We start from the raw sequence: 144,179 nt of genomic DNA on the forward strand, positions 1-144,179 counted from the left end.
CTACGTGGAGTTACGGCAATTCTTTCTGAAGAGTATGGAAATGAATCATTAGGGGGAAAAAAATCCTGTAGTTTTCAGATTATCCACTAGGTGGCAACGTGTGCAAAACTGACTGCTATATGTGGAGCAAAATTCGGTGCAAACAAAAGCGTTTCTATGAAAATTCCCACCATATTTTGTTCCAAATGTCTCTTTTTGAGCACTAGTTAATAGCTAATGGTCGGAATACGTCTTGTGTTCCATTTTATAAAGCATTCCTTGCTAGGGGCTCATCTCTGCAAGGAAAGAAGAGAGCAGCTGCATCCCCCAGAGGCCTGTCTACAAGATCCTCCAGCTTATTTTAAGAAATTTTGCTCTTTTCCTCCCCGTATTTCTCTATGCCCCCAGGTGTGTGGATTACAGAAATCTGCCTAAGGGTCTGAACATCTGGCTTTGCATAGGGCTCCACAACGCCTGGGGTCAATTTTATTCAAATTTAAATACAGTTAGGTATCATCACGCTGTGCTTTGCTCACTTGGGGAGATATTGTCCAAAACACTAGCATCTTAGAACAACAACAATGCTGATGAGTAGTCAAACACATTTGCCAATATATACATACATGCAACCATGCATACATTTTTTCTCCAGAGACCCTTTAAGTGAGACCTCACACATTGAAGAAATAAAACTACTTCATTTATTCAGATCTATTCCTTGGCAGATAATGAAGGTATTATTCCCAAATGAAATTGGACCTTTATTCATCTTTAGATCTCCCAAAGAGATTACCAAAAAATTCCCCTCTTAGAAAAATGTTTATACAGGATGTAGAAATACTTATAGAGTTGTTTAAATGTAGAGTTTGAGATTTTTTCTGTGCTTATTTACTATATGAAGTCAGGATCGTTGTTTCCAGATGAGAGTTCTTTAAATCTAAAAGTGAGATATTAGAGATAAATATTTCTCTATGTGAAGATGCTCTCTCCAACAACGCTGTGTGTTCTCTTTCTAAGGACATAATTAGTAGAACATTAACACTGTAAAACGTATAGCTGATAATTTTCTCCTTACATTTCCACTTTGGTCATAGTACGTAGCTCATCAGATATTTGAAATGCACAGCTCACAGAACAGTTTATCAATTTGTCCATGAGGTTTTATAATAGTTGCTAATAAGTAAAGGAAAGATTATTTTATACATAATTTGGAAACGTGGGTACGTTTCCTGGTAGATGTGGTGGTTTTAGAGTTAGCAGAGTTCTAGGATAACTATTGTTTGATGGAAAGTGAAAACATTTATGTGAAGCTCAGCGCTCTCAATACACAATCGGGCACCAATTTCTATCTACTCTGTTTAGCTTGGGGGCCCAACACATAGTTGAGTTGTGATAACTTCACTTATTGATGATTGTTATTTCATGCAGAAATCATTTGTATAAAATTTATTTGTAGCTCTTAATATAGTCAAGCCAAGGGTGTGGTGTGGTATTACTAGTGAACAATCTATTCTTAAGATGATTTTAATTGTAAAAGAATTTGCCCAGGGGCGGGCCCTGGTGGCATAGCGGTTAAGTGCGTGGGCTCTGCTGCTGGCGGCCCTGGGTCTGATCCGGGCACGCACCCGTGTCAGGCCATGCTGTGGCGCGTCCCATATAAAGTGGAGGAAGATGGGCGTGGATGTTAGCCCAGGGCCAGTCTTCCTCAGCAAAAAAAGAGGAGGATTGACTTGGATGTTAGCTCAGGGCTGATCTTCCTCACAAAAAAAAAAAAAAAAAAGAATTAGCCTGTATGAACAAAGGAAGGAACAGTCGAAAGGTGTTCAAGTATATAAAGTGCTCCTAAACTGAATATGGCAACTAGTCATTATCCAGTCCCACGGATGGAAAAACAAGAAAAAGCCTCAAAGTTAAGCATAGGGAGACTTGGGGACTTTATGCTAGAAAAGGTGAAAGAATTTTAAAGAAATTAAGGTTATAAGTAATGGAATGGATTGTGATGGAATCACACGGAATCTCCTTCCCTTGAGGTCTTTACCAGTAGAACTTTATATCAATAATCTGGGTTGAGTTTTTTGGGTTTTTTTGGTCTCTTCCCCACCTCCATGTTAATTCTGCTTAGGATTTTTAAGACCTGGGAATATACTTTTAGTGGTTTTAAAATAATTCCATTACAAAATTCTTTAATGAATTTGTTATGATGAAATTCTATTCCAGATTACAATCCTTTTAGGCTTTTCTCATAGACATATTGTTTTTTACCAGAATTTTACTTCTTATCTCACAAACAATATTATAGCAAGCAGAGTAAAACTTTAAATTAAAATTTTTAAAAACCACAAAATTCAGGGCCAGCCTGGTGACATAGTGGTTAAGTTCTCGCACTCCACTTCAGTGGCCCAAGGTTCGCAGGTTCGGATCCCAGGCGTGGACATATGCACTGCATATCAATGCTGTGGCAGGTGTCCCACACGTAAAGTGGAGGAAGATGGGGATGGATGTTAGCCCAAGGCCTATCTTCCTCAGCAAAAAGAGGAGGATTGGCAACAGATGTTAGCTCAGGGCTAATCTTCCTCACCAAAAAACCAAAAAAAACAAACCACAAAATCCTCAATAAATCAAAGTTTTCATTCAACCATATTTTCTACTCATGTTTTTCAATATACAAACATATTTTCTTCATAATCGTAATTATTGTATACATTCCAATTAGGTTTTTTTAATTTAATATCTTATCCTAAACAGTTCCCTCTATTCTTAACAAATTTTTATATTTTCCTGGGTTAATGGCTAAACTCCCTTAGATTTCTTCTCTAAACGTACTCCTCAATGTTTCTCATCTCAGTAAATGGCACCACCATCTATCTAGTTTTTAAATCCAAAAATCTAGGAGCATTCAATTTTTTCTCTCTCGGCTGCCGCCATCCTTTTCCAAGACCCCCGACCTTTCATCTGAACAACTCAGAAGCCTGATAACTGCTCTCCTGACTTTCATTCTTACTCCAGCATATTATCCCTTCTTCACACAGCAGTCAGAATGATGGTTTTAAAAACAGAAATCATATCACATCACTCCTCTTTTTAAAATCCTTCTATAATGTTCCATTGCACTTGTATAAAATCCAAATTCCTTACTGCCTACCAGGCTCTACGAGATATGACCTCCACCTTCTTTTCTAAACCCAGTTTTTCTATGGGTTCCCTCATCCATTTATTCATTCATTCGTGCATTGCTCAAATATTTACTGACTTTTTCTTATGCTTCAGTGACTCTTTTAGGTGCTTGGAATAGAGAAGTGAAGGAAACAGTGTCTTCCTTCATGAAGTTTACATTCTATTGTATGTGGACCAGTCTTGTTTTTGCCTCATGTCCTTTGCATTTGCTGCTTCGCCTGCTTTGGAACACTCCTATCCAGATCTTCTCAGGGATGGGTGTACTTAGACAGATACAGATATACATACACATGTGCATCACCATAGCCGGTACATCCAGGACTCACTAGCTTGTGACCTCTAAATAAAGTCACGTTTACCTCCTCAGAGTGTACCTGTGAAGAGTAAATGAATGAAGGGATACAAAGTCCTTAGCAGAGTAAGTGTAATAGAAGAGCAAGATACGTGTCATCTATAATTTTGATTTTATTATCATATTGTCAATTAAATATCTCCACAATCTTTCCAGAGATTTCTGAGACTCAGTTCCTTATGGTGTTGCTCAAACTACAAAATGATGCCTCTGCAGGAATCCTAAGTTACAAAACACATTTCCAAGATGCTGAAAGATTATTTCCTTCCGGAGCCAGAGCTCTGCGGTGCAGCACAGTATGAATATCCTCAGCTTAACGGTATGGTTTTTGTCATGGATGCCAACTGGAAAATAATTTAGAGATGTTTTTGATTGGAAACAAATTTTGACCCTTTGGTGCATTACATTCAAAATGTTTCCACTGCAAAGTGTTTAAACTTTTATTATTGCATTTATCACGTCGTATTATAGTCACGGGTAGAGTGACCATACTTCCTAGTTCACGCCTGTTGTCTTGAAGTACCATCTGGTTTAGCATTTCAGCACTCTCAAAAGTGTCCTGGTTTAGACAATAAAATCTATAGTCCCCCAAGTTATGAGGCAGGTGCTTGGCTGGGGAGGCTGAGGAGCACTGGGGTGGTCCCAAGCCAAGTCTGGGCCTGTTTGAGAACTTGGTGAGGCCGTGACCAGAGATGTCTGGCTGATATGCATGCAGAAAAGGGCCTTGAGGGGAAACTTAGGTGCTGGAGGTTGAAGGCAGAATCAGCGGAGGAGAGTCGGGAAGGCCTCAAAGACTGTGGCTAGCCCTGTAAGGAGAGGGCTCCTCTTCCCATTTCTGCTAAGAACACACCATGTTCTAAGACAGTGACGACTGTAGAGAATGGTACCATTTTGGCTCTTTTAGAGCTTGCAGTTGTAAATGTATTAGGGACAGCATCCTGGTGAAGGAATTGAGGGCAGTGAGACATAAGCCAGGAGACGCTTTGCAACCCTAAATCTCAGTGCAATATGAAACAATTAAACCTGAGTTTCTAAGGACTCTGAGAAATATTCAGGTGTGGGAGGGTGAATTTGCGTGGGTCTTAATCATCAGGGCAAGATTTAATTTGGTTTAGTATAATTGTAGTTTTGAGTACTCCAATTATAAGGTCAATTACAGCTTATCGTTAAACAAAGACTGTTTGATAAGTGGAACACTTTACGTCCTGGCAAAGACATGGTCTGGCAAGAGGAAACTTCTCTGCATGGACAGTACCTTGGTTATTTAGATTTAAAATTATATTGTGCAATATTCTTTAAATTGAAACAGGATGGTATCTTTTTATATCCCAGGCATGTTATTAAAGTACTTGGAGAGTTTTGAATATTTGGTTTGAGAACACTTGTCAATATCAATTTGTTCGTTCAATAAATATTTATTTAGACCGTACTGTTTTCTACGTGCTGTGCTAAGTGATTGTGATGATGTCAATATATGTATCTATTCCCGTGGTTTCTTCTATCATTTTTATGCTGAGGACTCTCTCCAAATGTTATCTTAGCTTTTCTCTCTGATCTCTGCACTATATTACATTTCCAAACTAACTGCTGATACCTTCACATAATTGTCCCCACTTAAATCTAGCTGACCTAAAGGAACTCATTCTCTTCCCCTCATCACCATCTTATTTCCAACCCAAGTAAACTTGTCTTTCACTTGTGTTCTCTCTCGTTATAATGGCAACACCTTCTTCAGACTATTTGGAGTAATTTTTAACTCCTTCATCTTTATGTCCAACAGCCAGTAGTTCGCCAACATGATTTACTTCCAGAATGTCCCTCAAATCTTTCCTCTATCATTTCCACTCCCAATAACAATGCTCAAGTTCAGAGCTCCATCATATTTCACTTGCATAATTATAGTAGACTCTTCACAGATTTCCTTATATTACATTCTGTTGCATTTCTACTTCATATTTTAGATTAGCTTTAGAAAGATCTTCCTAAATTACACATCAGAAATGACACCTTTCTTCATGAAAATCTCCAACTGCCTACAAAAATAAAGTACCAACTTTCTATTTTAGCATACTCTTTCTAAAATCTATATTTTCCAGTCCTTTCTTCCACTAAATCATTACTCACACCTTACCCTCCAATTCCAGCAGATTATTCACTATTCCATGACCCTCATACCCTCTTATGTCTCCGTGCTTTCATCATGCTATTGCCCCACCTAGTAACACTTATTGAAATAACACTCATCCTTTCACACTCAGCTGGTTAGTATTAATTGCTCACTCTTCTCTCTCTATATTACTAGTTTTTTTTTTTTTCTAAAGATCTTTTAACACATTTTCTTCTGCTTTTTATTATGGTTAGTGATATACAAAATGTATTTGGGAGTCTGCCTCTCTTGATCCTTATAAACGTTCATGTGAACCTCCGAAAGTCATATAACTTCTCCAGACCTCTGCAAAATTGTGGTGATAAATATAAAGTGCTATATAACTGTACGTGATTAATGTTGCCTTCCTCCCACTGAAGTCCTCAACAATAGGTGACAGTTTTCTTTATTTTTGCCTCTTTTACAGCACCTAGTTAATTCCTTCCCTGCACAAACTGAGCTATCTTTAAATGCTCATTTGAATATTTAAATTAAAACTTCACTGTAATGTACAATGTAATGCCCTAAATTTATGTCATATTACAGGTACTTGGGGGCTATAGTGAGCTTGAATATATGAGAAATGAGATTTCTCGTAGAATTAAATAGTGAGAAAAGCACAAAATGCATCAGAATAACTTTAGGAGATCAGGTCATGCCCCTAACGTGATTGGCTATATTAAGATTTTAGGTAAATTGATGCAATAATAGGGAAAGTGTTAGAGACATTCTGTCAATGAAAAGGGAAACTGGTGAAGGGAAGGGCAAAATATTGTCCCACATAACAATATAAAATAAAGAGAAATATGGCAGTAAATATTGGCAATTCCTAGTAAAAATGACTTTAGTTATCAAATATAATTTATTTATTGGCACTAATCCCATTCTTGAGGGCTCCACTCTCACCACCTGATCACCTCCCAGAGGCCCCACCTCCCAACAGCATCACACTAGGGATTAGGGTCAACATATGAATTTGGGGGGACAGAAACATTCAGTCTCCAGCACTAGCCAAGTGAGTACTATCTTGCACCTGAACCAGTGCCGTTTGCTCTTTGCTGCCCTCCCCAAAACATTTGTGTCCCCCTTCCATTTCATTCTTCTCGCAAAACCCACAGTATGCAACTCTGATAACGGTTGGAATTATGGTTTAGCTTCAGTGATACTGAGCTCAGGCTGCCAGCTGCCTGGGATCTACTCCTTTTGGGGTACACTATTGTATCGTTTGGTTTGTTTTTATAATGAGTATATTTTATTTGTTCATTTGTATAAAAGGGGGGAACTGCGGTTGTTTGTGTGATATGCCATTCCCCATCATGTACACATCTGTGTTTGAACACATACATGTGTTTATACATATACACATACATTGAAAAAGGCAGAGTCACTGGCACCAAACAACTAATATGGGGATCCCAGAGAGTGGGAGTGAATGTGGGGGCAGGATGTTTATTGTCTTATGTCTTTTATACTTTTCCTTTTTTAATTTAAAATTTTTTAATTTAAATTAAATTTAAATTTTTAATTTTTTTAAAAATTTTAAATGTGCGAAAATCATCTCTATTGAAAGATGCATTTGGCTGTTTCAGCCTGATACAAATTGTAAAGCATTTGATTCTGGTAACTTCCTTTGCTCTAATTCCATGATCATCAATTAACTTTCTCTAGGCTGATAAAGAGAATGTACTGATCACTTGGTAAGTTATCACTGTAACATTTCCTTTAGTTCTGGATTTAAAAATCAATGCCATGGAAAATATATTTGCTTGATGTGTGTTGACAAAACCAGATTTCTGAGGCTGAGAACCAGACCCAGAACCAACACAAATTCATCCTGGTAGTAAGTGCTACGCTGGGAGAGCTATCACAGGGCCCTGGATCTCACCTAATTCTGTAGGAGCTTGGCCTCCTTCAAGAGGTTTTCATTTCTCTGGTTTATTATTGACAATGGCCATAATCTTTTTTGGATGGCATTTTGGAAAATGCTATATATTATTTTCTTTGTCTTGATTAATTAAGGGAAGGAGAGAAATATAAGTATTTTTTATTTATGCAGTAAGAACAAATATCTCCCATGTGAAATAAAATGAATAACTGTGAATTCCTTCATCAACACAATTGCCTACATTAGATTTTGCAATCCATTTTTAGGGAAAAAATATGTAATGCAGCACCTAAATTACAATAACTCTAAAATTCACACGCACTGAAAATAGTCTATATAATTTCTAAGAATTTTAGAAATACAATAAACTATTCGACGGCCTCAGGATTGAAAATGACATTTGCTGTGTAAGAAAGTCGTTTGGTGGCCGTTGTGCTGGTGTACCCACAGCTACTCTATCTTGCTCCTTTCATTGTCCTCTCAGTGAGCACAGCAGCCTTGATCAACTTTTGTAGGCCTCTCCACTTTTCTGTGCTTTTCTCAGACTGCCTACCACAGGAGCAGAAGCAAATGCTCATTGGAAGGCTGGCTCTGGCAGAGCGTCTCTCTCCTCAGGTTGCATACATTCACACAGCTCAGAAGAGACGACTACTCTGAAATTGTTTAACATGAAAGCCATCTTTGTTCATGTTTTGTTCTGGTAAATATTGGCAAATAGACATTATGTTAAATTTCTGCAAAGGTAGTCCTCGGATATCTGTCATATCCTTAAGGCCTTCTCTATGCTTTTGTAGGAAAGAATTCCTTTTGCCTGAACTCTTGGACAGGTTTTTAAAAGATGATAAACATTGGTATCGCTTTCTTTTGCAGTTAATTAAAGACTAAAGCAAAAATATTATTACATTTACCATCTAATAACTAGCCATATGCAGTAATTTGGTTTTAGCTAATAATCTCGATTGTTTTTAAACATAAGTGCATGAGTAAATAGAAAAAGGGTATAATAAGTCAGATAACAACCTTATAGCTTAATTTTAAAAGTTGATTATAAAATTAGGTCATGCATATGGCTAAAAAAGTGTTTTCAAAACTGAAAAATGATTTCACTTTTTAAAAAATGCTTCATCTTAATTTCTTAAGTAAAAAAAGAAAAACAGAAAGTAACCTGAAATCCTAGAATCCTTGTTTATTTTTTAAAATAAATTAGGGAGGAGGGACATTAATAAAGATTTTGTTTTTAAATAGTTTTCTTTGCCAAATGTCAACAACTTAAATATTTAAAAAGTGATTAACCATTTGCAAAGAGACTGAAAACAATATCTTAGGCACGTGGGCCCTCAAACATACACATTTCTGATTCAGACTTTTAAACTGTCAATACCCCAGAGACAATGCCATTGACGTGTACCTGGTACTAGTCCTGCCAGTTAATTTTTTCCCTGGAGAGTAGTTTTGGGCGACAGAGTGGCGTCCGGGCTTCCCAGGTTGTTGCACTGACAAACTGCAGTGGTGGTCAAGTCAAGGAGCCTGACAAAATCTCATTAATCATTTTAAATTAAATCCAACCTTCCTGTCCAACCATGCCAAGAAGAAAGCCATTTTTTTTTTTTTTTAACGAATGAAAATTTCCTCAGTAAAGATTTGGTATCTTTCTCTTGGTGGTCTTTAATTCGATTAGACAAAAATAAAATAAAACAATCTACTTTTCTAAGCTTGAAAACAAAACATTTGTCCAGAAATGATTTAACAGAACAACCAAGTGTCTGTTAAAAATAAAACAAAGTTTGAATAAAAATACATGGAAACATTCTGAGGGGAAACTGTAGTAGTTAAATTAGGGACACCATTTATCTTTATTTTCTGAATAGTTCAATGAATTAATTTTGTTCTATCTAAAATATATGATCCTGAATAATATTTGAAAGAAAAATAATCCATTATCCATAATATTTTGGTATACTTTATTCCAGTCTCTTTTTTCCATTCATAGGTTTTGCTTTGTTTTACATAGTAATTGTAATGTGTGTGTGTATACACATACATATGTATACATATACGTATATGTAGTTTCATATCCTTTTAATATTCATCATTATTTGTAATTGTTTTCCCATATTATTCATAAACATCATGGCTTCACAGTAATACAATATGGGGATGTATTTTGGTTTACTTGACCAGTGCCTAGCATAGTGTCTGGTACATAGTGTGTACTCAAATATTTGCTAGTTATCTGTTAGAACAGCCCCAACTTTTGGGCATTTCAGTTGTTTCCATCTTTTTTTTCTTGAAGTAAAAACAATGATGGGACTAAGGGTATAAGTACTGCATTTTCCCTATTTTGGATTATTTCCTTAGGATGGCTTCCCAGAAGTGAACATATTCACTTATGAATGCTTGAAAAGAAACTGTAAGCAGTTGTGTTATTAACAGTGATATTTAAGAAGAAGTTCACTTGAAACACAGGAAAACAGACTCCAATTAGAATAAACCCAGTTATTATTTCAAATATTAAGACTTCTGAATAAACTTTCTTATTCTCATCTAGCACCATATTAATAATATTGTAAACAATGTAAAAGATCAATTTAGAAAAGTAACAAGATCAATGACTTAAACCCTTAAAATTAAAAAAAAAAAAAGACAACCTTAAAGTAGCAATTCATCCAAATATTTAAAATTAGAAGTCTTAGAGAGATAGACTTATATCCAGAATAGTATACATAGGTTGAACCTGTATTAATATTTTTAAAAAGTTAACTCAAATATATTCTGATTTCTAAATTGTACATACCTGAAAGCCCTGAGTATATTTTTTAGAAATGGAAATCATACAGCTATTTTTCTATATGCTTATATAGAAACTGAACCAGAGCTAAAATAATTCAATGAGATTTATTGAGAAACTGCTCTGGGCCAAGGTCTGTGTTAGGTACCAAGGGAAACATAAGAAGAATAAAATTTCCACCCGCAAAAATTGAGAAAGTTGCCCTGGAGAGGAAAGAGCATTAGAGGATTTTGAAGGACAAATAACATTTCAACAGGTAAATATGGGGAAGGGGTCACAAGCTTTCCAAAAGAAAAAACAAGAGCAAATGAATGGAAGGATGAAAATACATGGTTCATCGAGATTAGACAGTGTTAATTTTAACAGAACATACTTAGGAAAATCCAGTTGATGATAAATTTGGAGGACTCTGTAAGTTTTTAAGCACTTTTTTTCTTTTCTTAAAAAAAAATGATCTGCATCAGAGAACATAACTGGTGATTATGTACAGGAAGGATGCACTAGCAGTACCCAGTTGGTATGGTGTGTTCTGGGCTTAAAACAGCACAGCCCTTAGTAGGGAAGGGTGTAGACAGGCCTGAGTTGCAGTGGACGGGAAGCACTCTTGTGGGTTTCAGCGGAGCTCATATTACACATTGGGTAAGGGAGTATTTGGTCAGAGACAATATAAAAGCCGTTAGCACTACCGTGGTTTTCTAGCCTCAAAGAACTTGCCTCAAGTGGAAAAGCTAGACTCAAAAAGGCTGGAGTGTAGATGGGAAAAAAGGTTGTTGGCTGCAGCAAATGTGAAGCTCAGCATCCTTCTTGAAACTCTCCCTCCCTAGCTCTTGAGATGCCATTTTTCTCTGGTCCTTCTACAGCTTCAACAACCTTTTTCTGACTTCTTTTTCTCTTCCCAAACTGAAAATGCTGTGTTTTCCACACAGCATTTCTCTTTACTCAACATATTCCCTAGAGGAGTTGTCTTTTCTCATGCTTCACTTGGTATAGTATAGTTTAAATACTAATATGACCCCCAAACTTACATATCCAGCCCCAATTTTTTTTGAACTCTAGTGTTCTGAAGGCTAGTCTTAGTCTCCAGCTGCAGTCAATCAACATTCTATTGATACTTTCAAATTCTAAATATCCCAAAATTGGGATCATTATCTTTTTCATTTCATTCCATTGGTTGCTTCTCCTAGTAGCTACTTTTGATAATGGGACAACCAGATCCTCCTATTAGAAACCTTTCCCCCAAATCACTAAACCCTATCAATTTCCAGTGTTTGTCTTTTATTCATTCTTCCTCTCTAAATCCTCTGCCACTTGCCTAGTTCAGGCCTTATAATAGAATCTGACAGAGAGGGAGCAGTCTTTGACTTTAATAAGAGCATGTTCTGATAAAGGAATTGGACACGTAGAAAATTATAGTATAATTATAATAATAAGGATATGTACAAAGTGCTATGGTTCACAAAGGAAGAAGCAATTAACACCAGTGGTATATATGATAGATATGATAATAGTCTTTGAGAGCTTTGATGAGTAAGTCATGTTTGAGGTCAATCTTATATGATGAGTAAGGGAATTTTAGATAGAGAAGGGAGTCAACGATATCACAAAAAGAACAGCTTGTACAAGGCAAAGACAGACCAGACCACATTTGAGGAATGTTGGAGATGAGGCTTTAAAGATAAGCTGGGGCCAGATTGTGAAGGATCTTATATGCCATGCTAAGAAGCCTATACTTAATTTTGTAGAGAAGGGAGACATTGAAAGACTTTAAAACAGATGTGTCATAGGAGTTTGTGTTTTAGAAAGATAAATTTGTTATATCTGAAAGAAGATCTAATAGTTTCCAAATTTAAGGGATATGTCTCCCCAGCAGGCAGTTGGAAATATGTGGGGACATTATTTGTGTCACAGTGACTGAGGGATGCTACTGGCATTTAGTAGGCAAAATCCATGTTTATGTCCCCTATTGCATAGAGCAGTCTCCCATAATGAAGAACATCCTTCCCCAAAAGCCAGTAGGACCTCCACTGAAAAATACTGAATTGCTAATTTAGTAGATGTTTAGTAAACATTTGTTACTAAGGTTTTTCAGAGACAGAACATTTTAAAATTTCTACTCACCTGGTTTTAAAAGTAACCAGGAATAAATGCCTATTCAGTAAGCATAGGAAGTAGTGAAAAGAAAACTGCCCAATCGGAGAGCGTTCCACTTCAAATGATGGCCAAGTAGCTCTTTCAGACCAACCCTCCAACAGATAAAGCCACAAACTCAGGACAAAATATAAAAATCAACTACCTGAAAGTAATGGAAAGCAACCCAATATAGGCTGATACTATGGAGGAGAGCACACTTGGAAGAGGAGAATAGCATTGGGTGTTTCCCATTTTTATAGCTCTTCGCCTGAGGGCAGTCCCCAGTCTGTGTCATGGCAGCCTTTAGTTTTGCTGACTTGAAGAACGATGGGGCAGAGTTTGGGGCAATAGTAGCTGCTGGAAAATAAAGAGGGAAATAATGGAAAGGAAAGAACCAGAGAGCAAGCCCTGATTTCTGTGTATAAACTCTGCCCCAAACTCTGGCTGGTCTCTGAAGCACGCATGCACAGGAAAGATTTCATGTAGATCACCCAGGTTAAAGAACTGAACTGAAATTTGAGCTGCCACCAACTGCAGGGGAGCAAGAGCTTGCAACCAAGAGTTCTGTCAAATTAACTGCCAGCTTAAAAAAAAAGAAAGTCTTTGGAGAAACATATCAGAATCCAGGGTTTCTACAATATTTTATTCACCATGTCCAGGACAAAATCTAAATTACTAACATATAAAGAAACAGGAAAATATAATCTCTTCTCAAAAGAAAAAACAATCAAAGAAGACTGTCACCAAAATGATCTACATATTGAAATGAGCAGATAAGAATTTTAAAGCAATTATCATAACCATGTTCAAGTTTGTAAGGGAAGATGTGCTTGTAATGAATGAAGATAGGAAATCTCAGCACGGAAATACAAATTATAAAAACTAAATAGAATTTCTAGAACAAAAAAATACAGTAATTGAAAGAAACAAGTTCATTGAATGGGCTTAAAAGAAGAGTCAGCGAACTGGAATATAGATCAAGAGAAATAACCCAATTGAAGAAAAAAGAGAAAAATTTGAAAAAAAAAATCAACAGATCTGTGAGATGATATCAACAGTTCTAGCACACATGTAAAGAAAAAGAGAAAAGAGATAATGAGGCTGAAAAAATATTTGGCAAAATAGAGCAATGAGAGGAAAATGAAATTTTTACACACAGGGGGAAAACAATTGGAGATATCACTGACTTCTCATTGGCAACAATGGAGGCCAGGAGACAGCGGAAGATCTTTAATGTGCCAAAGAAAAAACCTGTCAACACAGAATTATACATTCAGCAAAAATATTCTTCAATAAGGAAAACAAAATAAAGACTTTTCATATAAAAGAAAACTATGTTACTTACTTAATTGCCAGCATACCTGAACTGTAATGGATGTTCAAATTTTTTAGGCTGAGATTAATGATACTATAAGGAAACTTGGATATTCAGGAAAGAATAAGAGCATTAGAAATGATAATGTGGAAAAATATAAGTATTTTTTTCTTAATTTATTTAAAATGTATATGACTGTCCAAAGCAAATTATTATATTGTGGATTTTATAATATATGCTATATGTAATACTATATGACAACTATAAGATAACAGACAGGGGAATGGGGTAAACACCTCTATATGGTTACAAGGTTTCTATAATTTATGTGTAGTGCCACAATATTAACTGTAAATAGGCTGTGTAAAGTTGCATATCCTGATAAGAGTTTGGTTTGCACACGTGTATTAATTTGTGAAGATTCATTGATTAGTACACTTAAGATTTATGCATTTCATTGAATGTAAACTTTACCTAAAAAGAAAAAACCTAAAAAAAAGAATGGATCTCTGGCTAATGACATGCAAGTTGAAGTCTTGAGGAATGAAGTGTACTGATGTCTGAAACTTATACTGACCTGTATAAAAACAATAAGATGGGTTGATACATGGATAAATATGCAGTAAAATGAATGCAGTAAAATTTTAATTGTAGAAGCTAGGTAGTAGGCATATAGGCTTTTTCTGTAAGATTTTAACTTTTTTATATGTTTGAAATTTTTCATAAGAAAACGTTTAAAAAAACAATACTGCCAATCGACATTTATAATCAGGTCAAAGTGGAAAAACAAAACAGAAAAAAAGGAAAAAAAATTAGGAAATGAAAGATACAAAAAAAAAAAGAGATAGTCAAGCTAAAACAGACAGGCAGAGAGAACAGAATGGTAAGGGAGAGGCAGGAATGGAAAAAAACAAAGAAAAGAGGAGATAGAGGGCAAGATTCCATTCATTGGAAAATAAGAATGATAATATGTTATCACTATTCGTTGTCTTCTGAAACTTAATAAATTAGTTTTGAAGTTAAAAATTAAAATTATTTTGTCATGGAATTCAAAATTATGCACATGTGAAAATTATTTAGATACCTGCTTCAGAATCTTAGAAATTATTTACTACCAGTCTAAAAGTCCTTTTGACTTTCAAAAACTGTTTGTTACTTTATGTTTTGTCCTTGAAAATTCTGTAAGTACATCATTCCAGTTGTAATATTACCAACCACTATTGACTTAGGGCCAGATCTGGAAGGAAGCCAGGATTCCACATCTCTGGTAAGGAGTTTCTATTCCCCCAATTTCCTCCCCCTAAACTAGCAGTTCTTTTTTTTTTTTTTCGTGAGGACATCAGCCCTGTGCTAACATCTGAAAATCCTCCTCTGTTTTTTGCCAAGGAAGATTGGCCCTGGGCTAACATCCATCTTCCTCCACTTTATATGGGACGCTGCCACAGCATAGCTTGCCAAGCAGTGCAACAGTGCGCGCCCGGGATCCGAACCAGCAAACCCCGGGCCACCGCAGCGGAGCGCTCACACTTAACAGCTTGCGCCACCAGGCCGGCCCTAAACTAGCAGTTCTATGCATCACATAGTGTATTATTCCAAAGCTGATGCTTTTCACTTAATGTATTTCCAGGGAACTTCTGACCTACCATATAAATATACTGTTCTTTATCATTTCAATGCTAGGTCTTTTAATTATTAAATAATTGTTAATTAAGCTATACTTTACACATTTGCTCTCAATTAAGCAGTGTTTTTCCTTTCATTACCCAATCATGTAACACCGTGAAGGCAAAGCCCATGTGTAGGTATCACTAGTACCCAGCACAGGGGTTAGCACATGGAAGGCCCTTGGTAAATACTTATTCAATAAAGAAGGTTTCCTATCATTCACAATTTCCCTTTCTCAACTGATTCTAAACAAAATCATCAAGATTAGGAGAAGAGTAAAGTTGGACTAATTACTTCAGATATAAGTTCTAATAACATTTTGTTCTTCTATGTGGAAATCTTATATTTTAACATATCTTGCTATCTCAAATGGTTTAAAGGACTTAGTGAGTCTTGACTAACCCATAGACTTTAAAAATGAAAAGTCAAGTGATGACTTTATATTATAAAAATAAGTGCCTGTTTTGCATACTAATATAGTAACAAATCAATACTCTTTTCAAAGTTCAAAGGAAAGGGAATCTGGTATTGGTTTTTATTGAAGTCAAATCCAACTTTTATGAAGACAGTAATAATCTCAGAAGCAAATAAATTTCAGAACTCAGTTTGAGAGAAAAAGGAAAGGCTTTAGTTAAAATCTTTACAATAAAATAATTATGATTATAAATTTCTTTAGTTAAATATGTACACATTACATGGTATTTTAAAAAAGAATGGAAATGAATAAAGTTTTTCAGGCAAATCTAATGCACAAATATACCATCTTTTAGAGTATAATGTCAGTTTAACATTCTTAAACAGCTGTGTCAGACAATGGCTCTGCTTTGTGCAAAACATGATAAGCAAAATTGAGAAAACTTCTGCAAAATTCTTTAGTTCCCCAAGGAAATTACTAAAAAAGAAAACAGTAAAAGGAAAAACAAGGTTGTACACTCAAGCTTGATTGTATACAGAGGCCAGAATGACCAGCACTAATGTAACCCCCATATTTGCTAAATAAGTCCTTGGGTAGCTTTAGTCTGAACTGAAAAGTTAAAGTCCTAGCAATTGTGCTTTTATGCAGCCACATGGCCAATAAGGTAGATGTTGTCATAAAGGTGCCCTACAAAATCTTCACTAATGTTTTGAGCAGCACGACGGGTATTTCGAATAAATTCTCTTTTTGACATTTTATTCTTCACATGAGGGCTAGTGAGGTCAATGGAAAGTAGAATCAAAGAGTAGCACAGTACATAGACAGCATCTGGAATTAAAAAGAAACACTTCAAATTATTAGCTGGTTTAAAAAACGTGATCCCAAAGGAATTCAATAATGCAAAGATATTCATAATTTTGAGAAATCAACATTAGAAAATAACTAAATACAGGATGACCAACTCATCACAGTTTGCCTGCGCCTTGCCCAGCTCCAGCATTGGAAGTCCTGTGACCATCCTAACTGAAGGCCAATTCAGTGAGCGTTTTCTTCAATTCAAAAGAACTTTAGAATAGTTCAGGAGTCCACAGTGAAAACTCATTTTAAATTTGAAAATTTCAGAATTGGCTTTATTTTTATCTTTGTTTTCAAATGTGATATTCCCATTCAATTATCCATAAAGTACATTTTTGTCAGTATATTTATCTTCCCATTCTTAAAAAAAAAGTCACATTTACTTACATGGAATGCTTTTACAAAAATCTAATTTAATTTGAAAGCATCTTTAATGACAAGAAATGCATTACCTTGGTACTAGAAAATAAAATGGAAACAACTTACAAGATTATTAAATTAACATTCTCTTTTAAGATATATATTTTAAAATTTTATGGAATTTACATATTAATTTCAAAAGTAAATCTTTAGGGAAAAGATTGCTAAACCTGACTGAGCAAAAAAAGAAAATTTCTTCTTTGTATATGCTCAGGACAATATTTGATGTTTACTATTAAAATAGTAACAAACTTCATGATACTGCTACTACTATGGTGTTTATTTCAGAATCCTGCAATCTTAAAGTAAGTTAAACATTGTATCTTGTAAAAGTATGTCAATAAATTTCATATGATAGGTAAATGTTTTGTAATTTCTGCTTAAAGAGATAAGAAATAAAATTCTTGATATGAAGAGATAACTAAAGCTATATCAAATGAAAAAATATGTAGGAGACAGGCTATATTGTACACACACAGATATACACACAAACAATAAAAACTAATTGTATTAGAAATAAATTTTAGTAGAAAAATTCTAGATGTTACCTATGTAATATGTGGATTATTAAAAACTTTAAAAATAATTTCTCAAGATTTAATTAGATTAGTAAAAATATCCAATGTTCAAACAAGAATAATTTTAAAGAATTTATATAGCTAAGTCTAACTTTTTTCCTAAAACAGTATGCTTACTATATATAAATGATAGCTATGACAAACTAAAGTGTTCCTTCTAAGCTCCCATAAATGATGTATTCCATTGAAGTAGTCATTGCTACAAGCACTAAAAGAAGCATTTGTAATTACTGAAAGCAAGTTTCCCCATGGTGAGAAAAATGTCTCATATACTACTGTCGTTACCTGGAGGTGGGAAGGGGGAAGGAAGGAATTCACTATATATATTCTTACCAGGACTAAGGCCAAGTTCTCGCATTAAATCAGGGTTACAAGCACAGAATCTATGTGAGAACTTTGTTATAAGAGTTTCAAGATACTCCCCACGCTCTTCAGGCGCATGGATATGACGAAAAAATTCTCTCAGTGCATTGGGCAAGAATTGATTTCTAAAATTATGTAATGTTACAAGGTCATCCAAGACATCTCTCCTAGTAGAAAAAGAAAAAGATATAGCTCTAGTTAACGTTTCTCTATTAAAAAATGATAAGAAAAATTATAAATTGTCATTTTTTCGATGAAAATACTTTATTACTGATCATCAGATAGCTAATCCCATAAAGAATATGTAATTCTTAAAATTAAAAACAAACTATGATTATTTAAGAAATTAAACAATTTAAAAAATTTTTTGTAAATAGGTTATAACAAGGTGAAACTAGTATTTCTAATTATAAAATGAAGAAAAAATGAACTTTGCAGTATAAAAAGGGCAGCTTCTTTTCAAGTGTCTTCTTGGCTAAATCCAAATACCAACAGAATTCTTTATTTTTTAATGACGAAAATAATGAGAGTTTTCACTTTCCATACCAAACCACATCACCAGAAGTAACAACTGTTTATGTAGACTTTTTAAAATGTCTATATATTGTTCCAAAATTTGCTTTTGCTTATTTCACATAGTATACTGTGAACAGCTTTCCACGTCTTCACCCACAGATTTAAGTCATTCTTTTTAATGGTTCCACAGTACCCCATCTTATGGATGCAACAATTTTATTGATATATATTTAGGTTATTTACAATTACATAAATATTTGTGTATATGAACTATTATTTTTTTTTGCTGAGGAAGATTCGCCCTGAGCTAACATCTGCTGTCAATCTTCCACTTTTTTTTTTTTTTGTGAGCCACCGCTACAGCATGGCCACTGACAGACGAGTGGTGTGGCTACACGCCCGGGAACCAAACTTGGGCCGCCGAAGCAGAGCACACCGAACTTTAACAGCTAGGCCATTGGGGATGGCCCCATAAATTATTTTTTTATCAACAGCATTCTAATAAATAGTCATACTTTGTTATAATATGCTTCAATTCTTACTGAACTCAACCATGATCATGATCATAACCTTTAACTTCTACCAGTTGCTTATGGCAGGGATAGGCAAACTACACCTAGTGGGCCAAATATGGCCCACTACCTGCTTTTGTAAATAAAGTTTTATTAAAACACAGCCACACTTATTTGTTTACATTCTGTCTACATCTGCTTTCATGACACAATGGCAGAGTTATAAATAGCTGTGACAGAGATTTTGCAACTAGATGATTGCTATGTAGTATAGTTTTAAAAATAAAACAACTCATTGAAGCATTACTTAACTCATTTTTGATGAAAAGTTTAATTTTTTTTTACCTTTCATCAAGATAGATTCTCAGTTTTTTCCAATTTAGTGTTCTTGTACAGAAGATGAACTTTGCTATTTCCTTTGGTGAATCATCTAGGATACCCTTGGACATAAAGTAGTTCACTCCCTAAGGCCAAAAGACAAATCTACATAAATAAAATCAGTCTTTATTTATAAATTTTAACAATTAGGCAATAGAAGAACAATAGCCATAGATTCTTTCCAGCATTAATAGACTTTTTATAGCTTTAACATGCAAAATACAAGCTAGAACTTGAACTGAAACTACTATTTGTGGTTGATAGTTTACATGCAATGGAAAGTAGGAAATTCAAAGTTAAGACTCCTAAAATTGAAATCCTAATTCAATTTTCTGGCTCATGTCAGTTAAAACTAACTATACAGAAATATGGCTTAAATGAGGGGCAGAAACTACTATGTAGACTTTAAAATAAGCCATGTAACAAACACTTCTGCTGCCTCATAGAAAACATGATTTCTTAAAGCTCAGATACATATTCTAATACACTATTCAAGGAAATAGCTGTTTGAGAAAAAAAGATTCTCCAAATGAAAGACTAACAATTTTATTCTGGAAAGAAAAATAATTAATTTAACTTAAAGTAAAGTGGGCATAGTTCCAGGCAGGTTTATGGGTTGTACACACTTTGGCTTTAAGCATTGCTACATTCTATAAGAACTGAACTCCAATACATACTAAGGCAAAACATAGTAAGACAAAAGAATTTCAATCTTTTTCATAGGATTTATCTTTGAATTTCCTTTTCTCTGCATGCCAAGTTTTCCAGAGAAGCATTATCCATAAGTTTGTACTTACTTTAGATTTAAATCAACAACAACAAAACATCAACAAAAAATCAAACGCTGAAACCAATGTTCTCTCATGTACATGGAGGTCACATTCAAATAAATGCCTCACATGGATTTGAATGTGTAGTTATTGAAATAAAAGGCAGGTGTGTTTATTTCAACTTGCAGTTATCCAGACACATGCATTCCCATGAATGCTTATGTCTGGATAATAGCATGTTGTGTGCAGTTAATTGGTAGAGAAAATGACGTATTATATATACACAACATACTGTTTTCACACATAAATTCCTTCAGCATTTCTTCCCTTTTACAAACACTTACATAGTACTCAGAAATATTGCACACATTAAGAATTCAAAAAGTTGGAAGAATTTTTATAAAAGACTCTTCAAGATAAAAACTCATAAAATTTTTATATTAAAAATTTAAAAAGCAATTTGGTACCATGAGGTAATGCTTTTGAAAGTTATAATTATCTGTAAATTATAATTCAAAGATAAGATTCTTTTTATATAAAACTAATTTTATGAGCCATCAGGATAATACCCTAATAGCAATGTTATCAAATTCTCATGTGAATTTTAATAATACAAAAGCAATGCTACAGCACTGATTTTAAAAATGTATATAAAGAAGAACAGAATGCGATAATATGAAACTTTCTTGTCAACTCAATTGTAAGCTATGTTTCAGACTGCATCCTGGATACAAGACTAGAAAATGTAACATGATCAAGATGGAAACCAAAGAATTTGGAATGAGGCTCTCAGCAATTGTCTGAGGGGACAGGAAGTAGAGAAATAGTAATGCTTGTTCCATCCTTTCTTCCATTAGTTTGAATAATCGAGAGTTGACTGTATATTTAATTGCTCTACTTAGCAAAAATTGTCAGGTTTGATTTTTTCCAAAATTCCTCCACTTAAAAGAATAACAATATTTCAGAAGTATTTCCAGTGCTTAATTTTAATCCAAGTGATTCAAAGACAAAGGAATGTCAATTAAGTATTATTTAATAGGCTCTTTATTCACACCTACTTGTAAATCAATATTTAAGAGATGTAAAACTAATTCTAATCTCCCTTTTAAAAATTACACAAAATATAAAAACCACTAATATGATCTATTAAATAGTATATAATTCTTTAATTATACGATATATGCCATTTTAATATCATTTGATGCTCCTTGGTATTTGCCTCATGTAAGCATCATAAAAACATACTCTTGCTCATTTCCCTTTTTATGGAATCATGTTTTGAGAATTTAATATCTAACTTAACTTGAGTTCTCCAAAATCAATCAAATACAAGGAGTAAGCACATACACAGTCAAACAGTTTTAAACCCAATCCTAAAAAATGAGGAACACAGCTTGAAAGAAGCCAATTCTGCTAGGGGAGAGGAGGTCATCAGTTTCAAGCCTGGGATTTCTCTGCAAAGGAAGATTACTTTAGAAGGGCTAGCAAAGTGAAGGGTAAGGGGATGACAAATAGGAAAAGGCATGGGACCAGATTATAATCTTCTTCAATAAGCAAGCTGGCAATCACTTGAATTCCTATCTTGTTATGTAAGCAATGAAATATAAAAGAAACCATAGCATGACATCTGTTGAATAACTGTACACTTGTTTAATAAGTGGTATAAATATTTTTTATTTTTAATAAAGTTTTGGGAGAATGGTACAGAGAGATTCCTAGACCACACAGCATATTAGTTATTAATCAGGACTAGAACTGTCAGCAGTGTGTGTGTGTGTGTGTGTGTGTGTGTGTGTGTGCGGTGTCTCACAAGCTAAGGAAATCATGAACATTAATATTAGCCTGTATTAACATAGTTTCCAGAAAAGGGAAAGCTGTAGTTCACTATTATCTACATGATTCACTATAAAAGTGTCGAATTAGGAATCTCTATTCTAGATGAGTACAGGAGTAGAGTTAGCGAGTGTCAGTGATAGGGAGGCAGGTTAGTGCCACATAAGGAAGGGCATGCTTGCAACTACAGTTAACTGAGTTATTTAAAGGGCAATAGTTTGCCATTCGCTTGATTTTATTTTTTTTACATTTCCAAAGTAAGCTTAAGCTTCTAATTATTACTACATACTTACTTTAACTTGACCGGTTAATCTATATAAATTTTAACTTCATTATGCAAACTCTATTCTGTTCAACTTATAGAATTATCTACATTGTTATAGTCAGTGTAGTTCCTTTTTTTCCTGTGGGGATAACTCTAAAACATTTCTGACATACAACTCTGAGATAAATTATGATGGTGTCAGTTCTATAATGAGTTGGTTCCACAGCATAAAGGGAAGCTCTTGTCAGCTGAAAGGAAACTATTGGTCAAATGGATTTTATTTAAAAAATAGATTTAAAGGAAAGTTATAGTGAGGTAATTCATATTATGAAAATGGATTGGATATAGATATTAGGCTTCATAATTCTTTGTAAAATGATAAACTGGTAAATAATGTTCATGTTACAAATCTTAAATTTCTTAGTAATGTGATTTTTGAAAGAAGCATCCATTTAATTTTAGATTAAATATAAAGATGAACACCCAAAGAATAGTTTGTAAAACAGACATATGTAGGTCTTGTATATATACATACAGATAGGTATGTATCTGCTTTAAAAGTATTTCTAAAACACTGAATAAAAACAAATATATTAAAATTGTCTACATCTTTATTTAAAAATGTGTTAAGCACAAGCCATATATGTATACACAAGGTATTCAGTGACAGACACTGAGAAGTATAGAACAGAGTTTTACTCTAAGAAAATCTAAAGTTTATCTGGGGAGATGAGACAGGTATGCAAATAACTAGAATATACACATGATAAATCTATGATACAAGGCAGTCAAATAAGGCCTAAATGAATGATTATAAAAATAATAAGTGTTTCAGTAGTTTAATGAAAGGAAAAATCACTGTGGGACAGGACATTTGGATGAGGTTTCCTGGAATATCTACTTTGACGGAATGGTAGGAATTTAGATAGCTGAGAATGAGAACACTAAACAAGAATATTTCAGTCAATATTGTATTATGTGAGCAAAAGCATTGTAAGATAAAAAACTCAGGCTATTATCAGGAAAGAGGGGGAACTATCTTGGGTTTGAGAACAAGTCTGGAGCCAGACTGTAGCAGAAATAGTGCTGAATTTTAGGGTAAGAAGTTTATTCTCTACTCTATGTAACTGAGTAACTGAAAGCCTCTGAAGGCTTTCAACATGATGAAGCAATGGCCTGCAACGTAAATTTGACATCAATATAAAGAGAAATAATGGAAGGGAAATTAGACATAGGCTACCACAACTGTTCAGGACTGAAAGTGTGGGAAAGCAATAGAAATACCAAGGAAAGAATCTATTCTAAAACATGTGGGAAAAAAACCCATATGCTACATATATGAAAATAAATGGTAGGAGCATGATTAATATACTGGCTATCAAGCCAAGGGATAATGAAAAGTGAAAAATAAAGATAACTGATGTTTCTGGTTGAGATGAGGAAGGAAATGACTGACAGAAAAAAAAAACACACAAGTTATAGAGGGTGTTGATTTGAAGGAAACAGTGATGAGTTTGGTCTTAGAAACGTTCAATTTCAAGTAATGATAGATACAACTAGAAAGGCAGGGTAGACAGTTGGCAATGTAATATGATATAAAGAAAGTAAGGGCTGAAGGCACGGATTAAGGATCTTGAATAAGAAGAGTCAGTAAGGGAGCAGATAATGAAGAGGACAGGGATAGAATAATATCCCAAAGGCTAAGAGCCTTTGAAATTTAAATAAAAGGGTACACAATGCAATTACATAGTACAGTTGAAAGAGCATAATTTTCAGAAGAGGAACTAAGTCATGGCTCTGCTGCTTAACGATTATGTGAACATAATTTACTCAACCTTTCCGAGCCTGTTTCCTAATCAGTAAAAATCTTATTTAGATGGCGATTGTGAAGATAGAAAAGTGCCTAGCACAGAACATGGCTAGTTTCCTTTTTCTTTCAGATAGCTCAAGGAGACAAAATGGGAAAAGGGGGCACTGGATTTGGTGATTGGGAGAAAAGAAAGTAGTGACTTTCAAGAGGTCTCTTTCTGGAGTAATGGAGGTGTAAGTAGAAACCAAGAAATGAGCTCAAGATATGGAAACCAAGTATAGCCCACTCACTTGAAAAATGTATTAGTACAAAGCAGGAAAAAATAAATGGCAAAATTAGGGGGCAAACAGATAAAATGAATTTTTTTCAAGATAATTTTGACCTATGCATGTCAGAAGACAAAAGAAAGAGAACCAAAGGAGAGAGGAAAAGACTGATGTGCAGGAGAAAGAGGAGATAACGGGAGCAGCAAGGTAGAGAAAAGAATTGAAAATACAGGTGGAGTTTATGATACTTTCTAAGCCTGGAGGACAGGACAGTAGTGTTGGTTCAGAGACAGGTATATTAAGAAACTGGTAAGAGCAGAAAACATAGTGCATGTCAGTTTTCTTCTTAGAGCAGACAAACCATCTGGAGAAAGCTGGAAAAGAGAAAGCTGATTTGGATCCTCGAGAAAGTGGAAGATTTCTATCAACACTGGTGTGAGGTATAACAGGGAATCCACTAGAAATAAACAAAAGGAGTGCCAAGTGGCAATGAGAACCCAGGAGAAGCTAATGTGAATTCATCCCGTGTCATGTGAAGGTTTTCTTTAATAGAACAGATGTTTTCAGAGACCCAAGGAAAAAAAAAAAAAAAACAAGAAATTTTGTAAAGCAAATTCCATAGAGTATGTCACAAAAATTTGTTAAGCAAATAATAGTACCAAGACTTACACAATCAACTAAGAGTGGTGAGCTGTTTTTATGGAATTTGTTTAGGTGGCAAACACAAATAATTCAAGAAATCATAAACAAATAGTTTAAACCAATATTAAAGAATTTAGAATAAAGAAAGAGGGGCCGGCCCCGTGGTGCAAGCGGTTAAGTGCGCGTGCTCTGCTGCGGCGGCCCGGGGTTCGCCGGTTCGGATCCTGGGGGTGCGCACAGATGCACTGCTTGGCAAGCCATGCTGTGGCGGCGTCCCATATAAAATGCAGGAAGACGGGCACTTATGTTAGCCCAGGGCCAGTCTTCCTCAGCAAAAAAAAAAAAAAAAAAAAAGAGGAGGATTGGCAGATGTTAGCACAGGGCTGATCTCCTCACAAAAAAAAAAAAAAAAAAGAGATATGTCGAAGCTTAGTAACCTATATAATGCGTCTCTCCATTTTCTTATAAGAATGGGTCTTTTCACATAAGTAGTCATGTTTTAAGATATAGCTACTTTGTTTCTTTTCTTCTATTACATAAATATCCATGCTTTCTCTCCCCTTTTAATAAAGATTTATTTTTTGACTCACACCATTATTATCCACAGTGTGCTTCAAGGGCAAAACCTACCATATATATGTTTAGAACCAGAAAATATATATTTGGGAACAGAGTAAATTCTAGAAAACTATGTATGCAAAGCCAAATGGAAAAGCACTAACTTTTTCTGTGAACCTAAACCTGCTCAAATAAATAAATAAATAAATAAAGTCTTACTTTAAAAAAAAAAAAGAGTACTGACTACCGGTACTGAAAATACTGGCTATTGGCACAGACGTTTGGCAGAAACATTGTGTAACAATTGGTATCAATAAAAGAAATCACTAATAAAACAAAATTGTGACATACAAGGGAGTATTCTTAATTTGTTTTTCCTAAATAACAGGATAGTAAAGAAATTCACAAAAAAAATTTAGTTTAGCCAGTTTTGTTCAATGTAAACAACATAAATCCAGTACTGTGTATACAATGTAAAATCCAGCACTGAGGCTACTACTTTTCAAGTAATAAACCTGTCCTTAGAATAGAAAGAAAACTGGACACTGCATTTAATTTTCTTTTTAAAACGACATTTGGGGGCCGGTCCGTGGCTTAGCAGTTAAGTGCGCGTGCTCCGCTGCTGGCGGTCCGGGTTCAGATCCCCTGCGTGCACGGACGCACCGCTTGTCCGGCCATGCTGAGGCCGTGTCCCACATACAGCAACTAGAAGGATGTGCAGCTATGACATACAACTATCTACTGGGGCTTTGGGGGAAAAAAATAAATCAATAAAAATTATTAAAAAAAATAATAAAAAAATAAAACGACATTTGAAGACTTTTAAAATAACAATCCTTAAATTTTAACAATAAATATTCATAAAACAAAATAGCTCAATCAGGATTTCTAATTTTTCTTTCAATAGAACTGATATATTAATATTTGAGGATACATTTTAAACACAGTGAAATGAACAATTGAAATGTCACCTTTTCACAGTAAAGGTACTGTAAAAATTAGGAGATACAATGTATGTTATGAAAACCTTACTTTCTGGATAGTAAAAAAAAAATCAGCATATCAGAGGGCAGCCCTCTACAGGTCAAATGGTAGTACTCCCGTTGTCTTCTTTGAAAATAGCAGCAACAATGGTTAAGATGAGTGTTCTGACACTATTTCTTTTTTATAGTGCTTTCGGAAATGCTAAGAAAAATGTAAAATCTATTAATTCTTGTTCAGTCCAGCAGTTCTCATGCTCCCTATTTAATCAGAGAACCTGTGTTCTATGGTTAAGGAAAAAAAACCCACATAGAACTTGAATAGCTGAAATTCATCCAGGGATATGTATTCTGCAAACAAAATATCAACACCTTGCTTTTTTAACTGCAGTAAAATAAATGCAGATTACTTAATGAGCAAGTTTAAGACTAGGTATCCATGTTTTTATCCTGTCATTTCATTTCATTGTACCCATTAAGTTTTGCAATGTTTTCTCCTTTCTGTAAATTTCCATGCCACTCTCCTTTGTGTAACACTGACTTTCAGCACATACTTCAGAAATGTCACAGATTGCTTTTATTCACGGTAATTTAAGCTGCTCATACATCCTATAATTGTTATTCCCAATCTAGTCACTACATTCAAAGACTAAAGCAAAAACTAGGGCCAGGTTTTTAAAGTTGTCCTATGTGGAAAGATTATTTTATAAGAGCCATAAGTAACGTTTTCATCTTACTGAGGTACGCATAACTAGGTTATTCACTGGAAGGCTCTGTGTGACTTATTAGTAACAGGAAAGGGGGTAATGAAAATTGGGAAAGAAATGTGAAGATAATTTTGATGTCAGTTTGAAATCTGAACTGCAGATTTCTGTCTTGTCTCTTCCCTGGGAAGAACAGGGAGCACACACTGGCCATACTTCTGGGGGAGAAGTGACAGCTGTAAAGAGAAGAGAGAGTGCCAAAATCCTGTAGCTAGTTCCCTCTGATAGTTACAGAAATTGGTCAGAAGATCACACTTTATCTGAAGGATAATGAAGAGTCATACTGTTCAGTTTTGAGTATGGACTATGAAATGAAATCAGTTTATTCATGGACCTTGTTTGCATCGGCAAGGACTTCAGCTTCCAAGAACAATTTATGGAGAATGTTTCAGCACATTAAAGTGCACAATGCTGAGAAATTGCTAAGAACAGTCACACAGATACCCTAAATTATTTGCAGCTAGAAGATGTCAACAGGAAATCTCACATTAAGGAGGGGCAGTTCAAAGAAAATCAAAAGAAAAATGGAAAATCCACTCTAATAGAGTCCAGGGAAAATGGAGGAGAGGAGTAGGACAGATCTTTCTGCTTCTTTTCCATAGGAGAGGAAGCAATGACACTAGACAGAATAACATGAACTTCATTACCTAAGGTTTTAAATAACAATAAAAGTCCCTATTAATTAGTCTAATAGCCTCAAACAGAAAAAGAACCACATCTGTGAGTTCTAATAGTCCCCAAAATAGATCAACAAGATGATGAATATGAAGGTACTTCCTAAATGATAAATTACTACTAATATTTATTTATTTTTTTTTTGCGAGGAAGATCAGCCCTGAGCTAACATCCATGCCAATCCTCCTCTTTTTTTGCTGAGGAAGACTGGCCCTGGGCTAACATCCATGCCCATCTTCCTCCACTTTATGTGGGATGCCACCAAAGCATGGCCTGACAAGCGATGCGTGCCCCCCGGATCCCAACCCAGGCTGCCAGCAGCTGAGCGTGCGCACTTAACCTCTACAACACAGGGCAGGCCCACTACTGATAATTAAATATAACAATCATTATTGTAATTATTATTGACAAAGTTGCTGGCAGTGGAGGTAAGCTTCTTTGAAAAGTACATTCTATCTCTAATCTGTCTGTAAATTAGAAAAAGAAAGCATTACAATCAAAATATGGAGAGAAACCTCTATTAGGTTAAGGTATGATTAATAACAATTCAAACTAATGAGAAAGTGACACATGTGAACACCAATGTTAGCTAATTTAGAATTTCTGCTTTATAAAAATTACACACAAATATTCCATTTGCAATGTGTATATTTATAACTCTTTAAATGACTAACTTTGATAAATAAAAATTATATTATCATATTACCTAGATTTTAATATCTACATCTATAAATATATTTTAACAGCTCTGAAACAATTTTGAAATAAACAACATTAAAAAAAACCCCAAATCTTAACAGTAGACAAGCAGAGATGCAAGTTGGGATTTAAATGGTAGTTTCACCGCCAGCGCATGTGTATAATTATTCATGTAATTAAAGTATCTGTTCATTCTACCACCATTTCTGCCAAGACACATGTTTTAATTTGAACATAATTTTGGAACATAATTATTGCTTAAAATGTCCTCAAAAAGACTGAACTACGCAGCACCACTGAAACAAAAAGTTACTGTATATGCAAAAGATTGCTCATTACATGCCAGGAAATGAAATCAAAGGGAAAGGGTCTCGGCATCTAAAGCCAGAAGATGTTCGTGTGACACATACATACTTCATGAAGGACTATTACTCAGGTGTCAAATATTTATCTACTAGAATCCAAAAGTTCCAGGAGAGGAAGAACCCCAAAGCCTAGAGCAGTGCCTGGCTCTTGGTAGTATAAGCTGTTGTAGCTGTACTTCTAGTGTAAATATAAAGCTACATTTTGTTGAACAATTACAGGCACTAAGCACTTAATGAACATTATTTCATTTAATACTCACACCACCACCATGATATAAGTACTAACATTGTCCCCATTTTACAGATGGGGAAACTGAAGCACAGAGAGGTTAAATAATTTGCCAAGGTCACAGTCACACAGCTAGTAAGTGGAGAGATAAATAATAAATATTTGTTGAATGAATGTTTGAAGCTATCTAGAGATAGTTTCCAGCTGACTTTCAAGCAAAGCTGTGAACTTTTAAGGATTATATAATTAAATAAGGGGTAAAAAAGAGATAACAACAACAAAAACCTATGAGTTGGACCAAAACTCCAGTGTACTTTGAAATGTCTCAAATTATAAACTCTTCAAGGTCAGAGTCATCAGTTCAAAAAACAAAAAGCAACATGTTACTCTGATGCTATATTTAACTGCTGGGGCCCAAAGTAGTTCGCAAAGATCTTAAGACTTTGATTATAAAGAAGACATCCTCAAAAACTTGATGATATGAAAAAGGAAAATGTTATATAATATTAGGGATAAATGTATACTACAGTTAGTTGGTTAAAAAATTGCATTTAATGTAGTGTTTCCTGCATACTCCCATATTTCAGGGCTGCTATTAAATTGATGGACTAATAAATTTAGTGTATTAAAGACACTAAAACCTCTCCTGTACAATTAATGACAGGCAAGAATTGAAGAAATATTGTCTTTTAGATTTCTGATAAAGCACTCATACTTTAGAGTGACATTTACTGTGACTTTGGTAGCAGCAATTGCTAAATTTAGGAAAGACATGTAGGAGAGACAACTACCTTGGACATTAAAGCTGAGAACTTAAATCTAGAAAGTAATGTCAAGTTTCACTGAAACCGTGGTCCCACCAGATAAGGAAGAACATTTTGGAGGTATCAAGGTGGTCAGGCTATGATAAGGAAATAAAAGGGAAACAGATTTTTCTTTGAAATGTGCTTAAAATATTAACACAATATTACAAACTCTCCAGGTACATTTATCTAAATTGGTAACAAAAGTAAAATTCAAAGAAAGAAAAAATCTTGCTCATTTTAGCATTTCACATTTTTAAATTTGGTGTTGGTAGTATGGATGTTGTGGTGCTAAAATACTGTAACTTTATTCTTTTATCTAGTTGAAAGTCCTAGATCGATACATTGTCCACTAGTTTCTGTTTACTTTTACTCCAGACAATTCACACTAAATGAGATAAGAGCATCTCCCATAGCATATTGAAGAAAACAAAAGCAAATGCATCAAGTGGTTTGACTGAGGAATAAACTATGGGATACTCTAGCCCTGAATCTCTTTTTCAATTAGATTAAGACTAGAAGAGGGCCTGGGAAATTTGTTTCTCTCAGAAGCTTCTAAAAGGTTTACACTGAGTCCACCAACATCCTTCTGTGGACTGACTCTACACCACATACTGGAAAGACTCCTGGAGACAAGGGAAAGGGAGGGTGGCCAAAATATATTATGGTGAAGGTAGGGTGTAAAATAAACTGACTTAATAGACATAGGATAAAGTTGCCTTCTTAAACATAAAATCAACACATGATGGATCAGATTAAAAAGAGACAGACAGATAACATCCATACAGATCCATACACATGCCATGTTGCCCTCAAAAAAGTGAATGGCTTCCAATTTAGTATGACTTGACTAGTTGCAACCAGATTGAAGATATTAACTTATCTAGACAGAGGATGATATTTAGTGCCTGAGAGGCATAATTTTTCACTTTGACTCTAAAGCTGATGAAGGGAAAAGGGCTTTGCCAATGAACTTGAGCATTTTAGCTCTTTTAGGTAAGTAATTCTTATAGAGGAGAAAGCTTTTTAAGGTATATTCAGTGAAGGACTTCCCTCATTGTTAACTAGCTCCTTTTGCTCTGATTAAATTCTCATCAGCAAATTTGGGGATAAATTTAATTAATTTGCTAATGAAAGTTAGCAATGTTTATTTTTATAAAAAATAATTTGTGTTCAGGATTACATATCAAATTCTTAATGAGTTTGGGTAATAATAATAATGTTGATGATGCATTAGGATGCTTTTGATTGCAAACAATAAGAACCCTCGATTCAAAAAAAGTAAAGGGACTTAATACCTTGTATAACAAGAAGTTCCAAAGTAATTTGGCTCCAGGGTTGTTAAACGACTCACAGACAGCATCATGGACCTAACTATTTCTTTCTAATGTGCTATTCTCAGCATGTTACTAATATCCCTCACGGCTGAAAGATGGCTCCAGGTGTTCCTGTCATTACATCCTCATACACCAATGCCCAGAAGCACACATGTGCACACACACACAAATACACACACAGTACTAATTTCCTTTGTGTCTTTTTGAACCCTAAACAAATCTTCCTCTGCACATGTTCCTCCAATCTCATAGGTCAGAACTGGATTACATGGATGCCATGGAAGCCAAGGGGAATAAAATTAACATGATTTTCTTAGAATAACCTAAATTCAACTCTTGAGGCTTGCAATGGAGCCAGCATTTCAGCTGGCTGCGGTTATTTATCTTAGTGAGGAGTCTAAATGATGGGATTTAAACCCTGCCCATGTAGGGGTATTGTGATTTTTTTAAACAATTACTTTTACCACAGGATATAGTGGTATTAGAGGGAACACTGTAACATCTCCTGAGTTCCCCCTATATCCTTCTGTTTTTCCCCACTCTGTGGGAGTAACTATTTCCTTCTGGTAATTAGGCTTAATCACCTCAACCACAGCATAATTACCCACCCTCCCTCATACTTTTTTTCGGTCTGTTTGCTCAGTGGCAGGAGGACATAAAATGGCAAGAAGGTAGTCTCAGCAACCAAGTTGAATTGTTGTGCCTCTGGTGTCAATATTCCTCCTTTGGGTACTAAAGCTTCTAAACCAGCAGAGCCCAGAAATAAGAGAAGCAGCATCACAAATTTTGCGAGCAGCTCACTGGTAAAAATAGTGTTGCAGACACTTGAATACCTGCCGGAAGGCCATTTCATTCTTTTCATTGCTTCTACCATCTCAGCCACAGTGGCTAAATCATGATAAGTGTAAACCAATCATGTAATCCTTTCTATTCTGTTCTCTATTGGTCTAGTTACAGTTGCTAAATCATGATAAGTCTAAGCCAATCATGTAATCCTTTCTATTCTGTTCTCTATCGGTCATATAATTCAGTTCTGTTCATAAGAAATGGGCAGAAATACACTGAAGCCTCCTGAAAAAGATTTTTTCTCCCTAATAAGCACAAGAAATTTGAGGAGACAGTTTCTTTGTCCCCTTTCTTTGTGCTGAGAATACTTTCATGTGAGAATGTAATGTGTTGAGATGATAGCTATCTTGTTATCAAAAGAGGGTAAAAGTCGGGGCTGGCCCAGTGGTGTAGTGGTTAAATTTGTGCGCTCTGCATGGGTGGCCCAGGGTTCATGGGTTTGGATCCCAGGCGCAGACCTACACCACTCATCAAGCCATGCTGTGGCAGCATCCCACATACAAAATAGAGGAAGACTGGCACAAATGTTAGCTCAGGGACAATCTTCCTCAAGCAAAAAGAGGAAGATTGGCAACAGGTGTTAGCTCAGAGCCAATCTTCTTCACACACACACACACAAAAAGAGAGAGAGAGGGCAAAAGTCAACATACTGAGGGTCCATGATGAGATCAGTGTATCACTGAAATAACTCTGGGATACCCACCTCTGGGCCTCTTTTGAAGTAAATAAATTTATGATTGAAGCCACTATTAGTTATGTTCTCTGTTCCTTCCAGTCTAAAACACCCTAGCTGATACATACAGGGAAAGTGGGTACTGCTATAGCAGATCATAAAATGTGAAATTGGCTGAGTGGAGCAGCATAGTGAAGGGCACTGAGGACCCAATTATTCCTAGATATATTTTAGTTTAAAACATAAGCTAAGAATTTAGGAATTTCAGTTTATCTTTCTTTCTGCTATCAGGCATTGTTCAAAGTATACCCATCTTACTGTCAACTTGGCTCAAGTTCTACTACCTATAAGTTTATTCCTGAGAGACTGATTCATTTTCAGTAGAAAGATAAAGTGAAATTTCTAGGCCTATAGAACTAAGAATAAAACCTTGAAAGGCAGTACATTTGCCAAACTAAAAAGCACCTCAGTGGCCTGTCAGCCTTCACTGGGAATACCTTTGTGTTGCAGGAGATGATAAGATTCAACATAGTGTAGAGAATGAGATGACAAGGATATAATGATGAATGATCTGTTCCAAATTATTTGACATGGATACTTATATCAATGTTTACAGGCAGTTATTTGAATTCAATATTGCTATCAGGTTTGTTGTTCTACCCTTATTTTCCAAACTAACACTTTCCTTAACATATTAGATGACAATCAAAACATGGAACATGGATAAATCTCTCAGTATTTTAAGACTCAACTGTCAGTTTTCTTTTTTTAAAAAAAAATACTATCAGACCAAATGAAGGAGAACAAATAATTATCGATTCATAGACTTTCAATACGAAAGAAGAGTACAGGTAAAATAAACATCAGATAGCTGTCGGTGAACAAAGGGTATTTGAATCATTCAATCTAGGTGTCTATCCATTTAGGAACACATTTATTTACACATTGTAAAATTACAGATAATCTATACTACCATATCTCAGAATGTGTTCCCTGGAATGTTACTTTACAAAAAAATCCCCCCAAAACAAACACTATGTCAAATAAATTTGGATAATACTGCATACAATAACCTCCTCTTACATACTCACAACATGCATTAATGTACTAAAGTTTTCGAAAAGTTATTCTGTAAATAAGCCAACTAATTATAACCTGTCATGGTCAAATTTATTAGACTTGGGAACTCCTTTGACTATGTCCATTATCCTGTGGAATAATTATTCCAAACAATACATTTGGCTAATGCTTATCTATACATTCTGATGATACCAATCAGAGTTCTCTATTCCTAGGAATAAAAGTAAAAGTTATTTTTCGTCACTGTTGCTATGCTATGAAGTAATGGTAAGGAACATTCTGCTGCTGTATATTCAAGGAAAAAGTCAGTAAGATTTAATATGTGAGATATTATTCATAAGAATCAAGTATAAACTCCTGAGTTCATTCTGTAACGAACTCCTACAAATTTCCTGTTTATATTTTAGCTGTTCCAACAAAAAAAAAGAATATGTTATCTTGAAAATAAATTGCTTATACATTTCCACTTAAACCATGTGCACAGGTCAAATTTATTTTTTATTTATTTATTTTTTTTGTGTGAGGAAGATCAGCCCTGAGCTAACATCCGTGCTCTTTTTTTTTTTTTTGGTTGAGGAAGACCGGCTCTGAGCTAACATCTATTGCCAATCCTCCTCCTTTTTTTCCCCAGGGCCCCAGTAGATAGTTGTATGTCACAGTTGCACATCCTTCTAGTTGCTGTATGTGGTACGCGGCCTCAGCATGGCCGGAGAAGCTGTGCGTCGGTGCGCGCCCGGGATCCGAACCCGGGCTGCCAGTAGCGGAGCGCGCGCACTTAACCGCTAAGCCACCGGGCCGGCCCTACACAGGTCAAATTTAAACTATCTCTCATAGTAGATTCTATCCCAGATCAATCTAATAAAATATAACATATATGCATGTGGGTCTTTCTGTATGAACACAGGAAAAATGTGCTTAAATAGTTAAAAAAAAAGACTTCTTTACCCGACTCCATGAGGATATTATACAAAAAAACTTTTAAAAAACATATTTACACAAACAAAAATAAACCTATAATATGGTAAAGTTAAACCATGTTCACTACCAATTTTTCAGACTCCAAATTTAAAAATAACCATGTCAAGAAAATGTTTAATACTAAATGGAACACAAGGAATATAGCTTACTGGTTGATAAGTAAAATTACTTTATCATAATATTGCTAGTGGAATAAAATCAACACACGTAACTTGTACATGCAAGGTAAATACAGCCTAATGAAAACAGATGGTTTTTAGCACATTCCTTTACTAGAATGTGGTCACCTGCCACAAAGTACACAAGCTCATGCACAAGATCAAGACTACGTACAGCTGAGATCACAATGTCATGCATATAACAACAGCGTGCTAGATCATCGTACCACAAACTGTGCAGACGCTCTCCCCCACCCCATGAGCCACTGCCAGCAGGTGCTGTGGAGTTTGGTTACCCATATCCGTGACATGAACGATGTCCTTTGGAGAATCTTGTTCCCTGTGGCTGTAAGTATTCTTATTTTTATAATATTTTAATGATGTTTGCTATCAAAATGTTAAGTACAGAACTAGAAATTACAGAAAAGTAGACTTTTTACAATACTGAACAATTACATACATCTCATCTCAGTTACTTACAATAAATACCAGTTACATTTAAACATATCATCAAAACTAATTTACTTCTCAGCTTAAATGAACTGAAAATAACACATCTGATGACAGTGCTCCAGTGAGGAGGAAAAAAAACAAACAAACTCCAAAAAGTACTCCTGATTTCTAGCACTCAAAAAACTTGGCAAGAGTCATTCAAAGACCTGGTTAAAGTATGACTCATACAGATAAGTTTTCTACAAAAACATCTTTTAGGATAACTCTTTCAATTATATGATTACAATTTTGAAGTCTTAACCTGGATAAAGAACCAAATTGACATTGATTATTTATATTGGTCAATAAAAGAAAATTTAGAATATAGTCATTAAAATACTTCCCCTCATTTCTCTGCACCTACAAGTGTATTTCAATGTCCTTCGTTGTCTATTTATGCACCTAAGTGCATTCTGGTAAAGATAAAATTCTATTTTGCTATTAAGCAACACCTGCTAAGTTACTGATGTTCATAAAAACACAGAATTAGAATTCTGGAACCACAAGTCACTTTGAATGGTTCAGCTCTATGCCTCTTGGCAGCACTATGTGTCCCTTTCAGAATGGTGAATGCAACACTTCTGGAATGCTCCAGGATATCCTTAAATCAGGCCAGGGAGTGATGAAAAAGAAAATACAGCCAACTCTCAATAACAATGGGAGGTAGGATGGATAAGTAAAATCTGAAGATCTAAAAATCTTATTTTAATTAATAACTTCAATCCCCTCTCTTAGCAAACGTAGGGTTTAAAATTTTTTTAATTTTTTGTCAGATAAAAAGAGGACTTGAATTTTACCTCTTTTCTCTGCCCCCCCTCCAAACACTCTAGAGGAGGTATAACAAGAACTCAGTAGTCTGATATATGTAGCTGCAAAAATGGCAACATATTTTGACATCTAACTATTCCAATTTAGATATTTAAAACTATATCATATTCTAGTATATTAGGGCCTTGCTATATTTTCATATTTGCATAAAAAGGATGGCTTTATAATTTGTTTAAAACATTGATACTCCTTTAGCAAGGAATGACCACTTACCATAATCAGTATCAGCAGTAAAATCCAACTTTTCTGACTTTGTCATTCTACATACAACTCAGTACTTACCAAGTTACATTTTTCTTAGAATGTAACATTTGCAAGTGATATAAATTGAAGATAGCAGTTTTACTCAACATCAGCATAATTCATAACCAGGTTCAGTATGCCTTGATAAACTGGCGTAATAAGACTGGGGCTTGCAACGCCTGCCTTTCCTGATTCCTATGTATCTAGAGTAAAACACTGTACTACTCTGCCTCAGTTCCTTTCCAGTAATGATCATTCAATTAACTCAAGAGACTAATGCAAAATATACATTTTATTATAGAGTTTGTCATATGAACTGTTTTAATTAGCAACAAGTAATGTCCAATTCTAATAAACAACAATAATGGAGTCTCTGAAACCATGCCATTCTTCAAATACATAGGTGTAGCAGAATCTCTTGTACAGAGCAGGTATGCATAGTGCAAGATCAAAAACGTGACATGTTTACTGTTGCTACATATTTAGAAGGAAGAGAACTTGCGTTTGACCAAAAATAAAGTAAAAACAAGAGTATTTTATGATAAAAGGCATCAGAAAAAATTTGCAATAAAGGGACAAGTTACAAAACCTAAATTTATGATAGTCTATCCATTTATTTGCCTTCTAAAGAATGATTGTTAGAGTCTAAAAATCAATATTATATTGGTTTCAAACACATAATTTCAACTTTAACTTATAAATCATTCTATTTCCATTAAAAATATCAGTCTTCTATTTATTGAAAGTAAAAGCTCTTTAAACAATGGTGAAAGGAGAGAAAAAATATTTTAACTTAAATATTTATACCAGGCTTTATAATATATATACTTTGTTATATTTGTGGGGCTAAGACTTCACTGATAAAGTGTGTTTATCAGTAAACCCTTGCCATGGTGTTATACTTTATTTTTTATTCATATACAAGAAAAATTTAACAAGGAAAGAAATCATATATAACAAGCAAAAATCAATTTAATTTAAAAAATGTGTCATTTATAAAAGCACTATTTCTGTTTAATAGTCAAATATTTTGCATGGGAGAAACATTTCTCTAATTACAACATAGCAAAAGCCAAGATATTTTAAAAACTATTTGACTGCATGACTTAAACAGTCCTTAATACCTCTACAACAAATGAAAAAAGTTGGCTTTTGAAAATTAAATAAATTAAATGCCAGTTAAATTTTTCCACAGAAAATAATCCACCCAGAAGTAGTAGTTCTAAGTGCTGTACAATTTCCATTCAATTTCTAAGAATAAATCTAGTTGATATTTAAACATTTGTGAAAATCTTAACCTTTCCAGGATATGGAATGAGAATGGGGGGACAAAAATCAGTGAAAGAACTGTCTTCACATTTTGATCATTTTTATATATTACAATAAAAAAATTAAATAACTAATACAAAATGATTCAATTTTATAACAGAATCTATAAGCAGTTGCTACAGCAACATGGAATCAGATTGTTAAAGGCATTATTTAAAGACAACATTTTGATGTGTTGCAAACGAACAATGTCCTTTGTGATTATCTCTAGCTTCATTACGGAATAGAAACAATAAAACAGGAAGAAAAAGCTACAGATAAAATTTCATGAACGTATTTTGTGCTCTCCACTTATGATGTAGCAATACTCAATCAGGTCCAGTAGAGGACTGAACATATGTTATGGAAGCTGCCATACAAAGTGAGCAGGTAGAAAGACTTAGAATAGGACACAGTAAGGTAAAGAGAAATGACAATGTCATATAGCATTAACTTCAATTACTGGGCTTCCCAGTGATTGAAAAGGCACATTCAATGACTTGTTACTTTACTTGCAAATTTATATATTGGAAAGCTGCAGCAAGATAGTAATAAAGTTAAACTGTTACAAATACTCAAGTTCTTCACTCACCTCATCTGGATTGGCATTAAAGGTGAGGCTGCCTTCATCCAGCTGCATATACAATTTTCTAAAAGAAAATCCTAGAGGTAGGTTCTTATTATATATGGAACAGTGACCCCAAGTGGATTTACACAACCTGTAAAAGTAAGATAAAATCAGATACGAAAACATTACTATATTTAATTTCCTAAGCTAAACATGTATACACATGATAAAAACATTAACATGAAATGATATAAAATTGGATTTTATAATTCTAAAGTTTTAAAATCTTTAATTCTGTACTTGTTTTTTATTTGTTTACTAGAGTATGATAGACAAATGCCTTCAACTTAGCAATTCTGATAGTACTAAATAAAATGTGAGTTACAAAGACTAATAATATTCACCAGTACTTTATTGTTTGCGACCTGGAGTGGATTCTGACTCCCAGTGACCCTGTGTAGAACAGAGTGGAACCTGCCCCATCTTCTCATCTTCTCGCACTATACTAGACAATACTCCGCTGCTATTCATAGGGTTTTCATGGCTACTATCTGAAGTTAAATATAAACTATTAATAACAATAGTAAAGATAGCTAACATTTACCGAGGGCTTACTAGATGCCAGGCACTATTTAAAGCATTTTAATAGTATTAGCTTGCTTAACTTTTACAACAATCCTATGATGTTGGTACTACAGATAAAGAAACAGACATGATAAAAAAGTTGCTCAGGGTGGCACAGCTAATTTGCGTAGAGGCAGGATTTGAACCTAAACAACAGTAAGTCACTATGTGTTCTACTGCGAAATAAAACTGAATGGGGGAGAAAAGATTGTTGGGCAGGGAGAGAACTTTGTTTTTTTAACAACACATACATTAACAACAGGCAAACTAAACATAGAAATCGTTTGTAATTCTATAACTTCAATACATACATCAAAAGCTGTGATGTTAAGCTTAGCTGTTTTAAAGATAATTATTTCAAAACACTGGTTCTTTACAATCACAGAGATACATGATTGTTCAAAAATTCTTTAAAACCTAAAACAGTTCATATCTCAAAACGCTATTTCTACAGATTGGGATAGTTGTTTCCAACTCTGTACAGAGGCATTAGCTATTGGTCATTATTTGAAAATGAAAGTTTTATCTTGCTACAATGCCTAGAAATTCCAGATATATACCACAGATCATTAAATATAAGTGCATTACTCTAGAGACGTGGAGAATACTGAAATCGTATTTTGATAACTTTTAATGATTCTTCACCTAAAAATTATCTGATTTTTGTGTGTGTTCAAAAACACTACTTGTCGTGACAAACAGTAAAATAGTTTCACTTTCTGATATTCATTATTGATTTTTGGCTCAAACTTCCTGCTTTTCACTCACACACACATGAATAGGAAAACAAGAAAAAGTTACTGTCTCAGCCTATAACATCAAAACTTGTGAGGACAGTGGATAACATATCTAATTTAATATGAGAATATCTTCTTAATAGTTAATTTATATCCTTGCATTATTTTTACCAACCAAATGAAATCACTGATTGTAAAACAGTAAGTTTAGTAACTTGTTCAGAAAATTATCAATATTTTAGCAGCCTCTTTAATCGAGTCCCATAGCTTTTGACTTTTATTACTAAGCTATGTGAAAGCAACAGAACTTCTCAACATTAATAAGTATTCAACACATTCAGAGTTAAAATAAAAACTAAGTCAGCCTTTAATTTAAAATGCTAGAAGCAATTTATTACTAAGAAAAAAAAATCCAAGCATCATAAAAATAGGCATAATTGTGTGGTAAATAATAAAAGAAGCATTTCTTTCAGAAATGAACAATCCAGATTTAAATCCCAAATGAAGAATACATTCTGATTGAGTTCAGATCAGCTTAGAAATAAATTTTTTTTTCAAAGTTCAAATATAAGATCACAAATTAAGTTTGCTGGGAATACTAAAATGTAGAAAAGAGATTATAAATAAAGAACGAGGGCCAGCCCCGTGGCTTAGCGGTTAAGTGCGCTCGCTCTGCTGCCGGCGGCCCGGGTTCAGATCCCGGGAGCGCACCGAGGAACTGCTTCTTTGGCCATGCTCAGGCCGTGTCCCACATACAGCAACTAGAAGGATGTGCAGCTATGACATACAACTATCTACTGGGGCTTTGGGGGAAAAAAATAAATAAATAAAAAAATTAATAAAATAAAATAAAATAAAAAGAACGAGTCACTTTTGAAGTATTTTTATTTCTTCTTATATTAAATGATTAAAAAATTAATAACTAATTTATTTTAAACACTACTGTAGAATTTCCTTACTTCCATAGTACCTTCATTATAACAAGACAATGAAAAAATAACAAGATGATACTTATGATTTTTATCTATTAGAGATTGAGACATGAACTATATAATTAATACTTAATTCTGTAGATCAGGAAGCCTGGGTTAGGAATGTCATTGCTGGAAATACATTTTTACTAAAGTTTGGCTATTTAGATAATTCATTAATTCTCTTAATTAGATTTTCATTTAGAAACTATTTAAAGTCTCAAAAAGACTTTTGTTTCTAGATATGTTTTATACTGTTAGGGAGACCCATTTTAAAATAACAAGATTTAAATAAACTTTAGTAAAGTATGCTGGAAAACCCAAGATCCAATGATTCGTCTATGTTTGGTAACATTTTTATGACTCGAGTACATGTTTCTATTTAAGGAATAAATCAGGTTCCATAAAAGAGATTGTATTCCACCAAACGTTCTTAGATTTATAGCCTAAATTTAAACCTGGTATAATAGCTGCCAAAATTTCTATAATCTACTTTCACTTCAGCAAGTAGATTATCTCCTTGCTTTCTAAAACTTGCCTACTTCATTGATGAAATGGTGGTTAGAAAAAATAAAAAGTAGATGAAATATTCACCAATAAAAGATTATGCTAACAAGCACCTCTGATTAAAAAATATATATATACAAATTAGTAAATACACACACACATACTCCATTTGTAACCAATGAAAACAATAAGATTTGGGGAATATTTAGGGAATAATGATTTTTAAGTATGCCTATTCTTCATATGGGAAGCGGAAACTACACTAGAGATGTGAACACTCTAAATTTTGGATTATAAATTCTCACTTAACTTCTGTTTTTAGAATAAACTGACACACCTTGATTGGTAAAGGCATTATTTTCTTTTATACTTCCTTCTTTTCCCACTATCAAATTTGACTGTGATGATAACTGTATCTTTCTCTCTCTTGGTTTTAATAAAGAGCAACTTAAAATACAAGTCCAGGATAAAAAGAAATACTTCATAACATATATATCTATTATAAAAAGAACATTTAAGCATGATTATATTTAGAGATATCGGAATTAAACATGGTGGGTTGAACTTACCCTTGCCAGAGAAGCTCATCATTCGCGAGGTCCTGCCAAACACATGAAGCCAAGCAGAGGTCAGTTGCATTCAGGTAGGACAAGATGGTAAAGCTTAGCTCGGGGGGCAACATTTCCAAATTAATGAATCCTTCCTGTTCTTTAGATTTCCTTGCCTTCAAAAGATGATATATATCAATGCCTCCGGGAACCTGTTTACGATGACTGGTGTTAGGAATGACGCTGGCAGCCATCCTCCTGCTCTGCTCTCTGCTGAGGTAGCCTTGCTCACTATAGCCTTCCTGCTGTAGCTGCTGGTTTCTGGCCACTCTCCACAGCCCCTGACCCATCTGCAAGCCTGGGAGGAAGCCAGAACGTAGTAAGAAGGTTACATTCAAAAAGGAACTCACTTTTCTCTGTGGTACAATGACTGTGACATGAAGCATTCATTTATCAGAATTAACATTCCTCATTAAGGCATATTAAAAGGAGTAGTGTATTACAAAGAATACTTGGAACATGGTAAGTACAAAACTTGGACAGAAAGGTTTCAGAAATATTGGGTTTTATCATCACCTTATTCCAGTTTGCTAATGACTTTTAAAGTCCACAGGTGACATAATCTTTTTTCACATGGTAAGATTTAAAAGTTACTGATGTCCTAAAGATTCTTACAAATTATAATTCTGTGGACTTATGGGCCAGTATTAAATACAGCTCTGATCAGAGCACAGAACTTTAGTTAAAAGGCCTCTAGACCCTGCTTTCTATCACAACTCAGGCTAAACTAAGCTAGCTCCTTTAACCAAACTCCCAGATGCATAACAGCTGTGAAACAGGCTTTTCGTTTAATTCTTGCCAGTCTACACTTAAGTTGTAGACTGTAATAAAATGTAACATAGGCCCTGAAGTCTAATTCAGAAACCTTATAAATTAGACACCTAGAACTCCATGATAAATAGCTCAGTAATGACTATTTGGTTTTGTTGTTGCTTTAAATAAAAACCATAATTTAGACTAATTTTCCAGTTCTCCTCCATACAGCCCTGTGGATTCTGCAGAGGTACCTGGGAAAAGGCAGGAGAGTGTACTCCAGTCTCTTCCTCCTCCATCTGACCTCCAACCAGAGCAGCTCTACATTATCTGTTACAAATATTGGACTTCCTCGTATACAAATATTTAGAAAACTACTGACCTAGACTTCCTATTTGATCTTGGCTTTAAAATAACTTTTCCTGGGCAAATAAATTCATTGAGAAAAATGAAATCAGGAAGAGCTTTTAACTAACACAAATAATTACTTTCATGATCTCTTTTCCAAATAAAATAGTCTTGTTTTATAAACCCAGGTTGACTACTATTATGTGTGTGTATTTCAAAAATTGGGGGAAAAACTGATTTTTGTATAAAATCATTAAATTTCATAGCATGATGTAACCTTAAAATATGGTTTTGTTTTAATTAGCTGTTTACAATAAGGACTAGCAAAAAACAAAAAACAAACCCACTGGTGACCAGAAATTTTGAAAATTATTAGGAATAATTTGAAAACCGAGTAGAATTTCAAAGAGTGTCAAAGATACTATTTTTTTAAATATTTAAAAAGGCATGATCCACACGTACATTTACTGAGTTATTGGCTATTATTTGAATAATGGGTACTATAAGAGGTCACTTATTGATCAAAACAGAAAAAACAGTCCCTGATAATTTTTCACTCTTCTTCCTTACCGTGAACTGCTTGGAAACTCAGCAGCTTAAGCTATAAAGGGATGGGGGGTACAAAGAGAAGGACTAAATCAATGATTTTTAAATGTGGGGAAATTTGTTTTTGCAAAGAAACCACAAAGATAACCTTTCCTCCCTATATCACATACCATAATAATGGTAGCAGTTCCTAAATTAGTGTTAGTTAAGCTACAATAATTAAATTCTTATTTTTAATATAGACTATTAAGAGAAAAGACAACCCATAGACTGAGAGAAAATCTTTGCAAAATACTCATCTGATGAAGGACTGGTATCCAAAATATACAAAGAACTCTTAAAACTGAAGAATAAGAAAATAAATAACCCACTTTAAATTCTCAAAAAACCTCAAAGATGCCTCACCAAAAAAGATATGCAGATAGCAAATAAGCATATGAAAAGATGCTCAATATCACATGTTATTAGGTAATCACAAATCAAAACAACAATGAGATAATATTACACACCTATTAAAATGATTGAAATCCAAAACACTGACAACACCAAATGCTGACAAGGATATAGGAACGCAAAATGATAGTCACTTTAGAAGACAGTTTAGCAATTTCTTACAAAACTAAACATGCTTTTACCATATGATCCAGCATTCGTGCTCCTTGGTATTTACCCAAATAAGCTGAAAACTTATGTCCACACAAAAACCTGCCCATGAATGTTTATAGCAGCTTTAGTCATAATTACCAAAACTTGTAAGTAACCAAGATGGCCATCAGCAGGTGAATGGATAAAGTGTGCTACATCCATACAATTCAATATTTAGCGCAAAAAGAAATGAGCTATCAAGCCCTGAAAAGACCTGGAGGAAACTTAAATGCATACTACTAAGTGAAAGAAGCCAATCTGAAAATGCTACATAATATATGATTCCAATTATATGACATTCTGCAAAGGTAAAACTACAGAGAGAATAAAAATGATTAACAGAAAAAATACATAATATCAACAAAAATTTGTAAGGAGTTTTAAGTTTGCTTACTGTTTAAATATGCCATGTCATATTACAAGATAAGTACAATTTAATTTTGACACAAATTTAACATTTTAAGACTCAGAATCATAAAGAAAGGTATTTTATTTTCACCATGGCAATTTCTCTGAAAATATCACACTGTTTGCTAAACTCATCTAGTATACCTGTTGTCATTTTAGATAATTACATTTATTCCTGTCTTTTGTTTTTGCATCACTAAAGGTAAATAATTAAACATGGAAACTATGATGTTTGAAGTCTCAAGATTTAAGGCATTTAATATCAATTTCTGTGTATTCTCCCTACAGCATCTTTCTAGTGGCATAGTTACCAAGCTATTGTTACTCTCAGGGATGTTGCTAGGGAACACAGAATCAGGGTGATTTCCCCAGGCTCTGGGCTTTAATGGGGATACTTAAATTAAGCATTGGATAATCTGATTCAGAAACCATCCGGCAGGTAGAAAGAGGTAAAGCCAGCCACTGGTTCTTGGAAACAAAACAAAACAAAACTTGATAAGGAGGGTGGAGGTTTGAGACCCACGTACACATGATTCAGACAAAGAAAACTGCAATTTTCATTCTCCTACCCCTAAATAGTACTGCAAATTGCCCTTTTGGAACATCCTTCTCGCTTTAAAGCAGTTCTTGATACTGGGCAAGAACACAGTACGATAAACTACTTGAGGAAGATAATATCATAATATAATAATATTATATATCATATATTAATATCATATAATAATAATATGATAAGTTTACCCTTTGGAGAACGGAAAGGGGTCCATAGTGTTCCATCCCCACTCACAATCTTCCTTAGGGTAACAGGGATGTGGAATGTGGGTGGAATTGTCAGAAAAGTGATAAAACTCTCAATAGGACATGATAGCCATTGCAGAAATTGTGAAGCAAGTCATGGAGGGAGCATAGTGTTGTAGACTCTGAAGTCCAACAGACTTGAGTTTAAATTCTGACTCCACTCGTTATTACTTACAGGACCTTGGGGAATTTACTTGACTATTCTAAGCTTTAGTTTCTTCATATGTAATGTGATAATTTGCATATTATATAATAATAATACCTATAGATCAAAAGCTTGTTGTATTAAATGAGATAATGCATACCAAGTTCATTCCACAACTAATAATCAACAAAATGTTAGGTATTACTTTGTTTTGACAAAATCATATTGTCATAAAATGAAAATGATGAGCACTTTGGTAATAACGATACTTCAATCCTCCTGATGTTCTGCCTGACAAATAAATTCATTTGTTCACGTTGATGTGTGCACAACTTTGTAGGGCTTGTACACACAATTCTTCATCTCTTTTAGTTTTTTGATACTTCAGCCATGGTTATTTTTTTCCTCATAGACGCACTTCTTTTATATCGTTGGCCAAACCAAAATAAAACACCCCAAACCTAAAAACAAAAAGTCTACATTACGTTCCAGAAAAAAATTTCAAAGCTCAGCATGCCTTACGACAGTGCCAATAGTAATGGCATGTAATTGGTCCTTGTGTTATCATTAGTAATCTATCAACATCTGGCTCTAAAAGAGATACAAAATATGATACAGTTTCTTGCTGGGTTCTTGCATGATTTCAAATTCTTGAAAACAGGAGTTTGGCCTGAATCAATCAAAACTTGATTTCAAAGTACAAAAGCTTCAGATTTGTCAGGGCCGGCCCCATGGCGTAGCAGTTAAGTACGCGTGCTCCGCTGCTGGCAGCCCGGGTTCGGATCCCAGGCATGCACTGATGCACTGCTTGTGAAGCCATGCTGTGGCGGCATCCCATAGAAAGCGGAGGAAGATAGGCACAGATGTTAGCCCGGGGCCAATCTTCCATCAGGAAAAAAAGGAGGATTGGCATGGATGTTAGCTCAGGACTGATCTTCCTCGCAAAAAAAAAAAAAAAAAACTTCAGATTTGTCTTAAGGTTTTAATAAAATCTTGGTATAAAGATTTTCAACATTGAAACATAGCATTACAATACATATAGTACTTTGTCGTTTGTGCCAATCATTCAGTCAAAAAAATTAAGCTGCACTGTGGAATCACTGAATATGCAGAGTTTCAAATTGAAAAAAATTAAAGACAGAAGTTTTTGTATTTGAAATAGTTTTGGTATAAATATAACTTTCGTGATGAAACCATTGCTGATAATTTATTTGTTCACTCACAACAGGTTGAGGAAAATAGATATTTATTTCTTGGAAATAATATTTACTCTTCTAAAAGCATAATTAGTATATTTCATGTACAAATAAAAGAAATACAATTAATCTTGTAATTCATGGCAGTTATGTTCTATAAAGTCACTGCAAACACTGAATTAGCGAATACTGAACCACTGCTCCTAGGAGAAACCCAGGCCAAGATCCTTGAGCCTCTGGCCACAACATTTTTGCCTTCTGATCAATACATAATCTTGTTTTATGTGTGTTTCTATTTAAAGACCCCTTATTTAATATACATTGTTGATTCATTAACATCAGACTCATCAGTCCTGATGGAAGCTTACCTAACACAGGTATTTTCTCTGTAAAGCCCCATCACAGCCTTCTTGCACTCAGGAACACTAGACAGCACTTCAGCACTAAGCTTGGGGCCATTTTAAACAAAGAAATCAGCAACACAGAAGTACAAAAATGTGAAAAATGTGGCACTAAATAGACCATGAAAAGGACACTTGTTTATAATATGAGAGCTAAAACAAGAAGGCAGAGCACTGCCTTGTTCAACCTGAGCTGGGAATGTGTGCCTCACAGACAATAGTTTTCACAGCTCTGCACATGTCTGAGAATGACAGGGAAAGTGCCATGAGTATTGATTTGGGGGATAAAATAAATAAATTTTAGTGAGTAGGTGAATTCACAAATACAAAATCTACAAATAATAAGGATCGAATGTAAATGAATATTATTCAAGGTGTCCCAAGCCTTTTCTTCCAAATTTGAATTTATTTTGTTTAAAGTTTCTTTACCATGTTCAGAGGATTTATAAAATCCTTTCTAAGGAGCTTCAAAATGAAACCAAAGATATTTTCTCTTGGTCTCCAAAAGTAGAAACAGTACTTCATTATTTATCATCTGACAGAAATAAACAAAAATTGCATAATTACTTGGGTTAAGAGGAGAAATTACACTAAGAAAAAATTCTCTAGAAGATTTCAAAGTTGACATTCTTCCTTTTAGAGGAGAAAAAAAATTATGGGGAGAAAAATCAAGGCAAGTAGGAGACTATATTTTCTTATTTTTCAGAATGGTAATAAAATTGATACTTATAAACAAAGATTTAGATACTATTTAGTAAGTTTAAATTTATACTTTACAGAGAATGATTAACAAAAAATAAAATAAATCTTAGAACTCCTTTTTAAATTGGATGAAGTATCAAATGAAGCAATGGCCAAACAGCCAAATGAATATTGTTCAAGAATTTCTGTTTTCCCGGAATTATTCAAATATGGCTATCAATTTAATTAATTTCGATCATTTTAGTGTAGCAGTCAAATAATGCTCCCTGTGTCTCAGAGCTACTACATACTGTATTTGTTTAAGGGCCAGATATTCATGTTCAATTCTGCACTACCTGAAACGCATTTATGTAGATGAGTACATGTACATGCAAATATCTCATGTGGACAGGAGACTCATAAGCCTGGCACTAACGGCTACTGAACGGAGCAGCTTTGAACACTCAGCGGTACTGTGGATAAATATGTCACATCGGCTGAGAGTGAGACAGCTATTTTATTAATTTAATCTCATGTATAAGAATTTCATATTTTGGTGTTTATTATCATATCTTACATTTCAAAGTTAACTTTCTGTTCCTAAAGTCCTACGCTGCCATGGCACTGTAGCCGGGATGACATAAACAGAAATTAACATAACTTTAGGAAGATTTCAGCACTTTTCAAAAATAAAGTCTTTGAAAAATATCTACCAAGAAGAGTGCATTAAGCTTCTTGCTTAACTAAAGGTCCATGTATGGAGCAAATAGCTACTATCACCTCTAAATGATCTGCTGTACCCTACCTGACAAAATTTTAGACATGTTACATCTATGGTTATTATGCACATATGGTGTTTTTCCCTCCAAAAAAGCTCTTTTGGTATTACATAGCTTAATTTTAGCCAGCCCTGGTGCTCTAGTGATTAAGATTCGGGGCTCTCACCGCCAAGGCCCAGGGTTCATTTCCCAGTCAGGGAATCACACCACCGTCTGTCGGTTGTCATACTGTGGCAGTTGTGTGTTGCCATGATGCTGAAAGCTATGCCACTGTATTTCAAATACCTGCAGGGTCACCCATGGTGGACAGGTTTCAGCAGAGCTTCCAGACTAAGACAGATAGGAAGAAGGCCCTGGCCACCCACTTCCGAAAAAATTGGCCATGAAAACCCTATGAATAGCAGTGGAACATTGTCTGATATAGTGCTAGAAGGTGAGAGGATGGTGCAAAAAGACCAGGCAGGGTTCCAATCTGCTGTACAAAGGGTCACTAGGAGTCAGAATCGAATCAACGGTATTAACAACAAACTTAATTTTAATCTTCTAAACTCTAAAATTATTTCAACTCATGCTAAAATGGTTTTAGGAATAGTTTTTAAGCCAGGACCAGAATAAATGTAATGGTAGGAAACCATCTCATTAACATGATTTGTGACTTATAAGATATCAATTGGACAGTAGACAGAAGAAAGAATGTTCTAACTCACTTTTGAAAAAAATCTTTTATGGTCAAATCTTGGCTTCTTGTTAAAGATATAAGATTGAGCACATACATTTTTCACCTTTCCCTCCTATTAAAATGAGAGAAAAGGAATAAAAAAGGTAGAAACTAAACCTAAAAGAGAAGGAAAATAAGATGTTGAGTGGACATGAGATTTCAACAGATTTCTGTAACATTAAAGTAGGAGGAGTGGTTACTAACGAAGCCATGAAGAGGAAGGAGGAGGAAAGTCTGGAATGGTTCAGGAAGAGAAGCAAAAGCTTGTCTACCTTGCAGAACCCTTAAGAGGCTTTTGGAGATTCAAAATACTGTATATGTATGAGAATAATTCAGAATAAAATAAGGAAAAAAAATCAGGGGATTAACGTCTCTGGGTCACTGTTTCCTTACTTACACAACAATGAAAAAAATAATCCCCCTTTACAATTTTTGTCAGAATTAAATGAAATAATATGTGTATAGGGAATAACAGACCACAACCTACCCCCCCAACACACACATCACATGTCTAGAATGCTTAGGCATCTACTCCAACCCCTTTCCCTTATTCAGGTAATGAAGAAGCATTTTCCCTACAGAAATTGAATGACCCTAGAGAAAAGACTCCCCTCCTTTCTTAACATTTACAAGTGGCCCCACATAATGGCTATCAAGCCAATCATCCCAAAGCAAGGGCCACCAGCCCTAACAATGAATACACCTACAAATCAACTCTTTAGGGGCTGGCCCCATGGCGTAGCAGTTAAATGCATGTGCTCCCGCTGCTGGCGGCCTGGGTTTGGATCCCGGGCGCGCACTGACGCACTGCTTGTCAGGCCATGCTGTGGCGGCGTCCCATATAAAGTGGAGGAAGATGGGCACGGATGTTAGCCCAGGGCCAGTCTTCCTCAGCAAAAAGAGGAGGATTAGCATGGATGTTAGCTCAGGGCTGATCTTCCTCACCCAAAAAAAAAAAAAAAAATCAAATCTTTATTGTCTCAAAGATCCAATGTTCAATCATCAAAGTGTGGCTGAAACACCCACAATTACTTGGTTTATTTTTTCCTGATTTCATCCAGTGACTCTTCAGTAAAAGTTAACAAGTTAATTTTTATCTTACTCTAATAGACATAATTATAAAATCATATACTCTACATATTACATATTTTGAGCTTGCCTGGAGTAGGAACGCACTGAAGCTCTGCTACACATGAATATGGTAAAAAGGTACATCTTTCTCCCAACTTTGGCCTTTCCAGTCCACTTGGGACCCCCTTAAGGGCTACCAAGAAACTCCTAAGGCAGTGTTTCTTAAACGTGGATTATGAATGTCCAGTGAGCTATAAGAAAATCAAAACAAAACAAAAGCAATGGGAAAATGTCAAAAGGTACATTAGAAGCTAATTTGAAGGAACTCCTATTGGGCAAACCTGAGACAATTTGGGCATCAAAATAAAAATAAGGATAGTAATAGATTATAATCTATCACATAAAAAAGGAGTCCACCAGCCTACACTGATGATCAATAAATATATAAATAAAGAAGAAAGGAAAGCTCTTCCTTAAAGTAAAACGCTAATAAAGACAGAGAGGAATAATGAAGTTAGAAAAATCATCATTTTTATAAGCATTATAGAAAAAATAATTCTGACAAGAATTATCAATGGATGCTGAATCTGGAGTTTGATAAAGAATGGAATATTTACAGAGTCTCAAAGTATCTCCCCACATATTACTCACTAATTACAGAAAGAAAATAAGAAATCAGACAGTATTTAACCAAATGATCAAAATTAACATTTACCAATAAGAGACAAATGGACAGCACGTGCCTCTGGACGTGTACCCTAAGAAGGACACAATGTCAATTATACAGTATTCCAGCCAAAAATGTATAACCTGAAAACAAATCATGAAGAATATCAGAGAAATCCTAATGGGGTCTGTAAAATGATAGCATTTTTTCCTTCAAAAATGCCAATGCTGTGAAGCCAAAGAAAGGCTGAGGAACAGTTCCAGATTAAAGGAGACTAAAAAACATGCCATCTAAATGCAATATGTGGATGGGATCTTGTATTTGAAAAAAAAAATTGCTATAAAGGACATTATTGGAATAATAAAAAAATCTAGACATATGGGCTGAAGATTGGATAAAAATATTCTATCTGTTAAATTTCCTGAATTTGATAACTGTACAGTGGCTATTTAGGATATATTCTTGTTTTTAGGAAACACACTGAAGTGTTAAGCATAATGTATGCAACCTAGTCTCAAATGGTTCAGAAAAATAGTAACATCTATCTTTACATAAAATGATTAAGCAATGTTGCAAAATTTTTTAAATTGGTGAATATGGGTAAAGGGTATACGCTAGTTATTTTTACTAGTCTTACAATGTTTCTGTAAACATAAATCTCCTGGTTGTGGAATCCAGGCATGTGAGTTTGAAAAAAGTCCGAGTTTGAACTACACTCAGTTTAAGAATTACTGCTCTTGGGGCCAGCCCCGTGGCTTAGCAGTTAAGCGTGCGCGCTCCGCAACTGGCAGCCTGGGGTTCGGATCCCAGGCGCGCACCGACGCACCGCTTCTCCCGCCATGCTGCGGCCTCGTCCCACATACAGCAACTAGAAGGATGTGCAGCTATGACATACAACTATCTACTGGGGCTTTGGGGAGAAAAAAGGAGGAGGATTGGCAATACATGTTAGCTCAGAGCCGGTCTTCCTCAGCAAAAAGAGGAGGATTAGCATGGATGTTAGCTCAGGGCTGATCTTCCTCACAAAAAAAAAAAAAAAAAAAAAAGAATTACTGCCCTTGGGCTTAGTGTAATATAGACTGAACACCATTAGTAAGGAGATAAGTGCTCAGCACTATGGTTTAAGAGTAGTAGGAGGCCCTGGCAAGGAAAACATCAAAATAGTCAGTCAGAATTATTTTTGCCATTTTTGATAGAAATTTTTATTTTAAAGGGCAGAGAAATTTTTTTAAAGAAAGTAGGAACAAAACACCCCTTTAACTTTTTTGTGTGTGTGCAGATTCAAGGCTTGGAATTTCTGGCTGTGTTCCCTCCTTTTGTACATAATATTATGTATATAATATTCATGTATATGATATTAAATAACAAATATTAAACATATAAATTGTTTTTGTACTATAAACCACCATTTATTTAATGCTTACTCTGTGCCAAGCATTCTGTTAAAGTTTTTTATATTAACTCATTTTAATCCTCACAACAACCCTAATAGTTAGATATTATTATTCTAATTTCATGGCTGAGGAACTAGTGATCCAGAGAGGTTAAGCCACTTTGCCTGAGATCTCAGAGACGTAAATAGTAAATTTAGGATTCAAACTCAGGTCTAAGTCCAAAGCTTTTATTCTTTTCTTTTGGTGAGGAAGATTGGCTCTGAGCTAACATCTGTGCCAATCTTCCTCTATTTTTGTATGTGGGATGGCTGCCACAGCATGGCTTGATGAGTAGTGTGTAGGTCAACGCCTGGGATCCGAACCTGAAAACCCTGGGTCGCTGAAGCGGAGCACGTGAACCTAACCACTAGGCCACCAGGCCACCCCCAAAGCTTTTATTCTTAACCACCAAATCTTATGCCCAGAACTGTTAGCGCCCACAGATGGCGAAGGCAATCTACCATCTGTTTCTTCATCACTGGCTCTCATCTCTTTTACCCTCGTCACTGCGTATTATCTCCATCGTTGTTCCCAGCCGCAGCTTCTTTTTCAGGCTACTGTTCTTGTGGAAAGCACATAGGCTTTGATGTGAAAAAAGATCTAGTTCAGACTCTAACACAGAATCTGATTAGACTATAACCTGTGGTCCTCATTTTCCTCATCAGAAAAATAATGGATCATTCTTATCGCATGGGACTGAGAGGGGATAACATTTAGAGAACCTAGCCCAGAGTAAGTAATTTACAGTAAGATGTAGTTTTGTAGTCAGCCCTCAACCCCCTTTAAATGATAACTCTTATTTTGGTTCTTCCATTTCAGCATACACTTGATTATTTTGGATTTAATTACCTGAGTAGTTATAATCTTGATTCTAAATTTCATTAATTTAGGGCCTGTGAGATTTGGAGAGATGTCCTTTACCTTTCCTAGGAAAAAAATAATAACCACTAGTAAATATATTAAGTAAGAAGAAGCTAACTTTGCTTAGATTGATACACTATATATAAAAAGAGAGTTTGGCAAATAAGATCAAGTATTTAGCCATCAGTCAGCAATAACAGAGATACCATTTTGGCAGTTAAAATCATCTTTAATCACTATCAATATGTTTCTAGAAATGAAAACTTCAAGACTTCATGGGAAGATTCAAAATGTCAAAAGTCCTTTTGGCAGTATCACAAAATAATTCTGCCAATTAATAAGAAGAAATTTCTACTATACATCTTTATAACACCTTCACATCCCCAGTAATTTGAATTATAAAGTGCTTTGGGGATAGCATGTTAACTTCTTAGATCTCTGAAATCAATGTTACAATTGTTGAGATGGGTATTTTTAAACATATTTCTTGATTATAGAATATTAATATTTACTCAAACATATGGTCATTAAAACAATAATAATAATTTTGGAATTCACCTATCATATTGTGCTTTTATTCAATTTTATTATAAATTTATTAAAAGAAATAAAAATTAAAATATTATACACACACACACATACAAGCAGTCCTTGCTTTGTATAGTACTGTGCTAATTACTGTTAATAGTTACTGTAGGACTGTGAAAGCAAGGGAACAGTTCTAACATGAATGAATTTCAGTTAACATGGTATCATGCAAAGTGAGAACTCCCGCTAAGTACTAAGACGAGGAACTGATTCCACACCACAGGCTACATGGATAAACCCAGTACCAAACACAGTACCTTAGACCTATAAACTACTCAGCAAACATTTTTTCAGTGAATGAATGGATGAATGGCAAACTGATAAAAAACTGACATGAACCTTGACCTAAACTTCACATCTTTTAAAAATTAACTCAAAATGGATCATAAACTTAAATGTAAAGCACAAAATTATAAAGCTTTTAAAAAATACATAGAAGGAAATATTAGGGATCTAGGACTAGGCAAAGAGTTCTCAGACTTGACATCAAAAAGCATGATCCATAAAAGTAAAGACTGACAGGGCCGGCCCCGTGGCTAAGCGGTTAAGTGCGCGTGCTCCGCTGCTGGCGGCCTGGTTCGGATCCCGGGCGCGCACCAACATACCGCTTGTCCGGCCATGCTGAGGTTGCGTCCCACGTACAGCAACTGGAAGGATGTGCAACTATGACATACACCTATCCACTGGGGCTTTGGGGGGAAAAAAAAAAGGTAAAGACTGATAAAGTGGACCTCATCAAAATTAAAAACTTTTGCTCTTTGAAAGCTCATGTGAAGAAGATAAAAACTTAAGCTACAGACTGAGAGAAAATATTTGCAAATCATTTATCTAACAAAGGACTAGTATCTAGAATATATAAACAACTCTCAAAACTCAACAGTAAAACAATCAAACAATTCAATTAAAAACGGGCAAAGGATGGGGCCGGCCGGTGGTGTAGCAGTTAAGTGCCCGAGGTCCGCTTCGGTGGCCTGGGGTTCGCAGGTTCGGATCCCGGGTGCGCACCTGATGCACGGCTTCTCAAGCCATGCTGTGGTGGCGTCCCATATAAAGTAGAGGAAGATGGGCACGAATGTTAGCCCAGGGCCAGTCTTCCTCAGCAAACAAGAGGAGGATTGGCATTGGATGTTAGCTCAGTGCTAATCTTCCCCACCAAAAAAAAAAAAATGAGCAAAATACAAGAACAGATATTTTGCCAAAGAAGACATACAAATGGCACGTAAGCACTTAAGATACTCATCATTACCCAGGAGGGAGGTGGGTGTCCTTATAAAAGGGCAGCACGAGGGATCCCTATAGTCTTTGAACTGTTTGTTCCATATCTTAACTGTGGTGCTGGATATGTGAACTTGCACAGAATTTCATACACCCATATACACGTGAATAAAAATAAAACTGGGGAAATCTGAATAAGACAGATAGAATGTATTAATGTCAATATTGTCATTGTGATAGTATATTACAGTTTTGCAAAATGTTACCATCCACGGAAACTAGCAAAGCGTACAAGATATCTTTCTGCATATTTCTTGCAACTGCATGTGTCTCTACAATTATATCAAAAAAAAAAAAAAGAGAATTGTACATGGGTGAATTTTATGGTAGGTAAATGATACCTTAATAAACTGCTTTAAAAAAAGAATTAGAGGGAAACTCGAATGAATGAATGAAGGTGACCAAAGACACAGCAAGTCTAGTGTAACCTGACAAATGTAACTTAGATTTCAGGAGATCCAACTATTAAAAATCTACGACCTATGAATCATCTCTAACTTCATGGAATTTACTATACTATAGACCAAAAGAAGACAGGATCAAGGAATACAAATCCTTAAAGATACAAATCCTATAATGATGTTTTGACTATTTACATAGGATGAATCAATAATTGGGTAAAGATATAAATGCAAAAGGATTGATATTTGTGTGCCTCTGACTTGGTCTAACAAAATAAAGAGAAAATTGGTATAATTACTCATTAAAAATCAAAGTACATAAACTAATGTGAATTAATTTGGATTGCCTCAAATAATACAATTGTATTTTTAATATATGTAAACAGTGATTTTATTTATTAAAAATATTTTAAAAATCAAAGTTTTATTTTAAATCTCCTAAATTCTTATATAACCTTGTTTCTATTAAAATAACAACAGCAATATTAATAATAATACTTTTTTTTTGGTGAGGTAGATTGGCCCTGAGCTAACATCTGTTGCCAATCTTCCTCTTTTTGCTTGAGGAAGAGCGGCTCTGAGCTAACATCTGTGCCAATCCTCCTCTTTTTGCTTGAGGAAGAGTGGCCCTGAGCTAACACCTGTGACAGTCCTCCTCTATTTTGTTTGTGGGTTGCCACCACAGCATGGCTGATGAGTGGCGTAGATCCGCGCCCCGGATCAGAACCTGTGAACCTCAGGCCACAGAAGTGGAGCATGCCGAACTCAACCACTACACCACTAGGCCGGCCCCTTAATAATAATATTTTTATTACACACTGAATAATTATTTGGAAGAACCTTTCTAAAAAAAAACCTAAGTGTTTAGAGCTTTTTGGTTTTTAAAATTAATGTCTAGTTTTATTACGCTAGGATTAGAGAAGGTGGGCTATATGAAGTCTGCTTGAGACAAATGTGTAGGTTTTCTTGACACTGCTACTCTGGAGGGTAAATTTAAAGTTGGAGCTCCAATTATGCCATAGGCTGTGTGAGCTTAGATATTTCCAGCAAGGTTTCTGAGCTTCTGTTTCCCGTAAAACGCGGGAAACCACTCCTATCTATTTTACAGGAGTGCTATGAACCTTAACTGAGATAACATATACAAAAGCATCTTTTAATTGGTAAAGCAGTATCTAGAAAGCATCTTTTAATTGGTAAAGCAGTATCTAGGACCTGACTCACCTTTTTTTTCCTAATGCGGAAGTCTGAGAAACAGCTATACTTTTCTGACATGATTTTGGATGTAGTTTTCTTGTTTTTAAAAAGAGAAATATAGTTTTAGTCTAAATGAATCTGTTGTAACATAGCACGAACGCACTTCCACCTAATGGGCAGTATAAATTAGATTAATTACCAACAACTACATCAGTTACTAATTTATTAAAGTCTACAAGAACAATAATACTTTTCTATTTACTTCCTGTAGATGGCTACATCTCTAACAGAGGTGGTATTTTTGACTATTTGTAATGTCTTGTTCTCTTTTCAAAAGAGTAGAGTATTTCCACAAAAGAATTAGAGAGAAATTATTTTATTAATAGCTGTTGGTATATCTAATATAAAGCCTATCTGTAAAATATTAAGCAGCTTTAATCAAAACATCTCTATGTAATAAGTTAAACATCAAATAAAGTACTATTCTATAAGAAAAAGATAACTGCACTAATACTTTTAGTAATTCCATGGCACTAAGCATTCAAATAGCACATGCTGTGGAGACAACTACTTGTAATAAGGAATGGTTTATATACCATTTAGGTGGAGAATACACAGTGGAAGATGGGAAGAAGAGAAAGGAGGCTGGAGATCTCAAAAAAGCATTCTTCTTTAAATACTTTGGTTTGAAGCAAACCAATTCCATGAGTCTCTTCCTGAGCAAACAGCGTTAAATTGGTATATGGTGACTGACATATAAATAATCTCATTTAAACGCTCATTATAAAAGGTTAGTTTTCTTCAGTATTTCTTAAACATCTAAATGGTGGAATTTATAAGTAAGAAATTTCCTATCTTAGATGAAGATCTAAAACGTGCATCAAAAGAGTCATCTCTAAAATGCAAAATCTGGGGGCCAGCCCCATGGCTTAGCAGTTAAGCGCACGCGCTCAGCTACTGGGTGCCCGGGTTCAGATCCCGGGCGCGCACCGACGCACGGCTTGTCCGGCCATGCTGAGGCCGCATCCCACATACAGCAACTAGAAGGATGTGCAGCTATGACATACAACAATCTACTGGGGCTTTGGGGAAAAAAAGGAGGAGGATTGGCAATAGATGTTAGCTCAGGACCAGTCTTCTTCAGCAAAAAGAGGAGGATTGGCATGGATGTTAGCTCAGGGCTGATCTTCCTCACAAAAAAAATAAATTAAAAATTAAAAAAAATGCAAATTCTACTAAGACTTAAAGATGAGGAAATTCACTTATTTATATCTTTTTAGAAATTTTCAATTTTTTTCAATTAGAAAGTAACAACTAGATTTTTTATTAAGTTTTAAAAATCTTTGCTATCACGTGATATTGCTCAATGGCATAAGAATGCGAGAGATTCAGTGAGAAAATATTTTCTATGACATTTAGAATCAAATTGGCAGCCCAGCGTTTATTTCTCTATTTCGGAAAGGACAGACCACCAAAGCAGTTTAGGACAGACTAAGTAGAGAAATTCGGGAAAAGAAAAAAAAAGAAAAAACCTGGTAACCAATCACACTCCTAAAATTGAAAGGCAACAATTGTAGAGAAATAAAGGAAGAGTAAGTCCTCAAAGAGGTCTTTCTAAGGAGAAAAGGGAAATAGCTAAGGTAAGAGGTCACAAGGTACATTAAACACATAGGGAAAACCCACTCATTAAATTTAAAGATCTGGTCCTGCAAGAGCAGTTTTTGTTACTAAAAGGCATACCATTTGCAGTTTTTTTTTTTTATTCAAAAAGATTTATAATATTACTTTGTTTTTCTGAAGGTTTTTTCCTGTCTTTAATTTGATTCTATAATGAGTGTTACCAAATGGCATCTAAACAAATGTAAAAATTAAAACATGTCATTTAAATGTAACCAAAAAGCTGAGAATTTTAGGCTTATTTAATTCGGCTTGTTTTGCAAGAAATGTTCCACTGTTTTAACTTTTTTTTTTTTTTTTTTAATTTTTTGTTTATTGCAGTAACATTGGTTTTTAACATTGTAAAAATTTCAGGTGTACATCATTGTACTTCTATTTCTGCATGGACTACATCATGTTCACCACCAAAATACTAATTACAACCCATCACCACACACATGTACCGAATTATCCCTTTCACCCTCCTCCCTCCCCCCTTCCCCTCTGGTAACCACCAATCCAATCTCTGTCCCTATGTGTTTGTTTATTGTTGTTATTATCTACTACTTAATGAAGGAAATCATACGGTATTTGACCTTCTCCCTCTGACTTATTTCACTTTGCATTATACCCTCAATGTCCATCCATGTTGTCACAAATCGCTGGATTTCGTCGTTTCTTATGGCTGAGTAGTATTCCATTGTGTATATATACCACAGCTTCTTTATCCATTCGTCCCTTGATGGGCACTTAGGTTGCTTCCAAGTCTTGGCTATCGTGAATAAGGCTGCAATGAACACAGGGGTGCATGTATCTTTGCAAATTGGTGTTTTCAAGTTCTTTGGATAAATACCCAACAGTGGAATAGCTGGATCATATGGTAGTTCTATCGTTGATTTTTTGAGGAATCTCCATACTGTTTTCCATAGTGGTTGCACCAGTTTGCACTCCCACCAGCAGTGTATGAGAGTTCCCTTCTCTCCACAACCTCTCCAACACATGTTGTTTCCTGTCTTGTTAATTATAGCCATTCTGACAGGCGTGAGGTGATATCTCATTGTAGTTTTGATTTGCATTTCCCTGATAGTTAGTGATTTTGAACATCTTTTCATGTGTCTGTTGGCCATCTGTATATCTTCTTTGGAGAAATGTCTGTTCAGGTCTTTTGCCCATTTTTTAATTGGGTTGGTAGTTTTTTTGTTGTTGAGATGCATGAGTTCTTTATATATTTTGGAGATTAAGCCCTTATCAGATGTATGGTTTGCAAATATCTTCTCCCAATTGTTAGGTTGTCTTTTCGTTTTGTTGATGGTTTCCTTTGCTGTGCAGAAGCTTTTTAGTTTGATGTAGTCCCATTTGTTTATTTTTTCTATTGTTTCTCTTGCCCGGTCAGATGTGGTGTTTGAAAAGATGTTGCTAAGACCGATGTCGAAGATCGTACTGCCTATGTTTTCTTCTAGAACTTTCACAGTTTCAGGTCTTACATTCAAGTCTTTAATCCATTTGGAGTTAATTTTTGTGTATGGTGTAAGGTAAGGGTCTACTTTCATTTTTTTGCATATGGCTATCCAGTTTTCCCAACACCATTTGTTGAAGAGACTTTCTTTTCCCCATTGTATGTTCTTGGCTCCTTTGTCAAAGATTAGCTGTTCATAGATGTGTGGGTTTATTTCTGGGCTTTCGATTCTATTCCATTGATCTGTGTGTCTGTTTTTGTGCCAGTACCATGCTGTTTTGGTTACTACAGCTTTGTAGTATATTTTGAAATCAGGGAGTGTGATACCTCCAGCTTTGTTCTTTTTTCTCAGGATTCCTTTAGCTATTCAGGGTCTTAAAAATATGGAACGCTTCACGAATTTGCGTGTCATCCTTGCGCAGGGGCCATGCTAATCTTCTCTGTATCGTTCCAATTTTAGTATATGTGCTGCCGAAGCGAGCACTTAACTTTTAAATAAAATAAATGTATCACACTTCTCACTAGCATTATTTTTAATCACACTGGTTCTTACTTAACTGCACTACTTACTCAACCCAATTGTAATCAGCAGCTGCTACGGCAGCATATTCCAACCCACCTCCTTGGGGCACACCACACTCAACGCCCACTAACCACAATGGCCATTCCAATGCAAGTTGTGGAATTAAAAAGCAAAACAAAACAAAAAATGTAATTCTCACTGAATTGTTTTTATACAAATAAAACAAGGTATTAAAGTAAAATAAATATTAAGGGCAGCCTGAAATACAAGGGAAGTCAGAAATGAGATGAGAAAATGTCTAACAATGAAAAGAGACTAACACTAAACATAGATTTATTCAGGCTCCTTCTCTTAACTGGTTGTATTAGGCAAGTCACATTTTAAAGTCTCAATTTCCTCACCTGTAAAACAAGGGTTTTAAACTTGATGATCCCTAAGGTATCCTTTAGTTATAAAATTCTATGATTCTATAAAAATAAAATAAGAAAAAAAATCCTAAAAAAATAAATAAAATGAAGAGGTGACAGAGATGGGTGTGTATGTATGTGTATATATAGTATCTGTCTTTTCCATCTCTCTTTTCCCCCATGTTCATAACTTCTACAAATCACTACTCGATATGAGCAGATAAGGGCTCTCCAAGCGTGGCTCACTTGCTAAATCTTGTTCCTTCATTCAAATAGCTTCCTACGGAATCTATTCTTGAAGAATACAGGAACTGCTGATGACAGAGCTAAACTCCCCAAACCTGCTGCCTAAACTTGAAACCACAAATATCTTTTCTCATCTCTCTATCAACAAAGTACTAGCCCCAAATATGATTTAAACTTATTCAAGTCAGGATGTTTTCATCTTATTTTAGAATCTATGTCAATAAATTAGTCAGGAAAACAAAACTATGAGAAAAAATAAAGAAACACGGAACATAAATTTGTAGTAGGTGTATTTCATTAAAGTTGTTTTACAATATTAAGTAAAATAATTCAACGAAAAAGCAACATGAGTTAGATGTATATTTCATAGACTTCAGTATTAACCATTTTGATGTTTTATCACAGGCCAGCCAAGAGATTAGCCTCAGTTTCCAAATTTGAATCAAGATGTAGAAAAAAAAATAGTTGTACACAGCAGCTGGTTAAGTAATAAAATCATAATTTTAATGACTAATCTCAATGCACTGTGATCAAAGAAAAGATAATCTCTTGGTAATTCGATGTTTTTATATTGTGAAATGAAGAAAATTACTATCTTTTAATCTATGCAAAAGCACAAACATTCCCTATTAAACTGATCATATATAATAAATTAGGATGCATGTTTTAGCTTACCTAGCAGTTATTACCATAAGATATTTTGTGGGTAGAAGTATTTCAATTGTGTTATTCTCTCAAGCATCTGCTTAAAATTTTGCAGACATCTAAGGGCCCAAAACTACATTAGTTTATTGGCTGTAACCTACTATAAATGAAATATGTCAACCTGATAGGGAGCCCTGATTTAAAAGCCAAATTTACCATTTGAGAATTGACACATTCAGGCTCCTGTTAAGCACCTGAAGTATAAAAGATACACTTGAATAATACTTTACTAACAGATAAAGATTTACAACATCTTTCAAATCTAGAAGCAGCATAGGCAATTTTACAGTGGATCACGGCCAAAACAGTGTCACAATAAACCCTGAGGGCTTTAATTTCCAATCAGCTTACATGGTTCACTAACAAAAGCTGTGCTGGTGACAAACGGCTAGGTAATGCTGAAAGATGGTACCTGCCACCTATTAACGCTTACGAACAGACATACAAGACACATTTCTATTCTAAGACAGACCTCTCCCATCCCTATTTGATCCCATACCAACATAAAGACTGCCACTGACCTGCATTCTTTCTAATCTAGGAAGCCTTCCTTCTAGCTTTTCCTAACTTCTTTCCTCCTTAAAAGCTATCTTTGCTCATGTTTATTTTGATAACAATTTCAACCATATAAAATGGCAATAGGTAAGGAATAGTCTCCAGTTGTGAGATACTCTGCTCACGTATACCCTAAACACACAAATATTCCTCAGACACATCATCCCTCAGGCAGTTTCCCAAGAAAAATAATAAGCCTTTCTTCAGATAATTAGTAGGAAAAAAAGACAAAAAAAAAAAAAAAAAAAAAAACCTTTACCGAGAGAGATAATGCTTGTATATGGTTATTTCTTTACAATCGGTCATTTCTCCTTGTCTGACCGCATTTCTGTAGGATGCGTTTTTGCTCAATTATTTCTACCTATTAACTCCTAAAAGTTATTAGCCAGAGTATCTGTGTTAGGCGGCCTCTAAGACGGCCCTCAAAGATCCTTGCACCCTGGGATTTATGCCCTTGTATAATCCTCTCTCCAATGATTTTGAGTTGGACTTATTGACTCACTTCTAACAAATACAATAAGGCAGATCAGGTTATAACAGACTATAGAGAGTCTTCGTTGCTGATTGCTCACCCTAGGGGAAGCCAGCTGTCATACTGTGAGGCAGTCCTATGGAGAACCCCACGTGTGGAGAACTTGCCACCACAAGTTCATGGCCTGCCAACAACCATGAAAGTGCACTTGGAAATGGATCCTCCTCCCCCTGGGTGGAGCCTTCATATGAGATCACAGCTTGACTACCACCTCATGAAAGACCTTGAGTCATAGGTGCTCTGCTAAGCTGCTCCCGAATTTCTGACCCACAGCGACTGTGAGATAATAAATGTTTGTTGTTTTAAGCTAAGTTTTGAGGTAATCTGTTACTCAGCAATAGATAACTAGTATAGTATCTCATAAGACAAATTGTCGAGTTAACTTGATAAAAACGGGAAGTTTCCTACTCAACCTGAAAAATAGAATAAAATTTATTCTTCCATCTGAGATCTGCTCAATTTTCTAAACCATTTTCTTAGCGGGGGAAAAAACCCTGCTATCTCAGAAATACGGTTACCAAAATCCAAACATTAAAAGAAGGAGAAGGAACGTTGAAATGAAAACATAAGTAAGCTTCACTCTGTAGTAATAAAGATAAGGATATATTGATTTGGAGAGAAACACCTAGGATCCTTGAAAATAAAAATTCCACTTGTTAAAACAAGTAGACTCAATTAATAAATTACTAAATACATACAAAGCCTAAAAATAAAACAAACCACTTAAATGCTGAGGATTGGGATTCATTTATGTAATATCATCCAAATAACAACATTTAATTGAGCACCCACCATGTTAAGAAACTAGAGTCCAGTCACAGAGAAAGAAACAGACGACAAACTAAGAATTCACCGAATTTATAACCAAAGTTTGACGGCTGAAGCAACTGGCAATCCACCGTGACCTTAACTGTATTGTGTTTGCATTCACATTACGAGAAAGTATGTAAAGAACCGAAAACTGTGCCTATGCACCAAAAAAAAAAAACCCACGCAAAAACAACAAAAACCCACTCTACCTGAAAAGCAACACTTGGACAAGAGGGTAATCCTTGCGGTTTCTCGGCTTCATTTCGGAAACAAGCTGAGTCACTACCTGGGGTCCCAAACTGACCTATACTCCAATGGCCTAGAAACACAAGAAACACACCTACTCCCGCCTCTTGACACAGAGTCCTCATTTTAATAAGCCATCACCGCCGTCACTCAAGACGCCTTGCACTGTCATTGGTTCCAACTCTTGCTGGTTGGCAAGTTTCTGCCAACTGGCAACCACCGGCTGTCTTTATTTCCGAGAAGAAAAGTAGGAGTGTACAGAGAAAAGTGGCAAAAGCCCGGAAATATCTAGGCTGACGCTTGTACCTGAGCGACCTGCGATCCCCACCGCCGCCGCGACGAATCGGCCTCTGGGCGGGGGCTTTGAGCCAAAAAGAAAATGGCTCAGCCGGGAACTGGTGCCCAGGCCATGGAGAAGCCGGTCCAAACTTGTTCACGACGGTGGAGGTGCCAGCTGTGAGAATACCAGACACAGCACGGGAGCCCTCCGAATTCAGCGCACCTCAACCTGCAGCAGCCTGACTGGCCGACTGAACGAGTTTTGACGTTTCCTATTGTTGCCGGAAGTGACGTTCGGGTTCTGAGCCTTAAAGAAGCAGCATTTTCACCCCCGTTGTTTACGATTCGCTATAGAGTCCCTGTTTCTCGCTTCACAGCCTGAGCCACTCTGAGCATCAAAACTAAACAAACTATTAATATGGAACTTGGGATCGGACTGGCCATGCAGAAGGCTCTCAGCAGAGTCATTCCCTTCAGGGGTCTGGACGAACATGGTGTGGAATCTGCGGCGAGGAATCACGGAGCGCTGAGGAGCCGGCAGCTTTGAAGTTCTTGCCGCGGGGCTTGGCGGGCTTCGACCCACCGTTCCAAATACAAACGGTCGGCGCGAGAGGCGCGCGTGGGGACAGGTGTCGGGCTGCAGGGACTGGTTGTTGGACGCTGGGCACCGACGGCTATCTCTGGTTACATGTCCTACCTCTCTTTCTCCCTGGTGTGCGGCGCCAGAGGCCTTCGGAGCCCGCTTCTTTGCTCGGCGGCTGCTGGGTGAGCCCGGGGGAGCTGGCGAGGCTGCGCCCTAGTTGGGGCAGAGGTCGCCTCTCTCCGCTGCCCTTACCGAGGCCCGGGGCGAGGGCGAATGACCAGGTCTACCTTTTCATCCTTTTAAACCAAGTGGAGATCAGGGAGCCCTAGATATGCCTTGGCAGTATACCCAACTGGTATATCCTTTTGAACAAAGTAGGAAGAATCGTGGCAGCTCTTCCTCTCAGATTAGGTTGTGACCTGGAGTTGGGAAGTTAGAGACAGACTGATTCCTCCTATTGGATCCTCTGAGCTGAGAAGCGATCCAGCCCCTTGGAAATACTGACTAGAAGGAAGAGATGAAAGTAGTTGATGTTTTCCTTGCTTACATTTCCCTCGTGTTTCGGTATTTCTCCTCCTTCCTGGAGGACTACAGACTTTTCCCTCACTATGGAAAAAAATCAATCTTGAGATTTTAATTCTGTAATTGTGGCTATAATAGACTGTTTTTCTAAAATTGCCCACAATTTTTAATTGTGGATTAAAAATTGTATCCACGTATAAAAGACTTTTAACAGTGTTATATGTGAACACAGCAGTCCCACTGGGCTATATACTTGCCCCTTAACTCCCTTTGTTTTTTCCTCAGTTTTCTCAATGTTTTCCCCTTCCCAGACCTTTCTATCTCTTAGAGCAGTATTTCCCTAATATCGTTTGCGAAAAGTTTCATAAACTTAATTTTTCCTTATCTCCACTCTCTATTTTTGATACATAGTTTTTAGATAATATCTAGCTTTGTGAGCTATGTCACAAACTCTTAGCCATCGACCATAATCGTTACACTAGTCAGTTTAGTTGCTTCATTTTGAACAAAAATCACTCTGATTTCCTGGGCATTCTATTGGGAGGCATCATTTAATGACTCCTAACAGCAATGAGATTGAGCTAGATTAAAAATCTTAAACCGCTATTTTATACCGTTTTCACAAGATCTCTGGTAATGAGTTCAATTGGGCGGATCTGACTTGTAGAGAGAACTTTCTAGAGGAAGCCAGGAAGAGGAGACCTCTCTCCAGACCTCTCTCCTCCTCTCCAGGAGGAGACCATCTTAATGGGTGAATCTGTGCTACAAGCTTAGTAATATATCCTTTCTTCTTTTAATTTCCTTTAAAGGATAAGGGTTATAAAGTGAAAATGTTAAGCAATTTTTTTTTAAAGTAAGTTATTTTTCTTCTCTGAAAGTACTGTGTTAAAGTGTGCATAAGTTTAGATTGGCTTCTTTTAATATCATAATTTTAGTGTTTTTCAATTTTATAATAGACTTAGTGAAGCCTTTCATGAAAATGTAGAATAGTAGCTGTAATTTATTTTTAAAATACTCACTTTTTTCGTCCCTTTATTTTTTCTGTCCTGTTTATCACTTACCTCCTTCATCTGCAGATCCAAGCTGTACTTGTATCTTACTCTTCTTCAAAATATTTATTCTGCTGGTACTGAAGAGGTTGTGTTCTAGGGACATACTTTGTTGTCAGAAATTCCATTACCAGAGGTAGAAATAATATGCGACTTTCAAGACTTCAAAGAAAGGAAAGATAGAAAGATACCATAAAGTATTAAAACAAAATTACGTGTAGTGGAAAGATGGAATATACATTTGGAAGAATTAAAGAAAGTCTGTGGGAAGAGATACAATTTATTTTAAAGTTATAGAATGTCCTAGGGGCAAAAGGTGCCCTTAGAAGAATTGGGTTAAGATAGATGGGTCTGGAACTTAAAATAAACTCAGACCTACTATATTGGCCAATGACAACACCCAAGAATATACTTTTTTGCAGTTACAGCCAGATTAGTTCCTACTTCATCTATCCCAGGAAAGTAAAGCCTGGTTTTGGGAAGTCCTCTCTCTTACTGCTTCCATATATCCATTTATCCCCCAGCCATCCTAAAAGACGTTAAATAAGGTTTACCTTCTTGGCCAGTATTTGGTATAATGTGATTTCAGGATCACTTCCTCTTTTTCTAGTTATCTTCTATTTGACAGTACCTGAAATTCCCTCTGCCTAAAAATGTAAATGTTTAGTTGAAGTAATTGGTTGGCTGAAACATACTACTAAAACCCATTCGTGAGAATATAAAAGTAGATTCGATAATTAACCTGTTCTTTACCAAGTTGATAAAGGAGAGGAGACTTGAAACAGGAAGATACTGTATTCCTAGAGAGGGAGAAAGGGTACAGAATTGGGTGACTGGTGGCTTAAAAGAGAAAGCTTACTAAATTTGGGATTTTGCAAATTGCTAGCCTTATTACCTCTAGTTATGTATAGGTACAAGGAAGGTGTGTAACAAGATGATTTATATCCTGGGCAACTGCTGGAATGCTGACTAGGGGGAAAAGATCATACTAACTCTACTTTACCTGATTTATGAATTGTTCTGTTTTGTTTTGTTTTGTGAGGAAGATCAGCCATGAGCTAACATCCATGCCAATCCTCCTCTTTTTGCTGAGGAAGACTGGCCCTGGGCTAACATCTGTGCCCATCTGCCTCCACTTTTATATGGGACGCCACCACAGCATGGCCTGATAAGCGGTGTATTGGTGTGCGCCCAGGATCTGGACCCGGGCCGCCAGCAGCGCAGCGCGTGCACTTAACTGCTACGCCATGGCCCCGGCCCCTGTTCTGTTTTGTTTTTAATGTTAATGACTTCATTTTAAAGGAGCTTCATTCCCAGAGGATTCATTACTCAAGGTATTGTTATATATTATTTTCCTCCTACAAGGTGTCCATGGTCAGTTACAAATACATATTTTTAAGTGTAGTATTGAGCTTTGCCTTCCTGGTTGACTAGACTTATATTTTAAAAGTCTTTTGTCTCCTTCTAGCAAAGGTTCTTAACCATTTATTTACCTGTCTTACTATTTGTTTATTTTATGAACCTCCTTTGGGAATAATCTCCTTTGAGAATCTAATGAAAGCCTTACCTCATGCAATAAAATGAGTCATTTAAAAATATAATTCCATGGTATTATTTTCTTTGGGATTTAAAAAAATGAACCATTGTTTTTAAAATCTCAAATATTGTTCATGTTTTTTGGTGCACACACACACACACATTCTGCTATGTATATTCTTTGGCATTGTATTCCTGTTTCACAGGCCCTATGTGTGTCAGTGTTAATAGACATAGCCAATAAGTTTTCCAAAGTAATTTTACAATTTTCCCTTTCACAGCATTGTGTGAGTTGCGTGCTCTACAGCCTACATTTTGGATTTACTTTGTAATTTCTTAATGATTAATGAGATTATCTTTTCACGTGTTTACTCGTTGTAAAGATCCTGTTCAAGTCTCTTTCCCATTTTTCTATTGAGTTGTCTTTCTTATTGCTTTGTAGGAAGTTCTTTATGTATTCTAGACATGAATCTTTTTGTTGGTTGTATATATTGACAGCATCAACTTCCACTTGATGGCTTATCTTTCCACTTGGTTAAGGGTGTCTTTTGATGAACAGAAGTTACTGATTTTAATGTGGTTCATTTTATTAATCATACGATAAGAAATCTTTCTCTACCTGAAGATCGTATTCTCCTCTGTGATCTCCGGAAAGCCTGGTTGTTTTACATTTTACATTTAGGTCTTCAACAAACCTGGAATTAATTTTGTGAAGGATGTGAGGTACTCTTTACATCAAGAGGTCAAGATTTATTTATTCCAATTTATTCCATTTATTTATTCCATTTAGTTGACACAGTACCATTTATTGAAAAAGACCATCCTTTCTCCAGGGCTATTCAGCATCAACTTTGTCATAAATCTAGACCATCAATATATACATGGTCTGTTTCTAGATTCTGTTCTGTTCCATTGTTCTGTTTGTACATCTTTTCACTAAGTCTAAATTTAACTTTATAATGAGTCTTAGTGATTAAGTCCTCCAATTTTAATCTTCAAGATTATATTAGTTATCCTTTATCTTTTGCATGTCTATATAATTTTAGAATCACGTTGTCAATTTCCACCTAAAAAAAACTGGAGGGTTTTTTTGTGTGTAGGAGGTGGGAGAGAATGCATTGAATCGATGGAACAATTTATCAATTTATTGAGTCTTCTAATCCTTAATCAAGGTGTATACCTCTTCTTATTTAGGGCTTTTTAATATATCTCAATAAAGTTTTATAGTTTTTTGTTTTGGGGGTCTCACATCTTTTCTAGATTTATTCACGTTTATGATATTTATTGAGGTAATAGTGAATTATTTATACATATGTAATTTCTTAAAAATTTTCTAATTAGGGAATACAAATACAATTGATTTTTGTATATTGGCCTTCTATCCAGCAACCTTGCTAAATTCACTTATTATTTCTTTTGGATTGTTTTCATATACAATTAGGACATCTGTGAATAATGACATTTTTATTTGTTTCTTTTATTTCTTTTTCTTGCATTTTTGTACTGTCTGTCACCTCTAGTACAATGTTGGATAGAAATGATGCGAGTTGATAAGCTTGCCTAGTTCCCAATCTCAGAAAGAAAGCTTTCAATATTTCACCATTAAGTATGATGTTTGCTCTAGATTTTTTTTGTAGATATCTTTTATCAAGTGCAGGCAGCTCACTTCTGTTCCTGATGTCCCAAGAATTATATCATGAATGAATGTTGAATTTTACCAATGCCTATTCTTCATGTATTGAAATGATTATAAGATTTTTCTGCTTTATTTGTTAATGTGTTGAATTATACTGATTGATTTTTTGTTTTCTTTTATACTTTGGGTTATAATCCAATACTATTTTATTTTGTTTTTCAAATTGTTTCTGCTATGATCATTGCGTTTTTCATTTGGCTCCTGTGTGCCTTTGATGTACTCCCATCAATGTGAGATTGGTTTGTGTGTTTTCTGTGTACTTTCTATGACTACATAATACTTCAGGCTCGTCTTGTATATTTCCTGCCCCAGTCCTACAATTGGCCATTTCTCCAGGGAGCTGTGGTTCTTTTTATTGGAGAACAGCATTACACACCAAGATCTGGATGGTAGGTGCACTCTTTGCTTCTGGGGTGCCATTGCTTTTAGTCACTTTCGGCTGACAGAGAAAGGAAATATATGTGTATATACTAAGCTATCTATATACACATATCTATAAATGTAGTATGAAGCTGTCTGTGTCTATACTGAACTAAACATGAGTTCCTACTGATGTCTCTAACTGCAATCCATTAGACATGGCGCATTCTAGTCTCCTCCCCTTGCTTATCTGTAAATTCCCACTCCAGCAGTGAGAAACCTGGCTCCTACTATTGAGCCATCCATTTACTGAATTGTTCAATTTCAGTATATATGTATAGAAGTATCAGAATTAACTCATACGTACGTGGGAAACAACTTTATAAACTACAGTACAGTGTTTATATGCAATTCATTTTGCCTTGAGTCTCACAGCCTCCACTCATTTCCAAAGTTAGTTGGCATCTTTTTCACCCATCCTCTTCTATGAGGTTGTTTCACACATTGGTAATACAGTTAGATTCTCTCACCACAGCCTGCATTCTTTCCTGGGATTTCCCAGCATCCTAAATGGTTTTTTAAAATTTGCTTACATTAAAGTTTACTGTTTGTGCTATACAGTTTTGTAGGTTTTGACAGATGCATAATGTCATGTATCTAATATTACTTTATTGTAAAGAATAGTTTTGCCTCTCTAAAAAATTCCCCTGCACTCAGCTATTCAACCCTTCCTCCTCCCTCTGAATCCTTGGCAACCACTGATCTCTGTAGTCGTTATTGTCTCTACAGTTTTTGCCTTTTCCAGAATGTCATGTAATTGAAATCATTCAGTATGTAGCCTTTTCAAGCTGATTTCTTTCATTTAGCAGTATACATTAAGGTCCATCCATGGTTTTTTTGTGGTTTTATAGCTCATTATTTTTTATTGCTGAGTAGTATCCTGTTGTATGGATGCACCACGGTTTTTTTTAAGCCGTTCACCTGTTGAAAGACATTTTTGTTGCTTTTAGTTTTTGATGATTGTGGATAGAGCTGCTATAAACATTCGCATGCAGGATCCTGTATGTACATAAGTTTTCAAATCAGTTGGGTAAATACCTATTAGCATGATTGCTGATTGTATGGTAAAAGTATGTTTAGCTTTGTAAGAATCTGCCAAACTGTCTTCCAAAATGGCTATACCATTTGCATTTCTACCAGCAATAAATAAGAGTTCCTCTTGCTCCATATCCTCATAAGCATTTGGTTTTGTCAGTTTTTTGGCTTCTAGCCATTGTAGTAGGTTTGTAGTGATATCTCAGTTTTTCTTTTTATATGATGTTGAGCATCTTTTCTGAAATGCTTATTTGCCATCTATATATTTGGTGAGATGTATTTTCAGATATTTTGCCCATTTTTTAATTGGGTTGTTTGTTTTGTTTTCTTACTCTTAAATTTAAGTGTTCTTTATATATTTTGGAAAATTATAAATATTCTCTCCCAGTCTGTTGCCTGTCTTTTCATTCTCTTAACAGTGTCTTTTGTAGAACAGAAGTTTTTAATTTTAATGAAGTCCAACTTATCAATTCTTTTTCATGATTTGTGCTCTGATATTATCTAAAAACTCATTGCTAAACCCAGGGAAGCAGAGAGGTAGTTGCCTAGCTGAGTGGGTTATATGTGTGGGTGTAGGAAGGGGAAGGGAAAGTAGAAATCTAGGGTTTAGTAGCTTCTTATATGGACTCTCAAATAATCATCCTTATTTCAGCCCCCCAGGCCCTACCCCTCAGCCTTCCAGAAGTCTCAGGGGCCCCTCGTTTCTGAACCTATCTTGTTGCTGTTAGTTTCCTCCTAAATAGTCAGATGAGATTGGCCTATTCTGTTAGGTTGGTTATCATTCATCCATTTGCTTTCCATCTTCCAAAGTTTTGTTAATACATCCTCTGTCAAGTGGAATCTCCTCTAGTTCTCTTTGCCCTGGCGAATATATACGGTTTTAATCATTTACATTCATTTTAGTGGTGTTTAGAAAAAGGAAATGAAGGTAACATGCATTTAATCTGACATATTTAACTGATGAACCCTTTTTTCCTTAACTCATCTATTTTTATTTTTTAACTGAAGCATCTGATTGGCAGCTATATAAGGTTCAAGTCCTGGGAATAATGACTAGATCTGTGCTAAATTGCTATGTCTCTATTTTTTACTAATTTTATTATGTAGCCTTTATAAGCATCCAGAATAGTCATTGCTGGAGATTATTTCAGGTTTGTGTGTCTTCTCAAATGGTACTTTGTTGTTCAAAATAAAGTATTTGGGAGAGTGTCATACGATATCAGACACATTGTAAGAACATGAACATAAGACAAAGTTATTTTTTGTAAGGAAAAAATATTAGGGGAAACGTGCACCTGACATTCAGGAATATATAGTAGATACAAGACAGTACTAAACCAGTAGGAAAGATAAACTAGTGGAGAAGTAGCTAGGATAAATATGGTAAGTGTCAGTAGGCGATATAAACAAAATAGAGAAGCTTAAAAAAATACACTGGCTTAACCAATCTTTCATGGATTTTTATTTTTAGGTTAAAAATTAGATTATTTCAAAAGCTGGAGCTGAATCTAATGTTAAATGATGGCAACAGGTGACTTAAAAAGAAGCTTACGGAACCTAGAACAGGTGCTTCGCTCGTTAAATTATCCTGAAGAGGTGGATTGTGTAGGGTAAGCTATAATATCAAAGTTTTTTGTATTCTTTTTGGTAATGATTTGAGATAATATTTGATGTGGGGGAGTATCTAAATAAAAATACAGATTTTGTCTGGGTCCTTTAAAAATTTTCCTGGAAATGATTAAAATATTTTAGAAAGCAGTTAGAAAGGAGTTTGTTTCTAAGTATGAATTAATGAAAAATTCCAACTCAAGAGATTGAAAACACCTTGTAGATGTAGAAATACAATATATACCAGTGTAAATTATGGTCTCTGTACAACTTTTAAACTTTATGCTTGTAGAAGTATAATGGATTTCATTAGTTATATAATTTACCACCCTCACATATTCAGTTGGATATTTCTTTTTGATTTGAAAGATTCTAGCTAATAGATTTCTTATAACAACTTATACCGTGCTTGAAGATTGCTGTTAAGCTATAAGCTATGTCATTTAACAGACCCTACTTTGAACCTTTTGCTTTAGTTTCCACTTTCCAAATCTGACTTACTTGCTTTTATAGAATGTAACAACATACATTTCTTCTATATTCTTGCCAATCTAATGTGGTACTCCTGTCATGTTCTGTTCTTTAATACTTCTTTTTCTTCTTGGCTGGGATTATTGATTAAGTATTTCTCCTACTAGAATGCAAGCTGAAGCCTGGTACTTTGTTTTGTTCACTGCAGTATCCCCACATCTAGAATTGTGCCTGGCACATATTAGGAGCTAATTAGACATTTATTCAATCAGTGTTTCAAGGGACAAGTCCAGATTAGGCATATGTTCAAGTAGTAGAGTGAAACTTGGTTAAACTAACTACTAAGTAGAATTCTGGAATAATGGGCTTTACCTATAAGAGTGGATATTCTAATTGTCTACTAGGGAAAGCTAACCCCAAGAGAAGGCTGCAAATGAAAGGATAGTGAGGAGAGTGAGGAGAAAGCTTAGCTCTAATGACTGTTATTACAGGCATCATATGTGAGAAGCAGAAGATATTCCATAGACTGCTTCCATGGTATGTACCACTCGTGTCTTGGTTCCTCAGAACAGTGAAATCTCTGCTATCCAGACTTGCAGGGACTTAACCAGTTTGAGTAGCCAAGGTTTCTTCTTACCACTTTGAGCCTCAACATTTTAAAAGATATTTTGGATAGGAATAATTCTAAAATAGACTGATTATTCTCCTGTCTTCTGACTGTAGCATTAAAACATTTGATTTTCTTATTGACACAAGAGTATCATTAAGAACAGTAATTTTTAAGTTATTCATAACACATTAATATCTGCAGGGTCTCTTGAGATAGATAATGCTAATTTGCTGTTGTTTCTTCAGATCGCCTGTCCCCACACACACGTACACACACACACTCCACATATTTTGATTCTTTCTACTATTTCCCATTTTTAAACTTTTTCTTGCCATCTGCTGTTTTTTGTGTTTGTGTTTATAATATCTATTTTTCTTCCTGTTTCTAATCTAAGTCCTTAGAACCTAGATAACCGAGATTTTTGAGATTGTTTAATGTAAGGGGTGTTAAGTGTAGACTTGGCTGTTTTCTATTCATAGTGTGCATAAAATGGACAGATTTTGCTGCTCAAAAGTATTGTTTTCATTTTCTGTGTTTGAACTGTCTTACAGATAGACAAGGTTACCAGAGCAGTTTTCTCATTGGGTAGAATATTATTTTACCCATAGACATAAAAGAGAAACAATTTATATTTGTCCTGAAAAGCAAAATATAATGTTATCATCGTATATTTGTTCTCTGTATTATTAAAAAAAATTTGGGCTGGGGTGGGGAGATTTATGTATGTCTTGAATTTTGTGGCAAACAAATACATTTTTGTGAGTACGTTATTTCCTCAATTCAACAAAATGTAACTGGCTAATTGAACAGATGCCTCCTGTGCTTTGTTGTGGGAGCATCAGTGAAGGTACTTCACAGTGAGAAAATAAAATCCGTATGTGTAGACAGTGAGGAAACAGAACAAGACAGAGCATGAGGCATCAGATAGGGAATACTCTGGGAGTCGTTCTGGGAGAGATCAGCATGGATCACAAAGCGGAGGATGGCTTCATGTAGGGCTTGAGATTTGACTGCTGATTCATAAAGAATGAATAACAGATAGAGAAGAGTGGGTGCCTTTCTAGACTGGAGGAATTAGCATAAGCTAGTAAGGTACAGATTTCTAATGAGCCTGAAGTAAGTAGAAGATAGTAAACTGATCAGCCTAGTCACAGTAGATGCCTTTTCCAGCCCTGCTTTCCTCATCTGTAACTCAGAATTCATAATATTTTACCTTTGCAGGTTTGTGGTAAAGAGCAAATGAGGTCATGTAACAAGTGTTTGCAAACTCATGAAGTATACTTGAGTACTGTACGGTGGTACATTTGTTTTATTAGTAGGAGAAAATGGACTCGATCGAGTAAGGCTAAGCTTTGGAAAACCAGTAAATACTATGGTAAATAGACTCTTGGTACTAAAGATCTATTGTAAGTTTTTGAGCAAATGAACAATAGTATTTCATAGTAATTTGGCCAGACTGGTTTAGATTAGGGATGGAGTCTGAAGGGTCTTGTGCATCACCTAATTATTATGGCTGTAGTGTTGAGTTATAAATTACTGATATTTCTTATATTTCCCTGATTATCCAACTTTCTGGAATTATACTCATTAAATCTTTTTTTTTCTTTTTTTCCTAACAGTTTGATAAAAGGAGATACAGCAGCATCTTTGCCCATCATCAGCTATTCCCTTACCTCATATTCACCTTATGTAGCTGAACTTCTGATGGAATCCAATATAGAGCTCATAGCAAAGAATGACTTGCGCTTTATAGATACTGTCTATAAGGTATTTTGAGTTTATGAAATAATAATTATTTTAGAAGTCATTGAATGCTATTTTAAGATTAATGTTTTCATGACTCCTTAAATATATGCAGCATGTATAGGTGACAGAGTATCTTCATATACATTTATCTCACTTATATGCAATGCTTATTTGAATCAAGGTGTAGTTCAAATTTGCTTTATGTTTCATGCTCTAAATATGACAGCTGATAAACATTTGTCATTGGTTATCATTTGCCCTTTTTATATCAAATTTTAGTAAAATTTGGTATACTGGTATAAGTTAGAAATATTATTTTATTGAGTAAAGTTTGTGGTTCATAGAATTAGGAATTAATTTAGTTGTTTGTAAGAGGGAACTACAACTTTGATGAGATTTTATGATCCTTGAGGTCTGAGACCATGTCTTTATATCTACTCTAGTATCTATACTTGTACTGTATGTTTACTGAACTTAATCTCATATTTGATTTTAAAAAACCATTAATTTTTGCTCACTACTGTGGTCTTCTTAAACTTTTAAAAAAAATCATACAGCCCATTTATCAAATCAAATCTTAATTTTTCTTTTTTAAGTTGCGAGTTGCATTTGATGAAATGGGAGCTCTTATACCTTCCCTTTCTTTGCCTCTCACCCCAGAAAGCTTCCATGGAAACCTAAGAGGCACTTCTAACAAATCCTAGAGTTCCACAGAGTAGGTTTGAAAATTACTGGTTTGGTGTATTTCTCTGACTTTACAAATGAGAAATTGAAACTCAGAGACCTGCTGACTTGTCTGAAAATCATGTAGTGGAAGAATTATAAACAAACGGAACTATGGTTTTCTGACATCTGGTATGGTATTCTTTCTTCTATAGGAGTTTTTCTAGTACCTATGAGGCTATTTGAACTTTTTGATGATTAACTATCTTTCTCCATCTCTCTGGACAGCCATCTATTATCTGGTACATCCCTAGCTATCTGTTTTCTACCTGGATACCTCTCCTACCTGGGCGTGCCTCACACCACCCCTGCAGTCTCGTTAGTGACCTTATTTAATGGCTTGATCCTCCTCCTCCTCTCAAAAATGGCACTACGTCCCTGACCAGGTGGCCATTGACCATTTTGGACTTTTGAAAAAATTGCTCCCAATTATTATGTTGATCTATTCCTTTTTTACAGCTTCTTCGTGATCAGTTTAACTATAAACCAATCTTGACGAAAAAGCAGTTTATCCAATGTGGATTTGCAGAATGGAAAATCCAAATTATTTGTGATATTTTGAATTGCGTGATGAAAAAGCATAAGGAGTTGAGTAGTCTTGAGAAGGTAATTTTATTAATAGATTTTAACTTACGGTGAGTGGCCCAGTATTTTAATGTATAAAATCAATACAATGTATAAAATCAATACGCTAGACAGCAAGTGAATGCATAGTACAATTACTGCATTATTCACAGATTTGGGTAACCTTATGATGCCTGGTGTTTGCTTTAAATACTAGTTACTTGTTTTTACACATTTGTGACTTGGATCTACTCATTCTAAACTAACAGTTCAAACAATACATTTTCATCACCTCTTCAAAAAGCATTTAGTCTCATTAGACTCTCATTATTTAGTAGTCATATTTCATATATGAAAATTTAAATGATAATAGAATTTAAATTTATATCATGCTTGCAGACAAAATTTATTAGGCCTTAATACTTTTTTTTTAGACTCCATCACAACAAAGAAAAAAAATCAATTCTATTAAATCAGAACCTTCTTCAAGCAGTGAGAAGACATCTACAGATCCTGTTGGTATTGACATCACTGGAAGGTTTTTGACTTCAGGAAAGGTAGGAAAAGAGAAAGAAAATGTATCCTATAGTGTTAAGAGTTATTACCTAATTAATCCAATATGCAAGATTCACATTTCTGACTAGCATCTGCTAAAACATTCTAGTCAGATATTACAGTGCATACCATGTATTATCTGGGGAACATTCCTGAAGTTATAAGAAGAGAGTAGAAATGTAAAATTGAACAAGCTTTCTCTTTCTGTTTCTAATTTCTGCCTCACTTCCCAGATAGAATAGTCATGATTTAGGAAGGTTGTATTATGCAATCATGAACATTTACTTTTAATTATGTGTGTAGTCTTCCTAAAACATGTGAACATATGAAGAGCCTACCATTAGTTATAGTGATAGGTTATGATGATTCATTTACATACATTCATATTTCTGTACCAGGAGTGTGAAGTATCCAATGATTGATAATCCTTAAACCTATCATCTGTTTTTAGGTTAGTGTTTTGAATATTTTCTCTTTGTTGATAGATATCTTCCCTGCCCTTGTCTGCTTCAAGTACCTGTGGCTGAATGAGTCCAATGCATTTAGAGATGGTGTTTCTTATCTCCAAGGGAAATTGAAGCCAAAATATCATTTTATAATGATAAAAATACTTTCAGCTGTCTTCCATCTGGGGCAAGCTTTTTCTGAGATTGAAGGATAGAATACCAGATGAATAATCAATGTGTAATTAGATAATGGATGTGAATAGTTTCTGGCTGAAGTAAAATCTAGAGAATTATTTTTCCCCAATTCAAAATACATGAGTTATATAAACAGTCTATTAAAAAGACATTTGTGGGGCTGGCCTGGTGCCGTAGTGGTTAAGTTCATGTGCTCTGCTTCAGTGGCCCAGGGTTCCCAGATTCAGATCCTTATCAAGGCAGGCTGTGGCAGGCATCGCAAATATAAAGTAGAGGAAGATGGGCACAGATGTTAGCCCAGGGCCAATCTTCCTCAGCAAAAAGAGGAGGATTGGCAACAGATGTTAGCTCAGGGCTAATCTTCCTCACCAAAAATAAATAAATAAAAATATAAAAGTAAAAAAAAAAAAGACGTTTGTACTTGTATGCCCTTATAAAAATTAGTGACATTTCACTGTAAGAAAAAGATTCTTATGTCAATAACTTTTTTTAATATGTCTGTTTTGCTCCAGGTAAGGAGGGCAATGAGAAAAGGAATTAAAAGAGGCATTGTTTTTGAATATGTGCCCATAGTTCTTGTCCACATGAATCTCTAACTCATCAGCTCTTGTTGGTTTCATACGGTTTTATTTTCTGTCAAGTGATTTGTATCTTGTATCTTTCCCCAACTGGAATTTATGTAAACAGAGATTTTCTTATACTGCTTTTTTTTTTTTTACCTTCATTGTGCTTAGCACAGGATTAGGCACACTATAAGCACTTATTAAATATGAGTTAATGTAACTAAATGTATTTTTCAATCTTCTTTTTCAGTTTGGGGGCTGAGGGGTAAACTAAGTTGTCCTAACAAAGAAAGATGCAAAATTTCAAGACGTTAGACTTGTTTTTATTGTTCTTAAAACAAAGTTTACTTATCTATCAAAGTTTTATCAATTACATCAAATCTTTAATTATCAGAAATTTGAATAAGTATTAAAAGTATTCCAATTTAGAAAAGTTGGGATCAGTAAGTACATAAACAAAAATTGAGTCAATACTAAAGCAAATTGTCTGCTTTCCGAGTGCCATCTATAGAGTGCTATTTGTGACTTTTGTGTCACATATGTTAAGTTTCTATAGTGTGTATGCAGACTGTCTGTAAAAAAGGAAGCAAGCAGAAGAGTCCTACGTAAATTCGTAGTTTGACCTAATTCCTACTCTCAGGACTTTCCCCTTGTTGTTATTAGGTTTGAATTGTTAGCTGAAGGTCTAATATTTTGTGGTTTATTTAAGAGGAAAAAAATTGTATTGAGTCCTACTCACAGAGCCAGTTCTTAATTATTTATATGTGAAGTATGTGATAACCTTTTTAAAATAACTTTTTATTGTGGAACATTTCAAACATTTCCAAAAGTACCCATTCTCAGTTTCAGCAATTTGTCAACTCTTTGCTAATCTTGTTTCATCTTTATTGTAACCACTTTTCCCAGCATTTTTCCCCTCAAATCTGAAACATTTTGAAACAACTCCCAGACATCATTGAATAGATATTTCAATATTTTTCTGAAATGTAAGAATGCTTTTAAAAATTATAACCACAATTTCATCATCACACATAAACTATTAATATTAATAATAGTTTATAATATTTGATATATACATTATATGTGGTAATTTAAATGTTCGTAAGTCTTAAAGGGAAGATAGGATGTTCCTTTTGCAAATTACTATGTGTATGTTTAAAATAATTGTGTGAGGAAAACATTGAAGCAGCTCTGACATATTTTTCTCTCTGCAGAAGAAAGCTGTGGTGATCCGTCACCTGTATGATGAAGATAGTGTTAACATACCTGAAAATGCGTTAAGTACAGTCACAGATGTTAATGAAGCATTTGATGTGTGCGACTTAAAGGCTACTGAAATGAAGATTCCTGAAGTAAAGGTCCCTGAAATCAAGTCTGATCAACAAGTAACAATTTTGGACTTCTATAACAGATGCCAGTATTTCTTACTTTGATGTACATGATTATTTCAGCATCTAAACTTTGGAATATTTCTAGCCTTTTGAATTATTAATCATGACACATTATTTTTGTTACCATTACTTAAGAATCAAAAAGTCTTAATGAATGTAATTCAACAGATATTATTTACTGCTTATGTTTAGGGTATTATGCTAGGTGTTATGGGTAATGCAAAGATGAGTGAGACACAGTACTTGGCTGTAAACAGCTTACAATCCAGTGAGAGGTAGAGGTATGCTACTTAGTACAGTGCAAGTCCTCTACCACCTATTCCCTATATGAATGAATGGGGAAAATTGGTACCCTGCTGCCTTTTCATTTTCCTTTTTGGGCCCTTGCTGTCCTTTTCTCTCTCTCTCTTTTTTCTCTCTCTCTCTCTCGGAATACCATTTCTATTACTTGGTTGCCACAGACTCCATTATAGTGTCTAATATCTACTGCTTCTGCTAAAACTTCTTTTTCTTTCTTTCTTCTATGTCCTGTGACTTCTATACATCTCAGTATACAGTTAGCATTTATAAAAACTACCAGGTGACCATTAGGCTTATTTCCTGTTTATAGCAAACTGAACAATCTCAATGCACTATCATTTCCTCTTAGCTTTGTGCTAGATGTTGTTACAAGAAGCTATAGTAGTCTCTCCTTATCCACAGAGGAGACATTCCAAGACCCCCAGTGGATGCCTGAAACCACGGATAGTACTGACCCTATACTATGTTTCTTCCTATACACACATAGCTATGATAAAGTTTAATTTATATATTAGGCATGGTAAGAGATTAATGACAATAATTAATAATAAAACAGAACAATTTTAACAATATAGTATAATAGAAGTTAATATAGATCTTAGCAACCCCAGCATACGATGCTTTTCTTTCCTTATTAAGTTGAGAACTTTTCACCTTTTTACTTAAATGAAGCACTTTCTGACTTCTCTCTGCCATATCTGAATTGCACTAGTCTTGCATTTTAGGGCCATTATTAAGGAAAATAAGGGTTACTTGAACAGAAGCACTGCGATACGGCCATAGTTTATCTGATAACCGAGACAGCTACTAAGTGACTACTGGGTGGATAGCGTATACAGTGCGAGTACGCTGAACAAAGGGATGATTCATGTCTGGGGCGGGACAGGGTGGAATGGAGCAGGCTGCTGTGAGATTTCATCACGCTACTCAGAACGGCACACAATTTAAAACTTATGAATTGTTTATTTCTGAAATTTTCCGTCTAATATTTTTGAACTGTGGTCGACTCGGGGTAACCGAGGAAAGTGAAACTTCGGATAGGGTTTTATTGTACTACCTGATATTGTTCTAAGCGCTTTATGCAAATTAACTCATTTAATCTTCACAAGAACCATATAAAGTAGGTACTGTTATCTCTCTTTTTTTTGTAGATGAGGAAATTGAGGCATCAAAGTCATACATCTCAGACGAGCTAGTTTATGTGTCCAAGTGGTCTGCCCCCAGAAATAGCACTCTTAACTCTCATGCTCTACTGCTTATTGTAACTATTGAAATAAGACAATGGAAATGGGAATACATTGAATTTTAAAGGAATTTCAGTTTGTGTAATATTATTTTTAATCTTTCTAATCATTTTAGGACATAAAAGTTAATCCTGAGATTACTGCACTACAGACTCAGCTTGCTGAATGCCAAGAAAAGCTTAAGAAACTGACTTGGATAGAGAGTAGATTAGACTCTTTGGAAGAAAAAATGAAAGGAAAAGTGATGGTAAATGAAAAAGCCTGGACCAATCTTCTAAGTCGTGTCACTCTTCTTGAAACAGAAATGCTTTTGTCTAAAAAGGTATTTGCTTTCCTTAACATTTATAGAACAGCTCAGATACAATAAAGTATTTCTTTTATTCACTGTTATGTGTGTATTCTTTTGGAAATGCCAAATAGGAGAATATTTAGGTAATGGCGAATATTTAATTGGAATGAAGTTCTATGTAGACACAGCCTGTTTTGTTGTTGTGGCTATTATTTTTCTCTTCATCAAATAAGATCATCTGACAAACCTGTAAGGCGAGCTTTTAGAACTGTTAATACCTGAAGTACTTAAAATGAGGTAAGATAATGTTTGATTTTATTTATGAAAAGCTTGAAATTATTTTATATCCTTTAATAGTACAAAGGGGCTTTTACAGGGTGAAAAAAGGTAAAGTTGGCAGGAGAAGAAAAATTAAAATTATAACTTCCTTTTCTCACTCACTTACTTTAATCAAATTGCAAATTTCATAGAAACAGTTACCAAATTTGCCATTGCCTTATCAAATCTGAGAAATTTGTTTCTTGATTTACTCAGGATTTCAATTTCTGGTCCTAGTCTATCTTTTCTTCCTAGAAAGTAGATTCAAGAAGGTTACTATCTGCTTCCGCATTTAAAAGATTATTTCTTTTATTGGGAATATTTATTTTTTGTTTCATAAATAAAATAATTAAAAATATTTAAACATTTATCGTATCTTTATATTTTATGCTTAGCAGTAAGAATAAAAAATGAGAACTTTTTTTTCATTTTATTCTAAATACTAAACTATATTATTCCAGAATGATGAATATATAGATTTTAATGAAATGAATGAAGACTATGCTTCTAGTAGTGACATGGATATTCTGAATCCTGGTAAGTTCTTATGATGTTGGTATGGGTGATATGGTAAGGAGTTTTCAGAAAAATGTTTTTTATAGGTATTTGGAAATTTTAATATTCCCAAGCCTTATATTTTTGGAAGCTGTAAATCTCCTAGGAACAAAGAAAATATTGAACTTACAGATTACTGAAGTCAAGAATTGCTAAAAAAGCCAGCTTACATATCTTACATGACCTAGTAGTTGAATAAATTCCAGTGTACAAAATTGCAAACTTTTGGAGATGTTTTACTCTTTTAATTATGAAGTGCTCTAGAATAATAAAAATGGACCTCCAGAGTTTCTAATTAAACTTAAATAGTAGCTTTCACACATGTAAATAATACATGTAAGAGAAGAAAACACATTTGTCAGTAACCTGTAAAGTATTAAAAACCTCTTGCATTTGGACAGTTCACTAATGATGATAAAATGAGAAAGATCTAAAATTAGTTAAGGTCTTCTCCATCTCACTTAACTTCACTAGGCTACTGACATTTTCATTGTGACTGAGCAGCAAGGATAAGATTTCTAGGCTATTTTTCAGTGACAGCTTTTATTTTTTGATTCTTATACTTTTTGAAAACACAAAGGTCTAAATTTTGTCTCATGTTTGTAATTAAATCGTATTTGCAGAAGATATATTTTGTCCAATTGAGAATACATAATGAAGTTAAATTTCAAAGTCTGTGGATATTTAATGTCATTAAATTTTTCAACTACTACATATATACCAATTTAATAATACCACCACCACCACCACCACATTATAGTGCTGACTGTGTGTCTGGCACTATTCTGACTGCTATATTAACAAATTTAATTCTCAAAGCAACCATTCAAGGTAAGTTTTATTGTTATCCATGTTTTACAGGTGAGGAAACTGAAGTATAACGAGATTATTAAATAACTGTGCCAAACGCCACACAGCTATTGAATTATGGAACAGATTTGAATCTAGGCAACTTATCTGTGAAGTTTTCTTTTAACAATTGCGTATTTAGTGTACATGCCAGTTTCATTGCACAGGGAACAATTTTAATGATTAGGTTATTAGATACTATTATTTAAGATGCTATTATTACAGGCACTAAATTTATTATAGACTACAAATTTCAGATTTGATAAAGTGTTGACTTTTTTCATGTATCATTCATTCATTTACTCAACAAATTTCAAAGCTAAACTCTAAGATCCCTGACAGCAAGAACTTTATCCTATGGTCTGTCTAGCAGACAGAAAGTCCACCTGTACTTCTATCTTCAGTATCTGTATATGGTAGAGCTCAAATTTTTATGCATTGAAAGAATATTGAATGCCTGCTGTTTGCAAAATGTTGCCTTTTCAAGTTTTATTTTGCATGTTTGGGCTTATTATTTTTTAACTATTATTACAGTACATACCTTTAATGCATTTAAATTAACACATAACCAAGTTTAAGCCACTGTGCTAGGACTTAGGGTGATGAACAGATAGGCCACTATTTGAAATGGATTATAGATTATGAATAAGGTGAATACCTGGTCTCGAAAAATTTATACTCTGACCCTGATCAATTAAAAGAGTCAAATTTATAAAGCCTTACACATTATACCTTACATATACGTGCTACTTGGAAGCACAGGGTTTGATTTCCTTTGCATGTTGAGAGCGATAATTCACCAATCTGATCTTAGGATCATGTTAAATTGGGAATTGTTTTTGTGAAGTTCCAGATTCATTTTCCCTTTATCAGGAATACAGTGTTTCCATGGGGAACTGTAAGGCATCTCTGTATTTTGGTAAGAATGAGTTAGGAGAGGCTTTTATTATAGGGATTGGGCTTGTGTTGGGTGATTTTGGAGAGAGTTTAAAGAATCAAGAGTTCTAGTTTGGGTGCTATCAGGAAGCAGGAGCAATTTGATGAGTGATAATAAGAATGAAATGGAGCTGAAATTTTCAGTGGAAAAGAAGCATTCATATTAGTGGGGAGAGGACAGTAGCTGGTCGTTAGTGTGGCTACATGGTATCCTTGCTCTGTCTATGTTGAGACATGACAGAGTGGTCTTATTTTCTTTCTGTTTCATCAGGTAATGAAGTGACCTCATGATCTTGATTTTCTATGAGTTATTTTTGTTCGGTAGGGGATACAGTGACCTAGGTGTTAATTGCTAGGCAGTCAAGCAGCCCATGACTCTCAGGGCTTTTTTTATGCTTTTCCTCAGAGCATAAAAAATATTAATAAAGTTGTGGTGTCATAAGAGTGTAATTTGTTCCACTATGACTAGTAGAAAGGGTACGTGTGGGTACATGAAGGAAGTTGAAGCAGAAGAGTAGAAAGACCAAATCATGGAGTTTGTGGGGTCATAGAAAGATTTTCAACAAGGCTGTTATCAGATTTGTGTTTCAGAAAGGTCATCATAAAAGCTGAATAGTGATTAGAGGGAAGTAAGACAGGCAAGGACAGTAATTTGAAGGGCATTTCAGTGATCGTTATTTCAAAACAATGAGGGTGTCTACTAAGGCAATGATAGTGAAGATAAAGAGGAAGTAGTTTCTTTGGGGGATATTGAGATGTTAGAATTGACAGGCTTTGATTGCTGATAGAAGTAGAAAGGGTGAAGGAGAGGGCAAAAGTCAAGACTGACCACTTGTGTTTGACTCATGTGATTGGGTAGATAGTTGTTACTCTTTAATAAAATAGAGAATTCAGGAGGAAGAGAAAGTTTGGGAAAAAATAATGAGTTCACTTTTGAATATATTAAATCATATATGAAATACATAAGACAAAATATTCAGAAATCAGTTGGATATATATTTGGCCCTTGATTTGGAAGGACTGGCTTACAAATTTTGATTAAATGGCAAAGGACCCAAGTGGTTCTCTTAATGAAATAAGGTCGTAATCCTCCAAAGTTGGCAGTGAAAGATTAATGGTCATGTGGGGAGAGTTGGCTAGAAAATCTAGTGTCCCATACCTTACACATCCCCTTTCTTCACAAGGATCTATTAGCAATCACCTCTGAAACTCCATAACAACAATGTCTTCAGGGGCCGCTACTTTCTCCTTTCCTTCCCAACCTGAACTCAGTTATCAGTTCTTTTCTCAATCTCCCATAACACAGCTAAGAAACAAACAAGACTTTACTAAAGGCTCAGTAAAGCAATAGGAAAAATTGTCACAGAAAGTAATGTGTGCTTAACTGATCTGCCTATTAAATATGGCTGGTGTTCTGTATATGCCCCATTTTATAACCTCTGGAATGCCCTATATGGCTGTCTCTCCAAATAGTCCCCCAACCTGCCTAATACCAGTTTTCTCCCACCATGAAATGTTTCCTTCAACAAGGCTAAATAGACACCTCCAAGTCTAGGCCCCAGAAAGCAGGGTAGAGAGCACTATTCCTTACCCTCCATTCTATTTTCCCAGGCCTTGTTTCCTGTCCTGGGATCTCCCTATTTTTGAATGGCATAAAAAATGTATAGTACCTTGACAGGACACCCGTCTCTATCCATAGAAAGTAATTCAAGATTAGGGCACAGTACATATAGTTCAGGCCTAGATTCAAATTATTCCTTGAAATTACCTATTTCTGACAGCTAGTGTAGCTAGTCTTGAAAGTTGTATCATATGATCTTGACCCCTGAGCTCAGCTAATTGGATCAAGAATAGACACTTAATCCAGAGAATACCAATCCAAGGGGAGTCGAGCTAAATCATTTTCTCTTCGTTAGCAATTTGGAATTAAGACACCAAGAGTAAGTCAGTCAAGGATGCTGAGCCTGGGTTGGCCTGGCCATTTTGTCCAAGTTTATGCTGATGAGTAAGTAGAGGAATGGAGCAAATAGGCAAGAGGAGACAAAAAAGACTGTGGTTCCATGAGAGATGAAAGTAAAAGTCTTTCTACAGTTGTTTCAGTCTTCATGTCATACTACTTGGTTCCCTAATTGAGGCTGTCTGTGTAGGCTTACAATAAAACTGTCATTATGTAAACTAGTTTAAATGGGTGTCTGATATTTTTTTTTCCGCCTTGTTTTTACAGCCAAATGTACCGTGACTAAGACAGGGCTTATGGGATTGATTCGACAGGAGCATGTCTTATCTGTGATGTTCTGTAATTGATTCAGTTGTAGGAAAGATTTGCCATCATTTTGTTGAATGAGTAATATCAGAATACTGGAAATGGAAAATTGTTCAGTCCTTTAGAAAGAGAAATCTGTGAACCTTGAATTTTAAGCATTATTTTTTCCATACACATCAACTCAGGATAGAATATTTCTTGATTTATAAAAGTATATATAGTCAGTTTTAGTAATAGTTGCTACCATTTTAAGAAAAGAGTATACATGAGACAGTAGCTTATATTTAAAAATAAATTAACTTGCCTATTTATTCAATTGATTGCTACCAGAATAAAAATGACATTACCTTTTGTAATTTTTTTTTTCTGCTGAGGAAGATTCACGCTGAGCTAACATCTGTGCCAGTCTTCCTCTATTGTGTGTGTGGGTCGCCACCACAGCATGGCCACCAACGAGTGGTGTAGGTCTGTGCCTGGGAACCGAACCAGGGCTGCCGAAGCAGACCGCGCCAAACTTAATCACTAGGCCACAGGCCCAGCCCCTACCTCTTGTAATTTTTGTTGGCCAATTTAACATCTAGATCTCCATATATAGGTCATTATCTTAAAAGAAAATTAAAAATTCATCTGGATTTATACCAGTAGCTAGCTATTTTATATTAAAATAATGTGTTTGTTTTTCTTCCATCTATACATAAAATTTTTAGATATTTGACTCCACCATGAAAGGAAAAAATAACCTAAAAATTAATTTCTCCACAGATAGAAAAAGCAAAGAGGATAGGCAAGCAAGCATCCCTTTGTCCTCTGGTTATAGTACAGTATCATCGGATTCAACTCCCAGAACCTCAACTGTTAACTACTCTGGTTTGAAAGACATTTCAGAGGTAAGAAAAACTGACAACTGCTTAGATGATTTCCTTTCTCAGGTCAGGAGAACAAACAAGCATTAGATTGAGTTGTAGGTGCCATTGGCAAGAAAAATAGTGAAACTGTGTAAATCTTAGTTTCTCATAAAATTCTTCATGTCAGGTAAACAGTACTTAATGCAATGTTTTAGACTGTGTTTTATATGTTCATGGTCCATCTTTGATAATGGTTTACTTTGAGAAATCGCCTAAATTTGTTGCTTTTTAAATTAAAGGAAACAACAATCCAGAAAATGGAAAGGATGAAAAAAATGTAAGTAACAGAAAGGGGCAACAGAAATTCATTTCTCTATAGGGAATTGTATTGGATTACAGTATATATAGAATGTGCATATGTGTTTCAAACCTTAAAGGTCTCTCAGTCAGGTGTGGAATTTCCTTCAGTACTCCAGTGGATAATAAATCTACCTACAGTTATGTGTTTGTGAGATGAGTCACTGTTTTGGTTTCCAACAAGTGATGTAAAACATTGTTAATGGAATTAATTGCAGATTAAAGAGTGCAGAGATATTTTTGGTTGATAATTAATCAAGTATTATCTATTTTCTGTAACTGATTTATCAAAATCTTAAATAATATATGTAGATGGATGGTTTGGAGACATTTTTAAGTATTATTAAAGTATTGCTAGTCTTTTTTGGAAAATTATTGGTAAGGTAATACTAAAAATGATACCTTTAGTATGATATGAAATTACATATGATTTTTTAAAGAGCAGTTGAAAGGAAATATGAAATGAAATTGTTTAAGATTATTATGCAGCCTACCACTTTAAAAAACTGTAATTTTTTTTTGAAATTTGGGAAGTACTGAAATAACTTATGCTCCAAGATTTAAAGACTCGTAATTGACTCTAGTTGTTATTCCTCTCCTCTGGCCATAGTATACTTTAATTTATTAAGTGTAACTATACCTTTGAATAAGAAAAATATTGAAATTTATTTTAGGCTCAAAAGCATAATTTCAACAACTTAAATCCTATACCTCATTATGAATTATTTATTTACTTAATAGATTATTTCTTTATTATATTTCAGGTTTGAAGAAACTGCAGAGTTACTGAAATGTCCAAATCACTAATGATAGGATTTTCTGCATGAACTTCTCTAGGACTTTAGCTACTGTATGTGTTGTATATTCTAAGAATTCTCTATAAATTGTAATATATGGCAATATTTTTAGTAAGAATTTGAATTCCATTTGGTATATGAGTTTTTTCCTTCAATACTGAATAAATATTTAAATGTTTTGTGATATGGTTATACTGCTTTACTCTGTTTTACTTTTCTTAGGAAAAGTTATGTGCCAGTGCATTTCTTTTACAGAGTGAAGTCATTACAGCACTGTACTTTTGTGTTGACATTTGTTGGCAGTGGGCTAAGTAATATGTTTTTTAAAGTACAGGCTTAGGACCACGGTTTACATCCTGTTGGAAACACTCCAACTGGGACTTGCATATTGTACCCAGGAGGCTCTCACACATACCATCTTGCCATCTGTACTGACAAATATGTTGTAATGAAAAGTTAAAAATGCTCATTGAAAATTAAGTAAAACAAAAATGCAGCGATTTCATGCATTATCAAAAAGCAGCAACACATTTCAGTTAATATTGAGAAAGTAAGGGTATGATTCTCCTTTTGTATTTGGAAGCAGATCGGAAAGTTCACTGTGGAAAGTGTGTTGAGTATTTTAGTGCTCTATTCTGTAACACATTTTAAGACCAGCAGCACAGACACAGATGGTGGCCATCCAGTATTACAAGATACACAGTGAGGTTTTTTTTGCTTTTTGGTTTTTTTTAAGTGATGGGAAGTTATATATTTCTCTGGATAGAGAAAAAGTCTGAGATGAAATTAAAACTAGAAAAATGAAATTCACTTTAAATTACTAGATAGATCATCTTTATAAATAAAAAATGTAATATTAGTCCTGGGTAGTCTTAAAATTGATTCCATCATTTGGAAGGAAAAAAGAGTATTTTTTCATTTTTATTATTAGTTAGATCATCTGATTATATTTATTCATCTGTTTATATTATATATGTGTAATTTGTTATTTATCACATTAACGTTGTTAAAATTCTGAGTAGAAATTACTTTTAAGAAAACATTTTAAGTATTCTAAAGCACATTAGACTTTAGAATTATGAACTTTTGAAGTTGGCCTACAATCTTGAATTTAGTAGCGTTTCAGTAAATATTTCTAGAATTGATGAATCCAATTAGCTTTATTTTTTCAATTACAAAAAATTTATAAAAATCAAGAGATTATTGTTATAAAAGAAAAAACTACTACATCAGGTTAACTGCTAAACTATCAGTACCCGCATGGAATTGTAGCACCACCTTGTGGTTCATATGCCAGTACTTTACCTTTTATTAAACCATGTGATTTTCCTTTTTGAAAGACTCAACTCCAATTTTAAAAAGCATTTTTGAAGTTTTCTTGTGCGAGAAAGAAGTAAATCTCCTTTTCTCTTTGTCTCTTCCCTCCTTCTCTTTTTTCTTTATATAGTGTATATATACACACAATTAGATGATTTGAAATATTTTTAATCTCCTAATTTACATACAATGTGCAAAATATAAGTATTTATTGAAAATGTAGTAAAAGATGTCTTATATTATCAAGTGGAAATTCAGAATCCAAATTGTTTTGTACTTTATCTAACAACTTAAACAGGAACTAATAAAATCAACTCATGATAATACCATACATCAACACTTACAAAGAATCTCACTATAGTACTTTGTGAACATAATCTTTGGAAAAAATAAAGCAAATTTGGCTTTGTTGAAGTTATTGAAGAGATAGCCAAATTATTTATTATTCTAATTCTTTTAGAAATAGTAGAAAAAGTTAAGTTTTCTCTCTTAGGCAATTTGATAAGTGGCTTGTAACCATAAGCCAGCCTCTTTTGATTAACTTGAAGGTCTTGAGAAAGTGAGGGAGGGGAGTCCTGGAGAGATTATTTGGAGCTACGTAATTAAACCCTTAGTTAACTGGAATTTTCACTGATTCCATCCCTGTAATTGTCCTGAAAGGTGGATAAAAGCTATTTATTATTCTACCAACAAAAGCATCAGCCGCTTGTGCTGCCCTAACTGTACTACCCTCTGTTAATAGGTCTGGATAGAGATCATCTAGGAACACTATAAAGAAAGCATAGGTTAAAATACTAGTGAGAACACATTAAAAAGAAGTAACAGCAGCTATATGAAAATTCTAGGCAAAGCTAAGAAGTATTAAGTTGGAAAAAGTAGTTCTATGTTTTGTTTATTTTGTTCTAGTATTTTTAATGTAATGTTTTAACATGTATTTCCTAAAAAATAAAACTTAAAGATTTTGGAACTGCCTTTTATGTCATTCATTACTCACAGCTTTGTATAATTGACAGGCACTTGGGGAAACATTAAAAAGTAAAAGTCCCTTGTCAGTTTTACAAACTACAACACTTGTTGGGCTCAAATAACAATGTAGATGTAATTTTTACTTTTTAACAATCCCTAGGTTCGTCTGTCCTTTTTCTTTCAAGCTGAAGGATGTAGAGAGGGTGAAGAGGTGGGGGTAGTGTGAAACTTAAAAATTAAACTACAAAATTAAAACTTTAATTGTTACATTGCTTGAGCTTTAATGTTTCTAGTGAAATTGGCAGGTTTCTTATAGCACTCAAAAAGTGAACAAAGCTGGAAAGCCAGTACTGACAGCAGTAGCAACATTGAGAATGTGCAAATTTATTTTGGGGGAGGAGAATATTTTAAAATCCGTATTCATTTTATCATGATTTTTACTTATTTCTAATACTTGTAGGAATGGGGACTATGTAGTGCGTATGTCTTATTTTTCTGTCTGAAGTCCACTAAATCACTAATAAAAAATTTGATTAAAAAAATTTTTTGGGGGCCGGCCCAGTGGCGTAGCGATTAAGTGCACGTTCTCCACTTTGGTGGCCCGGGGGTTCTCAGGTTCAGATCCCAGGCGAGTACTGGCACACCTCTTGTCAAGCCATGCTGTGGTGGTGTCTCATATAAAGTAGAGGAAGATGAGGGAGAAGTCAAGATGGCGGCATAGGCAGACTCTGAACTCACCTCCTCCCACGGACACAGCCAATTTACAACTACTCGTGGAAAAATTACCCCTGAGAGAGAACTGAAAACTGGATAAGAGGAACTGCTACAACAAATGACAATCCTAACTGAGGTGGAAGACGCGGGAATTCCCTTCTGGAGAGAAAACACATGACCACAAGCCACACGCTTCACAGCTGCCTGGGAGCAGCCCAAAGGTACACAGCCCTCCATGGAGGAGCGGAGTCCCTGAGCTGGGGAGTGCCCCCGCTGTAGGCATTTTTTGGACCCAGCACAAGTGAGACGAGTGGCATAATATCTGACTTTGCTTGCTACTAAAACATTGGGGAGTACCCCCGGAAAAGCTAGTTCACAAAGAAATTAAAACCAGCTCTTAAAGGGCCCACACACAAATTCACCCATTTCAGAAAGCAACCTAAAAGCACCAGAAACAAAGGTGCACAGTGCTTTGGTGAACAGAGACTCACCTGATAGCCTCTGAGTGCATCTCGGTGAGAGGTGACACCTCTCCAGGGACTGGGACAGGGGCAGCGGCCACTGTTGTGGCCTGGTGTGGGCGTGCTGACGCAGACACTGGCAGACACCATTGGAGTTCTCCCTGGGGCCTGCTAGCCCAGGGTGTGACCCACCCACTAGAGCACTCATTTAATCCAGCTCAGCTAAGGCAGGCAGCCCACCCTAAGGATTGGCCCCACCAACAACAAGCCGTCGGGCAACTTGTGGGCCTGCTAAGTGAGCTGCCTGTGTTCTCCGTAGATTGGCGAGTAGGTCCAAGGAGCAGGTGGAGAGTGTGGGGCGGTGGTGGAGTGTGTGGGGCTCCCACATTGGAGAGACTGGATCCACTTCAGGAGGTTGGGGTGTGCACCCGGGGCAGGACTGTGTTGACTGTGTGTGTGTGGACCTGTGGGCAGTGGGGCTTGTCAGCTGCAGAAGACTTGTGCTTCTCAAAGACCCACATAGGGGGTTTGCCCCACCTTCCAAAGCCTGAAACAATTGGGTGCTCCCGTGCCTGAGGCCAGCCCCACTCAGCTGCAATCCTCTGAGAGCTGACAAGACACCTAAAGGCTGGAGGCTTATAGCAATTGTAAGCCCCTGAGCCTAACAACCTGCCACGCTGGAGGCCTACTCACTTAAAGGAAATACTGCAACACAAATGTGCTATTAGAACTTGCAGCCAACTGTGCTGGGGCTCCCCAAACCTGATAAAGACACTGAAGGGCCCACAACAACTACAAGCAGCTGAGCATTACAACAGCTGGTTAGGGGCATAGCTCAGCCTCCCTGGGAACCTACAGAGATAGCAACCACGCTTCAACAGAAGGACAGACATAGCCCACATAGGGGTCACTCCTGGAACATTCAGAACTGAGGGAAGCACACTACTGGGCCTCATAAGGCATCACTTATGTAAGGGCACCTCTCCAAGAGCAGGAGATGTAGCTGACCTACCTAATACATAGACACAAGCACAGGGAAAGAGGCAAAATGAGGAGGCAAAGGAATACATTCCAAGTAAGAGAACAGGACAAAACCCCAGAAAAGGAACTAAGTGAAACAGAAATGAGCCGCCTACCTGACAGAGAGTTCAAAGAGTGTTAAGGATGCTCACTGATCTTAGGAGAAGAATGGATGAACTCAGTGAGAATGTAAACAAAGACATGGAAGATATAAAAAAGAACCAATCAGAAATGAAGAATACAATACTGGAAATGAAAAATTCACTAGAGGGACTCAAAAGCAGAGTAGAGGATACAGAAGAGCAGATCTGCGAGCTGGATGAAAGACTAGAAAAAATTACCCAAGCTGAACAGGTAAAAGAAAAAAGAATTAAACAGTGAGGACAGTCTAAGGGAATTTTGGGACAACATCAAACGCACTAATATCCATGTTATAGGTGTCCCAGAAGGAGAAGAGGGAGACAAAGGGGCAGAGAATCTATTTCAAGAAATAACAGATGAAAACTGCCCTAACCTAAGGAAGGAAACAGACATCCAGGTACAGGAAGCACAGAGAGCACCAAACAAGATAAATCCAAAGAGGCTCACACGAAGACACATCATAATTAAAATGTCCAGAATTAAAGATAGAGAATCCTAAAAGCTGCAAGAAAAAGACAAGTTACATACAAAGGAAAGCCCATAAGGCTATCAGCTGACTTCTCAGCAGAAACCTTACAGGCTAGAAGACAGTGGCACGATGTATTTAAAGTGCTAAAAGGAAAAAACCTACAGCCAAGAATACTCTACCTGGCAAGGTTATCATTCAAAATGGAAGGAGAGATAGTTTCCCAGAGAAGCAAAAATTAAAGGAGTTTGTCACCAAGAAACCAGTACTACAAGAAATGCTAAAGGGCCTTATTTAAGGGGAAAAGAGAAGACAACAAATAGGAAAAATTATCTATTTCCATGATTAGAACGTAATGGATACAAATGCACAAAAAAGAGGTTAGATATGATATCAAAAACATAAAAGGAGGGAGGAGGGGAGTTAAAGAGTAGAGCTTTCAGACAGAGGTCAAACTAAAGAGACCATCAATTTAATATAGATTCCTATATACATAGTTACTGTATATGGACCCCATGGTAATCACAAACCAGAAACCTATAATAAATACACAAAATACTAAGAGAAAGGAACCCAAACATAATACTAAAGAAAGCCATCAAACCACAAGAGAAGAGAGCAAAAGAAGAAAGGAAAAGAGAAGGACTACTAAAACACTGAGAAAAAAAAGTTAAGAAATGGCAGTAAGTACATACTTATCAATAGCTACTTTAAATGTCAATGGACTAAATTCTCCAATTAAAAGACATAGGGTGGCTGATGGGATAAAAAAACAAGACCCATATATATGCTGCATACAAGAGACATACTTCAGACCTAAAGACATTCACCAACTGTGAGAAGGGATGGAAAAAGATACTCCACACAAATGGCAATGAAAAGAAAGCTGGGGTAGCAATACTCATATCAGACAAAATAGACTTTAAAACAAAAACTGTAAAAAGAGACAAAGAAGGGCATTACATAATGACCAAGGGAACAATCCAACAAGAGGATATAACACTTGTAAATATCTATGCACCCAATATAGGAGCACCTAAATATATAAAGCAATTATTAACAGACATAAAAAGAGAAATAGTAACACAATATAGTAGGGGACTTTAACACTCCACTTACACCAATGGATAGATCACCCAAACAGAAAATAAGAAAACATTGGCTTTAAGTGAAACACTAGAACAGATGGACCTAGTAGATATATACAGAACATTCCATCCAACAACCGAAGAATACATGTACTTTTCAAATGCACATGGAACATTCTCCAGGGTTGATCACATATTAGGCCACAAAACAAGTCTCCATAAATTAAAGAAGATTGAAATAGTACCAAGCATCTTTTCTGACCACAACAGTGTGAAATTAGCCCTCGACTATAGGAAGAAAATCAGAAAAGCCACAAATATGTGGAGATTAAACAAAATGCAACTGAACAACGATTGGGTCAATGAAGAAATCAAAGGAGAAGTCAGAAAATACCTGGAGACAAATGAAAATGAAAATACAACATGCCAGAATTTATGGGATACAGCAAAAGCAGTTCTAAGAGGGAAATTTATAGCAATACAGGCCTATCTCAACAAACAAGAAAAATCTCAAATAAACAATCTAACAATGCACCTAAAGGAACTGGAAAAAGAAGAACAAACAAAGCCCAAAATCGGTAGAAGAAGGGAAATAATAAAAATCAGAGCAGAAATAAATGAAATAGAGACTACAAAAACAATAGAAAAAATTAATAAAACCAAGAGCTGGTTCTTTGAAAAGATAAACAAAATTTACCAACCTTTAGCTAGACTCACCAAGAAAAAAAGAGAGAAGGCTCAAATAAGTAAAATCAGAAATCACCGAGGAGAAATTACAACAGACACCTCAGAAATACAAAACATTATAAGAGAACACTATGAAAAGCTATATGCCAACAAATTGGACAATCTGGAAGAAATGGATAAATTCTTAGAATCATACAACCTTCCAAAACTGGATCAAGAAGCAAGAGAATTTGAATAGACCAATCACCAGTAGGGAGATCAAAACAGTAATCAAAAACCTCCCCAAAATAAAAGTCCAGGACCAGACGGCTTCCCTGGTGAATTCTACCAAACATTCAAAGACTTAATACCTATCCTTCTCAAACTCTTCCACAAAGTTGAGGAGCAGAGGAAGCTCCCTAACTCATTCTACGAAGCTGACATTACCCTGATACCACAACCAGATAAGGACAACACAAAAAAAAGAAAATTACAGGCCAATATCACTGATGAACATCGAGGTAAAAATCCTCAACAAAATACTAGCAAATTGCATACAACAATACATTAAAAAGATTATACACCATGATCAGGTGGCATTTATTCCAAGGATGCAGGGATGGTTCAACATTCGCAAATCAATCAATGTGATGCACCACATTAATAAAATGAAGAATAAAAATCACATGATCATCTCAATAGATGCAGAGAAAGCATCTGACAAGATACAGCATCCATTTATGATAAAAACTCTGAATAAAATGGGTATAGAAGGAAAGTACCTCAACATAATAAAGGCTGTATATGACAAACCCACAGCTAATATCATCCTCAATGGTGAAAAACTGAAAGCTATCCCTCTAAGAACAGGAACCAGACAAGGATGCCCACTCTCACCACTCCTATTGAACGTTGTATTGGAAGACCGAGCCAGAGCAATCAGGCAAGAAAAAGAAACAAAAAGGATCCAAATTGGAACGGAAGAAGTGAAACTCTCACTATTTGCAGATGACATGATTTTATATAGAGAGAACCCTAAAGAATCCACCAGAAAACTTTTAGAAAGTAATAAACGAATACAGTAAAGTTGTAGGATACAAAATCAACATGCAAAAATCAGTTGTATTTCTATACACTAACAACAAAGTAGCAAAAAGAGAAATTAAGAATACAATCCCATTTACAATTGAAACAAAAAGAATAAAATAGCTAGGAATAAACTTAATCAAAGAGGTGAAAGAGCTGTACACGGAAAACTATAAAACATTGCTGAAAGAAATTGAAGAAAACACAAAGAAATGGAAAGACATTCTGTGCTCTTGGACTGGAAGAATTAATATAGTTAAGATGTCCATACTTCCTAAAGCAATCTATAGAGTCAATGCAATCCCTATCAAAGTTCCAACATTTTTCATAGAAATAGAACAAAGAATCCTAAAATTCATATGGAACGACAAGAGACCGCAAATAGCTAACGGAATCCTGAGAAAAAAGAACAAAGCTGGAGGTATCACACTCCCTGATTTCAAAATATACTACAAAGCTATAGTAACCAAAACAGCATGGTACTGGCACAAAAACAGACACACAGATCAATGGAATAGAATCGAAAACCCAGAAATAAACCCACACATCTGTGGACAGCTAATCTTCGACAAAGGAGCCAAGCGCATACAATGGAGAAAGGAAAGTCTCTTCAACAAATGGTGTTGGGAAAACTGGATAGCCACATGCAAAAAAATGAAAGTAGACCCTTACCTTACACCATACACAAAAATTAACTCAAAATGGATTAAAGACTTGAATGTAAGACCTGAAACTATGAAACTTCTAGGAGAAAACATAGGCAGTACCCTCTTCAACATCGGTCTTAGCAACATATTTTCAAGTACCATGTCTGACCGGGCAAGAGAAACAATAGAAAAAATAAACAAATGGGAGTACATCAAACTAAAAAGCTTCTGCACAGCAAAGGAAATCATCAACAAAATAAAAAGACAAGCTAACAACTGGGAGAAGATATTTGCAAACCATACATCTGATAAGAAGTTAATCTCCAAAATATATAAAGAACTCATGCATCTCAACAACAAAAAAACTAACAACCCAATTAACAAATGGGCTAAAGACCTGAACAGACATTTCTCCAAAGAAGATATACAAATGGCCAACAGGCACATGAAAATATGTTCAACGTCATTAACTATCAGGGAAATGCAAATCAAAACTACAATGAGATATCACCTCACGCCTGTCAGAATGGCTATAATTAATAAGACAGGAAACAACATGTGTTGGAGAGGATGTGGAGAGAAGGGAACTCTCATATACTGCTGGTGGGAGTGCAAACTGGTGCAGCCACTATGGAAAACAGTATGGAGATTCCTCAAAAAATTAAGGATAGAACTACCACACAGTCCAGCTATTCCACTCCTGGGTATCTATCCAAGGAACGTGAAAACACCAATGTGTAAAGATACATGCGCCCCTGTGTTCATTGAAGCGTTATTCACCATAGCCAAGACTTGGAAGCAACCTAAGTGCCCATCAAGGGACGAATGTATAAAGAAGCTGTGGTATATATACACAATGGACTACTACTCAGCCAGAAGAAACCATGAAATCCAGCCATTTGTGACAACATAGATGGACATTGAGGGTATTATGCAAAGTGAAATAAGTCAGAGGGAGAAGTCAAATACCACATGATCTCACTCATTAAGTAGTAGATAATAACAACAACCAACAAAGACGTAGAGACAGAGATTGGATTGGTGGTTACCAGAGGGGAAGGGGGGAGGGAGGAGGGCGAAGGGGATAATTAGGCACATATGTGTGGTGATGGATTATAATTAGTATTTAGGTGGTGAACATGAGAACATGATGTAATCCATGCAGAAATAGAAGTATAATGATGTACACTTGAAATTTATACAATATTATAAACCAATGTTACCACAATAAACAAACAAAAAATAATATGAAGAAGAAGTTCAGATTTCCAAATCAAACGCAATTTGTGTGAACGAAAAAGGGATCTGTAACTGAAATTATCTCTTGTGGTTGTTTTCATACTTTCTTCAGAATGAATAAATTAGTACTATTCTCAGTCACCTGAAAAAAAATAAATAAATAAAGTAGAGGAAGATGAGCAGGAATGTTAGCCCAGGTCCAATCTTCCTTGGCAAAAAGAGGAGGATTGGCATCGGATGTTAGCTCAGGGCTGATCTTCCTCACACACACAAAAAATTTAATGCAAAATGTTCAACTAACATTTTAAAATTAGGAACAGAAGAGTTATTCAATAAGTATCCCAAATGTATAAATTATTTGGATTTTGTATTATGGATAGGTGTTAAGAAGAAAACAAAAAGGAGAGAATCACAATATTGATTACCCAGGAAGATTGAACAGTGAGAATTAGAGTGATAGGAAGGCTAAATATTTTGGAATAGGTCCTAATTTGTAGATCCAGTCCTGCAGTTCACTCAGGTTGATGTGTAGTTGGAGTGCAATCAACTTATTAAATCATGGGGTGTAGCTTTTCAACTGTCTTGGTGGTAAAATCCTGACACTTGTGGATACACACCAGAATTGTTCTATATCTATTTCTTGAATGTCTTTTGATTGTCTTTTGATTGTCCCTATGGATTGGACCCTAAGTTCCCTCATCTACTACCACCACTTACTTTTCACTTTTGTAGTTTACCAGTAAAATTTACCCCGAGTAGATTTCTTTCTGGGTCCTCAGTAGACAGTGTTTTTACTTCTTTTGTTATTTTGCTGTCTCTGAAACTTCTGAAATGCTCTAAGAATGTATCTCTATTAGGATATTTTTTTTTAAAGCAGATGAAGTTTTACTTATTTTTTTGTTTTTATTTATTTTTCCCCCCCAAAGCCCCAGTAGATAGTTGTATGTCATCCTTCATACAGATGTGCAGATAGCTGCACATCCTTCTAATTGCTGTATGTGGGATGCAGCCTCAGAGAAGTGGTGTGTCAGTGCGCACCCGGGATCTGAACCAGGGCTGCCAGCAGCGAAGCACACGCACTTAACTGCTAAGCCATGGGGTCGGCCCTATTAGGATATTTATGAAAAAAAATTTTAAATAAGCTGTGGACTAGTTACTGGTGGTTATAAATGTCAACTCTGTTGATCTGAATTAGAGTGGAGCCAGGATCAATCAGTTTTAGATGCATTTCGGACTCACTTTCCATTTTTCCCATCCCCCACTTTGATGAGGCAGCATTACCTCCCATCAGTCCTAATCCAGGTGGTTTGTTTTTTTGTGTTAGTGACTTTGCTTCAGGAACACGACACAGTCTCACTCAGGCAGAGATAACTACTACTTCTGATACCACGCCCCCCCGAAGCCCTAGCATTTGTACTGTTTCGTCCATTCGTCTCCTTTCCCACTGCCACTGCATTACCTCTTTTCATTCTTTGCTTGCACTATTCACTCATCTCCCCGCTTATCGTCTTGCCTCCTTCAATGTATCCACACTGCTATGAAAGTGTGTTTTTTAAAATGTTCCTTTGCTTATGCCATGCTGCTGCTTAAAATGTATCTTAGAGTTTTTCTTATTCCTACTGAGCAAAGCCCAAACTTCTTACCCTGGACAACGAAGCCCATTCCCACTTTTTTTTAAGTCTCTTTTACCTTTCCAGCATCAACTCCTACAATTCTATAAAGTCTGTATACATAGTACTCTCTTAAATCATGCTTTTGCACACTATTTCTTTTGCTGAGAATGACTTTCCCTTCCATTGACGTTCCCTTCCATCCAACTGGCTGGAAAGCCAAATTTATGCTTATCCTCAAAGACACTGTACCTTCCTTGGAGAGGCTTTTCTCAACTTCAGAAGCTGAATTATATGCTCTGTCTCTGTTGATTTAGCATCTTGTTTATACTTTTGATTTGTACTTCAATTTCATAGCTATTATTTGTTTATACGACTTTAATCTCCATTAGTTCTGTCTTGGTTTTCAATCTTCTTCCAGTGTTTATTTTCCCCTAGTGCCTAACATTGTTTATTTATTCATTTATTCATTACAAACTAAGTGGTACTTAATAATTATTTGTTGAGAATGAATATCAAATAAATTATAATCAAATTTTCCAGATAAGTAAGATTTTATCAAGTTGAAAGCTGGGGCCTGGTCAGTCATGCTGTATCCTTTCTATGGAAGGAATATATTGACAGAAGAAAGATAGAATCAGTGTGAATTCTAGAAAAAGGTCATCATACCTCATCAGTATGTTAATGAATGCATTTAGAATGAAAGTTGATTGACATGTCCACTAGGTGCCAGTCAGTGTGCCATGCACTGGCCATAGGCAGAGAACAAGATAAACATGGTTCCTGTTCTCACTGAGTTAACAGCTGAGCAGGAAAGACAGTTAAATAAGCAACAACAATGTCTAGTAAGTACTAAAAGGGAAGTTTGATGCATCTGACTAACCTGAGATGGAGGGAAGTCTTCTAAGAGGAAGTGAGGTTAATCTAAATCCTAAAGGATGAATGGGGGATAGCCAGGGAAGAAGGTTTAAGCAAAAGGACTAGCATGAACAAAGGCTTGAGAGGAAGGTCATCTGAAAGAAATTCACTAGTGTTAACTGAGTGTCGTCTGTGTGTGTATGTAGGTGTGGGAGGAGAGCACAGTGGCTACCGGGGTCAGTTTATACAGGCCCCAGGGGCAGTTTGTATTTTATTGAAAAATTTAACCAGCAGAATATCATAAGCAGATCTGAGTTTTTGAAGGATTTATTTTAGTGCTTTAGTTTGGAGAATGAATAAGAAGTGGTAAGACTAGAGATAGAGAAATCAGTTAGGATTCTAGATAGTAAAGGGTAACTCAGATTAAGACGGCAGTGGAGATGGAGGGAAATAATGAGATTTGAGAGACAATGTATTACCTTCAATTTAAGACTATTTTCTTAAATAAGAAGAATATAAATTTAAATCCAGTTTAAGGACTGTCTTCGATTTAGTATCTGCATAGGGTGATTGGGGGAGGTTAGACTAATGTTTAGTCTAATACCTTGCCTAATTGGTCCTGGACTGGAATATTATTAGAAATACAAAATCTTGAGTCCCACTCCTGACCTACAGAATCAGATTCTGTATTACACCAAGAACCCAAAGTAATTCGTAGGTACCTTAATTTTGAGGAGCACTAGTTTATATTTACATACCTCTTGCTTTTTATCATAACCAACATTTGAGTCTAAGCCTTCAAATTCAGATTCTTTTCAATTGCTTTCATCTAAATTCACACAACTTTTTAATCCATGTTCACTATCTTGGACTCTTTAGCACCTTTGAATGGATAGTTTTAGGGTTTTGCAAGCATTTAATTAAACGATTTTTTTTTTTTTTTTTTTTTTTTGCTCACTTGAATTATGTATAACTAGGAGTTGAAACGTCCTTTCTCCAAAATTAGGTGTAAATTTTGTACAAAATAATGTTTGGTGTCTCATGAGTAATAATCCTTCACTAAGCATGCACAGGTCACACCAGTATCTTCTATCTTTGAAATATGTGTGTTTGTGTTGAGAAATTTCCTAGTTTTTTACCTTAATCATATTACCCCAAAGTGGAATGGGCAATCTTCTGCATATATCTTAACTTCTTAGTATTATGTCACAGAGTCACCTTTTTGAAGACATGGAGAGTGATTATTAGGGATCTATATACAACGTTTAAATTAAAATTCAGTGATGTATGGTCTTAATAACTTTGAAAAAAAAAACATTTGTTAAGTACAACCCAATCTGGGAAGTGTAAAAATGAGGGAGGAAAAATGCCTCTTAAATTTAAGAAAATACGATACTTAGGAAGCAGTATCAATAGGTAGATTGGGTCTGAGGAGAGGGAAAGGAAGGGAAGGCAGAAACCACTAAGAGTTCATAAACTTTACCCAGTCAGTATGTCTTCCCTCAGCCTTGTCAAATCTTTTTAAGTAAGCCTCAATTTACTAGTCTAGAATCTGATTTGTGTTTTCAAATTTTGGTCATTGTTAGTCTGTTGGTATTCAAAGTAGAAAACTAAACACACCATCACAGCTGAAAACTTTAATGAACATTTAAAAAAATAAAAATATTTAAAATTTAAAAGCATTTCAAAATTGCATTTATCATTTTCTCAATTTTGTAACATTTTTTGAATCATTGTTCTCTTTCACTTTCCCTCTTTGTATGCTGTGCTTTTTCAGTTTTTGAATGTGCTAGACTTTCCATGACCTTATAAATACTGTTCCATCTGCCAGAAATGCTCCTTCTTCCCTGCTCTTCATTTCCTATCCTCTGCACCATGTCTGGCTAACTTCTGCTCAACCTCGGGTTTCAAATTAAACATAACTTCTTCCAGGTAACATCCCCTAATTCCCTAACATAGTTTCGTCTCCCTGTTACATACTATTAAAGCACCCGGTAATTTTCCTTCATTTACGTTTGTACATTATTAAACCCATTATTTGCACGTGTTGCATAAGGTCTGTTCTCCCTGCTAAACTGTAAGCTTCACGTGAGAAGAGATCCTGAATTTTGTTTACTGATGTATCCTCCCTGCTTAGCACAGTGCCTGGTATGCAGGACATTCTCAATTCATTTTGTGGTTTGATAGACAAACATTTAAGACCCCCTCCCACGCCCTCATACTACTATATAATTCGAATTTTGTAGGCAACTTTTACTGATTCCTAAGTTGAACATCTTGAATTAATTTCAATTTAATATCAACTATCCGTTTAGATATTTTATTGCATTTCTGTATCTGGTAATATATTTAAATGTGGAATATAGTATGTAGCATTAATTTCCAGGTTGGTAACTTTTAAAATTGTTCTCCATACTGTAAGCATTAATATTTTTGAGGCTTAATACAATGAGTTTCTTCCAATAAAAAAAGGTGAATAAATTTTATGAACTACCGTATTTTTAAAGTTTGCATAAAAAAGTACTTACGTCTTATTTAAAGCACTAAAAGCCAGTGAATTTTTAGAGAAAATGAGATTTCTGCTTGCAGCAATATGGCAGACAAGGTACTAAATAATTTTTTAAAATCCTGTGACAAATCATCAAATACTCTAGAGAAGATAACAATAAATATTTATCACAAGAAATTCCTAAGGGCCAAAAGAAAAGGAAACGGAAATTTAAAGTATTAAGCTTGCCTGAAACAGCAGCTGCCCTGAAGTAATTTGCTGATAGTGATGACCTAAAGCCTTGGGGGTTTTTTCCCTCATGTTTTTTCATCAGCCTTATTGTGGAATAATTTACATATAATAAAATTCACCAATTTACATGCATAATTCAATGAGTTTTGACCAATATATACATTCATGTAACCACCACCCTAATCAATGTATAGAACCTGCCTCTTTGCAGTCAATTCACTTCCTCTGTCCTTGGTCCCTAGCAATCACTACTTTGCATTCAGTCATTTTAGTTTTGCCCTTTCTAGAATTTCATATAAACGTAATTATACAGTATTTGCTTTCAAGATTCATCCATGTTGTATTAGTTTTTCATTCCTTTATATTGCTGACGAGTATATTATTATCTGGAAACGCCACAGTTTCTTTAGTGACTCATCAGTTAATAGACGTTGGGTTATTTCCAGTTTGGGGGTATTATGAATAAAGCTGCTACGAACATTAGAAGAAAAGTCTGTTTGAACAGACATTTTCACTTCTCTTGGGTAAATACTTAGGAGTGGGATGGCTGGGTCACATGATAAGGTTATGTTTAATTTTATGAGCAACTGCTAAACTGTTTTCCAAAGAGGCTGTTACCATTTTGCTTTTCCTACCAGCGACATATGAGAGTTCTAGTTGCTCTGCTTCCTCGCCAACACTTGATTTTGTCAAGTGTGTGTGTGTGGTGTAAGGCCGAAAATTAAGGCTCAATATTAAGTGCTGCCTTGACAACTGGTGAAATCAGGAGGGCCTCACATGGCCTAGTCACAGGTTCCCCTCCCCACTCTGCTCCCATGAATAAGGTTCCCTAGCCTCACAACCCTCCTTATCGGGGGACCAGGCTTATCCCCGAGTAGCAGATTTCAGTTCCATGCCAGCTGCTGAATTATTTAAAGAAACCAATCACATCTTCCTGCAGCAAGCGGTCACCTCACCCTCATAATGCTACAAAGCCTGCCTCCCAAAACCCCTAATTGTTAACTGTTTCCAAGTGCAACTCCCATGTGGCCATGCATGCCATGCAGTGTCCTCCCACAGGCTGAGTACATGTAACTTAAACACTGTTATTGATCTCATATGTCCTGCTTGAGGTGTCTTGTGTTCAGCCATCCCCATAACTCTAGGGTAGGAATCACTCCCTCACCAATGCAGTGAATAGGAGCTGATTAAAACAGTGTACAATGGTGTCTCATGGTAGTTTTAGTTTACATTTATCTAAGATGTTGAGCATCATGTACTTCTTTGCTATCTGTATATCTTCTTTGGTGAAGATTTGTTCAAAGCTATTCTCTATTTTTTAATTAGGGTTGTTTGTCTTCCTATTAAATTATGAGTCCTTTGTCAAATACATGTTTTTCAAAGATTTTTCCCCACTCTGGCTTTCCATTTATTTCCTTAACATTGTATTTTAGAGAGCAGAAATGTTAAATTTTAATAACATTCAATTGATCAATTTATTAGTTATTGAGAGAGAGGTGTTCAAATATCCAGCTATAATTGTAGTTGGAGGCTACAAAAAATTCTGTTTTTTCTTTCAGTTCTGTCATGTATTTGGAGTCTGTTATTACATGCATAAACATTTTGGACTATTTTCTCATGACAAATTAACTCCTTTATCGTTATGATAATGGCCCTGTTTATCTCTAGTAATACCCTCTCTTCTGAAATCTACTTTGTCTGATATTAATAGAGCCACTCCAGGTTTCTTTTAGAAATTGTTCTTATGGTATTTATTTACCATACTTTTAATGTATTTGTGTGTGTATTTAAAGTGGGTTTCCTGAAGACAATATATAGTTTGGTCTTATTCTTTTATTCAGTCTGAAAATCTCTAGGTCTTTTACATTTAATTTGATTATGGATATGGTTGGGTTTACACCTACCACCTTCTTATTTGTTTTATGTTTTTCTCATTTGTTCTTAGTTCTTTTTTTTTTTTTTGTGAGGAGGACGAGGCCTGAGCTAACATCCAATGCAAATCCTCCCCTTTTTTCCTGAGGAAGATTGGCCCTGAGCTAACATCTGTGCCCATCTTCCTCAACTTTATGTGGGACGCTGCCACAGCATGGCTTGACAAGCGGTGTGTCGGTGCATATCCGGGATCCGAACCTGCGAACCCCTGGCCGCCGAAGTGGAGCGTGTGCACTTAACCACTTGCGCCACCGGGCCTGCCCCCTTAGTTCTTTTTTTTTATGCCTTTTTTCCTGCATTATTTTGCATTAACTGAATATTTTTTATGTTTCTATTTTATCTCTTTTATTGGCTTATTAGCCAATGTTTTCTTTTTTTTGGTTGTTGCTCTAAGGTTTGTAGTATAAATCTTTGACTTATTACAGTCAACCTTCAAATAATATTATACTACTACAAGTAGTGTAACAAGAACATTATAGCGTTATACTTCCATTCCCCCTCAAAAGCCTTTTTTGTTATACATTTTACTTGTACATATGTTATGAATTCCACAAAACATTGTCATTATTTTTGCTTTAAACATTCTTTCTTTATTATTTTTTATCAAAGTATAGTTGACATACAATAGTGTTAGTTTCAGGTGTACAACATAGTGAGTCAACATTTCTTTACATTACAAAATGACTACCCTGATAAGACTAGTCACCATCTGTCATCATACAAAGTTATTACAATATTATTGACTATATTCTCTATGCTGTACAATACATCTCCATGACTTATTTATTTTGTGACTGGAAGTTTGTACTTCTTATCCCCTTCACCTATTTTGCCCTTCCCCCTACTCTCCTCCCCTCTGGCAACCACCAATTTGTTCTCTGTATCTATGAGTCTATGTTTTCTTTTATTTGTTTATTTGTTTTGTTTTGTTTAGATTCCACATATGAGTGAAATTATACAGTATTCTTCTTTCTCTGGCTAATTTCACTTAGTATAATATCTTCTAGATCCATCTATGTTGTCAGAAATGGGAGAATTTCATTCTTTTTTATGGCCAAGTAATATTCCATTGTATATATGTACCACATCTTTATCCATTGATCTACTGATGGACACTTAGGTTGCTTCCAAATCTTGGCTATTGTAAATAATGCAGCAAAAAAGATGTCTTTGCTGGGTATGCAATTTTAAGTGAACAGGTTTTTTAATTGTTCTTTCAGCATTTTTTTTTCTTTTTCTTTTTCTTTATTTATTTTTATTGTGGTAACATTGGTTTATAACTTTATATAAATTTCAGGTGTACATCATTATATTTTGATTTCTGCATAGAGTACATCATGTTCACCATCCAAAGACTAATTACGATCCATCACCACACACATGTGCCTAATCATCCCTTTCACCCCCCCTCCCCCTTCCCCTCTGGTAACCACCAATCCAATCTCTGTCTCTATGTCATTGTTTGTTGTTGTTTTTATCTTCTACTTATGAGTGAGATCATATGGTATTTGACTTTCTCCCTCTGGCTTATTTCACTTAGCATAATATCCTTTATGTCCATCCATGTTGTCACAAATGGCTGGATTTCATCATTTCTTACAGCTGAGTAGTACTCCATTGTGTATATATACCACATCTTCTTTAACCATTCATCCCTTGATGGGCACCTAGGTTGCTTCCAAGCCCTGGCTATTATGAATAATTCTGCAATGAACACAGGGTGCATGTATCTTTACGCATTTGTGTTTTCATGTTCTTTGGATAAATACCCAGCAGTGGAATAGCTGGATCATATGGTAGTTATATTCTTAATTTTTTGAGGAATCTCCATATTGTTTTCCATACTGTCTGCACCGGATTGCACTCCCACCAGCAATGTATGAGATTTCCCTTCTCTCCATATCTTCTCCAATACTTGTTTCCCGTCTTGTTAATTGTAGCCTTTCTGACGGTAGTGAGGTGATATCTCATTGTAGTTTTGATTTGTATTTCCCTGATAGTTAATGATATTTAACATCTTTTTGTGTACCTGTTGACAGAAAACATGGAAATCCCAAGAGGAACCCCAGGGACTCTGTGCACTCATCCCCTATGACTCTCAGCTGATACTTCATTCTCCTTTTGTAAATTTTATTTTCATAAGATTTATTCCCATGTGATTTCATCACTGAAGTAAAACTTTGAGAATTCTTTTAAAAGTGTTTCCATCAAAATAAAATGTGAGATGATAAAGCAGAGGTGAAGTTTTCCTCAATAGAAATAACCAACAGGTTAGTATTCAGAATATACAAAGAACATCTATAAATAAATAAGGATAATCCAATGGAAAAGAGTTCAGAAGACAATAGGAATTACTGAGAAAAGGAATCCTGAATGAGCAATATACATCTGAAAATATACTCAGATAAGATACCCACTAGATCTAGAAAATCTAAAACTCAAACAATATTAAGTTTTGTTAAGGTTGTAGTCCAACAGGAAGTCTTAAATACTTCTGGTGGGAGTGCAATCAGTACAACCACTTTGCAAATAATTTGGCAAAAATCTCCTAAAGATGAAGATGTGCACATCCTAAGAACCAGCAATACCACACTGTGGCACATACTTTAGATAAATTCTCTCACAGGTACTTAAAGAAATTACAAGAGGGGCCAGCCTGGTGGTGTAGTGGTTAAGTTCAAGTACTCTGCTTCGGCGGCCTGGGTTTGCGGGTTCAGATCCCAGGTGCGGACCTACACACCACTCATCAAGCCATGCTGTGGAGGTGTCCCATATACAAAATAGAGGAAAATTGGCATAGATGTTAGCTCAGGGCCAATCTTCCTTGCCAAAAAAAAAAAAAGAAAGAAAGAAAGACAATATAACAATATTCATAGGGGCCGGCCTGGTGGCGTAGTGGTTAAGTTCTCACACGCCACTTCGGTGGCCAGTGGTTTACAGGTTTGGATCCCAGGCACGGACATACCCACGGCTCATCAAGCCATGCTGTGACGGCATCCCATATCCAAAATAGAGGAAGATGGGCACAGATGTTAGCTCAGGGCTAATATTCCTCAGCAAAAAGAGGAAGATTGGCAATGGATGTTAGCTCAGGGCTGATCTGCCTCACCAAAAAAACAAACAAAAACCAAAACAAAAAGGAATATTCATAGTAGTCATAGTAGCATTGCATGAAATTGCCAAAAAATTGTCAGTAACCACTAGTGAGAAATGAGACTGGAGAGGTAGAATCTTGTATATCATCCTAAGGAGCTTTACCATGTGAAACAATGGGAAGCCATGGGGACCATCATTTCATTTGATGAAGATTACCTTGGTGGTGTTTCAGAAGAGGAATTAGAAGAGGACAGAGCTAGAGGCAGGAGGACTGGTTAGGAAACCTTTAGTGTCTGGGAAAGAAATGGGGCTCAAGGTCAAGAAATAGCATTGGAGATAAAGGGGAGACACAACAAAGAAATACTAAGGAGATAGATAGAATCAAAGAATTGTCGACTGGCTGAATAAGGAAAGGAAAAGAAAGGATGTTTCTGTCTTGGATGGATGATAGTCACCAAAGAATGTTAACAGTGGTCCTATGGAAAGTCTCTTTTGAAGAGCCCTATCCTCAAATGGGTCCAATAGAATAAATAACCTCCAACCTATATTCCAGAAAATTAAGTAAATACGTTGATTTGTTAGATAGGCTTATTTATATGTGATTGATATGAATTTAGTACAATGTCTACCACGAACAATGATTTCATATCTGCATAGTTTAAATCATAATTTTTCTGGCAGTAATGTCACAAAGTTCTCCTAAGGGACTCAGATACAACCTTTTTTCTTAATGTGACCTAAGATGGTCTCTGATAATTCATGGGATCATACCTGTCTTGTCTGTTCCCCCAATGATATTAAAAGGAAGGCTTTGTGGATTCATCAATTTGGGACCTATCTTCAAGTCAAAAGCATGTCACATTGTTCACTTTGGTCATGGAATTAAAGACTATAGAATTGGTTTTTCGTGCTGGTTGTTTTCTCTCAAAAGTGAGAAGACATAACAATAATTACCATGGAATAATTGTGATGGCTATAGTAGACACTTACTTGCTGTCCACTTGCTCATTTCCCTTCCTTTGAGGAATTTACCCAAATTTCCAAATGGGCAACAACGTTTTCCCTTTCTGAGCCATGTAGTTTTAAGTAAAATGAATTCAGGAGTGGGCCCACTCACCTTATAACTCATTCTACTTATTCTCAGATACTGATTGACAGGTGAGCAGATAACTTAACTGTGGGCAAGGAGATTGGTCTTCTGGGAAAGAGAAACTTTCTTCCTTTTTCATAGTAGCTACCAGGGAGACTTTCTCTCACTTTGTACAGTTTGGTGTGAGAATGTGAGTCTGAAGCTGATACAGTTATTTGTGTCTGAGTGAAAAGCTGCCACATGGAACCCCAAAAGGAAGCCAATATCTCAAAAAGTACAATGATAAGAGTGTTGGAAATGCTGGGGGAAGCTTCTTCTGAAGCCAGGTCTACCTATGGACTTTTCATTTGCATGAACCAATATACTGCTATTATTAGAGGCCTTGTGGGTACAATGATGTATCCAGAAAATTGTGTGTAATTTTTAGGAAAAATCAAACATTTCTTTAATTCTTTTCTCATGGCAAAGAATAATTATTCAATAAATATGATTTTTTTAAGCATAATACTTTGGCACACATAAAAGATATTGTTATTATACACCTCAAGCTAATTAAATTCTACATAGAAGGTATCAATTCCTCTTAACTTTCTAGGCCCAAACTATCATTTAACAATATAAATTAAAATGGCTTTTAAAATCTGGAGTTACATAGAAAAAATTACTACAAACCATTAGCATTTAAGATTAGGATGTAGGAGAGTAATGGCAATTATACTTTCCCATTTTACTAGGAAGGCAAATGAGGATGAGTAGGAAAATACACAGGAAAGCACTTTGCTCAAACAAAAAAATTACACATTTTAGCAAGAATTAGTCATAAGAATTTTCAGAGAAGTTGTTAGCTCTTCCCCTCTAGTACAGTTTCAGTTGATTTTAAGTTGTAAAAGTTAAAGTTAAAGGAGACACATGTTTTTAAGTTGTTTTGATATATCTTCAAAGTTATAAAAGTTATAAAGTAGTCAATGTTAAATATATATTTGGTAGTTTAACAATAACATTTTGCTTCCAGGGTAATGTTCTCACACTTTATAGCTTTAAGAATGCACTTTACTCATGGGAACTCAAAATGTTATGCTATGAGAAACAAGGGAAAAAGTTCAAAAGGTAGTCCATGAGTTTTTTTTCTTTTAGGTTTATAAAAAGGATAAGACTGTTTGGATTATGTTGTTCTCTGATTTAGTAAAAAAAAATGCTAATGAATATATGTTAACCTTCAGGTTATCAACATTCTTGCTCAAGATAGATTTATGGTAAAAATAGACTACTGAACTGTCTTGTTAAATTTTTAAAGATGAGTTTGGATGAGTTACAAATAACATCCTCTACCCTTAGGTCAAAAAGAATATGTAAACCCAAAATTTTTCAGATAAGACTACTTATTATAGTTTCAGCTTCCATACTTCCTAATAAAATGACTATGTAAGCATATACAATCTTTTTTATTTTTATTCTGAATATATAACACGTACATTTTTGAACATACTCGAAGTAACACATGTTCATTTCATTTTCATTTAAAAATTTTTTAAAAGTACAAAGAATAAATTGCAACCAGAAATAACCTTTGTTAATATTTTGGTGTATCTAATTTTTTACTTTTTTCTATGGTTGTATTTATGTGGATTGTGTGAATTATTAAAAAATGTAGATTATATTTTAGATATAATTTTTATTTTTTGGTGGAACTCATGAGGATTTTCCATGTCATTAAATATATTTTCAAATGCAAAACCTGGATTTTAATAGCTATAAAGTATTCTCTCCTAGAAGTTCAACAAACATTTGACCTTCTTCAACGTGCCAGGCACAACACCACAATCTTTTAAATAATTTCTCTGTTGTGTATTTTGCTGGTTTATAAAGTTCCTAAATATAAAAAGTGCCATGATAAACACTTCTACATGTAAATCTTTGATGGTCTGTATTATTATTTCCTTAGGATATGTTTTTAGGGTATGCAGTGATTAAGGTAACTGATATCTGTTTCTGACTTTATGTCCATAAAAGTTATATTCTTCTATAGGAGTTTTTGTTTAAGTGCACACTCACCACAATTGAATATTTTTATTTCTTAAATCTCTACTAATTAGTACACAAATTATATTCTTTCATCATTATATTTATTACTAATATTTTTTATTAAAGTAAGACATTTGCAGAGGTTTCCTATCCCCATAGCTCTTCTCCTGAGCCCTACTCCCCAGAGGAAAAATCTTTGAATATGTTGACTGTTTCTTCTGGTATCTATGTATTTCTTAAAAATATAGTTACAGTTTTCGTTTATTTGGTCTGCTTTAGGCATTACCTTTGGACTACCCATCATGGAAGAGGAAGAAATAGCACTCTAATTCCTATCCATCTAACCTACCAATATGTTTATATCATATTTAATCTATCATTTTGTGTTTTCTTCCTAGAATCTTCCCACATGGAGTACTCCATCCTCTTGTTGCAATCTGAGCTGGCTGCTCTCTAGGCCTACTCCATACCATTCATCATGGAACTTTCCTTGGCCTCTCTCCTGTGTTTAATCTTTATGTCTTGGATCCCATGTCTTCCTTCCCTGGCTGTACTCTGATGTTTTAGTGGAGCTCATTCACTAGGTCCAAAGGCTCTCCAGAATTCTGCCTAGAAAGCTGGCTCCCTCCTCAGCTCTGGCTCTTTTAGTGGGTATATGGCTCTTTCCTTCCTGTTATGTAGGCAACTCCTGTCCATCTGATTTCCATTTTCCAGAAATTTGTTAAAACCTCTGCTGATAGCCCCTCACGCATACTCTCCATATGGGTTTATAGCTTTCATATTCTTTTATTGTCATGGTAAATGGGGGCTATGGAAGGTGGGAAAATACATCCTTTCTTAAAATAGATGACCTGCTTCAACAACTTTATTTTTATCGACTTTAGAAAAACTACAAAGTTAGTACAAGATCACTAGAGAAAAATTCAAAAATTACAGAAGTACCAAAGTAGCCCATCCTTACTTTACTCTCACTGTCTATTAAGTCCACACATAGGTAAATTGTTGTATCTCCAGAATAGTGAAAGGGACAAACACTGGCTGAGGGAAATAGGAATTAAGAGAGCTCGACAGTGAGAGCAGCAGGGAAAAAGCTGGGCAAACAAGATAGTTTTTTGTAGGGTTGGTTCTAAAGGCACAGTGTTCCATACAAGCTGGAGCAACAGGGAGAAAATAGATTAAGCCCCTGGTATCTAAGATCCTTACTCCTGTGCTGATTATGTATTCTGAGTGAACCACGTCATTCATTTATTGGAGTAGGAGAAAGCAGTGGCAATGGAAAGAAGGGAAAGTAATGGGGATAGCATTTTTCTTATCCTTTGAACAGGCAACATTGGCAACACTCTAGATTCATTCTATTAATTGCATCAACCACATCTTATAAACACATTTCCATAGACCATATATAATAGGGCATTGGCTCCATTCATTGCATTTATTGACTCCTCAAATTGCTAACATACAATTTTTTCCATATCATTATCATCAAATAAAATTCACTTTAATCTTTATGACCATATTTAAAATGGAAAATATCTCCCCAAATGGTCTGGGCCTCAAAGTGGCAGAGATTTTATGTGCATCACATTTGAACTGCCTAAGATCTCAAACAACGTATGCATTAATCACAACCACTTACTGTTCTGATTCAGATGTTTGCTCAATATGCAGGGTTGGAATCAGAGTGTGCCTCAGCCTAGAAAGAAAAGTATTCAAGTTGAGCATATATAAAAATTCTGGCTCAAGCAATGCATTTTTGCAGTAATAAACACAATTTTGTTTTCAGTTAGAGGGAAGTAATGCTTAGGATTGAACCTGTTGCCTTCCTGGAATTGAAGTCTAGAAAACACGCAGACATTCCTCTCTAACGCATTTGCTAATAGAATCAATCCACCAGGATGTTAAGCCAACACTTCTTGTGAAGGGCAGAGTTCTTTGGAATTTACTGAAAATGGAAAATTGATTACACTGGGGGGCACAGAGGACATTTATATTTATAGAAACACTTTAGATAAGACAAGACTTTTAAAAGCCAGAAAAGAAATCACTTTTAGGGGGATTTCAGAAAAATGTTGTAATCTTTTTTATTTTTAATAGGCATAAAAAAGATTGTCATAATGATATTGACAGAAATTAGGTGGTTAATTGAAGATTTAACTTAAAAGGATGAATTGCTCTAACATTGGTTTAGAATTTTTCTATACTTCATACAGTTCAATTTTGTGGTCTGGCAAAGGCCCAACAGCCATTTATCTAGTATGCATACCTTTCCACAGCTGGATTTTCAAATATGATTATAAAGTTCATACGACAGAACTCTCCTGAAAATAAATATGTCAGCAGGCTTTGCTTTATTTTATGCGTTTATTCTGGATGTAACATAACTTGATACAAACACAGATGACACTCTAAGACATTTTGCCAGAGCTATTCAAGTATAGGATCGTTTGAGATTGTGAAAGATGATTTAGAAACACCTGTGTTGAATATTTATATCCATGCCTTAAATCCTAAAAGCCTTGCAATTTTATAGTCCTTTCGGGGAAAGACAGGAACTACATTAACACTTGTTAGCGTAACAGTTAATGCACTGCTGAGAAAAACTTTGTAAAAAATTTGAAAATTATGCAAAAAAAAAGAAGGGAAGATTAAAAAGGATTAATGTTTGATCAGCCTTTAGAGGTTTAGGATATATTTTTTAGAATATATATTTTTAGAAACATATATTTTGGGGCTTGGGAGCATGAAGAGAAGATGCATTGGAATAACATTCTAAATATTATATTCAAATGAGCATCATTATTTGTAGTAACATTTAATGGAATATAGCTAAGAGTCTCAGCTAATGTTGAAACAGTAATCAAGATATTCTGCTCAAGTTTGCTCTATGTGGTCTTCTTGAAACCTCCATCTTCTTTTTTTGTGTGTGTGTGAGGAAGAACAGCCCTGAGCTAACACCCGATACCAATCCTCCTCTTTTTTTGCTGAGGAAGATTGGCCCTGTGCTAACATCCATGCCCATCTTCTTCCACTTTATATGGGACGCCGCCACAGCATGGCTCAGCAAGCAGCGCATTGGTGCGCGCCCAGGATCTGAACTGGTGAACCCTGGGCCGCTGCAGCGCGCACACTTAACCGCTTGCGCCACCGAGCCGCCCCGCCTTCATCTTCTCTATGATGCTATTTCCACATTCTCTTCTCTCCCTCCTTTACATCTACTTGGTCCAACTTGACGCCATACGAGGCAAAAAACTTACTTAATTTGATAGACGAATATGAGCTGATAGATTAGTACAGAGAAGAACTGTAAAGCTTCTTCCTCTTTCTGCAGCAACATATTTATGTTTAACAGCCACCATCTGCAGAGGCGCCTCCACCTCTCTTGTCAGGAAGAGTAATTTTCGGCCAGTGTAGTAGGAGTGCAGCACTGTAGCTTGTGATGTAAATATTTTTTCAAAGTGGAAACTTTTATAGGCTATGAGATAATACATTAGCCACATGAAGTGCCAGACTTTTGAAAAAGCCCCCTTCTCCACAAGATAATCTTTATCAACAATAACAATAACACTTATCATTGTTAACACATTTAAGTATTTACTCTGATCAGGCAGAGTACATTACATATATCATCTCATTTAAATCTCCAACAATCCTCTTCGGTAGATACTTGTGTTATCCCATTTTACTGATGAGATATTTACATCAATTATCTATTTGTGATTAACAAACCACCTCCAAAATTAGTGACTTAAAATGTTAACCCTGAACTTAATGCATGATTCTGTGGATAGCATTTTGTGAGGGGTTAGCTGGCTGATTCTTGGTCTTGACCAGGTTTAGGTGATCTGGCTGAGCTCTATGAATTTGTGACCAGCTCGTGAGCCAGTTGGAGCCTGACTGGTCTGTAAAGGCCTTAGCTAAGACAACACGGACTCTCTAGACAAAGTTTCTCATTCTCCAGCCTACTAGCCCAGGCTTGTTCACGTGGTGGCCTCAGGTTCCAAAAGCTCCAGAGGGGAAACTGCAAGATCTCTTGAGGCTCAGGCTTGGAACTAGCACAACCTCATTTCTAGTGCATTCTGTTGGTCAAAGCAAGTCACAAGGCCTGTCAGGTTTCAAAGGGTGGGGAAATAGACTCCACTTCTTGAAAGGAGCTTCACTGGAACTATTTTTGCATTTTACCATTGTTTCTGAGTCAGAGAGATGTCAGGACTTGCCAAAGATCACACAATTAACAAGTAACTAGACTCTCATACACTGCTGGTAGGAATTGTACAACTACCTTGGGAAACTGGCATTTTTTGAGTTGTTTGTCTTCTCATTATTAAATTGTAGGAGTTCTTTATATATTCTGGATACAAGTTTTTCATCTGACATATATGTTGTGAATATTTTCTCCCAGTTTTTGGCTTGCCTTTTTGTTTTCTTCATAGCATTTTTTAAAAAGCAAATGTTTTTCATTTTAATGAATTCTAAGTTACCAATTATTTTCTTTCATGTCTTGTGCCTTTGGCGTTCTAAGAATGAATGAGTGAATGACAAGTGGTTGAGAAGAGTCAAAGTGTAGCCCTCGAGGTCTAAGGGTATAGCTGAAGTAGTCCAAGTGTTTTGTTTAAAAACAAATTTTGCATTCTATTTAATAAAATAACCTTACTTGCCTTAACATAAAAATAATGATATACATGAGTGAGTTTATCTGATGTTCCAGGATAAAAGCCCGTGCTGATTCCATGGCACAGGACTGCCCACCTTCAGAACATAAGAACTCTGAATGGCCTCTTGCCTCAGAAACTAACATTATTATTCATAATGAGTTCTAGTACAAATAAGAGTGATAAGGCTATATTTAAAAAGGGAACTGCTGTTGTAGTTTATATATATATAATGAATTCTGCCTTAATCTTTTCTGACCATTGACTATATTATTATCTCTCTATGAAAATTCAACTATTCAACTGCTTAAATATGTCTAAGCTACTAATAAACCTTCCCGAATGAATAGCAGATGAACAACTGAATGTAAATGAAAACAGATGCCTCAAAGAAGATCCAGAATTGTCATCAACTCTTCACGATCACTACATGTTTTCTCATATGCCCACAGCACATTGCCAAAGTTTATTGACTTCTTCCAAAATTTCTGTATGGAATTATGATTATGACCTTGTAGAGTTCAGGATTGCTGACTAAAGAGCATGCCTCCCCAGGATATTTTTCAAAGGAGCTGGTACTCCCAGGAGTGCTGGGGGAGGGAGGTACACAGATGCATTAGAGGACATTACTAGCCTGAACCCTGCTGTAGGACAGAATCTTCCCAAATTTGACTCCTTTCAAATTTGAGAACCTGGAGTCACTCCATGATCCAGAGACACAAGGCAAGCAGAAAAGAATACCCATTGACCCTGTATTTGGTATCTACATTCTTGTGCCTTTAAAATATATTTTTTAAAAATCTGATCTATTGAAATATCAATATTCCTATGAATATGCACACATACTTGCACAATAAATGTATTCATGATATATAAGACAAGATGAGTCCTCACACAACATAAAACACATAAAATAACATAAAATAAGGGTTTCTGCTCTGGAGATATTTGCTTTCAATTTAACATCTGTTTAAACGTATGTATAGGGGGCCAGCCCCACGGCCTAATGGTTAAGTTGGGCTCACTCTGCTCTGGCAGCCCAGGTTCAGTTCCCAGGCACAGACCTACACCACTCATTGGTAGCCATGCTGTGGCAGCAACCCACACACAAAATAGAAGAAAATTGGCAGAGATGTTAGCTCAGGGCAAATCTTCCTCAAGCACAAAAAAGAGGAAGATTGGCAACAGATGTTAGCTCAGGGCGAATCTTCCTCAGCAAAAAATAAAACAAAATAAAAACCAAATGTATGTATTGGGGCCAGCCTGGTGGCATAGTGGTTAAGTTTGCATGCTCCACTTTGGCAGTCCGGGGTTCGCAGCTTCAGATCCTGAGTGCGGACCTACACACCGCTCATCAAGCCATGCTGTGGAGGCATCCCACATACAAAACAGAGGAAGATTGGCAAAGATGCTAGCTCAGAGACAATCTTCCTCAAGCAAAAAGAGGAAGATTGGCAACAGATGTTAGCTCAGGGCCAATCTTCCTCACCAAAAAAACAAAAAACAACAACAACAAAAAAAGAAAAACTAAATGTATGTATAAAATATGTTTAAGAAGTGATAAAAGGTAAGAGCCATCCCTGATGGTCTAGTGGTTAAAGTTTGGTGTGCTCGGCTTTGGTAGCTGGGGTTCAGTTACCAGGGAACCAAACCACACTGCTCATCTGTCAGAAGCCATGCTGTGGTTGTGGCTCACATAGAAGAACTAGAAGGACCTACAACTAGAATATACATCTATGTACTAGTGCTTTGGGGAGGGGGAAAAAAAAAGAGAGAGGAAGATTGGCAACAGATGTTAGCTCAGAGTGAATCTTTCCCAGGAAAAATAAAAAAGAACTGATAATAGGTTAGATGGTAAATAACTGAATGCGGCAGTTAGGACTAAGGTATGTTATTGAGTTTTCATCCTCACCCGACAAATCCTAGAAGATAGAAAATTCATTTTGTACCTTGTTTCTGCACACACATCAGATTGATTTAACTATTAAATAATCTCATGGGTCTATAGCCCTGATTCCATGTATATCTCTTTTTTTCTGACTCCTCTTCTGACAAAAACTGTTGATTTTCCAAGACAGCTTAAGAGAGAGAAGATACAAATGCATAGAGTGGCCGGAACACACACAGATGGTGGGGTGTGAGGGGAGTAGTGGTGGTGAAGAAGGGATGGGTTGTGAGAAGCATCAGTAATTACTATTTTTTTGCATAGACGCAGTTATATAACAACGGCTAAAATTATGGTTTATTTTGATAGAAATTGTCCAGCTCAAAATCTAATTTCAGGCAACTGTTCACTGAACAGAATCATAATAACTACCGTATCTGTGTTTTTTATGTATTTATTTCTCTGATTGTGCTAGTTATATTAGGCATTTACTGGCACCTTAGATAATGTTTCACAACATGTGACTTGAATAAGGGCAAATTGTTAGAGCTTAGTACCAATAGTACTTGAAAATTGAGAGTGCTCATTTCTTCCTTTACAATGATTTCTGGCTTCATCTTCTGTATGCCATTGGTTCTAGAATCAAGTAGCACACTAAGTTTGCAATAAAGTTGTTCAAGTTTATGTATTATGTAGGAATATTATCATTGCACAAAATCTTAATGCACAGGATTTCTTTGAAAAATCACACATGAATTTAAAAGCAGTTCTTTTAAAATTATGTATATTTGGAAATGTCCTTAATTCTGAAGAAATGCATAGCATTAAGATAAACTGCTAGATTTTTTTAAAGATTAAAATTTATTTTTTTCCATTTTAAAATATAAACCTTTTTTTTTTTTTGATGAGCAAGATTGTCCCTGAGCTAACATCCATTGCCAATCTTCCTCTTTTTGCTTGAGAAAGATTATCCCTGAGCTAATATGTACGCCAATCTTCCTCTATTTTGTATATGGGATGCCTCCACAGCATGGCTTGATGAGCGGCATGTATGTCTGCACCCAGGATCTGAACCTGCAAACCCAGGCCGCTGAAGCGGAGCTTACATACTTAACCACTACACCACCAGGTGGCCCCTAATAAACAGTTCTACCTCCCAAAGACAACCTCTTTTAATACAAGTTCTTTTCTAGATTTTTGTATATGCACTTCTACATAACTGTTGCCATACTCTACATAGTTTATATCTTGCATTTTAAACTTAAAATTAAATATAAGTTTTCCTATAATATCAAAATTTTATGCATACAACTTAAAAATCTATCAAGTGACTGTGCCATAATTACTTTAGTTAATCCCGTAATATTGCACATAAGTTTGCTATTATAAAAATGCTCTCGTAAACATCTTACTACATGAAACTTTCACAAATGTTAAATTATTTCTTTTTCTTTTTTATTTTTATATTTATTGTTTTTTATTTTTTGAGGAAGATCAGCCCTGAGCTAACATCTGATGCCAATCCTCCTCTTTTTGCTGAGGAAGACTGGCCCTGGGCTAACATCCATGCCCATCTTCCTCTACTTTACGTGGGACGCCGCCACAGCATAGCTTGGCAAGCAGTGCATCTGTGCACGCCCCAGATCCGAACCTGTGAACCCCAGGCCACCGAAGTGGAGCTCGCGCACTTAACCGCTGCGCCACCAGGCTGGCCTCTATTTCTTTTACTTAGAGTGTCAGTCAGGGTTCAACCAGAGAAGCAGAACCAGTAGGAGACACGTATGAAGAGATTTATTGCAACAACCTGGCTCACCTGATTGTGGAGGCCAGCTAGGTGAACTAGTAGGGTGGGCTGTCAGGAAGGGCAGGCTGGAACTCTCTGGAATGGGCCGAAACTGATCTCCACAAGCAGAATTTCTCCTGAGAAGGCTCAGCTGCATTTCAGTCTTTTTACCTGATTGAATAAGGCCCACTCAGATTATCTAGGATAATCTCTTTTACTTGCAGTCAATTGATTATGGACTTTAATCCCATCTAAAAAATACCTTCACAACAACACCTAGATAAGTGTTCATGAATAACTGGGAACTGTAGCTTACCTAGCGAAGTTGACACATCAAAAGACCATCAGGGTTAAATTTTCAGAAGTAGAATTACTGAGTCAAAGGGAAGTGAATTTTTTTTAAAAATCTGATACACGTATTCAAGTTCCTTTTTTAAAGGGTTGTCACAATTTTCTATGCTTTCCCACTCTATCCCTGTCTTTTCTTGGGATAGGTACCAGACTTCCTACCCTACTATACAGTACTACGAATCAATAACACAGTTGAGAGTTACTCTAAAATAGAATATACTAGTGTCTCAAGCACAGCGTTTCCTGGTAGTAAGTATTTAAGGACCCTGCTTTCCCAGGACAATTAGTCTGCCTTCTCCATGAGCACATCGAGCCCCCGAGCACTGTAGGAGCCTCACTGAGTAACTGCCCACATCTATTTGCAGGTGGGAATATAAACTACTATTTATTATTTACTCTTCACGGGAAATGTGTTAAGCATTTAGGGAGGAGATAGAGTATTAACTCTGTCCTCAACAAGTCTAAAGACAGTAATTTTCAAATAAATATTTGATGTTATATTCATGTTAAGGTTTATTTTGATATATTTCTCTGGAAAATGGGGCTAAATCATGTCTTTAAAATCTATATAACTATAAATAAAGGGCAGACCTTTCTGAAGCTCCTTGTTTCAGTAGGTCTATGTAAAGGTCCATATTATTATTATTTTATTTATTTTTTTTTTTGAGGAAAATTGACTCTGTGCTAACATCTGTTACCAATCTTCCTCTTTTTTCTTTTTTCTCCCCAAAGCCCCAGCACATAGTTGTGTATCATAGTTGTAGAGTTGTAGCTCTACAACTCTATTTGGGATGCCACCTCAGCGTAGCTTGATGAGTGGTGAGTAGGTCCATGCCCATGATCCAAACCGGCGAACCCCGGGCTGCTGAAGTGGAATGCGTGAACTTAATCACTATGCCACCAGGCCGGCCCCAAGGTCCATATTATTCTATCTTTAGAATCCTTCTTGTTAGGCAGAGATTAGTGGACTGATTCATTGGATGGATTTGGGGATGAGATTTTCTTAGATTCTTAGTTCTACCATATACTATTTTTAAAAACCTGGACAAATAACCTGCCTAAGCTTCAATTTTCTCACTTATAAAATGGAAATAGCACTATCTCTCTTTTATAGTTGTATGAGGACTAAATGAGTCAATTCACGTAAAATGTATGGTAGACATGCTGGCACGTGACGTGTACGTGTGTGTGTGAGTGTACGAGTATTCCCCCCTCCATATTTTCTGCTTGCTTTCTGTCCCCCACCCCAACCTTTCAAGCAATGTAGGGGCAGGACAGAAAGTAGAACTGGCTTGCAGATCATTCTGTTTTCTATTTCTTCAAAGCCTCAAACCTTCAGAGAATTTAGGTTTTGAAGGAAGCAGGAAGGAGGGGTTGTAATTTGATGACAGAGATAGAGTACCTTGAAAAAATGTAAAGGAACAAATGCTCCTCCAGAGTGCACAGAGGGTCCCCAAAGCTGAGGGAGAGGAGGAGGGGGCTTGTGGATCCTGAGAGCAGAGGGATCTGCGTGCTTAGTGGCAGTGCCTGAAAAGCTGGGAAGACTCCCAAGAGGAGGGCTCTGCAGAGCCTCTGGCAGGGGGGCCTTAGATAGCATCGTGATAGATTCCCAAGGAGATGTGAGAGCAACAGAGACCTGCCAAAGCTGAAGGAGTTGTCCTGATAAGGTCAAGAGATAACTCTAGTAATTGCAAGGATTGTGGCATGGCCAGAAGCCCCTTATGTCATTTCAGGTGACCCCAGAACTAAATCATAACTCTCAGTTGGGCAGGGACAGACTCTCCCAGAAGAACTGAGAAGTTTCACAGTAGCCCAATAGGATAGCACTTGGAAATGGGATAGGGCTTGAAGAGTAGAAAAAGGAATATTCACTGACTGACATCTCTTAATACTTCCTGCCTATGGGCCCTGCTTGATCAGTTGTATCTAATTTCAAGAATTTCGGATCTTTGCTTTTCACTCGGATTTGCCTCTAAACATGCTAAAAATACCTCTAATCCTCAAACAACAGCACCAATTTCTCTTGATCCAACCATGCCATCAAGTTCCTGTATCCTTCCTGTTCTTCATTATCTTGTTTCTTAAGAGTGCAGTCACTTTTGGTGTGCCCACTTTCTTAACTCCCATGCACTGCCCAACTGATTATAGTTTGGCTTATTTTGTCTCCTTTGAGGAAAACTATTTTTACCAGAAAGACAATGGCCTTGGGCATTCCAAATCCAGAATTTTTTGTTCTTAACCTCTGAGTAGCATTTGACAATGTATGCCACTCCTATGTGTCAAAAAGATTTGTTTTTTTAAGACTCTACTTTTTTGGAGCAGTTTTAGGTTTACAACAAAATTGAGAGGGAAATACAGAGATTTCCCAAATACTCCCTGCCCCCACACATGCATAGCCTCCCCCGTCAACAACGTCACTCACCAGAATGGTGCATTTTTTACCAAGGATGAACCTACACTATCCAATTCACCCAAAGTCCCTAGTTTACCTTAGGATTCATTCTTGGTGTTGTACATTCTATGGGTTGGACAAATGTATAGTGACGTATATCCAGCACTAGAATATTATATGGGATATTTCACTGCCCCAAAAAAGGCTTTGTTTTTTAATCCAGCACTGTACAAGGATGCTTTTAAAACTATCGATAAAGCAATATTGCTGGAAATAGAAGTTATGTTACCCCTCCTTTTTGACACCTGCTCCAGTGTTGTATATTCTACGATTGAGTTAATGCCCCTGTTGTTCTCCTATTCTCCTGTGCTAATACTTACTCTGTCATTCCTCATTTCTTTCTTTTTCTCAACACTCAAATCCAAGAGGATGGCAAATCCTGTTGCTTCTACCTCAGAAATATTTCTTAGCCATTCCTCTTCCTCCCAGTTTCTACTTGGATAGGAAGCACTCATTTATCTCTCAGTTGGAATATTTAATAATCCCTAATTGATTTTCTTGTTACCAGACTTCCATGCTCTAGTGATATCTCACACTGTAAACCAAACATAGAAATCTCTCTCCCATAAAGTTGTCTGTTGTCTTCCAGTATTGTCTCTTTCTTGCCCTCAGGATGAAATCGGAACACCTTATCTCAGTATATTTCACAGGGTGGTCCCTGGATCAGCAGAATTAGCACTCCCGGGAACTTGTTGATAAAGTCTGGGGCCTCACCCTAGACCTGCTGACAGCAGAACTCTTTGGTCCAGTGATCTGTGATTGAACAAGCCCTCCTCCAGGTGATTCTGATTCATATGAAAGCTGAACCATTGCCTCACTGGCTGGAAGACCCCTTTTGTTCTGGCTCCTGCCAGACTTCACAGCCTCTCCTCCACTTGCATTCCTCATGTGTTTTATGCTCCTTTCTCATTGACCTTCTTCTGCAAATGCCAGACTTTAGGACTGTTCTTTCCTGTGGTGTGGAATACCACACTTGCATTTTTTCTTGGCAAATTGCTGCTATTTCTTCAATATCCCTCTCAAGTGCTGTGAGAACTCGGACCTCTCTCAAGAAACATACCTGTCCTGTCCTCCATCAGCATTTTGTTCACATCTCTGTAACAGCATTTACCATGTTACATTTTAATTTCTCTCTATTTTCCTCCAAAGACTGTGAATTCCTTAAGTATATAGACGAAGTTTTGTTCATCTCTGTACGCCTAGTGGTCTTGCTTTCTGTTTTTCTCTTCTTTTTTTGCTCCCTCTTTACACACAGGATTTCAGACAGTTGGAAAACTATTCTTGAAATGAGATATTTCTACTCAGCACCAAAATGGAAATCAAAGAGCTTGGCAACTGTTACAGCTTTGTAAAGGTATTTATCACATATCAGAGTAATACGTTTCCTACTGCTCTTTTGTCCACCTGCGTACCTAAAATGACAGTAATTATTTGAGAGGCAGACTGATTCCCCTCACGCTCTTACCATATGTTATTTCTATTCTCACGTTATCCACGTGTCCCAGGAGGCCCCTTTATACAACTTCCTGTGTGACCCCCAAGATTCTGACAACAAGAATACAATATTTCCCAGGTGACTTCTCTCTGCTGTTCAAAAATCCTATTGCTTTAAGTGCAGCTATTTCAATTCCCTCTCCTTTTTTTTTTTGTTTGTTTTTAAAAATCTGATTTCCATTCTCAAGTGGAGGAACACTGTGTGGGTGAAGAGAAGGAATTGAGCTAAGGAGAGTTCATTGTCGTCACCTCAGGGTTTGGACTCTGCTTGATGGCCTCTTTCATTAAAATATAGTGCTCTCTCCTTTCTCATATTTAATTCATTAAGATGGACATTAACAAAAAAAAGAGGTGGGGCCGGCCCAGTGGCATGGTAGTTAAGTTCACGAGCTCCACCTTGGCTGCTCAGGGTTCACAGGTTCGAATCCCAGGTGTCAACACACGCACCGCTCGTCAAATCGTGTGTGGCAGCATGCCACATACAAACTAGAGGAAGTTGGGCACAGATGTTAGCTCAGAGCTAATCTTCCTCAGCAAAAAGAGGAGGACTGGTAACAGATGCTAGGTCAGAGCCAATCTTCCTCACCAAAAAAAAAAAAAAAAGAGGTAAATTTAATCCAGGTGTGAAAATATATTAGTTTACAAAAAATGGCAGCTGCTATTTACCATTTTAAGATCAGCTGGGGGGTAGCTTTGTTGTTACTATCGACTCATTACAAGTGTCTTCATGTTCCCACAGTTAGCCAATAACTTCATTGAAGCCCCAAATTTGATTCAATCACTTAAAAACTTAATGCAGTTTCAACTGGTAACTGTACTCTCACAGAGAGAATCATGTGCCTTTTTCAGAGAAATGAAATGAAAGAGTTAAATCAAAAGAGATTATTTTAATTACCAATAAAGCAAGTTAGGACATTTTTTGATTAATATCTAACAAAACAAAATCAACTAATAATTTTTAAATGAACTTTTTACTTCATCATCAAGTATTTGATATTCCTTGATGATTTCCGCAGATTTATTTTATACATGTAGAAAACCACATCTGCAAAGCCAGAAGCAGAGTGACTTCTTAAATGTAATTTTCATTGTCATTGAAAGTGACAGATTTCTGACAAAACTCAGTGTTGGCTCTGAACTGATACAGCAGTTTATTTTCCAACAGCAAGTCATTCTATCTTGACACCATGGTTAATGTGGACATTTAGTTCATGAGTTAAAGCTCCTAAAATCCAAGCTGCTCAATTTACTTCATGTAGGGAAAGCTTAGGGTCAATGTGTAGCAGTTTCTTCCAGAAAAGAAACAGAACTGTTACATACTTTGAACCCCAGATAAGTGAGAGAGGTAAAATTGATGTGTTTCTAATGTTCCATTTCAAGATAATAACAATGGATCTATTCTTAAAGAAGTACATAAAACTAAAGCTTTTTGAGCCGTAGCATCTACATAGAGGATACACTTGGAGACCAGTTGTCTGAGGTGTTGTGTTGCCCATATTTCTCAGTCTTCTGTAATGGACCACCGAGGTCAGATAATACAACACATTGTTCCCTGCAGACTCTGCAGAATCCTCTTTCCTTCTGTGACAAAGGCAGACAGTGCCTCATCCTACAACAGGGCTCTTCACTTAAGCTCCTTAGCCTCTCCCAATGGCCAGAAGTTGTTAATTAAAACAACTATCATAAATAGCTAACTATCTTAAATTTGCCTTCTCTGAGCATACCCAAATGTTTGCCCCAAATTTTGCCTATTAGTTAGTGTATCTATTTTGATTATTCTGAGGCAGGAGAATAATCAGCCTCATTCTGTACCTTAAAAGACAGAAGTACGGATTAGGCTGACTGTAAAACTGTGTGGGAAGGAAAGAGTGTAGCAGTTTTTCTACCAGAAAAGCCCTGGGGAGGAGAATTTAGCCTTGTATTGTTACAAGGGCGGGGCGGTCATCTGCCCACTGCAAGACATGCCAATAGTCGAGAGGCAAGGTGGTAGGAGACCAAGGATTTTATTACAGCTTGCTAGCAAGGGGGAAGACGGCAGACTAATGTCCAAAAGAAACATCTTACAGAAGACTACAGGCCAGTTATATAGGGGGCTGGTCTCCGGATGGGGCAGATATCTGGTCTCCGGGTGGAGCAGACATCTGATCTTCAGATGGGGCAGACATCTGGTCTTAGTTCCTGATAATGTTTTTGTTTTACTGGATGTGCGTCAGAGACAGAAGCAACACCCCGTACCCTGATTTAATTTAAAGATAATAAGAACAAAATCTTTGATATGTATAGTAAAGATTACTGTTTACATGAGTCGTGCCAAAAGTATCATGATTGCCTTTTCCAGCATTGGAAAGAGGTGGCCAAACTCAATGATAAACAAAATCAGCATCAGAATCTTACACTGATTTGTTTCTTCCCAGTTGACCTGTTGGAGGGGTACATTCCCTGAACACCCTGGGGAGTGCTGGCTGAGCCTCTCAAGGAAGGCAATGATGCTGAGAGGGTGCGATCTGCCTCCTATGCTGTAAGAAGGTGTGTGTCAATGTTCTAATCAACAGCTTTTCTATTTTCATCACCCACCCTGCAACCCTTGTAATTGAGCTCAGAAAACCAGGTGGAGGATAAGAAAGCTCCTTGGGATCTTGTTTGCAAGGAATGCCACGGTGCATCCAGATGGCCGAGGTGTTAGGAGCCCTGCAGAACGATGGAGAAAGTACAGTTCCTCCTCTGAAGGAACTTAACAACCACAATCTCCCCATGACGCAGACTTATTGGCAAGTATTCACTGATAAGAAACTTGGAGTTAGGGGCTGGCCTCGTGGCATAGTCGTTAAGTGCGCGCACTCTGCTGCTGGCGGCCGGGGTTCGGATCCTGGGCGCACACCGACGCACCGCTTGTCAGGCCATGCTGTGGCGGCGTCCCACATAAAGTGGGAAGATGGGCACAGCTGTCAGCTCAGGGCCACTCTTCCTCAGCAAAAAAGAGGAGGATTGGCATGGGTGTTAGCTCAGGGCTGATCTTCCTCACAAAAAAATAAGAAACTTGGAGTTAAAATTAATGAACCTGGTTGCAGTTACAAACGATAAATTACTGAAAGTGTCTGGAAAAAAAAGTAAGACCCAGATATTGGGTCTTTCTGTTTTGGCCTCTGTTTTAGGAAAAGAAGTGTGGATGCAAAACACCCAATAACCATTCTATAGATAAGAGAGATAGGTGAGTTTTACTTGAGCCAGGGTGAGGATTATAACCTGGGAAGGCAGTCTCCACAAAGGAAGAAAGTGTTCCAGAGAAGCATGGTTTTCTGTACAGTCTTATACATTTTTAGAATAAACATAGATTAAACTGGCCCAGGATATACATTCATCAAAGTTTCAAAGAGGTATTCAGTTGCAAATTAGCAGGTCAACATGACCCTGATGTTGGGAAAAGGACATATACTGCTGTTACTGATAGGGCATTACTGATAGGGTGTAGGAGGGGAAGTATGCATTCTTAAGAGAGTGCATTCTTCAATGGTTAAAGCAGATGTACAACGTATATTTGATAGGCTATAAGTCAGGCTTCTTTAGTTCAAGCCAAATCAGTTTTGAACCAGAAGTTACCCCATATACCTCAATACGTGAAAATCTTTTGTCAGAAGATACTCAGAGGGGCCGGCCCAGTGGCGTAGTGGTTAAGTTCGTGCACTCTGCTTCAGTGGCCTGGGGTTCTCAGGTTCAGATCCTGGGTGCAGACCTACTCACTGCTCATCAAGTCATGCTGTGGCAGCATCCCACATACAAAATAGAGGAAGATTGGCACAGATGTTAGCTCAGGGCCAATCTTTCTCACCAAAAAAAAAAAAAGAAGAAGATACTCAGAGTAGTACCTGTTCCTCTCCTGCATAGCTGGTCAAAGATTTTGGGTTGATTCTTCGACTGATTCTTATCACTGTTTCAGGGCTGATAAAGCTCATGGCTTCATGAATGAAAAAGTGTGTGTATATTTAGCACTTGCACCAGTTGTGGTTTTAACTTGTTCATTTATTCATTCAACGTGTTTTTATTAATCATCAGCTATGGTCCAGGTACTCTGGCTGGCACCAGGGACGCTCTTCCTAGAAAACCTGAGTGTTGTTTTGATAATCATAGTGTGATGAACTAGGCAGCTTACTTTACTTCTCTGGGCTACAAGTCAAGGAAGTTATTGTTAAAGTAAGTTATTCCCACTCAACCAATGCAGACAGCTTTTGCGGCTACAGGAGCATATGTCAGAATATTAGAGAAAATCAATTACTAAATAATGAGGGTCACATTCTTTGGGGATAAGTTGATAAAACTTAATGTAACGTGGGGGCTGGCCCCGTGGTGTAGTGGTTAAGTGCGTGCACTCCACTGCTGGTGGCCTGGGTTTGGATCCCGGGTGTACACCGACACACCGCTTGTCAGGCCATGCTGTGGCAGCATCCCACTTAAAGTGGAGGAAGATGGGCACAGATGTTAGCTCAGGGCCGGTCTTCCTCAGCAAAAAGAGGAGGATTGGCATGGATGTTAGCTCAGAGCTGATCTTCCTCACACACACACAAACACACACACACACTAAATAAATAAATAAATAAATATTTAAAAAAAATTAATGAAACATGATTATTGTTGGACAGAAATCCTCCATTTGGAGCTAGATGTCGATAACCATGATTCAAGACTAACTCATTCAACCAACTACTTTGCTTGAATATTAGAATAAATTATAGAGGAAAACTGAGGAACTTCATTAATTTCCTTAAAATAGGATTGGGATACTTATTCATTATTCTGCAATTTCTTTTCCAGTTTTATTAAGATATAATTGACATATAACATTGTGTAAGTTTAAGATGTACAATGTGTGGATTTGATACACTTATAAATCACAAAGTGATTACCACTGTAGTATTAGCTACCACCTCCATGCCGTCACATAGTTATCATTTCTTTTTTGTGGTGAGATCATTTGATATTTACTCTCTTAGCAACATCCAAGTGTATGATATTTTATTATTAACTATAATCACCATGCTGTACATTAGATCCCCAAACTTGTTAATCTCATAACTGGAAGTTTATACCCTTTGACCAACATCTCCCCATTTCCCCCACCCCTCAACCCCTGGTAACCACCACTCTACTCTCTGTTTCTCTGAGTTTGTCTTTTGTTAGATTCCACATATAAGTGATATCATACAGTATTTCCACAATTTTTTTTGGTGAGGAAGACTGGCCCTGGGCTAACATCCATGCCCATCTTCCTCTATTTTATATGTGGGACACCTGCCATAGCATGGCTTGATAAGCGGTGCGTAGGTCCACGCCCAGGATCTGAACCTGCAAACCCCAGGCCGCCAAAGCAGAGGGCGTGAACTTAACCACTATGCCACTGGGCTGGCCCCCACAAATATTTTTTGAACAACCAATTGATTTTGCTACATTACAGTCTAGTAGAGGAAGATGTATAAACCAATAGTGTACTGCAACATATAAATTCTGAAACAGAAGGTTTTCAGGCTACAAGGGAGCATAAAAGACATTATAAAGCTAAAATATGTTCTAGTTAACTGGTGATATATTTCCAGCATTCTCTTGAACACTCTGTTTTCTTCCTTTCCCTTTTCCCAGATGAAAAGAGGAAAAAAAAGATAAATAAAAGAAATAGCATCAGCTACTACCATGAGCAGTCAGATACTTATAGCTGTTATCTTAAGCCTGGTTTTCTTTTTTGTTTCTTTCTTTTCTTTAATCCTGTTTAACTAAATGGTTTTACTTGACTAACATTTTAGAAGGATAGGTGGAGGGAGGGGCTACAAGATGTCTCTAGGCTCCAAATACAAAGATCAAAGTAGGTAGCCTTGGGGAAAAGAACTCCTGACAAAGCCTCAAACAAAAGTAGGGGGAAAATGGGATTTTCTGATTTTTGTGTGTAAAACTGCATTTCACAGCATTTTGCTTAAGGTTAATTCTGAGTGATGATGCTTTCAAATAATTTGCTCAAATGTTTATTCATCTTGTTTTAATTCTGTTTCCTGAAAGTTTAAAGATATCAATAAAGCCGCCTTTATTCTGAGATCTATATAAGGTGGCTTTATTCTGTTATTCACAGAAGTATAAAGTCAGAATAAAGGAAGTTATTATTAAATTAAACCCAAAAGTGTTTATTAAATATGGTGACTGGTTATTAATCTTGGTGATAAGAGAGAAGTTCATTAATTAGTGCTGGTCCCGGAAGAACTTATCGTCTTGTCAGGGAGACAAGACTCACAAGAAATAACCCAAAACAGTATGGAAGTCAAGTTTCAAAATATGTGTATTATAGATGTTCAGAGAATTGTGTTGATTGTTGGTTACCACAGACAGCCTCATGAAACATTTGTGAGTAAGAGCCAATAGAACTGAGCATTTTTAGTCTTTACCTCTTACTTCCAAAGTCGTCTTGGGGAAATTTCCTAACATTTTATTGCCTTCAAGCCCTCATCTGTAAAGTGGGGATAAAGATGCCCCGCTTCCCTCTGATGGGGATATATCCTTATGCCATCCCAAAATATGCCTTGTTGGCATATTGGTTATTTTGAGCTGAAGGCATTTGGGAAACAGTAAATGCAAGAAAAGCCCTCTGCCCTACCCTTTCTACCTAAAAGCAGGGCACAAATTTTCCCTCCAAGGGAAAATTTTCCATCCAACCAAGATGAGAGCAACTTTTATCACAAGAGATGGAGAGCTGGCACCAAGATGAGTTTACATAAACAAACCTTACTAAAATAACCTTTATCTTTAATTATTTTCTTGCCCCCCATATATTTCCTAGTCACTTTCCCACAGTTTATCAGCCTTGGAAGCCCAACTCCCCTTTCCTTTGTCTAGTCACTTCTCCACAATTTATCAGCTTTGTTAAAATGGTATGTAAGCTCCTAGTCTATCTGTTATGAAACCCAGTGGATTTGCCTCTTGTTGAGTTAAATAAGACTCTACACCAGTGGTAGTTGTCTCACAAAGTAAAGTGTATTTGCAGCAAATAGGAGGCCATGTGGAATCATTTCCAAAATCATGGCGTCCTCAAACCAAGGGAAGCAGAAAATTTTATTTCAGATGGGGAATGAATATTCAAAAGGGAGAGGCAGGTATTTACTTGGGCAGGCTCAGTTGGGAAACATGCTTCCACATACACGGCAGGTTATGGTGATAAGGCCTAAGCTCCTCATGGAGAGATCTTAGCATTAAAAATAAGGTCAAGGTCATGGGCGTTGCTCTTGTGGTGAGGCTTGGTCTGGTTCAGAGTGGTTGGTGGTTGCATCTCCTTAACATAACAAAGGGAAAAAACAATTCGGAAAAACAGTTAAATGCTTCCAAATCCACCCTTGAGGTCCTCAGGCACCTAGTTGGTGACATAACCACTTCTTTAGATTCTTCACTTCTTTTCTGTGAAATCCCTGTGCATGTAAGAATATTAACATCAACAGAAGGTGTATGCCTTTCTTCTTGTTAATCTGTCCTTTGTTAGTTTAATTCACCAGTTCCTAGTCACTGAGCCTCAGAGGGTAGAGGAAAAGTTTTTCCTCCCCTACATTTGCTAAGAATTAAATGAGATAAACTTTTGAGAAGTCATTTGTTCCATCCTAATGATTTTCAACATGACCACACCAAATTTGTCTCATTCAAATACAGACATAATGTAACACAGTTAAAGAATATTATCCTAACATTTGGCCCAGAATTCTTCTCTGTGAGCTGTTTCTGTTCAGAAAACATGTTCATAAATTCTGTGAGTATGTCAGCTATTAAGGGGAAGCTGCTATGCATGAAGTGTGGAAGGTGACTACAAAATGGAGTCACACACATCAAAGGCACCTAAAATGAAGCCAGGAGGCCCCTAGGGAAGTGGCCAGGTGACATGTAAACTTTTGAACTGTGCTTCACTGCTATCATCCTGACCTTCTTCCAAGAAATATGCTTACTGCCATAGAGAACGTTCTGCCTTAGAAATGGCCTCAGCACGCAATTATCTATAGCCAAGAGGTTGACAAGATGTTTTCACATACTGGTTCTGCTTGAACTAAAGAAGCCTGGCTTATGGCCTATCAAACATACATTGTACATCTGCTTTAACCATTAAAGTAAAGAAGGCACTCTCTTAAAATAATAATGCATACTTCCCCTCCTAGGCCAATATTGGTAACACCTCATGCCCTACTGGTAACACCTGCCCGTATTAGTCCCTTTCCTGACATCAGGGTCCTGTTGACCTGCTAATTTGCAACTGAATAGCTCTTTGAAACTTTGATGAATATGTATCCTGGGCATATTTAATGTATGTTCTTGTTCTAAAAAGGTATAAGAGTGTACTGAAAATGACACTTTTCCAGAATGCTTTCTTCCTTTGTGGAAACTGACTTCCTGAATTATAATCCTCACCCTGGCTCAAATAAAACTCACTTTATCTCTCTTATCTATAGAATGGTTATTGGTTATTTTGCATCGACAAGGTAATAGTTGTTGCCAGCACCAACCACAAATCTTGCAAAACTACCTATGTAGTTTATCTCCTTTTCCTTTATAAACCCTTGTCTCCTTTGTTCTCCTTGGAGCACTTTTGAGTTTCTATTCAAATTCATGTGTCCAGAATTGCAATTTCTAAGACCCCAAATAAACATTTTTGATTCTCCTACAGTTTATGCCTCTTATTCATTGACATTTGTAGGGGAGGAAGAGATATCCTCTACCATCTGTGTCCTTCTGGCTGGGCTATGAATTAAATTGACATGAGACAGAGTAACAGGAGAAAATCAAACAAAGCTTTATAAAATGTATACATGGGAGATACCCAGGAAAACTGAGTAACTCAGCATTCTGGCCAAGGTTGTCATTTTAAATAGCATCTTCAGCTAAAGACAAAGGAGGATGTTGAGGGTAGTGGTTTGGGACTTCAAAGTGGAGGAAGGCAATTCACATGGAAATGGAAAAGCAAATGTTTGGTAGACAGAACTTTGATAAAGGTGGGCTTAGCAAGGACCCTCACAGTCTACTGATACCCAGAGTTATCTATGCTGATGGCCTGTCCTGGGGCAGGCCTTCTATCTTAAATTTCTTTTAGGTAGTTAGTGGGGGGGAGGTCAAAGTTTCTTTCAGAGTCTTTTGTTCTTGAAAATAATCAAGGCAAAGAGATATATTTTGAGGTGGCCAGTTCTATCCCCCACATATTACATGGTGTCAGGGACATAGGATCCAGAGTGACTGACCTCCGATTTCGATGCTGCTAGGTGGACATGAGAAAGATACCTGCAAAAGACATTGGTGTTCTCTTGTTTCCCCTGGCGGCTCTGGCTCTCGGTAGTAAGTCCTCCTGGGCCTGAACCTCCCACCTTGGGAGAGGTTCAGACCTTTATTTGGGTGTCCTCTGTTGCCACCCTTATTTGTCTGTTAGGGAACTTCTGTTCCTATATGTGTACTTATATGTGGTAAGTACTTGCAAGTGGGAAGTCCATTTTCTAAGAAGGCCGCCCCCTCTGGTTTTATGTTTGAAGAATACGGTCCTTCTACATGTAGATTTTTGGCCTGCTGGACTCATATTACTCAGGATGATCTAAGGCTTCCAGCCAAAATGAGCCTTCTTTGAAATTCCTAAGTTGGTTTACTTGCTCACCCAATTGGGAAAAAAACTAAAGTTAATGAACCAAACAAATTGAATAAAAAGCTTATTTCAGTTGGTACCTTGAAGCCTCTAAATAAAACAGTGAAAAGTTGCTTCCCTGCAAGCTGTTAATTCTGAACTCACCAAGGCCAATTCAGATCCCGCTCAAACGATTGCAAAGCTAGAAATGTCAGCCGACAATTCTTTTGCTACTGTCACAGCCCCTGCTCCTCCTCCACGCACTTGTCCCCCTCCTCAATACCTATCTTTGGCTGAACTCCCTTTCTATAATGATGGCCCTGAAGTTCTGCTCAATTCTCCTGTTGTAACTGCCCCTCTCCGTACTTTTCAACATGAGACTTTCGTTTTCTAAAGTTTCCCAAGAAGTTTCTCCCTTGGGAACACCAGCTGGTTTTATATTTAAGAACTATGGTCCCTTCTCTTGTAAATTTCTATCTCCATGAACCAAAGTTACTAAGGGTGATTTAAAGTTACGATGGCCAATAGAAAGAACATTCTGTTTAAAAGGTGCACTTAAAAGCAAAGCCTTATAACTTCTCTGGGAACTCTTATTTAGACCATCCCCAATTCCTAAGACTGAAGGAAAATTTTAAAATCACAATTACTCCAAAACTCCTGGGAAAAAACTTGCATCTTTTTCTCTCTGTCCTTTAAGTTGTAAATTTTACCACGTCTTTAGAATGTAAACACCCCAGGAGATAACAACCCACAATCGCCTGAGACTAAACCTGGCTAGCTCAATGGGTAAAGCCTGAGGTTAAAGAAAAAAAAAGGGAAAAATGTTTTGTTTTAAATATAGGCTGCTAGAAAGACTCTCTCACGCAAAATCTAATTCAGAGCTTCTTTGTCTAAAGCAAATATAAATCTTAAAAGTAGTCTTCAGAAATATTAATAACAAAAAACTTTTAAGCAAGTAAACTTGTTCCATCTGCTAGCGACATAATTATTTATAAAAATAGTGAGTTTCATATTGTACCTGATTCATGGATGAAATTTTTAAAATAAGAATTATAAGATCTCTATTAGTGTCTGTCTATATATATGTATGTATGTTATAAATATGGTATTTTTCTACCTCTGGATGATATGATCAAAATTTATTTCTAAAGAGCTCTATTCAATTAACGTAAAGTAAGCACTTATATAAATTATTTCTAAATATAGAAACTAACCCAAATGTTTTTCAAGTTAATGTGATGTAGAATAATCTTTGGTAAATAAAAGCTTGTTTAAGTTTGTTGGTTTAATTAAAATAGGCATGTCTTCAGAGTTATCAGCATTGGATATCATGTAAACATGGAACTTTTATTCTATCTGGGTTATTAGTCAAGTAAGTGCATGTTATCTCTGTCACAAAATTTTTCAGGAAAACAATAACTAAGATGATGGCTAACTGCTTTAATGTCTCAGGAAATTTTCATGAATAACCTAAGTATGATTGATTGTTAAGAACAAATGAATTATTTAGATGTTAATAATAAAGATTTTTAGATGTAATGCTTATGTTTTATGGTATGTGTACTTAAAAATAACATCAAAACCTGTTAGTCACTTGAAACTTTAGAGTTTTGTTAAGTTAAATTAAATCATGGGAATTCATTGAATATCTAGATCATTTCTTGAGAAGAAAAAATAGTCAGATATTAATGACTAAACATAGGTTTATCTAATTTTGGCTTTTTATTACAGAAAAACTAAAAGATGTTGGGATCTATTAGCAAATATGTCTTGTGTCACATTAAAAAACTTAAGCTGGGGGCCGGCCTGGTGGCGCAAGCAGTTAAGTGTGCTCACTCCGCTGCGGCGGCCTGGGGTTCGCAGGTTTGGATCCCGGGCATGCACCAACGTGCTGCTTGTGGAGCCCCATATAGAGTGGGTGGTGTCCCATATAGGGTGGGGGAAGATGTTAGCTCAGGACCAGTCTTCTTCAGGGAAAAAAAAAAAAGTAGGATTGGCATCAGATGTTAGCTCAGGGCTGATCTTCCTCACACACTCACAAAAAAATTATGCTGGATTTCATCAGATTAAAGAGCTTCTACAAGACAAATGAAACCAGGATCAAAATGAACAGGGAACCCACCAGCTGGGAAAAAATATTTGCAAACCATATATCTGACAAGGGATTAATCTCTGTAATATATAAAGAACTCATGCAACTCAATAACAAAAAACAAACAACCTGATCAGAAAATGGGCAGGGGAAATGAACAGACACTTCTCCAAAGAAGATATACAGATGGCCAATAGGCACATGACTAGTCATCAACATCACTAGTCATCAGGGAAATACAAATCAAAACCACACTAAGATATCACCTTACACCCGTTAGAATGGCTATAATCACCAAGACAAAAATCAACAAATGCTGGAGAGGTTGTGGAGAAATGGGAACCCTAATCCACTGCTGGTGAGAATGCAAACTGGTGCAGCCTCTATGGAAAACAGTAGGGAGATTCCTCAAAAAACTAAAAATAGAAATACCTTATGATCCAGCTATCCCACTACTGGGTATCTACCCAACAACCTGAAATCAACAATCCAAAGAGTCTTATGAACCCCTATGTTCATCGCAGCATTGTTCACTGTAGCAAGACATGGAAGCAACCCAAGTGTCCCTCAACTTATGATTGGGTAAAGATGTGGTATATATATACCATGGAATACTACTCAGCCGTAAAAAAAGACAAAATTGTTCCATTTGCAACAACATAGATGGACCTGGAGGGTATTATGTTGAGTGAAATAAGCCAGAAAGAGAAAGACAAACAGTGCCTGATTTCACTCATATGTGGAAGATAAACCAACACACGGACAGATAGAACTGTTTGGTGGTTACCAGGTGCTAAGGGGGTGGGCACAAGGGGTGGAGGAATGCACTTATACGGTGACTGATAAACAATAATGTACAACAAAAATTTCACAATAAAAAAAATTATGCTATGAGTAAATGTGTATTTTCAGAAAAAGGAGGTATAAGGAATGGAGATATTTTTGTTAAGAAAGCAAATTCATCCTAAAGTAAAACTTGTTATAGGAAAGAAGAAAGGACAAATTCTCAATGTAAAAAAGAAAGCTACAAAGGTTTATGGAAGAGAAATCCTGAGAAAAGTGTTTTGTGTATGGTCAAGCTGGCTAAGATTGGAAGGAATTTAATTAAGTAAATGAGTTTTAATATCAAAAGTAAGCTGGTGCAAAAAATTTGGTTTCTCTCTCTGTTTTATAAGGACAAGGTTTCTTGAGCTTTTAGTTTGCTCTTGATGAAGAGATTATGAAATGTTTTTCTTTACCTCTGAGTAATCTGCCTAAAAGGTAGGGATTTCGTGTTTTATCAAAATAATTTCCTGTGCTTCATGTCAGAAACTGAGTCTTTTCTATTAAAAGAGCTAAGGTTTTGCCACTATGTAACCTTCTATATTTGTCTTTGAAATTTTGTTATCACTTTGGTTAAATATATAATTAAATATTAAGTTTTATAATGATCTGCCATCCTATTTAGGCAAGTGTTTAAAAACCTTCTTTGATATTTTTGAGAAACTTCCCCAAATCAGATTCTAAATGAAGTTTTTTTTGACCTCTAGCTAACTTTGTGATTTTTCAGAGGATCCTTGAAACATCTCAAAAGATTTTTTTCCCTCGATTTATAAAAAGAGGAATATTAAACTAATTAGGCTTTTCTGATATGTTAAATTACATGGGAAGCATTATCAAGTAAGAAATAACATTAAGCCTTCTTTATGTTATACCTTTATATGTATATGTTATTAGAATTCCAGAAATTATGTGAAATTCCTGGAAATCTAATATGTCCTGGTATAAAATGTTGTCTGTCATCAAAATTGAGGCTTACACTAAAAAGACTGAACCTAATATCAGAAAACCGCCTTAGCTGACTTTTATGCAAAGGCAGCAATAACAGAATCTATAAAAGTTATGACACATGTGCATGAAGTCCATTCTGCTTCTGCAAAAACATCGATCCCTCGTTGCCAGATTTTTGTCATCCTGATGTCCTTGTAACATGGCAACAGTCTGTTCCTGAATGAGAGAAATTAATATGGGTAAACAATTGCTGTAAATTAAACTAACAAGGTTGTGGGAAACCCAAGATGGCCTCTTGGCTCTTCCCAGCTCCCTGGCAAATCCCATTTTTTCTTTTTTACTTTCCTTCATCCACCATAGTGCATTAAGAAAAACTATTTCTGTCCCCAGAGGCTTCAGAACTACTCCCTCTGGGTCCTTTGCACACCTGCAGCTGGATTTCATTTAACTGCTACTTAATATGGCTTATCGATATTTTCTTGTTACTGTATGTATGTTCTTGGGATGGGTTAAAGCCTTCCCTTGCCACAAAGCTGATGCCCTCACAATGGCAAAGAAACTGTTAGAAAATGTATTTCCCCCTGGGGGTATACCTTCCACAGTCTCCAGTGATCAAGGCACCCACTTCACTGGGCAAATCATACGAGTCTTAACAAAAACCTTTCAGACTTCTTGGAATTATCACTGTCACCTTCAATCATGAGGCAAAGTAGAGAAACTAATGGAAAAACTGGATTCAAGAAGAACAAGTATTAATTTACACAGGACTGCCTGAACTGAAGAGGATACTCTAATATTTTGTTTTTCCAGATTTAAAGAAATCTTTTCTCATAAGCTATCAACAATTTGGTAAGACATACCTCTGTGAACAAAGATGAAACATTTACTTTTTTTCTCTACCTGATCCCTCCAGAGTTCAGAAACTCTCAGTGAATACTCTTATTTTTACTTATGTAAATAATCAGGCCAAGTTTTCAATATAAACAAATGAATTTTAGTGTGACTTTTTTTTAGTAAAAAAAAATGAGGGTAATTGTAGAGAGAATAATTATGTTTGCACCTTTGTGGATATTGGATTCTAGTACTGTTAAATTCATTGAGGTTTTGTTATATACCTGTAGACTGGACTCCCCTGGCCTAAGGTATTATCTTTGATCTTTCAGACTGTGTGCAGTACCCCTTTGGAAAGCATAAACTCACTCCACCAGAGATAGTCACCAGCGGACCAATGTCTATTGGTATACAAACTTCTGCTGATCTCTTGTTGTCTTCTGTTAGTATGACCAGCTACTATAAGTCACTAATGTCTTCTGCTCAAGCCTATCATCAATAGGTAAAAGAAGCTTTCCCAGATTCCAATTTAAAGGACCCTGTTTGTCACAGTCTAGTGACTGGGTATTCTGGAAGCATTATCAGAGGAAGACAGCCCTCAAGCCTTGTTGGGAAGACTTTACCAAGTGCTCCTGACCACTGACACTGCTACAGAACTAGAAGGCATTGCATACTATGTGCCCTTTCTGGGTACACCTTTGTGTATGATTACTACAAGGAAACATGGGCTTATGGATGTCTAGACAGCTGGCATATAGCAGGACAATGCCTTTTGGGATACCATAATACTCCATTTCAAGTGCTTGTTAAAGAAAAAACCCAACCACAATCTCATAGGTGGAGGTGAAACTTGGTGACCCCTTTTTTACACCCCATCTACTCTCCATTGATTACCATTGCCAAAGGTTTTGTCCCTTGGGTTGGTGTTGTCCATAATGACCTATTGATAGAAAAAAAATTATGCCTAAGCATAGCTAAACTGGCAAATTCTACTGTTCAAGCCTTGCTTGGCTCAACAACAATGATCCCTGGATTCCCTAGGGTTACATTAAATAATCGAATGGCATTCAATTATCTCCTTGCAGAACAGGGCAACATCTGTGCCATGGCCAACACCTCCTGCTGTACCTGGATCAACTACTCTGGTGAAGTTGAGTTAGAACTTGGAAAATTATAAAAATAGCACAGGAGCTCTCCAGTCCAATGTCTTTTAATGACACCTTCTGGTTCCCTATCCATGTTCAGCTGGTTCCCTTCAGGTACAGGTGCTCAGATGAGATAAGGACCTCAAATATTGTTTATGATTATTATTGGAATTTTGTTATGTGTGCTTGTATTTAAACTTCTTCTGCTACTACTCACTCAGATTTGCTCCAGAACTTCCACAAACACCAAGATTATGGTTGCTTAATGTATTGAAATGATAAATAAGGCTTATTCACCTGAAACTTCAGGTAACCAGATAAAAGGCGAGGAAACTATGTCTAAGACTCATCTCCTGACCACCTCCTTGTTGTTCAAACATGGCTCAGCCCTTCATCACATAGCTCCTACAGGTAACACACCTCACTCTCCCCTGTACATGTAACATGACCTTCTGGGATTGAGCCTTCCTAGTAACATGAAATTGACACTTCTTTTTTTCTTTTTTTTGTGAGAAAGATTGTCCCTGAGCTGACATCTGGGCCAGTCTTCCTCTATGTAGTATGTGGGCTGCAGCCACAGCATGGTTTGATGAGCAATATGTAGGTTTGCATCCGGGATCTGAACCCATGACCACGGAACAACTGAAGCAGAGCGTGCAAACCTAACCACTACGCCACCAGCCAGCCCCTGAAATTGACACTTCTTGATCAGCGATACCCTTTTTTTTTTTGGTGAGGTGAAGAAGATTGGCTCCTGAGCTAACATCTGTGCCAATCTTCCTCTATTTAGTATGTGGGTAGCTGCCACAGCATGGCTGTCGACGAGTGGTGTATGTCCATGCCTGGGAACTGAACCCGGGCCACCGAAGTGGAGTGCACCAAACTTAACTACTAGGCCACAGGGCTAGCCCCTCTCTTTTATCTTAGTGAAGCTAGCTGAAGGTTTGTCAATTTTATTTACCTTTTTAAAGAACTAGATCTTAGTTTCATTTATCTTTTGATCAATGAAAGTAGTAAAGAAGTAAGAGAAGTAAAACTGCCAAAATTACAGGCCAATATTCTCTTTTTACCCTTTATTTCACTTATTTCTGCTCTGAATTTTATTATTTCGTTCCTTCTACTGACTTTGGGCTTTTTGTTGTTCTTTTTCTAGTTCTTTTGGGTGTCGTGTTAGATTGTTTATTTAAGATTTTTCTGGGGCTGGCCCCATGGCGTAGTGCTTAAGTGCATGCGCTCCACTGCTGGCAGCCCGGGTTCGGATCCTTGTCAGGCACTGCCTTGTCAGGCCATGCTGTGGCAGCGTCCCATATAAAGTGGAGGAAGATAGGCACAGATGTTAGCCCAGGGCCAATCTTCCTCAGCAAAAAGAGGAGGATTGGCATGGATGTTAGCTCAGGGCTGGTCTTCCTCACAAAAAAAAAAAAAAAAGATTTTTTTTGTTTTTTTGGTGGGCCTGTATTACTATAAAATTTCCTCTTAGTACCACTTTTGCTTCATCCCATAGATTTTGGTGTTTTGTTTTCATTTTCTTTTGTCTCCAGGTATTTTTTGATTTCTCCTTTGATTCCCTCATTGATCCAATAGTTGTTCAGTAGCATGTTGTTTAGTTTCTACATATTTGTGACTTTGCCAGCTTTCTTCTTATAGTTGATTTCTAGTGTCATACCATTGTGGTCAGAAAAGATGCTTGATATGATTTCAATCTTCTTGAATTTATTGAGACTTGTTTTGTTTCCATACATATGTTCTGTCTTTGAGAATGTTCTATGTGCACTTGAGAAGAATGTGTATTATGCTGTTTTTGGATGGAATGTTCTCTATATATCTAAAAGTCCATCTGGTCTAGGGTTTCATTTAAGGCCAATGTTTCCTTGTTGATTCTTTGTCTGGATGATCTATCCATTGATGTAAGTGGAGTATTAAAGTCCCCTACTATTATTGTGTATTGCGGTCAGTTTCTCCCTTTGCCTCTATTAAGAGTTGCTTTATATACTTTGTTGCTCCTATGTTAGGTGCAAATATATTAGTAAATGTTATGTCTTCTTGGTGGATCGTCTCCTTTATCATTGTATAATGTCTATTTTTTTTCTCTTGTTATCTTTTTTGGCTTTTTTTCCTCTGATATGAGTATGGCTACACACCCTTTTTTTTTTTTTTTTTTTAATTTTTTTTGTGAGGAAGATCAGCCCTGAGCTAACATCTGATGCCAATCCTCCTCTTTTTGCTGGAGAAGATTGGCCCTGGGCTAACATCTGCGCCCATCTTCCTCTACTTTATATGGGATGCTGCCACAGCATGGCTTGATAAGCAGTGCATTGGTGCACACCAGGGATCCGAACCTGTGAACCCCGGGCTGCCGAAGCGGAGCATGCGCACTTAACCACTACGCCACTGGGCCAGCCTCACACTCACTTTCTTTTGGTTGTCGTTTGCTAGGAATACCATCTTCCATCCCTTCATTTTAAGCCTATGTTTGTCTTTAGAGCTGAGATGGGTCTTCTGGAGGCAGCATATTGTTGAGTCTTATTTTTTAATCCATCCAGCCACTCTCTGTCTTTTGATTGGTGAATTCAATCCATTTATATTTAGGGTGATTATTGACATATGAGGGCTTAATACTGCCATTTTATCTTTTGTTTTATGGTTGCTGTATATTTCTATTTTTTTTTTCCTTGTACTTCTGTCTGCCATCTCAATTTGATGGTTTTCTGTGATTTGTTTCTCAGTTTCCCTTTTTTTTTGTTTCATGACTGTGCTCTGAATTTTTGTTTCGTGGTTACCACGAGGTTTATATAAAAGATCTCATACATAGATGAGATAGTCATTTTTTAGCTGACAGCATCTTATCTCCATTTGCCTATGCAGGTTCCGTCCTTTTCCTCTTTCTCATCTATGTTTTTGTTGTCACAAATTATCCCTTTTTGTATTGTGAGTTTGTTACAAATTGAAGTGGTTATAGTTATCTTTAATGCTTTCTTTTCCTTTAGGCTTTATGGTATAATTAAGTGTTTACTATCCTATTCTGGCATAAAGTTGCAAATTTTTTATTCTATCTGTATATTTATCATCTTGCTTAAAGCTTTGTATACCTTTGCCTTTTCATTTCAAGTAGGAGAGCTCTTTTCAAGATATCTTGTAAGGCAGTTCTAGTGGTGGTGAACTCTCTCAGCCTTTGTTTGTCTGGGAAAGCCTTTATTTCTCCTTCCTATTTGAAAGATGACTTTGCTGGATAGAGTATTCTTGACTGACAGTTTTTATTTTTCAATATTTTAAATATATCATCCCACTCTCTCCTGGCCTGTAGGGTTTCTGCTGAGAAATATGCTGATATCTTTATGGGGGTTCCTTTGTATGTTATTATTTTCTTCTCTCTGGCTGCCCTTAATATTTTTTCTTTGTCATTGATTTTTGACAGTTTTAATATAATGAGCCTTGGAGAAGGTCTTTTCGCATTGAGATAATTAGGTGTTCTATTAGCTTCATGTACTTATATATCCAGTTCCTTCCCCAGGTTTGGGAAGTTCTCAGTTATTATTTCTTTAAATAAGCTCTTTGCTCCCTTCTCCTGCTCATCTCCTGGGATATCCATTATCCTTATGTTGCTTCTCCTAATTGAGTTGGATATTTCTCATTGAATTTCTTCACTTTTTAAAAATCTTATTTCTCTATCCTCTTTCATGTGAATTATTTCTAGCTTTGTATCTTTAAGGTCACTAATTCTCTCTTCTATATGGTCTGCTCTATTTCCAATGCTTTCTACTTTATTCTTCATTTCATTTATTGTGTTCTTCATCTCCAGAATTTCTGTTTGGTTCTTTTTTAGAGTTTCAATCTCTTTGGTGAAGTACTCTTTCTGTTCATTAATTTTATTCCTGAGCTCATTGAATTGTCATTTTGAGTTTTCTTGTAACTTATTCAGTTTCTTCATAACAGCTATTTTGAATTCTCTGTCAGATCATAATGTTCTGTGACTTCAAGCTCAGTTTCTGGAGAGTTGTCGTTTTCTTTTTGTGCTACAGTGTTACTGTAATTTTTCATGGAACTTGATGAGTTTTTCCTCTGCTGGTGCATGTGTGGTAGC

At 36.1% G+C, this 144,179-nt stretch overlaps 2 protein-coding genes and 1 non-coding gene across 10 annotated transcripts; 1 reads left to right on the forward strand and 2 right to left on the reverse strand.

Annotated features, from left to right (window-relative positions):
* Positions 1-16,039: 16,039 nt before the first annotated feature.
* Positions 16,040-64,520, reverse strand: FBXO8 (F-box protein 8). Of its 3 annotated transcripts, XM_058550375.1 has the most exons (7): positions 64,096-64,410; positions 53,527-53,603; positions 42,050-42,386; positions 38,666-38,792; positions 19,439-19,557; positions 18,036-18,232; positions 16,040-16,677 (listed from the first exon to the last, which is right to left on the reverse strand). In XM_058550375.1, the coding sequence occupies exons 3-7, from the start codon at positions 42,376-42,378 to the stop codon at positions 16,490-16,492; spliced, it is 960 nt and encodes a 319-aa protein (XP_058406358.1). In that variant the 5' UTR covers positions 42,379-42,386; positions 53,527-53,603; positions 64,096-64,410; the 3' UTR covers positions 16,040-16,489. The 3 variants fall into 3 exon arrangements, with proteins under 3 accessions (XP_058406358.1, XP_058406356.1, XP_058406357.1); XM_058550373.1 differs by lacking the exons at positions 53,527-53,603; positions 64,096-64,410 and adding an exon at positions 64,439-64,520; XM_058550374.1 differs by lacking the exon at positions 53,527-53,603.
* On the reverse strand, positions 60,486-60,592 carry LOC131411647 (U6 spliceosomal RNA). Its single transcript, XR_009221628.1, has one exon. It is a non-coding gene; the product is annotated as a U6 spliceosomal RNA (small nuclear RNA).
* A 151-nt stretch (positions 64,521-64,671) lies between the features above and the next one.
* Positions 64,672-89,065, forward strand: CEP44 (centrosomal protein 44). 6 transcript variants are annotated; one of them, XM_058550367.1, is made up of 12 exons: positions 64,672-65,176; positions 67,612-67,899; positions 72,724-72,862; positions 75,561-75,708; positions 76,870-77,016; positions 77,409-77,531; positions 79,948-80,118; positions 81,784-81,990; positions 82,737-82,812; positions 87,641-87,765; positions 88,023-88,060; positions 88,845-89,065. In XM_058550367.1, exons 3-12 carry the CDS (start codon positions 72,771-72,773, stop codon positions 88,885-88,887), a joined length of 1,170 nt encoding a protein of 389 aa, XP_058406350.1. In that variant the 5' UTR covers positions 64,672-65,176; positions 67,612-67,899; positions 72,724-72,770; the 3' UTR covers positions 88,888-89,065. The 6 variants fall into 6 exon arrangements, with proteins under 6 accessions (XP_058406350.1, XP_058406351.1, XP_058406353.1 ...); XM_058550368.1 differs by having other exon boundaries at positions 67,617-67,899; XM_058550370.1 differs by lacking the exon at positions 67,612-67,899 and having other exon boundaries at positions 64,672-65,275.
* The last annotated feature ends 55,114 nt before the right edge of the window (positions 89,066-144,179 follow it).

This window comes from Diceros bicornis, chromosome 11 (assembly GCF_020826845.1).
Source record: "Diceros bicornis minor isolate mBicDic1 chromosome 11, mDicBic1.mat.cur, whole genome shotgun sequence".
Classification (NCBI taxonomy): domain Eukaryota; kingdom Metazoa; phylum Chordata; class Mammalia; order Perissodactyla; family Rhinocerotidae; genus Diceros; species Diceros bicornis.

Coding starts and splice junctions, on each gene's coding strand:
- FBXO8 (XM_058550373.1), bottom strand. CDS start 42,378: ATGGGTCAGGGGCTGTGGAGAGTGGCCAGAAACCAGCAGCTACAGCAG. Junction 19,558..38,665: donor TTAATGCCAATCCAGATGAG/GTGAGTGAAGAA, acceptor TTTTGGCCTTAG/GGAGTGAACTACTTTATGTC. Junction 16,678..18,035: donor AGAACTTGGCCTTAGTCCTG/GTAAGAATATAT, acceptor TTTTAATTCCAG/ATGCTGTCTATGTACTGTGC.
- CEP44 (XM_058550370.1), top strand. CDS start 72,771: ATGATGGCAACAGGTGACTTAAAAAGAAGCTTACGGAACCTAGAACAG. Junction 87,766..88,022: donor GTTTGAAAGACATTTCAGAG/GTAAGAAAAACT, acceptor TTTAAATTAAAG/GAAACAACAATCCAGAAAAT. Junction 88,061..88,844: donor ATGGAAAGGATGAAAAAAAT/GTAAGTAACAGA, acceptor ATTATATTTCAG/GTTTGAAGAAACTGCAGAGT.